This window comes from Stenella coeruleoalba, assembly GCF_951394435.1.
Source record: "Stenella coeruleoalba genome assembly, chromosome: 5".
Taxonomy (NCBI): Eukaryota; Metazoa; Chordata; class Mammalia; order Artiodactyla; family Delphinidae; genus Stenella; species Stenella coeruleoalba.
The window spans coordinates 89,912,279-90,029,013 of record NC_137150.1 but is presented as its reverse complement, the minus strand read 5'-3'; the positions used below and the strand labels follow the sequence as shown (position 1 = coordinate 90,029,013).

Genomic DNA, 116,735 nt, shown 5'->3' with positions numbered 1-116,735 from the left:
GGGAAATCGACAGTAACACATTCATAGTAGGGGACTTTAACACCCCACTTTCACCCATGGACAGATCATCCAAAATGAAAATAATTAAGGAAACACAAGCTTGAAATGATACATTCAACAAGATGGACTTAATTGATATTTATAGGACATTCCATCCAAAAACAACAGAATACACATTTTTCTCAAGTGCTCATGGAACATTCTCCAGGATAGATCATATCTTGGGTCACAAATCAAGCCTTGGTAAATTTAAGAAAACTGAAATCATATTAAGTATCTTTTCCAACCATAATGCTATGAGACTAGATATCAATTACAGGAAAAGATCTGTAAAAAATACAAACACATGGAGGCTAAACAATACACTACTTAATAACGAAGTGATCACTGAATAAATCAAAGAGGAAATCAAAAAATACCTAGAAACAAATGACAGTGGAGACACGATGACCCAAAACCTAGGGGTTGCAGCAAAAGCAGTTCTAAGAGGGAAGTTTATAGCATTAAAATCCTACCTTAAGAAACAGGAAACATCTCAAATAAACAACCCAACCTTACACCTAAAGCAATGAGAGAAAGAAGAACAAAAAAAAACCCCAAAGTTAGCAGAAGGAAAGAAATAATAAAAATCAGATCAGAAATAAATGAAAAAGAAATGAAGGAAACGATAGCAAAGATCAATAAAATTAAAAGCTGGTTCTTTGAGAAGATAAACAAAATTGATAAACCATTAGGCAGACGCATCAAGAAAAAAAAGGGAGAAGACTCAAACCAATAGAATTAGAAATGAAAAAGGAGAAGTAACAACTGACACTGCAGAAATACAAAAGATCATGAGAGATTACTACAAGCAACTATATGCCAATAAAATGGACAACCTGGAAGAAATGGACAAATTCTTAGAAATGCACAACCTGCCAAGACTGAATCAGGAAGAAATAGAAAAATGAACAGACCAATCACAAGCACTGAAATTGAAACTGTGATTAAAAATCTTCCAACAAACAAAAGCCCAAGACCAGATGGCTTCACAGGCGAATTCTATCAAACATTTAGAGAAGAGCTAACACCTATCCTTCTCAAACTCTTCCAAAATATAGCAGAGGGAGGAACATTCCCAAACTCATTCTACGAGGCCACCATCACCCTGATTTCAAAACCACACAAAGATGTCACAAAGAAAGAAAACTACAGGCCAATGTCACTGATAAACATAGATGCAAAAATCCTCAACAAAATACTAGCAAACAGAATCCAACAGCACATTAAAAGGATCATACACCATGATCAAGTGGGGTTTATTCCAGGAATACAAGGATTCTTCAATATACGCAAATCAATCAACGTGATACACCATATTAAAATATTGAAGGAGAAAAACCATATGATCATCTCAATAGATGCAGAGAATGTTTTCAACAAAATTCAACACCCATTTATGATAAAAACCCTGCAGAAAGTAGGTATAGAGGGAACTTTCCTCAACATAACAAAGGCCATATATGACAAACCCACAGTCAACATCATCCTCAATGGTGAAAAACTGAAAGCATTTCCTCTAATCAGGAACAAGACAAGATTGCCCACTCTCACCACTCTTATTCAACAGAGTTTTGGAAGTTTTAGCCACAGCTATCAGAGAAGAAAAGGAAATAAAAGGAATCCAAATTGGAAAAGAAGAAGTAAAGCTGTCACTGTTTGCAGATGACATGATACTATACATAGAGAATCCTAAAGATGCTACCAGAAAACTACTAGAGCTAATCAATGAATTTGGTAAAGTAGCAGGATACAAAATTAATGCACAGAAATCTCCGGCATTCTTATACAGTAATGATGAAAAATCTGAAAGTGAAATTAAGAAAACACTCCCATTTACCACTGCAACAAAAAGAATAAAATATCTAGGAATGAACCTACCTAAGGAGACAAAAGACCTGTATGCAGAAAATTATAAGATACTGATGAAAGAAATTAATGATGACACAAACAGATGGAGAGATATACCATGTTCTTGGATTGGAAGAATCAACATTGTGAAAATGACTCTACTACCCAAAGCAATCTACAGATTCAATGCAATCCCTATCAAACTACCACTGGCATTTTTCACAGAACTAGAACAAAAAATTTCACAATTTGTATGGAAACACAAAAGACCCCAAATAGCCAAAGCAACATTGAGAACGAAAAAGGGAGCTGGAGGAATCAGGCTCCCTGACTTCAGACTATACTACAAAGCTACAGTAATCAAGACAGTATGGTACTGGCACAAAGACAGAAATATAGATCAATGGAACAGGATAGAAAGCCCAGAGATAAACCCACACATATATGGTCACCTTATGTTTGATAAAGGAGGCAAGAATATACAGTGAAGAAAAGACAGCCTCTTCAATAAGTGGTGCTGGGAGAAGTGGACAGGTACATGTAAAAGTATGAAATAAGAACACTCCCTAACACCACACACAAAAATAAACTCAAAATGGATTAAAGACCTAAATGGAAGGCCAGACACTATCAAACTCTTAGAGGAAAACATAGGAAGAACACTCTATGACATAAATCAGAGCAAGATCCTTTTTGACCCACCTCCTAGAGAAATGGAAATAAAAACAAAAATTAGCAAAGGGAACTAATGAAACTTAAAAGCTTTTGCACAGCAAAGGAAACCATAAACCAGACGAAAAGACAACCCTCAGAATGGAGGAAAATATTTGCAAATGAAGCAACTGACAAAGGATTAATCTCCAAAATTTACAAGCAGCTCATGCAGCTCGATAACAAAAAAACAATCAACCCAATCCAAAAATGGGCAGAAGCCCTAAATAGACATTTCTCCAAAGAAGATATACAGATTGCCAACAATCACATGAAAGAATGCTCAACATCATTAATCATTAGAGAAACGCAAATCAAAACTACAATGAGATATCATCTCACACTGGTCAGAATGGCCATCATCAAAAAAATCTAGAAACAATAAATTCTGGAGAGGGTGTGGAGAAAAGGGAACACTCTTGCACTGCTGGTGGGAATGTAGATTGATACAGCCACTGTGGAGAACAGTATGGAGGTTCCTTAAAAAACTACAAATAGAACTACCATATGACCCAGCAATCCCACTACTGGGCATATACCCTGAGAAAACCAAAATTCAAAAAGGGTCATGTACCAAAATGTTCATTGCAGCTCTATCTACAATAGCCCGGAGATGGAAACAACCTAAGTGCCCATCATTGGATGAATGGATAAAGAAGATGTGGCACATATATACAATGAAATATTCCTCAGCCATAAAAAGAAACGAAATTGAGCTATTTGTAATGAGGTGGATAGACCTAGAGTCTGTCATACAGATGAAGTAAGTCAGAAAGAGAAAAGCAAATACCGTATGCTAAGACATATATATGGAATCTAAAAAAAAAAAAAAAGGTCATGAAGAACCTAGGGGTAAGACGGGAATAAAGACACAGACCTAGTAGAGAATGGACTTGAGGATATTGGAAGGGTGAAGGGTAAGCTGTGACAAAGTGAGAGAGTGGCATGGACATATATACACTACCAAACGTAAAATAGATAGCTAATGGGAAGCAGCCGCATAGCCCAGGGAGATCAGCTCGGTGCTTTGAGACCACCTAGAGGGGTGGGATAGGGAGGGTGGGAGGGAGGGAGACACAAGAGGGAAGAGATATGGGAACATATGTAGATGTGTAACTGATTCACTTTGTTAAAAAGCAGAAACTAACATACCATTGTAAAGCAATTATACTCCAATAAAGATGTTTAAAAAAACCCCAAAACCTTTTTATTCCAATTTTTAAAAAAAAGGGTGGAAACCTTTTGATCTCAGGGTTTTAGCCTTTTGAAGGTCCCTGCTTTTGCTATGGATCTCCACTATCCTTGTGGTCCTAAAATTTCACCCCTAGTAACGGCCACCCTGGCCATACCTGGGGCCATCCCAGCTGAGGGTAGGCTGCCAAGCATCTTCCAAGGTCTGAGTGGGAGGGGCCGGGTCTCCAGCAACCTCTGTAGGGCATGCTGACCTTTCATTGCCTAAGAAATCACCGCTTCATTGAAGACTCACACAGTCTGTGATTCATTGGTATAATTCTTAATCCCAAATGAGTGCCCAGGGGTGCCCTGCATTCACTTACAATGGTCCCAGTCTGACTTATTTTTCTTCTACTGGGTGGCCTTGGGCCAGCCTTGTGGGGTGCTGAGGAAGAGGAGGCACAGGCCAGGGAGACCCTCTGACCTAGGACCCCAACTGGGTACAGCTCAGCCCACGGACCCTACAGAGATTTCAGTGGAAGGTGCTCTCTGTCAGATGTTATTCTCATCTCTCACTCTGGCTCTCGCTCTCTCTGGGACCCAGACAGAAGTCAGTGGAGCCCTGGTCTGGGGAAGAATCTTGGCATCAGCGGTACCCGCTGATTCTGGAACTTCCCCTCCCCTTCTATTACTGGGGACTGTTAGTCATTGGTCTGATGACTCTTACTTTCTTTTCCCTTGGGGAAAGTTCTCTTCTGGGAAGCGCCTCAGTCCCTCAAATAAAAAGACTCCTGGCCCCTCACCCCGCTCGGTGCCTCCCTGCGATGCAGGTCTGGGCTTAGATTGACTGCCGCTTGGGCATGCCTAGCTCAGTCCCCAGACACGCCCCAGGGATTGCCTGCGGCTGAGAAAGGCTGTCAGCCCATCTGTCCACTGAGGCTGTATCTTCATCACTCCAGGAAAATGAAGAAATTAGATGGAGAAGACCTAATAATGCCAGCTCCATTCTTCCAGCTGCTCATGACCAAAACCTTGACGTTGCCTCTGCCTCCTCGTCCCTTATTCCACCAGCTTGCAAATCCTGAAGGTTCCACCTTCAAAACACATCCAGAGTCTGACCATCTCTTGCCATCCCTACTGCTTCCACCCTGCTCCAAGACACCATCGTCTCTTTCAAAGCTCCTGACACCTCCCTTCTTCCAGCTTTGCTGCTCTGTGGTCTAATCAGCACAGCAAAGTGATGCTGCCAAAGTTAAATCAGGTTGTGTCACTCCTTTGCTTAGAACTTTCCCTCCAACAGCTTTCCACTGTTACCAAGCAAAGGGCTCGCTCTCTGCTGGATGTGACGTGCGTAGAAGCCAATGCTATGGCGCCGGCTTTTGAGAAAAGAAAAAGCTTCAGTGCAAGGTCGATGAGCAAGGAGACAGGAGGCAGGACTCAAATCAGTCTCCCTGCTCAGGGGTTCAGTCACATCTTTATGAGTTAGGGGAGGAGGGCTGGGGTGCTGAAGCGCCAGTGGGGCAGGTATAGGCTGGAGGGCTTTGGAACCTGGCCATTGGAGGTGAGGATGGTAAAGGGGCATCAGCACCGGATCTTCCTGGACAACAGACCCTTCACTTTTGAAAGGGTTCCCGTGTTCAGGTTCCAGTCATGTCCCAGTCCTTTGGTTCCGTGGAGCGGAGAGACTTTGGTTCTGGGTGTGGAGGTCAAAATTTTCTCCTCTGCGCGTGTTTCACATGCATGACTTGTGGTTTTGATCAGTTGTCCCTGAAAAACAACTCAGTGTCTTGTTAGAAACAGGATAAGGCCAGTTTGGGGCTGGTTCTGTGGCTACACAACCTTCTCTGGAGGAAAGCCAGTCTTTACAGTGGCTGCAAGGCCCTATGAGATCCGGTGCGTGACCTGGGATTTCTCTGAACAACTCGTCTGCTCCTCTCCTGTGACTCATTCCACTCCAGACACAAGGCCTTTGTGCTTGCTACTTCCTTTGCCTGGAACACTCTTCTCCCAGATACAGGCCTGGCTCACTGCCTTTGGGCTTTACTCAAATAGTTAATTGTTCAATTGCTTTGTGTTGCATTGAATTCTAAATCCAGGTAATTGACTTCAGGCCTTTGTTTCTCATTAATCAGTTAAATCTATATGTAAAAGGGGGAAATTGGACCAAATCTGCACAGGCAACTCCCCCCCCACTGCCCCATCTTTTTTTTAAGAAAAAGAAGCTATCTGTTCATTGAGATATGACACGGTAATACACACACACACACACACACACACACACACACACTTTTGTATTTGGCCGTATGTGGGCTATATATTATGGCCTCTGGAAGAAATCTGTCCACTCACTAATAAGTCTATCCCAAGGGACTATCTAGATGAACCCTGGGCAAATTCTGACAGCCATTTATGACCACTGAGACCCAACCAAAGTGTGAATTTACTTTGAAAAATGACTGTTAGTAATGAAAATGTCAAGCGAACTCTGACTTTCTGTAACCAGAATAGATGGATTCACCTTTTCACAAAGCTTCAGCATGTAAAACAAGGTTCTGATCTTTCACCAGGATAAAAACTTATTCAAGGCTATGTCTGGAAGCCCCTGGTAGCAGTAGCTCAGAGAGGAATTTAATGGTTTTTAAATTATGGTTTTGGATGCTTCTAAATTAGTCTCAGAACCTGGGTAGGGCTAGCCTGACTGCTCAAATATATCCACTTCAAGTGGGAATGTTTTGCAGGTTGGCTGCTATATGGAGATAAAAAAATTCATACACATATGTAAAGTATGCATTTCTGTGTCATCTCAATTTGCGGCTGTCTATATACTACACGGTACATCTATGACTAAACAAGAAGAAATTCAGAAAACACTGACTCAGTGCCAGCTTGAATTATAGACTCCAAGTTAAGTCAGAGTTTAAAACTCAAAACAAAGTGTCTTGGACCAAACCCGCTTTTTACTTAGTAGTTGAGGGTTTGTATATGTTTCTTTAACTACTTATATCCCCTCAAAATCTGTACTCTGACAAGTCTTCAGAATTTGGTGCCAAAATTTGAATTTATGATGGTTTACTTTTATGTATCAGGTGAAATGAAAAAACTCAACCGTTCTATATTAGTATAGCCTAAAGCAGTGAATAAACACTTGATTTAGCTTTTCTTCACATAGTGGTACCCTGTAGTTATTCAGGTATTTAATCAGTCTTACAAAGCTGCACGTTAAAAAGAAAGAAAATTTAAAAGGCTTCTGCATTTGTTTTATACCCTTCCTACTATATATCCGAGGTCCTTTGATATAGCTGCCAACAGAGATTTCTTTGAGAAGGAACACATACTGTCCTCTGGAGGATAAACTATGTTAATTGAAAGGACCACCTGCTGCCTATGGCTGAGCTGAAGAGAGAGGATGTTTACATAGTAGTTATTTTTCTAACCTCATCTAACTCTATCTCAACTTTTTGTTGCTGTTGTTCTATATTTTTGGCTTTTCCCTATCTCTTCCAAAGAGGGGTGAAAATGGGGGAGGCTCGAAGTAAGCTGGGAAGTCAAAGGTACTGAAAATCTATGAAAGAAAAGGATATCCAGCATGTAAATATTACCTTTCAGGTTATTTCTAAATCATCTCTATGTCCTTCTGCTTAGTTTTCTTTCAAATTCAATTATCATCATCATTTCTGTCACCTACCATGTCCCAGGTCTATATTAATCACTGTAGATGTTTGAAAAAATGAGACAGGACCCCTCCCCCAGGGGACTCATCATTATGTGAGAGTGTACAGGTAAGCAGTCATTACAACATAGTAAGTCACTGAAGACGCGCAACATTAAAACTCAGCTGGGCTTCCCTGGTGGCGCCGTGGTTGGGAGCCCGCCTGCCGATGCGGGGGACGCGGGTTTGTGCCTCTGTTCGGGAGGATCACGCATGCCGCGCAGCGGCTGGGCCCGTGAGCCGTGGCCGCTGAGTCTGCGCGTCCGGAGCCTGTGCTCTGCAGCGGGAGCGGCCACAGCGGTGAGAGGCCCGCGTACCGCAAACAAACAAACAAACAAACAAAAAAACCTCAGCTGTATTCCCATAGCTTTGAAAATATTCTATAGTCAGAGGTAAAATGAGTATTTCAACCCACTACTAAGAATTAAAAATTCTCAGTGATTCCACACTTTTTCCTGTGTATATGTAAATAAAGCTATGTATTCATGAGTTGGGGGAACACCAAGACCACACCCAACTTCTATGATTTGTTAGGAGAACTCACAGGACTCAGCAGACAGTCGTACTCATGGCTAAGATTTATTACAGTGAAAAGGTATAGAGCAAGATCAACAAAGGCAGAAGGTTCATGGTACAAAGTTGGAGAGAAACCAGGCACAAGCTTCCTGGGGCCCTCCCCTGGTGCAGTCACAAAGGCCCTGTTTAATTCCCCAGAAATGAGATGTGAAATGTTGTCCACCAGGGGAGCTCTTTAGAGATGCGTCGTCCAGGCTTTTTAACGGGGGCTGGTCACACAGGCAGGCTTTAACTAGTACATCCTAAAATTTCAGACTCCCAGAAGGAAAGCAAGTGCTTAGAGCACAAACCACTTTGTTTGAGCAAAGAGTTAAGGCATAGTGACCCCTCTTATCTGTTGGGAATAGCGCGAACTCTCCTGAAGTCTAAGTTCCTCTGTGCCCACCGACAGCCAACTTTGTAAGCAGGACTTTCAAAGGATTACAGTTGGGCCTGCTAAGATAACTTTCTTACACAATTCACATATACATTTTGTACAAAATGCTCTGTTTCTATACATTCTGCTGCTGTCTGTATGCAACTTTTCTTTTAAAGATAATACTATCGTGAACATCTTTCTATGCCGATTCATGTAGGTCTACTTACTTCTTTGTCATAGTTACATGGTCTTCCATTTATAGACAAACAATTTCTTTAAACATTCCTGTATAGATTGATACTTGGTTTGTTTTCAGTTTTTGGTATTACAAATTATGACGCAGTGAACATCATTGTACATATATTCTTCATGTATCCATGCCTATTGTTTTTGTTACATAGGCTTCCAGTTTCTGCGATGTAAGCATCTAGAAATGGGATTCCTGATGTCATTCAATTTGGAAAGGAAGATCATTGTGTTGGAATTCTACTGGAAGTATTAGAATGTAGAGAGTTTTCTTGGAAAAGAGGACAGTTAGAAGACTATTAAAATAGCCAGGTGATAGTTGATTAGGGTCCCAACTAAACTGTGTCAGGGAGCTTGGAGAGGAGTAGAAATGGTGCAGATTTAGTGAGAAGGCAACACAACAGCCCCTGATTGTGGATGGCTAGTGGAGAGTGAGAAAGGGAGAGTTAAAAGTGACTCCCAGTTACATCATCTGGTGGATGGCAACGAGGTGGAATGCAAGAAGATAGAGCGATTAGGAAGCAATTATAACAATTCAGGGAAGAAGTGATGGGGGTTCAGGTTTTCAAATGTTCATTCATTCACACTTACTGAGAATCTTGCTATGTACCAGCCACTCATTAGCTGTTAGCATTGGTGCAATTTTTTTTTTTTTTTTTTTTTTGCCAAAAACGTTGAGATAGACATCTGATGCAATATAGATTTCAATTAATTTGGTCATTAATTAACTTCATTGCTATTCTTTTGTGAATGGTACAATGCTTAAAGCTATAGAGAGTGATGGTGAATCAGGTCCTAGATGCTTGAAAAATCTGCACACTCTTTAGAGTAAAAATATGAGGAGGGAGGGGAAAAGGAATTATGAAAGCAAATAAGATCTCTCTTGTGTCTAGGTTTGAAGACAGACTGCCTCCCACACACTCGTTTCAAATACCCTTAGCAAGTGTGAGCAGGAAATCTTCCTCCCTCTGCCTGCAGAGAACTTTCTCTCCTGCACAGTTCTGAGTATCACTTGTGTGGGCCTCAAGTGTGGTGTGAAAGAGAGAAGCCAGGAAGCAGTTCTTTTTATTCTTTTCACTGAGTTGCTGTTCCCTTCAAATTTGCCCCTCCTCCCTATCCCATGAACCTAAAATGCAGCTTCCCATCTCCTGAAGCCCAGACACATATAAATCGTAATTTGCATGACAAGGGGAGTTTTACTTTTTTATGCATCCTTCAATAGAAATTGACATGCTTTAATGCATTTTATTTCAAAACTTGTTTGAATTTATACTGGAATCTGCTTTCTGATTAATTTTATTTGGCTAGGCAGAAAAGTCTCATTCTGCATTCATTTGCACCCAATACACGTAAGGAATGTGATCTGACACATTTTTTTTGAATTTTATTTTATTTATTTTTTTATACAGTAGGTTCTTATTAGTTATCCCTTTTATACATATTAGTGTATAAATGTCAATCCCAATCTCCCAATTCATCATACCACCACCACTTTCCCCCCTTGGTGTCCATATGTTTGTTCTCTACATCTGTGTCTCTATTTCTGCCCTGCAAAACAGTTCATCTGTACCATTTTTCTAGATTCCACTTATATGCGTTAATATATGATACTTGTTTTTATCTTTCTGACTTACTTCACTCTGTATGACAGTCTCTAGATCCATCCACGTCTCTACAAATGACCCAATTTTGTTCCTTTTTATGGCTGAGTAATATTCCATTGTATATATGTACCACATCTTCTTTATCCATCCATCTGTCGATGGGCATTTAGGTTGCTTCCATGACCCGGCTATTGTAAATAGTGCTGCAATGAACATTGGGGTGCATGTGTCTTTTTGAACTATGGTTTTCTCTGGGTATATGCCCAGTAGTGGGATTGCTGGGTCATATGGTAATTCTATTTTTAGTTTTTTAAGGGACCTCCAAACTGTTCTCCATAGTGGCTGTATCAATTTACATTCCCACGAAAAAAAATTTTTTTTCATAGTCTCTGAAGCTCATATGAGGAGGGGTAGGGGTCATATCTTTTTTCTTCCTACAGACTTAAGTCTCTTTATCCTTTTTAAAATTCCTGTAAAAAGTCAAGTTCCATTCTCCAAAGAAGATACACAAATGTCTAATAAGCACATGAACAGATGTTCATCACTAATCATTAGGGAAATGCAAATAAAAATGAGATGCCACTTCACACCCAATAGGATGGCTATTATTGGAAAAAAAAGTAAATAACAGGTATTAAAGAGGATGTAGAGAAACTGGAAACTTTGTGCATTGCTGGTGGGAATGTAAAATGATATAGGCACTGTGGAAAACAATATGGTGGTTCTTCAAAAAATTAAATCTAGAATCACTATGTCATCCGACAATTCTACTTCTAGGTAGAATTTTTCTACCCAAAAGAGTTGAAAGCAGGGGTTGAACAGATATTTGTACACCAATGTTCATAGCAGCATTATTTGCAATAGCCACAAGGTAGCAGCAACCCAAGTGTCCATTGACAGAGAAATAAACAAAATGTGGTACGTATTTACATACAATGGAATATTAGTCAGCCTTAAAAAGGGACAGCATTCTGACACACGTGCTACAACGTGGATGAACCTTGAAGACACTATGATAAGTGGCATAAGCCAGACACAAAAGAACAAATATTGTGTGATTCCACTTACCTAAGGTCCCTAGAGGAGACAAATTCATAGACACAGAAGGTAAAATGACGGTAGCTAGGGGCTGGGGTAGGGGGAATGGAGAGTTATTGTGAAACGATATGGAGTTTCAGTTTAGAAAGATGTAGACGTTCTGGAGGTGGATGGTGGTGGTGGCTGCATAACAATGTGAACGTGCCTGGTGCCACTCAACTGTGCCCTCGAAAATAATTAAAATGGTCAATTCCGTGTTGTGTGTATTTTACCACAACTCTAAAAATGAAAAAAAAATAAAGCTATAAGTTGCTGCCTGGGCAAACCTGTATTTTTCTCCACTGATACTTTTTGCTCACTTTGAGGGATTCTCTCTCATTTCCGCATCTTTCATCCCAGCTTCCTCTCTCTGCCCTACTGCATTTTGCACTCTTCCGCATTTACAAAACTTTCTCTAAAGACAGACTCTGATATAATCAATGATACCCTGTAGGTGTTTGAGCCAATATTATAGCTTTCCCGGGTATATTTTCATTTTAAGGATTATCTCTAATGGAAAACACAAGGTTGTATTTCGTGGTGAAGATGGCCTTCTGGGCCCCCGAAAATCTCTGTACCTCGGCCCCTGTGCCTCTGTAGAGGACTGATGTACTGGTTAGGGAATCAGTCAGGAAAAGGAAAGTGACTGTAGGTATTTTAAACAGAGAGAGATTTAATACAGGGTGTGACGTTTCCAAGTTGTCGGCAGGGAAGGAGCAAAACCGGGTGTGGGAAAGTGGTGCTAGCCAGAGATCCCGCACTGCAGTCAGTCCCTGTGGCCCTGTAGGAACCTGCTTGCCTCTGAGCCCGAGGGACTCACAGTCCTGCGGCCCTTCTCAAGCCAGCAGGAACCAGCCGCTGCCCTGCAGGAGGTATTAGACCGACAGCTGCCTCCCAGGCTGGAGCCAGAAAAAGAATCTCTCTCTCTACCTCCTGCTCTCATGCAAAAGCCTCCCAAGGGCAGCATCTAAATTGGAACTCTGCTGGCAGGGGGGTCTAAGAAATATAGTTTACAGGCTTCTAGCCCTTGTGGTTTGGGGAGCACAGAGAGGTAGGTGCTGAGCATAGCAGGCAGCATGTCACACAGACCGGTATTGTGGGGGGAGTTGAAACGAGCACCTCCGCACAGACAGGCTGATCTCTGCAGGATGAGACATCCTCGGGCTTGCATGTCAGACAGGCCTGTCTTGCAGCTCTGGGATCATGAGCGATAATAGCAAGAACCATTTACCGGGCCGTTCAGGGAGCAGAGGGTTCTGTGAAGGGCTTTAAACCTCACACCAACAAGCCTGTAGGTAGGTGTCATAAGTTCTGTTTTACAGATAAATAAATTAGACTCAGGGGGACAGGTCACATGGTCACTGAATGGGGGAGCTGGGTTTCAAACCCAGGTCTGAGTGACTTTTCTCTCAGGCTGAACTCTGAGCTTCCATTTCCAACTCACAGTCCTGCTGGGGATTTGATGAGATCCTGGAAATACACCTCTGGTTTTATGTTTCATCCCTCATCCCCAGAAGGGTGGCATTCACCTCTGGCCACTGGCCCCTGCTCTCAGCCAGCACCCCTGTGGTAAGCGTGGCTGTGTGGTCACCCTCCCTCTGAAACTCTGCATGGTGGTCTGCACAGAGTGGGTGTTGGTCAATTCCACGGCTGTTTTTTTTTTTTTTAATTTTTTTTAACGTCTTTATTGGAGTATAATTGCTTTCCAGTGGTGTGTTAGTTTCTGCTTTATAGCAAAGTGGATCAGCTATAAGTATACATATATCCTCATATCTCTTCCCTCTTGCATCTCCCTCCCACCCTCCCTATCCCACCCCTCTAGGCGGTCACAAAGCACCGAGCTGATCTCCCTGCGCCATGCGGCTGCTTCCCACTAGCTATCTATTTTACGTTTGGTAGTGTATATATGTCCATGCCACTCTCTCACTTTGTCCCAGCTTCCCCTTCCCCCTCCCCGTGTCCTCAAGTCCATTCTCTAGTAGGTCTGCGTCTATTCCCGTCCTGCCCCTAGCTTCTTCATGACCACTTTTTTTTTTTTTAGATTCCATATATATGTGTTAGCATATGGTTCCACGGCTGTTTTGTTCTGGCAAATGGACCCACTCTTGGACTTTCCCTGAAGAGGGAAGTCAGCAGACTAGGAGGTATTTCTGCTGCTGGGTAATTTTTCCCATTACAGCCTGCATTAGTTTCCAATGGTTGCTGTAATAAATTACCGCAAACTTGGTGACTTGAAACAATGGAAGTGTGTTCTCTCACAGGTCTGGAGGCCAGCAGTCCGAAATCGAGGCGTCAGCAGGGCTGAGCTCCCTCCAGAGGCCCTGCAGGTATTGGTGACTCCAGACCTTCCTTCTCATAAGGCCACGTGACTCTAACCTCTACCTCTATCTTCACACTGACCTCTCTTTTTTGCATCCATTTACTGTCCCTCTTCCTCATTCTCTTAAGGAGACTTGTGATGGCATTTAGGGCCCACCAGGATAATCCGGGATGATCTCCTCATCTCAAGGCCCTTAACTTAACCTCCACAAGGACCATTTCCTGCATAAGGTGATACTGACGGGTTCCATGGCTTAGGATGTGGTCATATCTTTGGGGGCACCATTCAGCCCACCTCACCTCCCTCCCAGGGGAGGAGGGACATTGCAAAGAGGAACTTTCTGCTTCCACCTCACAGGAGCACATCCTGGGATCCGGGCCTTGTCTCCTTCATTCTGCAGTAACTTCCTCTAGTACTTTTCTGGCAGTGCTATAGAAAAAAGTCAGAAACCTTGAGGCACATATCAAACAGGTGGATACTCACAAATACAGCTTTGTGGTCACCTTTAGTTGAGCACTGTTAATAGACAGGCCGGGTAACACTCCCAGGAGCTCCCTGGTCTCCTCCTTTACGGTCCTCACCTCAAAGAAACTGCCCAAATTAGCCTTTCTCATTTCTGGCTTTCTGCTCTCAACAAAAAAAGAGCAAGAGAAGGTTTTCCAACTAACTTATTGCCCTCTGGTTTCTTCTTTCTGGATCTTATTTCACAAAAATGCCTCTTCAGTACCCCCGCCTCGATTTCTCAGTCGAGTCATGTGAATCCTTTGCATGAGAATGGCATCCAAACTTCCTGTTTCCTTCCTCCCAAATCTCCACCCATCCTCCCCCCACGCCCCCAATTCACCACGTTTTCACTTCTCACTGTCTTCCCGGGCTGCCATGAATGATGACAGCTCAATGACATGCTCCTGGCCCAGGAAGAAAGGGGGGAATTACCCTTGATTCCCACGCAGATTTGGGAGAAGGGGTTTCCACTGTCTGAAACCTCCGTGGGAAGGTGAGTGACTATCTGCACCTGGGGAAGATGCCCGGGTCAGCAGACTCACCTCCACCGCTGGTGTTGATTCGGGGCAGAGCAGGACTTGCAGATTGTCACCCAAGTCGACTCCGCATCTGAGGCGGGTGTCCCTCACAGCCCTGTTCACCATTGGTGGATGTTCTCATTCCCTTTATCCTGGGGGCCTGGTCTTCCAAGCCTCATCCATCCTCTAAAGACCATCTGAAGAGCTTCCATTCGTACAAAACGTCCAGTTATGTAGAACTGCCCGCAGAGTCTTATTTGATCCTGAAAACAAACCAGTGACACAGCTGGCTGCCTGGCCCTGACCTCATTGCACAGATGAAGAGTCTGTGGTGATAGGACTTGACCCAAGTCACCAGGCTGCATGTGGCAAAGCTGGGAGCCCAGCGCAGGAACTTGGCTGTGAAGGTGGTGTGCTTTCTGCTTCTGGCCTTTTCCTCTTATTCTTTTTTCCCTATCTTTTTTCTTCATTCTCTTTTCATCTTCTCTATGTCCCTGACTCAGTTCCTTACTCTTTATCTTCCTCTCTATTCTAATTATTTCTGTCACTGTCCCAGACCTGAATTTCTATACTAGCTTCACTACTACAAACTGTGTGACTCTGGGCACATTTCTTACTCAGAGGTTCAGTCTCCTCAGCTGAGCACAGCGATAATACTGACTTCCTTCCACACAGGGCTACGGTGGAGATTTAGTAAGATTATGTATACATAGAGAGAGAGAGGGAGAGAAAGAGATGAGAGAGAGAGAAATAGAGAGAGGAAGGAAGGAAGGAAGGAAGGAAGAAGGGAAGAAGGGAAGAAAGAAAGAAAGTCTTTGGCACTTGGTTGGCATTAAGCAGACATTTCCTTCCTCCACTTTTTAAATTTTTTTGGACACATGGCTAAGACTGTACACTTCTGTCCCCCATTCACCTGTGTCATCCATATCATAGAACTGTTGGATTTGATTTATCAGGAGACCCTGGCTGTGCCTCTGTGACTATGAACCGTGGCCAAATGGGAAGAGCCTGATGGATGTGGCCAGCTTGATTAATAACAGCCTGTCTCCAGAGCTCTGAGAATGGCAAGTGACGCGTTGCCCTGATTCCACTTCTAATTCTCTGTTGTCACACACGGTGGTTTGGCCAAGCAGAGGCCCTGTGTCCACAGCACAGTGTCTGGCTGCAAACCTTGGATCTCCTGGGTCACCGAAACTGATTCTCTGAGTGGAAAAGAAAAGCTTCCGGGGCAGTGGTACAGATCAAGAGCAGGGGGCGTGTGCATGGCTGCACTTCTCTCTCTGACGGGACGTTGTGAGCCAGACAGGTGCAGCAAAGACCCACCTGTGCAGGTATCACCCCCCTTCCTGCAATGCTGTTATCTGGTGCTTTCCCAGGGAGAAATTCATCAGCAGGACAATACACCTAGGAATGGAAGTGCCCAGAAGAAAGATGTGTCTCACTTTCAGACGTTCTGCTGACCTTCATCCATCCTCTGCGAATATGAAGTCATTGTTTTGGAAGCCACGCACTTACCTCCTATTCCGCAGCTCTCCAACTGCCCTAGCATGAGGAGCTTTAAACAGAAAGAAGCTTGCGTTGTATCACTGTTACCTACTAAAGTGAGGATTTTCTCTCCCCACCTTCATGTCTTGAACATTGCTGTCGGGGGTTGGAAATTAATCTTGAGGCAAAGCATTCACTGATTCCATTCAAGGCGAAAGCAACAGTGAATACGGCTTATTCTTGCCAAGCCAGTGATCTATTTCTTAAGCAATTCTTCTGGGACTGACATCTGTCAGGAATGGGGAAGCTGGGGTCCCGGGCTGTTCCTGATGTCAGCCTAGCCCTGGAGTTGGAGAAAACCCCGCAGTTCCTATTCGAAATGATACACTTGGACGGTGTTTCTCTTGGCTTCAACTATAAAGGCTGGTGCCCAGAGTTAATCTTTGGCAAAACAGAGAAGTTTGAAGTTTTTTTTTCCCCCTCGAACATTCCCAGTATTCCTCTCAAACACTTTTCTCTTTAGTCCTCTTTGAGTTCCCCAAGATTTCTTTCTTCCTGTACAGCATCCACATGTGAGGTCTGGAAGGATCTGAGACGTATTTTCCATGTGTGTAAGTGGTCGTTAGTGTCTAGAACGGTGCTTCACAGCTTTCAAGTGTTATGCATCTCCGGCAGTGCTAAGATGCAGGTTCTGGTTCGGCAGCCTCAGAGTAAGGGCTGAGACTCTGCAGTCCTAATAAGCTCCCAGGTGATGCTGGTGTGGCTGGTCTGTGGACCGCATTTTGCACTGTGGGTTGAAAATGCCTCCAGCCCTCCTCCTGTGTTTCTCCTTCACCCTCACACCACTACTACCACACTCACAACACTTCTGACACCAGATGTGTGGGTTTTCCCCACACCGAGCCATTCTGCCACGCCAGTTGGGTGTCCTACAATTTAACTCAACTCTGACACTGTCTACCTGGAGATAGCATCAGATCCCCCTGGCTAAGAGCCCGCTTCCATAAGACTACCCTCCAGCCCCAACGTCAGAGTCAGATCACAAGTAGTAGGTCTCCAGGTTACCCACAACTTCTGTCCAACTTGGCTACAAATTGAAGGTTCCCATGACCTCCTCCCCCTTGGATTCAATATTTTCACAAATAGCTCACAGAACTCAGGGAAACACTTACTATGCTTATCCGTTTACTGAAAGAGATGGACGAACAGTCAGATGAAGAGATACATAGGACAAGATATGTGGGAGAGTGCAGAGCATAGGACCTTCTGTCCCCATGGAGTTGGGTGCATCACCCTCCTGGTGTGTGGATGTGTTCACCAGCCTAGAAGCTCCCTGAACCCCATATTTTGGGGCTTTTTATGGAGGCTTCATCATGTTGGCATAATCAGTTATTAACTCCATTTCCAGCTCCTCTCCCCTCTCTGGAGATTACGGGGTGGGGCTGAAGATTCCAAGCTTCTGAACACGGCTGCGTCTTTCTGGTGACCAGTGTCATCTGGGAGCCCACCCAGTCTCCTCACTGGAACAAAAGGTGCTCCTAGTGCTCTTATACTTCAGCATTTATAAGAGTTTCAGGAGCTCTGTGTCAGGAGCTGGGGTGGGGGACAGGGGACACCAATATATATATATTTCTTATTATTTCACAAGTTGCAAAGCCTTAAAGCAATCCTAAAGTGAGCAAATGGGAATAAGAAAGGTCCCTCCTTTTTTCTCTTGTTTAGGGAAGCGTGTGTGTGTGTGTGTGTGTGTGTGTGTGTGTGTATGTGGTTTCTCCCCACATTTCCTAGTGACTAGCTTTATCCTTGTGCTGTCTTCAGATCCTGCATAATTATTCGTTTGCTTGATCAAAATTTTAAATGTTCTCATTGATGCATAACCATGAATACAACTTTCAAATTTTTACCTGTAGAAATTCGTCTTCTCTCAAAATACCCTGATCTCTCATTTCGGTAAAAATCAATCAGTTTAAATTGAGTTACGTAATTACAACTTTTTGTCTACTGTGTGTTTAAAGGCAAGGGTGACTAGAGAGGAGTCCAGACATGGGGCCAGAGGAGATGGCCCTGCTTATGTCTAAGCCTTAGCCACCGCTGGGAGTCTACACACCCAGGGGACTGCCGGAAGAAATGATTTGAGTGAGAAATTGAAGAGCCTGCAGATGGGAAATCATCATTGAGGGCAGAACCCAGCCAATTCACCAGACCCAGGGCCAAAGCTTTAGGTCTCAGTAACACAGATGGGTCTGCATCCCAGCCTTCTACTGACTCAATATTCAGGACCTGGAGAAAGAAGTCTGTGAGCAAACATGAGAAGGCTATTTTCATGAATGATTCTCTAAGAAATGAGCTTGCATTGGTACCCTTTTAGCAGAAGGGATGCATAAAGGAGGCCGGTCAACCTCAGGGTCTCCCCACGTCCACTGCACTAGCTGAGTGGTGCCTGTGGAGGGTGGCCGTAGTGCCCAGCAAAGGCAGCAGCAGTGGCTGTGGGATTTAGGAGCATACTGCCTGGAGCCCAGGAGGGCAGCAAGGGCAGGGAGAGAGGGGAACAGAGTGGAGACAGCACAGCAGACCCATGTGGGGAGCTGAATGATTTCATTCATGAGCAACTCAGAGAAACTCTCTGGAACCTTCCAAGAATATTCAGGGAAGAGTTGCCTGTGAAGGAGGAGTTTGCTGGGGGCTGAGGCTCTGTGTCACAGATAAGAATAAAAGCCTGGGGCTACAAACCTAATTTATTCAAAATGCCGTGTGTTTAGACGTCCATTCTGTGATCTATAAAACCATGGCACAAGACATGATGAGTGATTGGGGTCTATACACCTGTTTCAGTCTGAGCAGCTCTGTTCCTTCTGTTCTTTCTCATGGGGCATCCATGTATGATTTCACTTGAGGAAAGGATTCCTGGGCTAAAATCCCTGAGCACAGTGCTCTCCAAGGGCCCAGCCAGCACTAGGACCCACAGCTCTTCCTCTATGAATGGGGAAGCAATGGTGGACACTGTGGTGAGGTTTAAGAACACGGCTTCTTGGCGTTTCAAGGGAGTGGTCCAGGAAGGGTTTCCTAGAGGCTGAGCGCTTCATACTTAAATAGCTCTGACTGCTGACGAAGTCCAATTCCGTGTAGATACCAAAGCCATCAGGACAGCTGTGGCAGTGTTTCGGGCAGGGAGAGGATCCTTGGGACAAGGGATGAAATCCCTGGAGAAAATGGAGGTGGGCACAGACCTTGCAGGCTATTTTGAGCCAGGAATTAAGAAGCTCTTGCCTACATTCCCAGTGAGCAGTGTTCACAGTCAGGTCCCATCACCAGCTGGCCTTAGCAGCTCTCAGTGTCCCCAGGGAAGGAGGCCATTGCTAAACTAACCAGGACCCAAATAAGAGACCTCATTCTACCGTGATTGAAATGTTCCGAGTAATGGGATTTTGAATAAATTAGTTATTCATCATGGAAGAGGTATTAGAGATAAATACCATACCTCATTGCTATTCTGAGCTGTCTACCAGTCATCTACTTTAAGGAGAAAAATAGAAGAATTAATGTGGCTCTGAACAGGGATCTGCTTAATGATTTCAAGGTTTTTATCTGGAGAGGATTTCAATAAACTACTTTAAGAGAAGTGGAATGCAAAAAAAAAAAAAAAAAAAAAAGAAATGCCAAGGGCCTGTATGACTGCTGAAAGGTGAGTTCTCTAAGGCTAGAAATCAATGAAAAGGGTGAATGTTACGGAAAGATTTTTAAGTACTTATTCAGGGGAAACTAAATAGAAAATCAATCAGGGAAATAAAAAATTCATAAATCCAGTTGCTTCTAATTGGCTCAGAACATAGTACAGAATTCAAAGTGTTTGCCTATGAGCAGCTCTGTCTCTTGAAATTATGACTCTTATCATAGGAAAGAGCATTTGGGTTACTTTTTTTTTTTTTCTATCAAAGAAAATTCATCGGGCCAAAGCAATCCTGCAAATGGCTCATGCTGAAGAACTCTTCATTATGGACAATCATGGAGAAATTCCTGCTAAAGATTTACTCAAGCTAGAAGGAACATATTTTCCTTTCAAGTGTTTAAACATGTATTAAGCCCCTACTATGTACACAGCATTTAACTGGACCCTGTGGGAGATGTACAGATTAATGAGCTGTGATGCCTGAGTATTCCCAACTTAGAAGGGGAAACAGGCGAATGCCTAATTAACTTTAGGATAAGTACAAATGCAATAAGGGCTTAACAGTAGAGAGATCACTACACGGTATGGGAAAAACAAGGGGCATAGATGATTTCTGACTAAGGAGATCTGCAAAGGTTTCCTGGAGAAGGTGAAATCTATATCAAGGGGTTAGAAGATATTCCACCCAGAGAGAAGACTTGGAGCTAATGTCCAGTGGAAGTGTGAGCTAGGCTTGGGGAGTGCAGAATATTTTATAATAACTTAGAAGAGTTGGCACAAGGTAAAATCCTGAAGAACATGACAGTTATATTTAGCACCATAACATCTGCCTCTGTGTCTCAAACTTTGGTGGGAGCCCATAATTTATGTGCTGCCCTCATTTCTCTTGTTAGGATGAAAGTGTCCTGATAAACATATACACTCTTAAGTGTTACTGACTTAATAGTTTACCTCTCCCAAGGAGTATTTGCTTTTTAAAAAATTTTTATTATATATTTGTTTAAGGTATAAAAGAACTCAAGATATGGAATTATTCATGATTTAAATAGTAAGGACAAAACTTTAAGAAGTGTCTGGTCCCCTTTTCTTTATCATGAGCATTTTTCAACATTCCAAAGGTTGTTCAGTGTTTGTTTGTGGAAGAGGGCTACGAGGAAAGAACCACACCTTGTTCTAAAGTATTAACCTCTTCCTGGTAGAAGAATTTCAGGTATCAGTGTGAAGACTGTATTTTTTGGGGGGTGGAAGGGGGGGAAGATTGACCAAAAAGGCCTCTGGGAGTTACCTTACTGTTGTGGGATGGGTACATATTTTAGAGACACCAAGTCCTGGTCTTAACTCCAGCTCGGCCTCTTGGAGCATTGAGTCTGGGACAAGCTTCTCCACTTCTTGGAGACAAGACCTCCACTTGTGCAAGCTGGAGGTGATCACTGATCCTTTCCAAGCCAGAGAGGAGCATATCATCCCCTCACATCATACCAGGAGGTGGCCTCTGATTTCACCTGAAAGCAAAATCTTTCCCAGTACAGACACATAAGGGTGAGGGGCTGTGAATGTTCCCGGAGCAGCTACAGTTTAGGCCGTGGGGGACCTCGTGCTCCCTAGCTCAGCAGGGCCTCATGGCCCTCTCCCACTACCCTACTGAACCCCATATCCCTCTCTTCCTAGTTGTTTCTCCTGGTTGGTCATCTTTCAGATCTCAGAGGACAATTATTTCTTCCAGGAGGCTTTCTCTTGGCTTCCAGACCAGGTTGGATCCAATATATTCTCACTGTCACAGCCATTTCTAGTTTACTAACATTCAATGTCTACATTCCTTGCTAGACTGTAAGACTCACGAGGGTAAGTATCAGATCAATGTGGTTTACAGCCTGGCCCTTGGTCGATGGGCTTACATATTCTAGAATGAATTAATGAAGGAAAGGGGAAAGGAAGGAAGGGAGGTGAAAAGGGAGGAGGGAAGGAAGGAAGGAAGGGAGGGAGGGAGGGAGGACCCTGTTAAAATTCACTCCATTATCACCATATAGACCATCTAGAGGACTGAAGGATGGTATGTTCAGACTGATGGGGCAACAGCTGAGGAAGAATTAGGAGTAGCTCTGATTAATATGTTATGATCTTTCTGGAAGAACAAAAAGGCATCACTGGGGCCCACTCATTCTCACAGATGTCAACTTTGCTCTCAGTGCTATTCTTGCGAACGTTTGAATGCCAACATCACGACCCTGGGGCCTCATGAACTGCACATAATAAATTCCCATGAACTGACACTCTTCTGCTCAACAGAGAAATTCATAACATCTTTCACTTGCTTTGCAAACTGGACTTCTTTTACTAAGTATAGTGGATGAATATTTTTAGAGCCTTTCAGGAAAATAGAATATTCCATCAGAAAACATTCTGCTTCTGTTGGCAATTCAAAATATTTTATGGGATCTAAGAATGGAGAAGCTGGATTATTCCTTTCATTCTTATCTTGACTTCAGATAGTTCTTACAAGGGAGGGAATGAGATTACAGAGAGGTGAGGACACAGTGATAGGAGCCTATTGGGACAGCATTCGATTCAATGCAAGGAACAGCTATGAAGTACTTATTGAGTTGAGTGGTTCAGAGGAATACCAGGTGTTAGACACTGTATTAATAACTGAAATGTTTTCTGCAAGTATGGTGCTGGGTGATGAATTACCTGATTTAATACTATTGAATCTAAAGTTAATATGGTACCACTATTATCCTAACTTTACAGATGAGGAACCAGGCACAGAGATGAATTTTTAAAAAAGAAAAGAGAGACTTCCCTGCTGGTCCAGTGGTTAAGATTCCACGCTCCCAATGCAGGGGGTATGGGTTCAATCCCTGGTTGGGAAACTATTCCACATGTCACATGGAACAGCCTAAAAAAATAAAGAAAATAAAGAAAAAAAGAAAAGAAAAACAAAACAAAACAAAACCATGCCCAGGGACACATAAACATTGAGTGGTGAGGCCAGGTGCCCAACACTGGGATCTAATTCTTCAGTCTTTGTGCTTAGCCGCCGCTGGGAATGGAAGGGCAGAGATAGAACCAGGAGATACAGTCTCTATCACTGAGAAGCTCGGGGTCCATAGAGACGGCTCAGAGCAAGAACCCAGATTCCATCATATTTCGTATACTTCTTTGTGGTTCTGGAGGCTTCCTTTTGGAATTGGAGAGAAGTTTATTTTGTCTTGTACCTGCCATCCCTATAACCCTTTCTGTCCCTGAACCTGCCGTTGTGCCCACAGCTGATTGAACCACAAATGCCAAAGGAAAGCGCTTTCTAGGCAGAGAAAACAGCCTCTGAGAAGTCCCTGAGGTAACTTTTTCCAGGAACTGAGAAAAGGGTGGTATGGAGAGAAAGAGAGAGAGTGTCAGCTGACAGAAAGAGAAAAAAGGGGTGTGCACAGCTGGGCTGAATCACATCCAGTCTTGCAGTCCAATAACTTGGCACCCTTTAAAGCTTTTTTCTTTAAATATTTACTCGACATTTGCTTACATGAGGGGCTGAGCGCTGCCTGGGAAAAGGGCAGAAGAGGAAGCTGTGCTCATTTATTTCACCATCCTAATTTAGCTCTGACCTCAGCCATCACAGACAACCCAGCCTAGCAGAGGTTCTATGGTAGCTAGGATCTTCCTACTTCGTATTGTGCCTCTCAACTGACCTCAGATCTCACTCTAGCCATCAGCTCTTTTTCCTCCAGTGTACCCTTTGGGGATCTCATCCTCTCCCCATCAACCATTCTTGAGGGTCATGATTCCCCTGTCCCTAATCCCAAAGGTCTGAAGCTTCCCCCAAACATGCAGTAATCCCTAAGTAGAGATACTTCTCTGGTGATACTTTGGTGCCTGGTTATATTCTGGTGTCTCTCACAGAGGTTGCTCCAATGGAACTGCTCCAAGCTTGTCCTTAACTTGTCTCTGAGACAAAGACAGGTGAATTGGAGAGTGTCAAGTTCATGATGGCAGGTGGCATTGACCTAAGGATGTTGGGAGCCACTGGAGGGTTTTAAATGGAGTGGTGTGGCTTATGCTCTAAGCAGACTACCCTGGAGGCAGTGGACGGGATCCTAAGCGAGCCATGATTGGTGGGTCTGGAGAACTGAGAGGGGGTAGAGGCGACGATACTAGTACCCCTCAATTTCAAGTCTGCCGAAGTCCCCAGCTCTGTTTCTTTTTCTTTTTTTTTTTTAAATAGTAATCATTGTTGTCATTGTAATCACCTTCATTATCATGATTTGCAGGGCCCAGTACAAAATAAAAGGGTGAAGTCCCTCTTTTTTTTTTTTTTAAGTTATCAAGAAGTTTAAGATGATGATAGCCCGTGAGGGGTTTTCTGAGCATGGGGCTGAGAGACTGCACAGGTCACAACCACCCCCCACCCCAAGCCTGCCCAGCCAGAAGCCACACCCTCTCTATCCTAATACGTTCTACCAGGCAACTCAGCTACTCCCTGTTTCAATGTCTCCTTTGACTTTTTACTGACTCTACTCTGCTTTTTCGGATTTATAGTTTCTGCTTACTGTATGGCATTTGGCCTCTGCCTTGCTGCTGACTGATGATTTTCTCTGAATATCTCATTTTCAGACCGTACACAAGACAGAGTCTGATAGGTCGAAATGGATACTACACAGATCTCTAGCAGAGATCATTTTTTGTTGGGAAGAGCCCCATCAATAATTCATCTCAAGGTCATAGGCTGACCTTGACTCAGGTGTCCACTCCTGGCCAGGCTGGCAGGTGCACATGGACAGAAGGGGGTCCTTCTGTTGTGGCCTCTGTGCACCCATGCCTAATTGCATCTCAGAGACAGAGTTTGGGGTGAAGTAGAAAAGAACAGTCTTACTGCTTTGCCAGGCAAAGGGGGACATAGCAGGCTCATGCCCTCAAAACTGTGTGTCCCCAACCCAGGGGGATTTGGTGAGGAGTTTTACAGCAACGGTTCAAATGCAGGGTTGCCGATGAGGATCAGGGTGTGTGCAAGACCTGCATTCCTTTAATCTGGCCTCAGGCAGTCTCCTGATGAGCTTCTGTGGTTTCCGAGGTTATCAAACTGTGACCTTCTCTCTGGAATGAAGAATGCTTCATCAAGCAGTTAACATCATCCATTTGTTGGGGGTTTTAGTTCTGCAGAAGAGCTCAAAGATATTTTTATGTGTATCCCTTGAGGCAGAACCAGGATCCTGTCCCAAGGCTGCATTATTGTTTCTTCACTGCTCCTCCCTTGTCTCTGCGTCCCCTCCCTTCCCTGATTAACAATTGTTTGAACCTGACCTTTAGAACTCAGGGGAGGTCATGGAGGCTGAAGTCTGTTCCCTATGAACCTTAAATGGGGGTGGGGGCACAGAAAGGCGTTTGTGTCCAGGAGCCCCACAGGGTCCTGCTCCGTTTCACTTCATAGGGAAGGCACAAGTGTATTATAGATTTCTCTCCAGTCAAAAATGTAGGGTTGAGTCCTTGTCCAGGCTCTAGAACTATAACAAATTATAAAAAACTTGATAGAGTCTTTCTTCTTGTACTCACAGGGCTTATAAATTTACTGGGGAGAAACGAGACAAAAACCTAAGTCATGCTAAGAGGCACCTTTTGGGGCTGTGATAAGAAATGCACTGCACAGGTTATCTGCGCCCCTGCCCCTGTCCTCCCAGGGGTCACTGGGAAGTGGGATTGCCCATGTGGCAGTCCTGGTCCCACCACTCAATTGTCATATGTCTTTGGACATATTCTTTTATTTCTCTGTGCCTCAATGTTCTCAGTTGTAAAATTAGGACAATAAGAGTACAGTCCTGATCTCAGAGGGTTTTGTGAGATTATACGAGATCATTTATTCCCTCCTCAGTAAATGATTTGGCCTAATAGTTTCTATTATATATCTTTCTCTTCCTTTTTTCGTAAATTTCTCCTCCTTCCTTTCTTGGACAGGCAAATCATATCCCTCTCTATCTAGAAGGTCTATGCTCCTTCCTGCTCCTGTGATTTTGCTTAGAGTGTTTCCACCACGTAAGTGTGTCTTCCCTTCTCTCCCCCCTCCACCCTCCTTTTTAAGCCTGATCTATCTTCACAACCCAGATTCAGTCCAAGACCTTCATGCAACTTTTCTTGATTATTTAAACCCACATAGGGAAAGGGCTTAGACCTCAGAGTGCAGCTCCTCTTTACAGCTCAGGAAATTGAGGCTGACAGAGCCTGGCCTCTTTTTCTGTCCTAATCTCCTATTTACATCACTCATCTGTACCATGCATCATAGCGCTTAACCATCCACTGCCTCTGTCCCTCCTGCTTCTTGTCTTAACAGGTACTCATTTTAGCCTTTAGATCTTAGTTCAAAGGATTCTTCCTCAGCCTTCCTCTCTCCAGAATAGATAAATCCTACAGGCTGTCCCTTCTGATAGCAATCTGTTCTTTCCCTTGGAAGACGTCATCAAAAAGCAATTCAGGATTTACTGCTGTAGTTAGCTGTTTAACACCCACCTCTCTCACTTACTGGAATGAAAGTGTTTTTAAAAATCAATTACTTATTGGGTGCCTGTTGTCAAACTCAAGTTCCAGTGCCCAACACACAGAAGCCAAACAAACCAGAACATAGGAGTTTGGAGAGAGAAAGGTTTATTGTGAAGGCCAAGCAAGGAGAATGGGTGGCTTGTGTCCCAAGGACCCATATTCCCTCATAATCTTCAAGGAGGAGTTTTGTTTTTTGTTTTTTTTGCAGTACATGGTCCTCTCACTGCTGTGGCCTCTCCCATCGTGGAATACAGGCTCCGGATGCCCAGGCTCAGCGACCATGGCTCATGGGCCCAGCCGCTCTGCGGCATGCGGGATCCTCCTAGACTGGGGCATGAACCTGTGTCCCCTGCATCGGAAAGTGGACTCTCAACCACTGCGCCACCAGGGAAGCCCCCAAGGAAGAGTTTTTAAAGGCAAAATTTGGGGGGAGGGCCGTAGAGTGTGTGACTTTCTTCTGATTTGTTAGTGATGAGTTAACAGGGTGGAATTCCAGGAATCTCAACCATCAGCCTTCTGGTTCCAACCAGTCTGGGGTCTATGTGATTGTGCTCAGCCTGAAGTTACCATCCTCCACCTGGGCAGGGGGCCTTAGTTCCTGTAGAACTCAGAGATATGTATCTGATTGCTATGCTTATCCCTTGAGGAGGAACTAGGAGTTTTTCTTGCTGTCCTATTGTTTCTTGACTGCTTTTCCTTTGTTTCAACATTCCCTCACTTCCCTAATTAGTAACTGTTTAATTCAGGGGAGGTCTGGGAGACTTAAGCCTTTTCCCTACAAACAAGAAATGGGAGACACAGAAAGACTTTTGCACCCGGGAGGGCCCCACAGGGTCCTGCTCAGTTTCCTGCCTACTATGTGCATGGTAGTGTGCTGGTTACTGGGGATTCAGTGGTGATCAGGCAGATTTGATCACTGCCTTCGTGGGTTTTACATAAAGTTACCAAATTGAGATGTCAGAACGAGTTCTTAGAACTTCTGGGAGCTCTCATGGATGGGAAATAGCTTAAAAAAATCAGCAATACTGGAAATTTTAGCCCCACTAAACTGAAGCAAAATTCTGAAGTTATTTTTACAATCAAACATACGATAAGAGAAATATCTCAAGTACTCCAGGTAGCACAACGAAGAAAACTATTTTGAAAATGAGATACCACCTTCTTTGGGCTAGATTCTTCTCTTAAAGGCCAAGAGTCAACATTGACTCTGGTCTTAGATGTCCAAACACTCTAATGCTTTGTGTTTTTCTGACTGTTTTTTTCACAAGAACAGTCTAGTTCCTTTTTATCCAAGAGGCAGAACCCTGAGCACCTGAGCAGTTGTCTTCCTTTGTAAACTAATCTGAGTGCAAACAAAGCACTTCATTTGAAGGTCAAGAGTTTCTTTTGCCCTTTATTTAAAGAAACCACATTCTTGTGAAATGGCACTAAATTATAAGCACCCAATCCATTTAGGAGACTAGTAATTTTCTAGGCTTCAAATTGTCCATTTATGGAAAACACCTTCTGTTAGTCTGTTTGAAAATACTCTCCTTAGAGATTACAACGTTCACACCACCCTTTGACTGCTAGTAGATTTCAATTGCCTAATGTGCATTTCTGCTTAGCTATCTTGTAGGCAACTCAATATCAACAAGTCCCAAATTGAATTATGATCTGGTAACTCCTTTTCCATTCTTAACATCTGTGAGTGACACCTCTGTACTAGAAATCTGAGATGCAGTCTCTTATTCAAATACAAACTCCTGCATTTCTTACCTAAATGTCTCCTGAATTTGCCTCCCAATCCCCTCCCCAACTCTTTCTCCTCCTGCCATCCCTCCCTCCCCTGCTGGCTCAGGTCTTCATCTTTTTCACACCTTCACGGTACTTGAACTGTGGCCTCCTAATTTTTCTCAGGACTTTACTTCTCTCTTTCTGAATCTTACACTCCCATTACACCACAGCCATCCGTCTGCAATTCCGAATTTTGTCACTTCCTTGTCTAAACCCCTTCAGTGGTATCCTACTATCACCAGCAGTTTTGCTCAAGATGGTGGGGCTCTTTTGCAAGTTTGGGAGGGACAAGAAGGTCCTCATTGTGCTGGACTATCCATTCACACCACAAGACATTAAGCATCCCTGTATGCAGGCTACTAAATGCTAATAGAAAATCTCGTTGTGATGAGGAGTATTATCAAACTCAGGTTCAGTTGCTTGAGTCTTGAAAGCCAGTACTTGAGAGACAAATGCTGGTAGGAATGGAAAGGCGCTTTATTCAGAAGGCCAGCTACCTGGGGGGATGGCGGACTTGCGTCCCAAAAGCAACTCTGAAGATTCTACTCCTCCACGAGTTTTTAAAGGGAGGATCATTTGGGGAGGTGGTAAGAGTCTTCATTATCTTCCACTGTGTGCAGACTTCCTTCTGATTTGTTGGTGATGAGGTAACAGGGTGGTGTTCCAGGAATCTTGTGCTCAGCCTGGAGTTACCATCCTCCACCTGGGTGGGGGGGGTCTTAGTTCCTGCAGAAGAACTCAGAGACATTCTGTTATCTATATATCCCTTGAGGAGGAACCAGGACCCTATCCCAGGGCTGCACTATTGTTTCTTGACTGTTCCTCCTTAGTGTCTGCATTCTCTCCATTCTCTAATAAGCAAATGTTTGCATCTGCCCTTTGGGACTCAGGGAAGGTCAAGGAGGCTGAATGAAGCCTATTTCTTACATCCAAGAGATGGGGGACACAGAGAGGATCTGTACCCGGGAGGGGCCCACAGAGTCCTGCTCCATTTCAGGGGGAGCAGAATACACCACCACAAAATATGCCATTTTGGCGTATTGATTAATTGAATTAAATTTACTTAGGAAACAGCCAGTGTAGGAAAGACACTCTGACCCTCTTTTGTCCGTCTGGAAGCAGGAAATAAATCTCCCATGTGAAAGATACTCTCCCTGCACCAGGAGGAAGAAAGTTATCTTTATCACCAGAGATAGGAAATATAGGGCAGAGACGGCTATATAAACAAAACTTGTTAATTCTTTACTAATTTACTACCCCAAACTCAAACCCCTTTGTCTGATCAATTCTTCACAAATTTATTGTTTCTTTATATAAAAGATATAAAAGCTGCCTGCTTTGGTCCCTTCGTTGAGTCTCATATTTTTATGAGCTCCTGTATATACACATGCAATTAAATTTGTTTTTCCTCCTGTTAATCTGTCTTACATCAATTTAATTATCTGGCCAGCCAGAGAACCTAGAAGGGAAGAGTTTTCCTCCTCTACAGTGACAACCAAGAAATGTACACACACATTCTCAGACATGCACTGGTACAGTCCCAGCTGCCAATCACCTCTAAGAGAAAAGTCCATACTTCTTACTATGGTCTGCAAAGCCCTCAGAGACCTGACCCCTACCTAGACCTCCAACCTCCTTACTGCACACTTGGTTCTCTGTTAACAGTAACTGCTGTGCTCTGCCACCTGCGTGACAGCTCTTCTAGTTCCTCACTCAGCTAACTCCTCATTCTTCAAGGCTCACTTCAGGGTCTCCTCCTTCCAGAAGGCTTCCTTGAATACCTTCCTTTACCTTGTTTCTGTTTGCCTCTTGCCTCCATCCCCATTCCAGCACTGACCGGACAAGAGCTTCTCCTCTGGGTGCACCCTGCCCCCTGGGAATACTCTCCCAACATCCGTCCTATCAAGTTACCTGGACCTGTTAATGCTTGACTGCTCCAACATTTTTGTGGACAGTGCAGAAGAGACAGATGTGCTTCCCAGGTCCTTCTTCAAGGAAGAACTTGCTGTCTGTATTAGCTCCCTAAAGCTACTGAAACAAATTCTCAGGAACTGTTTGGCTTAAAGCAATAGAAATGTATTCTCTCACAGTTCTGCAGGCCAGAAGTCCGAAATCAAGGTTCTCCCTCTGAGGGCTCTAGGGGCCATCTGTCCATGCCTCTTCCAGCTGCTGGTGCTCCAGGCTTTTGTCTACATAACTCAAATCTGTGCTTCTGACTTCACATGGCCTTCTCATCTCTGGCTTGTCTGCTCTTCTGTGCCTTATGTGGACACTTGTTATTGGATTTAGGGCCTACCTGCATAATCTAGAATGATTTCATATCATGATCCTTAACTTAATTACATCTGCAAAGGCCCTTTTTTTCCGAAAAAGGTCATAACCATGGGTTTAGGAGGTGGACATCCTTTCTTTGGGGGGCCATTATTCAACCCATTGTACTGTCCAGCTGTGAGGAGTGTGCTCAGCAAATAGTCTCCAGCCGTCAGCTCCTCCAGGGGCTGGAGGGTCAGCTTGTAACCTTGTTAGACCAGGTTACCTGATGGATGAAAGTTAGGATGGGTCACTGGAGTTAGGCCACCTTGTCACATGGCAATGATTGGAAAATACCCACAGCGAAATTCTTTCCCCTGTCCTTTCATCTCCTTATACCCCCCATGACCCACTTTCCCTGGGTTTCTGTCAACACGAGTATTTATTGAGAACCTTTTAAACCCGTCAGGGAGTGAGATGTTGAGGCTGCGACAGAAGAAACCTAATAGATTCCCTTGTCTTCCTGGAGCCAGCCTGCCTGGTCGGGAAGATGGGAAGCAGTGAGAACACAGGCGGGCTGATGACTAAGCACCATGGTGAACTGTATGGAAAAGTGATGGCTTCAGAAAGGGATCCGGGTCAGGCTCTGTCCGCCTCAATTTCCTGAGCTGCAAAGTGGGGCTGTACTCTGAAGTCCAAGTCCTTTCAACACTCCGTCTGCTTCGGTGAGTCTCCTTATGTGGGGTGAAATAATTAAGGGATGTTTTATGAAAGCCTTGGGACTTAAGTTGGGCTGCGAAGAATAGACAGGGTCAAACGGGAGAAAGAGAAGGGGAGACAGTCCAGCCTGAACAGGAGGCAGGAGGGCCCTGGGCATGTAGAGGGAGAGGGGTAGGATTTGCCTGTTCTTTGGGGGAGGAGAAATGGCTTAGGAATAATGAAGAGGGTCACGGATGAGGCATGAAGCAGCAGGAGATAAGGGTGGATAAAACAGGGCAGAGGTGTGAGGTCTCCGAGACCTGTCTGCTGACAGTGTGGAGTCATAGAGCCTTTAGAGGAGTTTCAGAAAAGGGAAGAGTTGAGATTATAAAAGTGGTATTGGGACTTCCCTGGCGGTCCAGTGGTTAAGACTCCAAGCTTCCACTGCAGGGGTCGCAGGTTCGATCCCTGGTCGGGGAACTAAGATCCCGTGTGCCGTGTTGGCGCGTCCAAAAAAAAAGTGGCATTTGTTTTGAAGAAAAGTGTTTGAGACACAGTATGGGTATGAAAAGGTGAGAGACCAGAAACTGCAAGGCAGCTCAAGATGCCTTTGCAGTTGCCCAAGGTGGGGGACACGATGGGACTTGGAACTCAGAGAGCAGTATTATGAGAAACCCACGTAAGTTGTTGCTTTATCAATTGGTGTGAACTTTAACGAGAGAGAAATCTTAACTCCAAAGTTAAGATTCTGGGAAACACCCAGAAATAAGAACACTTGGAAGTCGTGGAGATTAAAAAGACTGCGAGCTTGCTCTGGGACCGTTGAGTTGTGGTAATGTCAGGACATTCAAATAGAAATGTCTGCCTGTTTGTTAGAGACGCCTCATTGCTGCCCTGTCACTGCGGCAGAATTGTCCTGTCACATTCCATCCTAATGGGCTGTCTCTCCACTGCTCCTGGGAAGACAGCCTCCTGTTAGCTCGACAAAGGCATTCTCTGCCTTAGCTGGAATGTGACTTTTCCCTTAATTTATAATATCTTCTCTTGAATCTTTTGGTGTGTTAACATCCGTTTCCCACTCTCTCGTGGTTCAAAAAGAGGCGTGAGGGGTCATCAGGACAGCATCCATTTATTTATTTTACAATAAATATTTACTGAGTACCTACTTTGTGCCAGGACCTGTGCTAGGCACTGGGCGTCTAAGAGTGAGTAAAACACCCCTGGTTCCCTTCGTGGTGGGAAAGATGCAGAACAAGGGTGAAGAGTACAAGAAAGGAAAGGGCAGGATTCTTAGAACAAAGAACAGGGAGGTCTGAAGATCCCTGAGGGGTTACAGAAGGCTTTAAAAGAAGCAGCATTTAAGTGAAGCCTTAAAGGATGCTGGGGAGCGACTCAGGGCAGCGCTGCAGGGCTGCCCAGCTCCAAGGGCACCTTGCACGATGTGCTCCGTGTGAATGGAGATGCGCAAGGACGTGGCCCAGAGTGAGGGTCAGGGTATATGGTCGGGGTGGGGGTGGGGATGGAGCAGGGGGCGGTGAGGGACCCCGATCTGGTCAGCGTTTAGATACTGACACATCCTAAAGAAACTCATGAGGCATTAATAAATATAAACCAGCAGAGCTGTTTGCTAATTTTCATGAGAAATTAGAGTATACATTTGTCACGCAGACCAGGGATTGACAGCTTTGAGGTGCTGACTCACGCTAACTAAATTCCCAAGGCATTAATATATGCAAGCCCGCACGCCGGTTTGTTCATTTTCTATGAGAAGCAGAGTGAATCTGTCAAGATTGACAGTTCGTCTTCTCCCTGCGTGGAGGCCCCCTGGGAAGCCCAATTACCCCAGGGTTTCATGGCAAGCCTGGAATCAGAGGAGAGAGCAGTTAGTTACACGACCTGAGGGCTTCAGGACCTTGGGCTCTGTGTCTGTTGTGTCCATCTCTTGTCGGGGACAGGCTCAGTGGCTTTGTCAGGGGAAAGAGGAGAGGTGAGTGCTTGGTCCATCCTGACCTCCTTGGCCTCTCTGCTCCAAAGCTTGTTAACCTTCCCAAGTCTCAGTCTTCCTTTAAATGTGTGAACGCTAACTGTAGCTTGGGCTTAACCCACTTACTGCAGCCCTTTATGCAATCAGCCGTGCTGTTGATGTTAGTCATTCACTCCAGGAGCACTCCCAGGGCTCATGTCCTCAGTGTCACTTTTCTGCTGTCCTTAGCCCATGTGTACAAGCTAATTTGGTCCCTTGGGTCATCGTAGTAATAGCTACATGAATGGTGTTAGGGCAACTGAATCAAATCAACCTTTAACCAGGTAACAAGCAAGATCAGCCTTGGGAGATAATTTAAGCCAAGATTAGAACTCACACCTCCTGACTTCTTCTCTACCCTCTCCCTGGTGCCTGGTGCAGGCCTAGCTAAACACTGCCCTGCCCCTGGGGCAGCCTGGACCTGGCCTCCACCGGCTTTTTCTCAGTCTTCATCCTTCGTGTGAAAGGCAGAATAAGGGCCCCCCAAGGATGCCCACATCCTAATCTCTGGAACCTGTGAACCAAGGGACTGACATGGTTAAGAATCTCGAGATGGGGAGATGGTTGTGGATCATCTGAACCCAATGTAGCCACAAGGGTTCTTACAAGAAAAACAGGGAAGCAGGAAAGTGAGAGAAAGAGCTGCAATGACAGAAGCAAGAGGTCAGAGAAAGAGAGAGATTGGAAGAGGCTACTCTGTTGGCTTAGAAGGAATGAAGTAGACACAAGCCAAGGCATGTGGCAGCCTCTAGAAGCCGGAGAAGGCCAGGCAGTGGCTTGCGCCCTAGTGCATGTAGAAGAAACACAGCCCGGCTGACATCTTGATTTTAGGATTTCTGAAATATAGAACTCTTAGATAATAAGTCTGTGTGCTATCACACCACTAGGTTCGTGGTAATTTGTCATAGCCGCGATAAGAAACTGAAACACTCAGCTTCTCCAGGACCTTCCTGATCACATCCGCCCTCCTGTCTAGAGCCCCATCACTCCGGAGAGCCTGCTGGTGGGAGACAAGTCACCCAGTGCTGGTGCAGGGCAAGGGTTACGCTTCTCAAAGATAGTGCTGCGTTCAAAGCTCCAGCTCTTTGCTGCCCACGCGTAAGTGTTGCTTCCGTGCCCTGGGCCCAAAATACAGTTGCACTGTCACTGTGTGCTGTGACACAGCCCTCCTAGGGCTCTGATGAAGGTGCCGCCTTCCTTTGAAGCTAGTTGTTTAGATCAGCTCTACGGGAGCCCCAAGCAAGATGAGAAACAGGTCCAAGGTTCTCATCATGATGCAAGTTTCGTATCAAAAATTCAGTCAACCGACTGGAACAGGAAATAATTAATCAGGACATTACAGAGCAGTTAAGTACAATTAATTCATACAAAAGAATGTGAGTGTGAAGTTTTAGCTGCCAGAGTGATTTTATTTCCCTGCAAATTTAGTTCAAGATAAACAAACATCAGAGTAATCTTTTCAGGTTTTTCATGACTCATGGGTTATTTCCTCCTTTCAGTTACCAAAAATATTATTAAACCCATACACCAACACCTCTAAGTTGATCATATTCTGAAAAAAACAGCTCCATGCTCCTGGTAAATGGGAAATTAACGCTGACACAGAAATCACTTTCCACACGTGTGCGCGCGCGTGTGCGCGCGCTCACGTTTGCGTGTTAGGAGGTGGTGCTGAATAAAATCTAGAGGGAAGTTTGATTTCTGCCCAAATATCTTAAAATCTAAGCAGAAATGCATAAAACATTTATGTTGTGAAAATACTGTCTAAGAAAGTGACTTCATCTCAAGGGTAAAGTTACTGATACTGTGTGGGTTTTCCTTTCCTCTTATCCTTTTCATCCCCTTAGCACTGGGAGCTCTTATAAGGAAAGAGGTGAAACATGTAAGGCAATATGTGTTGGTTGGAGTAACAAACAGCACTTCTGGTCTTCAGGCCAGTCCTTTTATCATAGCTAGGACATTCAAAAAGACAGGCCTGTAAGCAGGGCTTTATGTAGAGGTGGAAGAATTCATCATGCAGAAAGGTTGGAGGGAATATTTTCTCCCTTTTTGGCTTCAGAGAGCACAGTGAGCCCTGTTGAGCTAGAAAAATAGAGGTGGGTTCACGTGATGGATGATGACTGTTCGGAAGTGCAGATCCGTCACAGCCACAATTAGAGAGGCAGGGCTTCCAGCTGGCTCTCAGGGCGGCTGGACTTTGCTCTTCCTGATAGATTTACTCCCCAGATTAACCTGATCACAAATTACAGCCAAAGGGCTGTCTGGTCGCCTAAGGTGGAACTAGTAATGTCCTATTATGTGAAAATATAAACAGGCTCCAATTTCTGACCTCATTCACAGTGTAATGATACTCCTATCTCTGAAGAGTCTTAATTCATGCATTTGGAATCTGTCCACCTTCCAAGAACTTTACTCTGATGTCTTTGATTTCCACCTTTACTGTAGAGGATTTTTTTTTTTAATTATTTAATTATTTATTTATTTATTTTTGGCTGCGTTGAGTCTTCATTGCTATGTGTGGACCTTCTCTAGTTGTGGTGAGTGGGGCTGCTTTTTGTTTTGGTGTGCAGGCTTCTCATTGCGGTGGCTTCTCTTGTTGCAAAGCACAGGCTCTAGGTGCGTGGGCTTCAGTAGTTGTGGCATGTGGGCTCAGTAGTTGTGGCTCATGGGCTTAGATGCTCCGTGGCATGTGGGATCTTCCCAGACCAGGGCTTGAACCTGTGTCCCTTGCATTGGCAGGCGGATTCTTAACTACTACACCACCAGTGAAGTCCCAGAGATGGTTTTTTGTTTTTTTTTTTTCGGTATGCGGGCCTCTCACTGTTGTGGCCTCTCCCGTTGTGGAGCACAGGCTCCGGACGCGCAGACTCAGCGGCCATGGCTCATGGGCCCAGCCGCTCCGCGGCATGTGGGATCTTCCCGGACCGGGGCACGAACCCGTGTCCCCTGCATCGGCAGGCGGACTCTCAACCACTGCGCCATCAGGGAAGCCCCATCGTTGTTTTTTAAAAGGATAGTCTTGGTCGTTTACAAATATATACAGACACATTTACTGATGAAATGCCCTGGCATCTGAGATTTGCTTCAAAATGATCTGGGGCGGGGAGGGAGTGGAGGAGGAAACAAGATCGACCTGAGTTGAAAATACTGACACTGGGTGATGAGAGTTCACTACAATACACTCCATACTTTGGTATATGTCTGAAATTTTTTCAAAAAAAAAAAATCAGTGCCTATTTTATTGAGGTATTTGTCTTTTTAACAAACATATTGAAATCATACTGCTCACTACGTTTTGGGGATATAGAAACAAATTAATGTTGTCCGGGCTAGACTTCTTATCATCACTTCACATTTCCTGTTTCTAAGGTGACATTGATTTTAAGACACACAGTTGTTTTCATTGCACCTTTGATGTCTCCTGACTTAAGGTCAAAGCCTACTTGGGGTAGGGGAGGAGAAATGACAACCATATTAAATTGCACATTGATTTTCAGATGCCCTGATTTCAGACTATCCAAATGACATATCTTAGAATCAAGGAAGGATGGGGCTTCTTATTTTCTTTTGGTTCTATAGTCAATATTTGGTTGTACAACCTGAAGGTTTCCCAGGAGAAAATATTATTGTGTTCGGTGTAAATGTGGTTTTGGTCCTTTATATACTTTTTTTATCCCCAGTGTGTCAGAATCCAGCCAGCAAGTTGAAATAGGTTAATCTGGTCTTATCAGACGTGTCTCAGTCATCTGGAAGAAGATATTGACACAAGAAGTAACTATGGGTATACTCTTTAGAAACGTGTGTTTGCATCTGGTTTAAAACACTTCCAAGGATTCAAGGTGAATTCAGCAGTCTGAGACCTAAAATGTTTCTGCAGCACCGCCTTCCCGGGCACAGCTGCAGAAAACAGAACTGGGGCTTTGAGCCAGAAGGAACTGGGTTGAATCCTGGTTGTATCAGTTACCAACTGAGTGACGTTGGATGTGTTTCTTACCCTCTCTGAGCCTCACATGCCTCAGGAATAAAATATGTCTGAAGAAACTACTGCTGAGTGTTCTGAGATTTCCGCAGAATAACAACATACAGAAAAGCACCTACTGCAGTATTAGAACAGAGAAACTCAAGCTCTTAGCATTGTCCTGGAGCCCAGGTCAGGCGCCTACATACTCTGGATGGAAGATTTTAGCCCAGCCTTCTGACTAGTATCCACAGTTAACTGGTCATCCTGCAAAGCAATCATTTGGTGGATTCACTGCCAAAGAATTGAATTTGGGGGATATTTTAGTCAGCTCGGGCTGTCATAACAAAACACCACACACTGGGTGGCTTACATAACAAACATCTATTTCTCACAGTTCTGGATACCCTGGGAAGTCCAAGGTCAGGGTGCCACCAGATTCCCCAGATTTGATGTCTAGTCACAGCCCGCTTCCTGGCTTGCTGAGGCCCTCACCTTCCTCTTTTTATGAGGGCATTAATCCCATCATGAGGGTCCCACCCTCATTATCTCATCTAACCCTAGTCACCTCCCAAAGGCCCACCTCCAAATGCCATTACAGTGGGATCAAGGTTTCAACATACAAATTTTGGGGAGACGCGTTCAGGACAGAGGCGGTGAATCGGCTCCTTCCACCCTGACTTGGCACTTCAGACACAGAAGCTTCAGAACTTTCTCCAGATCTGATCCGTGGTCAGCAGGCAAGCTCCTCTGTGGCTCGTGTGGCCTTACCCAGGGTTGCTGGAGAAACTGTGTATTGTCTGGGTACCTAGCACAGAGTAGGCGCTCACCCGACGGGGATTGAGCGGGTGATTGTAACTGAAGAGAGGCCACCCGGGAATCCACAGCTGGGGCTGTAATTTTGCCCTGTCAACGCCAATGCTGCCGGGTTGCTCTTTTGCTAGGGTGTTTATATACCCTCCATGCGTCATGACAGTACTGATCTTGCTTCTGGTCTCAGTTCCATTTCAGAGCTGGGAAGAGCGTTTACCCACTTCCCAATGCTCTCCTGGCTGGGATCCAGGCAGCACTGAGCAGCACTGAGCAGCCCTATGTGGCCCGTCCTTGTCCATGCCTGCAGAAGGCTCCAGCACCTGGCTCTTCGCCATCAGTATCAGGCGGCGGTGGCTGGCAGGGACCATCCCACGGGCAGCAGGTCCACAGCGTGCAGACACCAGCTGGCTCCTCTCCCGGCACCGCCCCATCTGCTAGATGAGGGTGGCACCAGGAGAGGCTGGGAGAAGCTGGCCGGCTCACAACCTTACAATATGTGTGCGCCCATGTTGAATTTGAGCTGGGAGAACAAGGAAGGGTTGTGCTGGAAGGGCACCTCGCCGTCCCCAGGGAAAGAGCAAGGAAAGGTTCCCTTCCCAGCCCCCTTTCTAGACCAGCTGACACTGGGATTCTGTCCTTGGGGTATGTAACTTACCTACCTGAGCCTGAATTTCCTCATCTGGGTCAGACAGAGAAAATCATAACAGAAAGCCACGTTGTCAATACCAAGCAAACGAAATAAAAGTTAATTTCCCAAATTCCTACCTGCCCAAAGCCTGATGGATGAGATCTGTTGTTTGCTGCAGATGAGGAATCAAGGGCTAAAGATAATGAGACTCCTGCCAAGGTTAGGTGCCAAGCCCACCCCACCTTGACCTTGCGTACCTCTGGAGGAGGAAGGGCTGCACCAAAGTTGCAGACTATCTGCAGATTCCTATCCCCCAAGTTTTCCAGGGAGAGGACAGGAGGTCAAATGGCTTTGAGAGTCAGGCAGGTATCGTAAATGGATGGAGCATGCTGGGGGTTTGCATAGTAAACATTAACCACAACCCTCACGTCCACAATGATGCTTTCTCTACTTGCTGGTAAAACAAGTGGTCCTCCGGATATGTGTTTTGTTTTCTCATTTTTCGTGGATTCATGATCACAGAAAAATTATTTCACAACTCCAAGCACCATACTAAACTACAGGCTCAAGTTGCACCTGCGGAAGGAGCTGTGGAAACTCGGGAAACTGTGCAACAACAGCCCCTCACTGGGGGGTGGGCGTGGGGACCAGTATGGCCAGATCTTCTGCTGTGTTTATTAACAAATGCTGGAAATCCAGATTTTTAAAAAATGTAGAACCTCCTGGTTTTGCTGTTTTGTTTTTTCTCCTTTTCTTTTAATAGTGCAAATGTGGTTTAAAACTTTGTGTACACCAAATAAAACCTACCTGCCTGTGGCCCATTTGTATCCCACCTTCTGCCTAGTACTTGAATCTTGAAGTGTTCTTGCTAAATTATTCCAAATTTAACATTCCACGTGTCCTTCCAAGAAGCTGGGACGTTGGGAGGCTCTGGAATCCTCAGTGACCAGGGGAGCTATGTCTTTGACCTTGACTGGGGCCTTGTGTCCTTAGGGGATGCCAGGAGGCTGGTGCAGGCTGGATAGTGGTACAATCTCCTTTACTCAGCAGAATTTCTTTCCTGGGGTCTTTCTATCACCCCGAGGTGCTGGCCTCTTCTGTGGGCCACCTCCTGACCTCTCCTGGGGTGATATTAAAGAAGAAACACTGTCCAGCTGTCCTCACTGACTTTCTTGGAGAGATGACAGACCAGTAGCGCTAGGGTGAGCCCTTCGGGCATCGAGGTCAAGCCCCTCACTTTACACATAAAGAAGCAGAGATGCAGAAATCTCCCGCCACCTCCCTGGGGTCCACATCTCATGCATGACAGACAGCCAAGGGATGAGATCCTAGGCCTCCTGTCTCAATGCCCAGCACTGTTTACTGTCGCGCACTGCCCCTGCCCGCACTGGGTACACTCACCCCTCCAGACCTTCTTTGGAGGTTATTGGGCATTGGCGCTGCATAAATGGTGAACTTCAGAGCTGAGGCTGGGAAAAGTGGGGAAGGCCAGAGGGAAACTGAGGAGGGGGAAAATTTGGAGGAGGGGGAAAATTTCTCTCCTGAAAGTGAGCAGAATTCACCTGAGATCCATCCAAAAAAGGATTCTTGCTTATTTTGTCGCCAGGGTCTGTGGGCACCCATGCCCGTGGAGCCTGTTAGGTCCTGAAAGGCAAATTCGACCTGCAGGCAGCCCTGGCAGAGGTGTTTCACCCACTGGTCTCACTAGCTCACAGAGCTGCTCCCCCAGGCCCACAAGGGAGGCGAGCTCGGGCTCTGTGAAGACTCGGGCTCCACACCTCCCAAGGCCTCTCGCTCCATCCCCCCCGCTCAGAGGGCTCCACTTGCTTGCGATTCAAATCCACACACTTCTCACTCAGCCGAAGGATTTGCTTCCCCCGATGGAATGTATCCTGGGAGGGAAAGAGTGACTTGAAGATTACTGGTCCTGTGATTTCTAACCTGTGATCTGCTATTTCATCCTAAATGATGCATTCTTTTAAAAAAATCAAGAGCTTCAACTTTCTTTCCAACAACAACCTATTAAAAAATTTGTTACGAAATGGGGAAATGTGTGAATTTAGTTTTTTTTTTTCTTTTCCTGCTTATGATGGGGGTGGGGGAAGTAACATTATTAAACTCCTAGTTATATGACACTAGACACTTACATACCTCGTCTCATGTAGTTCTCAAAATATTTCTTGAAGGTGTGATATCTATTTTAAAAACTTTTTTTCCTATGTTACAAATGAGGGGATCAAGGGTCAGAGAAAGTGAGAAACTTTCTAAATATATACCCCACCCTGGAGGGACTGTCTGTGTAATCCCGGCGACTTTCTTAGGCTTTTGCACAGTGCCTGGCTTGATAAATAGTTGCCGATAATGTTATTTCCCAGGGTGGAAGCCAGTGAGTGATGGCATTCATGAAAGATGAAAAAAGACCTTGTGAGATGAAGAAGAAAAGGAAGAGATTTGCATAATAAATAGTGAAATAAGAAATGACTTTGATTTATACCACAGCATCTTTCTTACAAGGGTTTTGAGGTATTTGACAGTTATCTCACTTGCCTTTTCACCAGTCCTGGCGATATTCCTGTCAAATGAGGGGACATGAAGCACCGAATGATTTAGAAAGGGTCACACACGCAGCCCGAGGGCCAGACTCGGTTACGTCCTCCTCCGCGCGCACGCCGACAGGCCCCACTGGAATCCTCAGGGCACTCCCTCTTCAGGCACCTCTGGGGAAAGGACCTTCTGCCCCTACCCCAACCCCATCACCTAGGAGCAGACAGTCACTAAACTCAGCAAAGAGGAGTAACTTAAATTCACTTTGGGTTCTTAGCAGGTGGAGAGAAAAAACTTAGAAGAATATGGAGAAGTGTTTAGACAACGCAGATGGGGACAACCTCCCAAATCTGTCTTCTTCCCCAAATCTGATCTTTAATGCTTACTGTGATACCTAGAACATTCCAGGAAATTGAGTTGAATTGAAGCAGAACCTCAAGTAAATACTTTGCTGACCATTTCTGTGTTGCTTTTATTACTAGAAAAAAGAACATACCAATAATTTTAACTATAGTACAGGCTTTGCTTATATTAGTTTGATATAGTATCATTTCATCAGAATCACAAAACGAAGGTTATAGAGGAAGTAGCTTTACAGTCACAATACTTAGGAGATTTCTGTACCCAAACTGGAAATCTAGAGACCTGTAAACTGGAAGCTGAGGGGAGTTCACATGAGACTCCTAAGTACACGCTTGTTACTACCTGTCTCAAAAGCTTGTCTGAGACACAGAAGTCTTAATTAAATGCAGATGAAAAGGTATCCTGAGTTGATTTTCTCATTTAACATTAGACTTTCTTGATTTAAGCAGCTCAGTAAGAAATGAGACATAATTGAGTCTTGCTTTTAATTAAACATATAGATATATTTATTTATTTACTAGTTCCACTAAGATATTGCTTAATTTTCATTAATGCTGTTGATTTTTTCTTTCTTTCCATAGAGCAATACTCTTGATAATCTTGCTTGGATGCAGTTAATTGTTCTGTGTTTATCTTCCTGGTTTCACCATTAATTCCAGTGTAGAACCAATTATTTTTATATTTTTCACTGCTCAGAACATCCTTCCGACTGAACACTCATCAATAATGTCATGACTCACAGTATACTGTAATTCTGGGTGGAAGGAATTGAGGAATTGGTTTGGAAAAAGAAATGAGAGGGAGGTGTCTATAAAAGATTCTTCATTGGGAAGCACGGAATGGAAATGTTCCTAATGAAGGACACAAGTGCCCCCTTTCTGATATAATTATGGTTCTGTGATTGGCTTTCTGCATTCCTTTTTGTTCCCTCAGAGACAGATGACAGACTAAGAAAAGACTCCTGCATAGTTATTGCATCTCTAAACCCCCAACAAACATAAACAGCAACATACCTTAATGGACTGTGACATATTGATTCACTACACACCTCTGGCCAAGAGTCAGGAGTTGAAACATGACATATGAGGATAGTTCAGATTCCCTCTCTGTGGAAAGTATATAATAGTCTAAGCGTCCAAGGCTTAATAGAAAACTAATCCTTCAAATGAATCGGGGGCCTTTAATCAAGCACTCTCTGAAGCAGGTTCTGCACTCCACTCAAAGGACTTCAGCCAAGCAGCCCCACTTGGCTTCTGATTCCCCCTTGAACTGGGCATCACCCGTGGCCGTATGAGTAGGTGGAGAAGGAATAAATAGAAGCCACTTCCAATTCACAGCACGTCTCCAGCTGCCTGTTTTGCTTTCTATAGACACCCAGGAGCACTGGTGGAGCAGAGGCTCTAATCATTTTAGAGAAGAGAGTGAGCTGATTACATATAACCTAAGCCTGATCAAAACTTCCCACTGAAATACTTGCATTGGTGAAAGAATATTTACCAGGACTCAGTATTTTCAACATCAACTTTCACTCCTGTGTACTTGGATTTAGTCTCTGCTAGTTATTAGCCTAAAGGCTCTACATTCTCCATCAAATTCTATCTACAGTGATTAGAGGGCCCGCTCTTAACACGTTTTTAGAGCCTCGAGCATCAGCCCCTGACATGAATGAGTAAATGGGTGACTTGAGTATTGCTGGCAGGAGAAGCGGGTTCCAAAGACTCCATGTGCTATGAGGACAAGCTCCTGTCTTCCATTCCAGGAAAGGGCAAATCCACTCATCCGTTGCCTTTCTCTAATGTCACCTCCTGCCCTCTTGTTTCACTGAGGGAACCAGAAGGTGTCCTAACAGAACGCTGTGCTTGGAGGAATCAGGTCTGCAGTGTAGCAGCAATTGTATTAGTTTATATACCAATTCAGTTTATGTTTGATTTGCTTTTTTGGTAATAACCCAACATAGGTAAATCCAAATTCCAGCATATGTTATGTTCATCTCTAGACTATCATGCTAAGTTTTTTTTCCTTCTGGGCAAAAGTTTAATAAGAAGAGGAAAAAGAGAAATAGTTGACCGTTCCTGAGTGCTTATCTTGGGCCAGGTACTGTGCTAAATACTTCACACGCATTATCTTTCATCAGCTTCATTTGTAAAACAAAGACACAGAGGCCCAGAGAAGTTAAGTTACTTGCACAGGGTCACACAGCTGGGGAAGCGCAGGGCGTGGGCCCTCTGACTCTGTGCGTGTTGCCGCTCCTCTAAGTTCCTGCTTGGGGAGCCAGCTGCAAGGTTTACCAGGTCCTCAGAAGAGATGAAATCTAGAAGCATAGGCAGCATTTCTACTCCATAGAAAAAGGAACTATTGTCAGAAAACACTGAAACCTCTGTGGCCTTCTCTCCAGGGTAAGAATAAATTTGCTGAACTATCCTTTAAGGCACTAATGACTAGGCCGCTGAACACCACCAGCTATTATTATTTTCCAGGCTGACACTTGGCCGGTTCTTTCTCTTCTTTACTTTCAGGCTAATAATTAGATCTAAATCCCTGACAGGACTCTAACCGTCACCCCAGGGGGTTCTAGATTTCTTTACTATTGCTTGCAAAGATATCATTAAAAAAAAAAAGCCCTTTGAAACTATAAGTTACACTCAGCCACAGCTTTAAAAAAAAAAATCTATTATCTATTTGAGTCTTTTGAAGAACACATGCTGCTGTCTCTCTCCTCATCTTGAGAGATAAAACCTTATTTTTATCACCAATTTGAAGACTAAAGATCCCCAGGAGGACCAGAGAAGGTAGCCTCGTAAAATGTTGTTCCCATCGGCACCTGTGTCATTGCCAGGTTCACTTGGACAGCATCCAGGCTCTTAGAATGTTATTGACTTGGGTATTTTTGTTTTTGTTTTTAATATAAATTTGTTTTCTACATATAGTGAAAATTATGGTGGTGGCTTTGCTTCTCAGGGGAAAAATATAAAACTGGGCTTTATATGAATAAATTTATCTCTTGGCCTCCGCGTGAAGTCGCTTTGAGCAAGCGGTTTAGAGGCAAGGTGTTGCTGTCTATACCCACTGGTTGCCCTGCTCTCCTCCACTCCCACGCCTATCTGTGACAGGCGCTCAAGTGGTTGTGATCCTGGAAAGCAGCTTTTCTCTGTGTAAGCATACCTGACCCAAATGGGGCACTTCAAATCCTTTGAGGGGCTAGAGGAGTCACATAAATAAGTAACTGGCTCAGGTGGGGATCGCTGGTCTCATTAACGTCTGTTAAAGAAATTGAGTGGCCTCTCAGGGGACCCAGTCGCTCAGGAAAAATCTGTTCCGAGACCTTCCTATCACTTTATATTATGACTCTTTGGAGAATCCCAGTTCCTTTGAGGAGGGAGGCAAAGAGTTGACTGGTCTCTACTAAGTCTAGTCTATTCACACAGTAAAGAAAATGATTCTAGCCAGAAGGCCCCAAAATGATATTTGGTAACTATTCCAGCCAAACATTTTAGCCAAATATTTTCCGGGAGACTGTATCGAATACTTTTTCAGAGATATAAAATTAATACGAGAGCATTTAATTTTACTAAACTTGAGCTTCTGAAAAAGTTGTTTTGTATAATTTCGAGCACAATTATTTTAAGGCAATTACTAAATGCCCCACAATCCGTCCATCAGCTTAAAGCTTAAAGAAAGATTCTATAATTTTCTAACAACTTTCTTTGAATGGGAGTGAGAACTGATACTTGTTGATGCTTTCAAATATATTCCTGCATAGGACCCAGGGAAATATTTTCTGTTCCACTTAGTAATAGTTGTCACCAGAATCACTCCCCGTTTATAGCTAGGCATATAGCTAAAGATATGAGGAGACATGGGTTCTATTGAATTCAGGCTAAAGTTTTAAAAATCCAACATATATGCCTACCAATTCAACTCTGAGAATTGAACAACTGGTAACATTGCAATAAAGAAAGGTTCCTTGGGGTAACCAAATATATGCATCCTCTGACTTACAAGGAGACTTACAAACATTACATTAAAAAAATATCTGGTTGAGCTGGGGGTGTAAACTCCCCAGAAGGCGAGCAGCATCCCTAGAATAAGCTACCTGGGAGGTGCAGTTGGAGGTGTTCCAGCCCAGGGCTCGCGCCTGAGGCAGTGCGGCAGCTATTCCTACAACTGCTGGGAAAGAGGCGTAGCAGTGGGGAAAGCAAAGGTTCCGGTACTTTCCACTTGCCCTCAACATGAGAGCACGAGAGAAAAATTTCCCCACAGAATCTACACAATGATTGGTATGTACACAAAAGTTCACTTCACCCATAATGCAGCCTAACCACAGTACCCCGCCCCCCCCAACAAACAATGCTTTTAATAAAAATGACTCAGAAAGTCTTTATGGACTGACCTGAAGAATTAATTACCATTTATTTTTAAAATGAATAAGTAGAGCGCTTCCATGGAAGATAAAATCCATGTTTTAAACAAATGTGCTTAAACTTTGCAAACAATCCATTTGTTTAGAATGGAAGTCCACCAGATATTATGTTGTCAGTTTAACCTTGAGGAATTTTTCAGGCAATGCAAAGAAAATCAGGAAGCATATGATAGTTGTCTTTTTTGGAAGGCAGGTCTATGATTAAATAAGAGTATTTTTTTTTAAATAAATTTATTTATTTTTGGCTGTGTTGGGTCTTTGTTGCTGCGTGCGGGCTTTCTTTAGTTGCGGTGAGGGGGGCTACGCTTTGTTGCAGTGCGTGGGCTTCTCATTCCGGTGGTTTCTCTTGTTGCGGAGCACGGGCTCTAGGGGGTGTGGGTTTCAGTAGTGGTGGCGCACAGGCTCCGTAGTTGTGGCTCGCGGGCTGTAGAGTGCAGGCTCAGGAGTTGTGGCGCACGGGCTTAGTTGCTCCGCGGCATGTGGGATCTTCCTGGACCAGGGCTCGAACACTTGTCCCCTGCACTGGCAGGAAGATTCTTTTTTCTTTTTTTTTTTTCTTTTTTTTTTTGCGGTACGCGGGCCTCTCACTCTTGTGGCCTCTCCCGTTGCGGAGCACAGGCTCCGGACGCGGAGGCTCAGCGGCCATGGCTCACGGGCCCAGCCACTCCACGGCATGTAGGATCCTCCCGGACTGGGGCACGAACCCGTGTCCCCTGCATCGGCAGGCGGACTCTCAACCACTGCGCCACCAGGGAAGCCCAGGAAGATTCTTGACCACTGCATCACCAGGGAAGTCCCAATAAGAGTATTTTAAGAGGAGGCTCCCAGCACCTGGTACTATGCCACGGTGTTACAACATCGGTAAGAGAACAGCAGCTGCAGGTTTGTAAATCTGCCAAACTCACCTGCTATCTGACCTCCAGATTGACATCAGATGGCGGTTTTCAGAACTATAAATCATTTTCTTTTCAAATTGGACTCTACCAAGCATTCCTCATCATCCAAATTGGGAAAAGATACCTGGTCTTCCACAAGTGACTATTAACAGAGCTGAAAAGCTGCCGTCTTACAGCCAAATGACTAAATCAATAAATGACTGCTGAATAAGTGGAGTTCTAGTGATTAAATCCATGATCACTTCTATGCAGTCTGCAGTGCTATCTTCGGCATTAAATAATCAATCCAATTATCCATAACTTAGGGTTAAATACACTTCATTTCCCTCTGATCTGATGGATGGGTACTTGAGCATGAAGCTTAAATACTCAAACTAAACACTGGGGGTATAGTTCTGGCAGTCTCACTTCTAACCCCAAACACTGTAAATTGTGCTGAAATCTCTGAGCTACTGGTGAAATCGTGTCCTACGTGGATGGTGTTACCATAATCAATTATTTTCTAAAGCTGTCAAACTTGAGCCCTTAAGCTGGAAAGGTTGCTGCGTAAAAATGAAATCCATTTGCATCTGGAAGCCTACACCTCCGTGGGAGCTCGAATCAGGTTGAGTGCAGTTCTGTGCTACACAGAACAGCTTTCCGTGCAGGAGGCAGGATAGTAAATGCTTTCTGAACTTCATTAGTTACTCCTGCTGAGAGTGAAAAAAAGTCCGCATAAATGCATAAAAATTGAATTGCCTACGAGGTAAGGAATGAGGCGGTCCTTTGCCGCCAAATATTATTTTCCGTTCAAATGGTTTACGATCACACATACAATGCAGAATCCGAGTACATACCTGCAAGGAAGGTGCCTAAAACCTAACGCCGTCTCGATCCGGCTACAATCCCGAGTTTGCTTCAGTTAACTCCCACTCTGTCCCCCAACCCTGCCCCAGATGGAACCCACAACTCCATTCCAGGCCAGACAGACATGTGGCTCAGGCTGGCCCAGTCGGGGTGTCAGAGATGCTCAGCCTCAGTGGCTGAGCGAGAGGTGCATGGCCCAGGCAGAGAACCGAGCTGCAATCTGGGGTGGATGGGACTATTCAGAAAGGGGAGGCACTCTTTTTTTCTCCCCTCTACCCTCCCTGAACTCAGGAGAAGGTGGGTCTGGGATTGAGGTCAGTCATTCTGCCATCACACGCAATCTCTGAAGGAAGGCAACAGGGAGGAGAGAGAATAAAGCTGAAAGCTGGAGAGATGCTGATCCTGAGGACGCTGCTTGGAGACCCACTAGCCAGCTGTACGTCTACATTTTCAGTTATATTAGCCAATAAATCCCACTTTTCTTCGATTTAGGTTTACTTTCATTTGTAATCAAAATAGTCCTAACTGGTAACCAATTAAAGTGGAGAACCATTTCAATGTACATTTCAGTCTTGAAGAGGCTTATCTCATTCTACAGATAAGGAGGCACACTGAGAGGCAGGTAAGTGCCTTGCTGAGGTCCTCTGCTAGTCAGTAGTACAGCCGGGACTAGAAAAGTGATGTTTTCACTCTACCAGGGGGAAAATTAATGCATTGGACTTGCTTAGAAGTTTTAATTAAAACTTTGCTCTGATCAAAAGTTTACTTATTGGATATTGTTATACTTCCAAAAAGAATTTATAAATTAATATTTTAAGTCATCCTTTGCATTGTTACCTAGGATATGGACTCGAAAATACATTGATAAACTAAATTTCTCAGTAATGCGCCTGTGGTCTGCTGAAGCAGCGATAGAAAGAAGCCCAACGAAAATAGCTTAAAATGTTTTATTAAGTATATATAATATTACAGGGTAATATTTACAAAGTTATGTTTTTTAAATAAAAAAGTATCTTGGCAAAGATTGCAGATATTCAAAGCTTCAAACAGTGATAAATTGATTTAATACATATAAAAAAAACCTTTAACGGTAACACAGCTGTAAAACAACTTTGGTCTTTAAATCACTGCAAAAAATGGCTGACAAATAGCACACCTTTCATTGCTATGGGAGAAAGCCCCCAAGAGAGGATCTTGCACATAGCAACGCTGGAGTTTTCTTTAGAATGGTTAATGGATATTTCTATGGTGTGGGATCTAATTCTCAGCAATGGCTTTTTGTAAATAATGCTCCGTTTAATAGAAACAAAAATGCTTCCCTCTCTCACCAACGCTGACAACAACACTTTTAAGATTCCACTGATGTTGCCTTACAGAGAAGTTTATTACGAATGCTCTCTTTTTTTTCAAAAGGCTAAATTTATGGAAAAGCTGGTCTTAAATGTTAAGAGCTGTCGAAAGCCAAAGACAGGAAAACTTCCTGTTCGCTGCGCATCTCTTAAAAGTTACCTGGATTCTCCTTATTAGCCACAGAAAATGACTTAACAAAGGACCCCAGTGGGTGATGGCAGTCAGTGATTTTGAAAATATGACACATGTAAAACTAATGTTTTTAAACAAACGCTCCATCAAACGACACACAATAAAAAGATAAAGGGTTGCCCAACAATCATTTCTCTAGTTTCCACCAACGGGTAAATAAAGGGGTATGCCATTCCACGCATACACCACAGATGTCGTTTTTGAATACCCATGTTAGGACAAGAGAAATCTAGGTGATATAGAGCTTAATTCGTATTAATGAGAAGGAGGAATAAACTCACCACTTTTTAAGCTTTATTATAACTCAAACCACAATTTGGTTGGTCACTTACTAAACTGACTACAGCATCTTGAAAAGAGCAATACTCCCAACTATGGGATAGCCCCATTATTTTCATTCTGACATTCTCAGAAATTTTAACAGATTGGACCTGGGGTTTCCAGGTGAAAAAAAGCATCACCTTTGAAGGTTTTCAGAGCATATGAAATTTGTCTAAAAAGAAAACTCGCTAGCTCACCCTCTTACAAACACGGGGAAGTCTAAATACAGCCTGCTCTCAGTCATCAAACTTATGGAATGAGCGTCTAATATATGTAAAACACTGCAGGAAAAGAAAGGAAGGAAAAAAAAAAAGCCTCTTGCTATGTACGGAGGAATTTTTTAATTGAACAAGAGGCAAGACAAAACCCCAACAAAGTTAGGCAGAGACACGTGAAGTACTAGGAAAGGTAAGTAAGAGATGAAAGAGGCAGCTGGACAGATAGGCACAGATCGCAAAGGAGAGCCAGTCAGGGAGGAAGGGAGGGAGGATGTTTTGAAGGAGAAAGAAATTTGATTTGGCCGAAAAGGTTGGAAAGGTTTGTTGCCAAAATGACAAATGGTGTCACGCTGAGAACATACAGTAAATGAAACTGGATGGAAGAGTCGATGGAAAAATTGGGATCACTAAGTGAAAAAGCAGATTATGGGGGGAACAGATGTATGATGTTCAAAACATTGTTAGCAACTTTAATGTGGTGTGACAGAAAACTTCCTGCCATTATAAGTCTAATTTAAAGAGAATGAACTGGCCCAACGATGCCCAAGTAAGAGGGTTCCTGCTGCTGTGGGTCCCTTTTCCAGAGAAGCTGACAAGGAACACCAAGGGTGGACTTCATCTGGCGTTTCTCCTGCTACCTCTGTGTGTTGTCTAGGGCAGTGAATGCCTCAAAAGACAGGCAGTGTTAAAGAGAACACGAAGGATGGATAAGTTCCAAGACTGAACCCCAAATCAATGAGAGCTGACTACATATTAAAGGTTCAACTTTGGTTCATAAAAAAGTTTACTATAAAGATTTCAGACCTGACTTTTTCTTAATAGAGAATAGGAATTTGGATCTTTTTCAAGTCCAACTGCTTTTGCCCTCCTTTCATCAAAATTGATTTCTAAAGGAACAAACAATATTAGTGAAATATAAATATTTTCAGAAGGAGAAAGAGCAGAGGGAGCCACCAAATTTGTATAAAGGAATACAGCTCCCTCTACGTATGAGAATATTTTGGACAGGAACACAATTAGGGAAGAACTTTTTTTTTTTCTTTAAGAAGAGCTGTCTTCATAGTGTGTTCACTTTTCTGAGGCATCAGCAGGTTATAAATTTTGGTTTGCCACGGGCAAACCACTTGGTCCCAACGTAAAATATGACAAGGAATTTGGCATAAAAGAGGCACGTGGGAACATTCAGTGGACTAAGAAATAACTATTGATAATGCAACTACAAATATGAATGTCTTATTACACAAACAGGAAGAATAACTAGTATTTTTAGAGGGCATTGGTGAGCAGTCAAAAAGCTTGGCAAATTACCTAGAATTTTTAAAAGTTTTAAGTGATCAAATATTCACATCAAATATAAGTCCACCCAATAAAGATCTTTGTTTTTAAATGTTTTCACTAAAAGCATGAAATTAACATTTGCTCTCCTGTAGGTACCCCACTGTTGTCCATACAGAAGATACATGTGCCTATCTTATACATGAGCGCATACACACACACACCCACAAGGGAAGAAAATCTAATAATCTAAAAGTACTCCAGGCGATCACAACTGTCAGAATGTTAATTTTCTTCTAATGGGGGTAGGAAACGTGGGTTTTGTTTTACTTTTCAATCTTAGAGTAAGGTGAATATGAGGCAGGACTACAGGAGGAAGATGAGGGGTGTTTATCATGCAACACAGATACAACAGTAATAAAATCACCCGTTCAGGGTTGGCCTGTTGGCCTGACGGTGACACACATTATGTTGCCATGCAGAAGACTCATAGTTCAAATCTCAATCTTGGTTTTTCATGCCCCAGATCAGAAAAGAAGCGAAGAAACACTGTAGATTGTGCCTTCAAATCCGAGGAAGGGAATACGTATGTTACAACCATCGCTATTTCTGCTGAAAAGTGTGAACATAGTTCTCTGAGAATAAGTCTGGCTCCTTTCTGCAGTGATGCTACCGTGTCACTGGACCATGTTCAAAGAGGAGAAAAAGTGCTACATCTCATACAGCAGCAGAAGCAAATAACAGAAGGACAAGACAGGATGTAAAGGGTTGTGTGAAGAAAAGAAGAAAACATCCATCAGTAAAATTACCCTCAGTCTGGAAAGGGTCTGGTACACTGTATGTTGAAGGAACAATGTGTGAGTGGCAACCCCCAAGAATGAAGACCATGATCCCCATCAGTATCACATCCCACGGATGTTCCCAACTGAATTCCTGTCTGTGCTTAATGTTATTCCCTTGACCTGGAAGTGGCAGACACATTATTCAGCTAACACCATAATTGCCACAGTGGCTGTGAACCTGAGTTTTCTAAGGCTTGACGGAAGCCACAGTTTTCATAGATAGCTCTGGGTAACCAGGTTAGTGTCAGGAAATTTTCACCTTGAACCAATTTAAACTGGTGACCTACAGTCAAGAGGCCCCAGGATCTGAAAGGCATCATTCTTGTAAGTTGCCCACTCTACTTTGCCCCTAATTGAATAAAAATAACAACAGAAAACTGGATATCAATTGGGCACACAACACAGATCATAATTCTTTTATTAACTAAATTAAAAATGCTTTGAATAAAAACTTAACTGTAACAATCATTGAAAGGTCAATTATTTACTTTTTCCCATAGATGGAAACCAGTTACTTTTCTTGTTTTCTTCTCCAAAACAATGAATCAAGGCCACGGTGCTTAAACACAAGTGTACTTCTTTCACGTCGTACTACTCTCCAAATCAGAGTCCATCACTTTACTTCAATTACTCTGGAAAATTGAAAAATGAACATATAATTGCTATGATGTCTATTTTCTATGCCTTAACAAGTTGCTGTATTTTAAAATTTGAAAATCGTTTCAGATATATGGTATCTAAAAATCTTAGCTTTGCAAAGGTCACAGACATAAACCAGGCAAATCATTAGCCTTTTTAGTTGCAGTAAGTAAAAGGCCAATGTCAAATGGAAATAAAAACCAACAAAATCTGATAATCTCCGTTTGCTGGGTTGGTGGAGAAGCCAAGAGACATTGATTCTTCCAAAGCAAAAGATATTTATCCTAGAACAATATTCTATCACTTTCACTTTAGATCGACACCATTCACTTAAGGTAAGAGAATTAAAAATGTGATTAGGTATAAGTGAGAGAGGAAATGGAACTGTGGTCCCAAGAGGGTACCTGGAACCTCACTCACCAACAAGGCAGTTACACTATGGGCATTGTGCACTGTCAGTAGGAAGAGCCCACCACAGACATTTGGAAAAAACCCACAAATTCTGAACAGCTAAAAATTAACAAAATTAAGGGAATTTCAAAGGTCATTATAGATTTCATGCGCTATGAACACACAAAAACTGCAGTCTAACTTCTGATACAATGGTGCAAAAAAAGTCACATCTTAAAGGAAATTAACAAAGGAAGAGGCACTCAAGGTTCTCCTACTGGTTTTCTGAAAATGAAGACGTGTTTAGTTTTTTCATACAACCACAGAGGAATAACACCACAGTAGAAAAGGAAAAAAAAACAACGAAATTAAAAAATAAAACACCAGAATGCAAACACGGACAAACCATGCCACACTTTCAGGTACCAGTTCTTTCTTAAATGCCATTTAATGTATTCCTGCTAATCATGTTTTTTTTAGGAGGGCAGTGGTTAGCAGAGCATGCATTTTTTGTAATAAAGGCTGTGACACAAAGTTACAAAAGTGGGATCATTCTGTGACTGCTTACTGAACACAGTCTAAGCATTGTTTTAAACTTAGTCCACTAGACACAGTCAGCGTGTTTTTAATCTTACGCAAAAATTAATTACACTCAGGGGAATATAGCCTCTTGAGATAAATGCTGCATTTTGCTGTAGAGGTGAGCAGGCAGGTCACAGACTTTAAACAGTGAAATACGAAGCAGCCTATTCACATGATCAAGGAATGACTGTAAATAGTAAAGGTATGAAGAAAGTTTTGATAAAATGAAAACATAGTTTTTAAAATGTTAACAGAACTAAAGTATCAGAACATGTTAAGGTAAAATCAAAATGAATGCTTACAGCACTCAATATCTCAGACTTACTTATCTTTAAGAACTAATAAATATAGGTCTTTGAAAGTCAATAAAAATTAGAAGTTATTAGCCCAGAGTCCCCCCTCCCAAGAGCTGAAGTGACTAAACACTTCTCTCTCTCTTTTTAAATCCTTTCCCAGAAGGTTAGAACCCAGTTCCTGTTTGGAAAAGCAGAGATATTAAGTCTCCATGGGTTAAATGCGACAAAATCACACAAGCACAAAAGAAACCCTGTCAAGATGATAAAGATTTGTGCCAAATTATCTAGGTGTCGTATAAAAAGCATTTTAAAGTTACAGTCACCAGACATTGCATCTGAAAAATACCTTTTTAAAAAAAGAAGTAATTCCTCTTTGTTGTGAGCAATGAGACTGGTGAGTCTGATTAGTGACACCCTACAGCTTTTATATTACTAGTTTTGCAACTTTTAACAGAGTAGATTGAAGTTTTAGAAACCAAGAAATGTAGGCCTTTATGATTTGACAGTGTCCCTTTTATTTAAAAAAAGCCATACTTTCAAGAATCAATTTTATTTCTTTTCAATGTCCATATTTTAACCCACCTATAATTGTGGGTGCATTTTATACTTACCATCATTCATCATTCCTTTTGATTCTTTAAATGCTAAGAATTAGTAACAAGCCAAGCAGTTAGTAAGATTCCTCAATTAGAAATCATTTCTAGACAAACAAAGATGCAGTAATATCATGCCAACTATTCCACAGCTATAAAGCCAAATTAATTTTAAGGTTATTATTTGATTACAAAAGACTTTCTGTGGATCATACCCACAGGCTCCACAAAGGGACACAAAGTTGGGAATACAGATCTAGATTTAGGGAGAAAGAAAGTGAGATGTTTTGGTCTCACTCCAAGATGACAACCTGTGTCTTCCTGAAATTTATAATTAGAAATTGAAATTAACTGAGATTCTTCTCTACCGGGGGTGTTACATTTCATCTTGGCCAATTAAAAAGGCAACAGTCCCCTCACCCAGATATCACCTGGCTAGCACAAGCAACTACTGGAGAGACACAGAACAGTGCATTTTTCTCAGAGGTGAAAATGTTACAAAAGCAATACTCTTAATTCTTGATGAATAATCAAGAAAAGAGAGGTTAAGGCAATTAAAAAACCTAGATTCTTCCCAAGGCATAGACAGCATTCTAACTACTTTGGGGACCAATTCAAATTATTATGAACTGGTAATGGATCAAGAAGAATTTATAAATTTGTAATAACCACATACCATTAAGGGGTTCCTCTACAGCTTTCTGGAAAATATTTAAAATATATTTACATAAAATAGAATTTATTTCATGTCCTTTTCTACTAAAATTTATATATGCTAACATTTAAACTATAAACAGTGAATATATATAGTCAAAAACCAAAGTAAAGCAATAAAAGTTAGTTAGAAAAGCAAAGCTTGCCAAGTCTAGCTATTAGTTTTATAATAACTGAATTATTCTCTTAATATTCTTTTTTTATGCAGAATTTCCCACCCCACCCTGCCTCTCTCAGTTCAAGAAGTCCTAACGGAGAAGCACAGATACAGATAGCAACATAATAAATAATACAATTAAGCCAGAGATGAGAACAAAACAATCATTTTCAAGTCGCGCAAATTGAACTCAGTAACAGGGAAAGCAAAAGTGTTATGATTTAAGGGTCTAATGGCTGGATTACGTCTAACAGAGGCACTTTTAAAACTTCGGGCTGTTTGTGACCAGTGTAGCTACGGCACCAATGTTTTTAGAGTGAACACCTGGGGTAAGGTGCAACCCCACTTCCCTCGCCTCTCGAGCACGTCTGTTGAGGCTTATCAGCTTTAGGGGTATATGTAATCTCCACTTCCTGCCACAGACAGGAGTCTTGCTTTTGGCGTTCCAGACAGAGCTATTATTAATCCTTTACAGGAAGAGGAGTACAATACAGTCCTTTCAAGATCTTATTTCCATAAAGTAGCTCTTGTGCTTGTCACCAGGATGAGTCTCTATCTACAAAGGTTTTTTTCACCCCCCCCCTCATTAATCCCTCTCAGTGTATCTCCTAAATTTGCTCCTTTCCTTGGAATTTTCTCAGGTAGCTTATTAAGGTAGCCAAGATAGAGTAAAAACTACAGTACAGTTTACAGGAAGAAAAATGCTTATAAAATGGGGGAAGGAGTGAAATGAATCAATTCAGAACAGCTATTTTTCGGCCATATTTCCATTTACTTTATAGATTATCATTTTTAATGAAATCAACTTAATATAAACTTCTCTCCCTCATTTTTAAGCCTGAAATATCATTCTGTATATGCACATCAAATGGATCCAACAGGTGAGGCAATATATTGGAATCGGCTTCCTTCCGCAGATAACGACCATTATTCTTACACATAAACTTTTCAGTTCTGGGTGTGAGAAGACAGCACAATCTTAAGGAATCATTTATTCTATCCCATTGCCAGTAAATGACCAAACAGAAGTTTTAAAATAGATTGGATCTATCCATGCAAAGGTCATGAAATGACTTCAGTGTTCTCTTAATTTTATGTCACACCAAACAGAGAGCAATGGGGTTCAACATCTCAATCACCATTCCTCAGACTAAACCATCAAGTGACCATACCCAATTCATTGAAGAAATTTTAACTTACCCTAGGAGGTTGTATAGTCTTGTGATTGGAAGCTGATGAAATTAAAAAATAAGAAAATGAATTTAATAAATGAAAGAAATTGAGGCTACATTATGTTTAATTTTAAGATAAAATGTTTACGGCTAAAACTAAAGGTGCCAGAAACTCCACTGAAAGATTTCTGGCTTTGACAGACTATGCAAAAATACAGAACACTCTTAACTATATACGACAGAATAAAATGATGCAAATAGTCCACCCCGATCAAATAATAAACACACACACTCTCTCATTTTGCATGCCATATCTCCCCCCAAATCAGCCACTTGTTACACTTTGTGGTGGAAAAACTTTGGCATTGACTCAGCCCCTCTGTAGGCTCTACACCCCTGCCTACTTGACCCAGCTGGAATGTGGAAAGAATAGGGCAATGACCACTCCATCGCCCACCCTTAGCTCACTGCTCTCGTTCCCTGTAGCCCAGTCTTCTTTTTTTCTTCTTCCATCTTTCCAGTTTTCAAAGCTCCACCTAGCTAACAAACTAAAGAAAATATCAGATCCCTCTGAGTGTAGAGAATTATTCTAGGCAGCCAGTTTTAGCTACAATCAAGCCCTTCTCTGTATCCCTTCTTAGATTTTCAAGTTACCCTTCGCTGCTGCTCAATGGATTGGTTAATGAAGATGAAGGAATACAGGGCATGAAGAAAGTGACAAAAGGGAAAAGAACCGCTCTAGTTGCATAGGGAAGAAAAGAGAACTTCCTTACAAAAACCAAGTGAGAAGGTCCCGGAGCAGCTAAAACCAGTCCTAAATACAGAATCAGAGTCCTACAGATATAAGCATCAAGGGGCAACATCCTGCGAGTGACTCTGTAGGAAGGTGATGCTACTGGATAGTCAGTTCCACCGGTCTATGGATTGGACGATGGCACTGGATTTACTTATGAGCAGACTGAGGCAGGCCCCCAGAACTGCTCTGGCTTTCTGTGCGAATTATGTCCTACCACTCCTCCATGTCCGCTCTACCAAGCTTCTAAAACTGATGGGAAATGCGGGTGACACCTGACCCAAGCCAATTTATAGAGGAGTCAGAAGCAGGTAAGGCTCCCTCCAACGGGGGGAATGGCAACGGACTGGCCTGAAAAGTTTCTCTCTCCCATTGGAACCTGGAGAGGAGACACAGAAAGAAGACTAGAAAGGTGGTGAAGGGAAAGAAAGGTGAAAAGGAGACAGAAAGTAAGCAAAGAGAAGCACAAAGCTTAGAGACAAAGGTAAGAAAATATACCAGTGAGAAGACATGAATAGGATCAAAAAAATAAAAACATTAAGGAGAGGATGAGCTAGCTGGCTAGCAGGTAAAGAACCAAAGAGAGAGGAACTAAGTAACTACACTGGCAGGAGGGCATCCGCTAACTCTTGTTACTGAGAGGGCAAATGATGACTCAGTCTTTAGAGATGGACTGGATTCTTCCAATTCCTAAACTACTTACTGTACTCTGTGAGGCCCAGTTATAGATCTGCTCTCATGAGATTCCCATCTCTGTTAGTGTCATGTGTGGCTTGAAAGTAAATCTCCTTTACTGGAGGCACCTAGGGAGTGGTTTGGTGCTTGCAACCAAACAAGAAGGAAACCTCTTTTCAAAGTACTATGGAGTGAAATGCGTTGGGAATATGGGTAAATCACATTTAGCAACCTCCCAAATAAACCAAGCAGAATTACACAACTTTATTAGGGACAATCATGATAGTTACATGTATATACAACTTACTTTAACTAAACCATGTCCTGTGTCTATGTTCTATCAAAGAAAAGAGCTCTGAACAGCTATGTAAATTTCTGATTGGCAATGTGAAGGGTCAGAGGTAAGATTTTAGAGCTATATTTTCGAGCTCATAAATTATTTATCAGAATTAGTATTAAGAACCGCCAAGCAGCTCCTTTAATAACCCTAATAATGTGTAAAGAAGAGTTTCTGAGTTCTGATTCTCAGGTCCAAGGAACATCACATTTGGCTAGCCCATTCTGAAACAAAGATATCTATAAAGAACAGGGATTCAAAGGGCACCAGTCAGCTGTGATCCCTCAAATATTATAAAACCAAACAGTGTAGAAGTGAATTTTGCTTGAGTTAATCCTCTCCAATAGGCATATGACCTATGTGACTAAAGAATGATTGTGATTTATCTGCTGCTACCATGGGCCTAAGGCATTGACAGCCATGTATATATATATATTTAAATCACAAGCCTTAAGCATTCCATATGAGCTCACTTGCAATGCTTCGTCTGGATTTGTTCTTCTCTCCCAGAAACACTTGACCCATGCTATAAATATATTTCCAGGTTTTGAATTTTCAGGGACAACTTTTTCTATTGATTCCAGATTCACCTCTCCTCTACAATGGGGAAGAAATTATCACTGAGTTTTATATACCTATTTCATGTCATTCTAAAATATCTGAGATGTGGTAAATATAGTTTCTGACTGCTAGTATGTTGATTCATATCAAAACATGACTATATTCCCTTATACTTAACTAGATAGCAATGGCTTAGGAAAATTAAAAAGTATTGACCCTTACGAAGAATGGACATAGGCATCCTACATAGGTAACACACCCAACTTCAATGAGTTTAGTTAGTTCTTTGTAATCTTCTATATTTTCTCACATTCTTATTGTTCTCAGCCCTTGATTTGAGTTTATGAAATTTAAATGTTTCAGTAAACAAACAAACAAAAAACCCTAACACAGTTTAAAAAGAACAACAGAGAAAATTAAACTTAAAATCCTACTGTTTAAAGTAATAATTAAGGCTACAAATTTAAACTGGGAAATAATGAAAATGATAAAAGTTAAATCTCTCATAGGGACAGAAACTTACTCCAAGATAGCTTGGATTTTTTTTAAAAACACTATCTGAGGATTTTATTACATTTAAATCAAGACACACTCTTTAGACTTTTCCAAAATAGAGCCTTTGCAACAAGTAAAAGTTACATTGGAAGCATTTACAATTTTTACTTCCTGATACAAATGCTCAAATTTGCAACCTTAATGTTATATATACTCAGATTTACACGTTCAGATTATATATGAAAAACACATCAACTTTTCTAGTCTACCACGGTATCTAAAGAGCTACTTTCCTGTACCTTTTCTCTTCTTGCCCTTTAACTGACCGAAGGTATTCCTCTGAACTCTGGTATCAGACAAGTTGATTGGAATAGTTAATTTAGAATAGTCTCAAAATGTAAATAAAACTGGACTAAATTCTTAACTTACATATGGTATATTTATATGTCAAACCATCATAAAGAAAAAATAATCTGGGGAACTTTCCAGGATTTCAGTTTCACTTTGAATTTGATGTGAGAATAATACGGTTGTAATTATATTATACTGGTTTCACAGGCTTCTTAGGGATGTAGCAGTGGAGAAGGGGGGAGAGCAAGGTCAAGGGGGTAACAGCTAGACAATGCCTATTTCCACTGAGTCAGCATATCCAGACCTGCTGGTCTTCGTGAGACATGGAAGGCATGTGGGAGCATGGGAATAAAAGGGAGCGTGATCCAGATAAGGAGGGAAGAAAAAGAACAAAGAGCTGACCATCAGTCAAAGACACCTCATACTACATCACGCTATATGGACACTGCAGGTCACATACTGTTCTCAAGTATTCATAGGGAGCAACATCAGCAGCAGTGTCATCTTCAAGAACCAGACAAATGGTGATTAGAAGACTCAACGAAAATAGAATCTGTATCAGCATTCATAATGTGATACTCACAATGCCTACAAATGAATGCCATTCTGCTTTAGAAGTCTTAATTGTGCTTTATGGCTTGAACTAAGAAAATTTCATTGAGGAGACAACTCTGATTTATGAACACATAAACTAAAGGTAAGTAAATTTTAGTTAAGTAGTTTACTTGTTTATCTAATAAGCATTAATTAAAGGGGTACAAAAATATACAAAATAATTGAACTCAGTGATTAGTCAGCAAAAGCTGAGGTTCATAAATAAAGGTAAAATTTCTTTGAAAGTACTATACAAGTCATGTGGGGAATTCTTTGACTGTAACAATCCAAAGTTTATGTTAATTTTTAGAAACATATAAGGTTTACCTAAAGCAAAGCAGAAAGACTGACTTTTTACCTCCATTAATTTGTAACTTTTGATTATTTTGACAAATGTTTAAGAGTTTGCTTTACTTCATAAATAAAAACCAGAAATCTTTTATTTAAGGGAGATTAATATAACCAGATTGTAGGAAATATCTTTAGCTTAAGTAAGACATAACACTAGTTTTAGGTACTTAATATTAAAGGCATCTATCTCCATAAACATATTAAAAATAAGAATTTACACAGAGATCTGTTATTTGAAAATTGGAAGACTAAATACAAAGTTTAGAAACAATAAGCTAAGTCCACACTTACAACTGATTTTAAGAGTAGTAAAAGCCTAAAATTTAAAACTCAATGTTCTGATTATACTGGTTTTAACTAAAAATATTTTAAAGTCAAATGTCAGAGGACACTGCTCTTTAATTAACAAAAGTGACAGATTTTGAATTTCAATTCTGTCTACTAGGGGAGTCAAGGTCTGTAAATAGTCTGCAAGAAGAGCAACAAGACAAATAGGTCTCTGTGAAAGGACTCTACATAGAAACAACGGGCGAATTAAAAATCTTTTCTATTAATTAAAATGAACCCTCGGGGCTTCCCTGGTGGCGCAGTGGTTAAGAATCTGCCTGCCAATGCAGGGGACACGGGCTCAAGCCCTGGCCCGGGAAGATCCCACATGTAGCAACTAAGCCCATGCGCTACAACTACAGAGCCTGCACTCTAGACCCCCGCAAGCCACAACTACTGAGCCTGCGTGCCACAACTACTGAAGCCCGTGCACCTAAAGCCAGTGTTCGGCAACCAGAGAAGCCACGACAATGAGAAGCCCGAGCACTGCAATGGAGAGTAGGCTCTGGGGCTTCCCTGGTGACACAGTGGTTGAGAGTCCACCTGCCGATGCAGGGGACACGGGTTTGTGCCCCGGTCTGGGAAGATCCCACATGCCGTGGAGCGGCTGGGCCCGTGAGCCGTGGCTGCTGAGCCTGCGTGTCCAGAGCCTGTGCTCTGCAACGGGAGAGGCCACAACAGTGAGAGGCCCACGTACCGCAAAAAAAAAAAAAAAAAAAAAAAAAAATCGTAGGCCCTGCTCACCGCAACTAGAGAAAGCCCACACACAGCAACGAAGACCCAACATAGCCAAAATAAAAACCAAAACAAAACTAACAAATAAATAAATTAATTAAAAAAAAAGAATCCTCAACAATCTCTCCTTTTATTTAGTATAAAAAAGTTTATACATTCTAAAACATACAGCTGTTTTCTTTTTAACTAGTTAATAATCTAAACTTTTCATTAGTTCATATGATTTCTACCCTCTTTTATCGCCCCCCAAATAATTCCAAATTTATTTTAAAAATACAGCAGCATTCACTGTATTTTCTCATTTTTGGAGTTACCAATGCATTTCTTTGGTCCTAAACAGTAAGAATTAACCAAAAGCATTTTCCTGGCATAGGCTAATAACAATAAGGTTGACTTACCAACACATTTCATATAAACTAATCCAAGTAATTCTGCTAGAGCTAAAATACCCAAACCTGAAATCAGAAGAGGACCATGTACTGGGGTACACTCTGAAAAAACAAATGAAATTCTATATTAGAAATTCACATGAAATAATTGAACTTTTAAAAAAAAACTAGCAATAACAGTAATAATATTCAGTTTTAAGGAGATTCTTTTTCTAATTATCAAGAAACAAAAATTATCTACATATGTTCATCACTATTAAGTCAGTCAGTGAAATGACTCCCAAATACTAAAAGAAAAAAGCCTTTGTCTGTATAATATGTACCTTATCACACCAAGACTAATGGAAAATAGTGTGTAAAGCTAAGGCTCCAACCAACTGGATGGAGCCTGGTTATTTTAAAAGCTCTCCCACAAATACAGGCATAGCAGTTTGACTGCTGGAACAATCAGCCCACAAGCCATATACAGCCAATATTCTTATGGCAATGTGGAAAGCACTGTTCTCAGTGGGGTGAAAACGAGAGTTCTAAAAGAAAGCTCACAGCACCAAATGGCTGGCAAGGATGTGGAGCGACAGGAATTTTCATCCACTGCTGGTGGTAATGCAAAATGGTACAGCCACCTTGGAAGACACTTTGGCAATTTGTTAAAAAACTAAATATATTCTTAACGTACAACCCAGCAAATGCGCTCCTTGGTATTGACCCAAATGGAGTTGACACTTTTGTCCACACAAAAAAATGCACATGGATGTCTAGAGCAACTTATTCTTAATTGCCCCGAACCAGAAGCAACCAAGCTGTCCCTCAATAGGTGAATGGATAAACAAACTGTGGTACATACATACAATGGAATGTTATTCAGTGCTAAAAAGAAAAGAACTATCAAGACACAAAAAGACACGGTTACTAAGTAAAAGAAGCCAATCTGAAAAGGCAAAATATCGTATGATTCCAACTATAAGACATTCTGGAAAACGCAAAACTATGAAGACAGTAAAAAGAACAGTGGTTGCTAGGGGTTTAGGGGGAGGGAGGATGAATAGGCAGAGCACAGAGGATTTTTAGGGCAGTGAAACTTTATTGTATGATATTATATCTATGACTGTGATCCACGCCATTATACATTTATCAAAATCGTAGCATGTACAACACTAAGAATGAACCCTAATGTAAACTATGGATTCTGGGTGGTAATATGTCAATGCTGGTTCAACAACTGTAACACATTTACCACTCTGCTGGGGGATAGCGGAGGAGGCCGTTATGTGGGGTATATGGGAACTCTCTGTACTTTCTACTCAATTTTGCTGTGAGCCTAAAACTGCTCTAAAAAATAAAGTCTATATATTAAAAAAAAAAAAAAGAAAGAAAAAGAAACAGAAAGAAGAACTCTAAGAGAAATCCCTGGCAAGACAAAGTGAGACTAGAGAAGGATGAGACTTTTACCTGAGACACAGAGGCTGAATCCAACCACAGAGAGCACGTGGCCCAGTACTTGAAGGATCAATATGGCAATGGTGAAGAAGGACATCCCCACAGCTGGAGAGAGGAAAAGTGGGTTGAGAGTGTTTAAAAAGCAATCACTCCTACTTGTATTCTGTGCAATCGAGAATAATATCCCATGACCAAAGACTGCCTCTGGAGTTCCTCGTCAGATGGTAGATTCTTTTCCAGTGATCTAAACCTTGCCTTTCTATACAAGCGGTCAGCTCCAGATACACACATTCAGCAATCTTTCATTTTCACAGTGAGCTGAGGTGGACTGGCAGTTTTTACCCCGAATCTTAAAACAGTGCTGCTTTTACCACCCTTGTGCATTTTACCACGTGAATGGCTATTATGCCTGCCTTTGCCACATGCACACAGAATTGCGCTGGTGGAGAGAACCGTTACACAAACACGCCACTGTAAGCATCCGAACCTCTATCCGTGTGCCTAGATCTGTGATTTTATAGCAAATCAATACCCCTCCAGTGTACAGCAAGCCAGAGATAGGCTCTAAGGCTGAGAGTTAAACATGTAAACAGAAAAAAATAGACTCTAATGATATAAAAAATACATTAATGATTTACTCCCAAAATGCAGTGAAAATGACATCAATTATAGTTGGATATCTACATCATTTTTTAAAACTACAATGTAAAGATTTGCCAGTAACAAAAAAAAAAATAAATCTATTATTTGTTATTTATAATCCTGTTTTGTAGAATTTTAAACAGAGAGGCTTAGCAAAAGAAGAGAAAGGGCATGTTTAATATCTACTTATAGCTTCAAAAAACTGAAATAAATATATGAAGATAATCATTAAGAAATTATGTAGCATAATTTTAAAAACCACTGATATCAAGTGTATATGAAAATCATTTTTTACAAGATAACTGAATGCCTTGAAAACCGAAGTTAACCTTAAAATTAATCCATATGGGGAAAATATCGCTAAGAATAGCCTGGGAAATCTTTTAATAAACCAACTTTTATTGAGTTGTTAAAAAAAATCATACAAGAATATTTTAACCAAAACTGCTGCTTTATAAAATGAAAAAGGTGGGCAAAATCATGCTATAACAAATACTCACCTATCATAAACACACAGTACTGAAGTAATATTAATATTGCTGTAGGAATTACAATTAAACCAAGTCCACAAGCATTCTTTGTTGAATATTCACCTGTTAAAAATTAAAAATACTAATTAATATTTTCCTACGTACTTCCTATTCTTATGGGATGTTAAAGTATTTAATTTATTAAATGTATTAATTTCAATACTACTCTTATAAACTACAAAAGGTTTAAAAATATATATTTCCCCAAAAACGTCACATAAAATAAATGACCTTTTTTTGATTATTCAAGACCAAACTTAAGACATTTAAATGTCAGCATATAAGTCTCAACACGTCAAACCTTGAATTGGCTCTACCCGCTTCTTACCTACCTTACATAATTCCAGTGAGAAACTCTGGAATCTCTTACCATTCCCTTCATTTGCTATATTCAACCTGTCCCAAAGTCAAAGCAGTTGTTCTTTCAAGTTGTCTTTTGATTCACATCCTTCCTCCCCATGTCTTTACTAACTCCAGTTGCAAACAGAGGTGCCAAATTTATGTTCCTAAACATTACACCTATACTGTATTCTGCTCAAAAAACAACAAAGGCTTTCTACAGTTTACACTTGTGAGTCCCAGCCTGTCTCTGCTGTTCTTTCCATGTGCTGCAGACCCTTATTTCCCACTCACACTGCCATCCTTCACAGGCAGCTGCAATTTCAGATAGATCTGCTTCCCACATTTGTTCCCACTTCCAGGTATTGGCCAATGAAGTGTGCCTCTGGAGTGCGTTGAATGGTGGCCCTAAAGATATGTCCACCTCCAAATCCCCCGAATCTGTGACTATTAACTTATATAGTAAAAGATATGATTAAGCTAAGGATCTGAAAGAAGGAGCTTACCCCGGATTATCCAGGTGGGTCCTGAATCCAATGACAGGTATTTTTGTAACAGAGAGACAGAGGGAAATTAAGTGGAGACATGGAGCGGAGGAGGAGACAATGTGACCACGGAGGAAATCAGAGTTATGCTGCTACAAGCCAAGGAGCTGCACAGATTGCCAGATACACCAGAAGGTAGAAGAGGCAAGGAATGGATTCTCCCCTAGAGTGTCCGAGGGTGTATGGCCCCAATAACATCTTTATTTTCAGATTTATGGCCTCCAGAACTGTGAGAGAATTTCTATTGTTTTAGAATACCCAGTTTGTGATAATTTGTTACAGCAGCCCTAGGAAACTAATATGCACCTCCCCAGAAATGCCCTCAACCTTATCAATCTTGCTTTCCCTCATAATAACTTTACATCTTACCTGGGATGAAAAGAATGGCTCCAACAATGACAACGATAGTGAGCACTAGTCCAGTAACTAATAGAAAAATGGTTTTCTCCTTCGTATAACTGGATTTATATTTAAGCGCTTAAAAAAAAAACACAAAGAATTACATGAACTCAATCACAAGAAGTAAAGCCATTTCTGTAACTTACAAGGTGCAAAGATTAAACTGATAACTTACTACAATCGAATAACCTTTGAGGAACAAGTCCTTCACATCATGTCAAGCCATGTCAAATCTTTTTCACAATATGTCAGTGGCTAAATGGTGTCATGGCAGTATAAATATGGATGCTGAATTTATAGGTGACACTTTATTGCCCTAGAATGAAGTTATATATATCAGGCTTTTTTTTTTTTTTTTTTTTTTTGCGGCACGTGGGCCTCTCAGTGCTGTGGCCTCTCCCATTGCGGAGCACAGGCTCCGGACCCACAGGCTTAGCGGCCATGGCTCACGGGCCCAGCCGCTCCGCGGCATGTGGGATCTTCCCGGACCGGGGCACGAACCCGTGTCCCCTGCATCGGCAGGCGGTCTCTCAACCACTGCGCCACCAGGGAAGCCCTATCAGCCTTTCTTAATCGTGGCATTATTAATATTTTGGGTCAGATAAGTTGTTGTTGTTAGGGACTGCTCTGTGCATTACAGAATGTTTAGTACCATCCCTGGCCTCTGCACACTACATGCCAGTAACAGCCTCCAAGCTGCGTCAATCAAAAATATCTCCCAACATTGTCAAATGTCCCCTGAGAAGCAGACTGCCTCAGGTTTACAACTAATATACACATTGCTGATGAGAAATAACTGGCTAATTAGTAATAGCAGCAAAAACAGAACTTTCTTCCACCTTACATAAAATTAGTAAAGCATCTGGAAATCTAGACATTTTGTTTTGAAAAAGTAGAGTAAACATTGGACAGATCACACCTTCTTGAAATCCTGAGGTGGGGGGAAATGCTTTAATTGTTCAAGTAAAACAATTTCATAAAAATAAACTACAAATAGGCCTTAACATATGTGTTACGCTTTTGTCAAGTATCCAGCTTCCCTAAAAGAATAATGTAATGCATAAGCCTAAAAGTGTTACATTTTTATCCTATATTCACCTTTTGGGTTTTGTTTTGGTTAATATTAACACTAATTTTTCACCAAGAAAGTTGTTAAAAGCAACCTAAAAGCAGACTGAGTAGCAGAGAGAAATAGAGTGCATGATGAAATTCTGCTGTTTCCTCTACACACGGTACTCTCCATGCCATTCATCAATGGGCGATGGTCCTGAGGGGGAAATTTTAAATAATTTTATGTTTAGCATTTAATTTGCATCCACTAAAATGACAAACAGATCAATTATAGTAAAAACAACAAATAAACTCCTAAATGACCATGACAAAATCTATGTTTAAGGTATTATAACCTAGGGTTAGATTATAACCTGTGGTTAAGGTATTTAAAGTATAATACAGGCATTTGAATTTAAAATCTCTACTCATACTTTAGATTGTAACCTCAACTTCTTCCTCTTTAGAGGGAGATGGAGGGCCAATCAGTAATCAGTCCTGAAGGTAAGTGAAATCCACATTAATCAGAAAAGAGTGAGAAACAATACAGCAAGCTCCCCAAACTTTCATTTGATCCATCCAGCCTCGAAATTTATGTGACTATGACTCAGTCATGTCCCTGCCTTCATACAGGGCAAAGATTTGGGGCTTCCCTACTTTCTAGGGTCAAACACTGGCTAGGATGAAATTCAGTGTAGAGGTCACAAAAGGCACAGACACAGAAAAAGAAACTTTCTCTAGACATGTGTCCATTCTAATCCCGTGTTTCCATTTTAATCCCATGTATACTATTATTTAAAGAGAGTCTGAAAGTTCTGCAAAAGGGTTATAAAATAGAAACTGTTTCGAATGTACTTCACAATCAAACATTCATAAGAGACTCTTCTAGGTTTAATTCAGTACATAAAAGAGCTACAAAGATCAAGCAACAACAATTCACCTTAGAGTCCAGTATAAATTCACACAAAAAGTGACTTACACCATGCTTAAGAAAAATAAGAGTTTGAACCTCATATAAAATTCAATCTCTTCAGGCTTACAAGAGCCATAGGAGAAAAATAATATCAACAATACAAACAAAAATAAAATGCCACAAAATGCTATTATTGACAGGGTTGCTATCATAGAATGGTCTTTTCAAAACCTTTTGGAGGTAGCTTTCATTCCTGTTGATTGGTTCAACTACTAATTTTCAAGGCTACCTAACCTCTTCCTCAAAATTAAGCAGCAATTTCTAACAAACATACTAGTGGGGTCTACTTAAGTAACCACAGGCAATGAAAGGTTATCTTCATGTTTTCTTTTGCAAACCTTTAAAAAGGGTTTCTTTTCACTCATTTTCTTTGCTTACAATGGCCACATTTTAGCAGGTCCCATAGCAAGTTTGGAGAAAGTATCTTGTTGCTAGGTTCAGATGTCATGTTTCCAGCTAGCTAAATGGTCAGGAATCTGATATAGATGCCACAGAACCCACTAATCTTAAGGATTTTTTTTGTGTGTGTGATCTGTTCTTGTCCTTTAATAAGTGGATTTGTTCTTATTTATCAAACCTATCAAAACTTTAAATGTAACAATGAAAATAAATTCAAGTAATTCCCCGAACATTTAGCATTAAGATAACTTAATGTGTTCTTAACTGCAGGCTCTTATCAAACTTCCTGGTATGATTTTCTGGCAAAAATCCCCATGCTTTCAACGATAGACCTTAGCTAAAAGTACTGAAATAAATGCACAAAATAAAATAGGGGAAATACAGTATTTACATTTTTTAAAGACTTTTTTTTAAGCGCAGTTTCAGGTTTACAACAAAATTGAGAGGGAGGTACAGAGAATTACCATATACTCCCTTCCCCCACATATGCATAGCCTTCCTAATTATCAACTTCACTCACAAGAATGATACTTTTTTTTTTATTTTTTTTTACTAAGGATGAACCTGCATTGACCCATCATAATCACCCAAAGTCCATAGTTTACATTAGGGTTCACTCTTGGTGCTGTACATTCTATGGGTTTGGACAAATTTATAATGCCATATATCCAATATTGTATATTATACAGAGTATCTTCACTGCCTAAAAATCCTTTGTGCTCTGCCTGTGCATCTCTCCTCCCCACCACCCACTCCTAGCAACCACTGACCTTTTTTTTTTTTTTAACATCTTTATTGGAGTATAATTGCTTTACAATGGTGTGTTAGTTTCTGCTTTATAACAAAGTGAATCAGTTATACATATACATATGTTCCCATATCTCTTCCCTCTCGCGTCTCCCTCCCACCCTCCCTATCCCACCCCTCTAGGTGGTCACAAAGCACCGAGCTGATCTCCCTGGGCTATGCGGCTGCTTCCCACTAGCTATCTATTTTACATTTGGTAGTGTATATATGTCCATGCCACTCTCTCACTTTGTCACAGCTTACCCTTCCCGCTCCCCGTATCCTCAAGTCCATTCTCTAGTAGGTCTGTGTCTTTAATTGTCTGCATAGTTTTGCCTTTTCCATAATGCTTTATAGATGGAATCATATAGTATGTAGCCTTTTCAGATTGGCTTCTTTTACTTAGGAATATGTATTTAAGGTTCCTCCATGTCTTTTCATGATTGACAGCTCATTTGTTTTCAGTGATGAATAATATTCCATTGTCGGGATGTACCACCCAGTGTATCCATTATCCTCTTGAAGAATATCTTGGTTGCTTCCAAGTTCTGGCAATGATGAAGAAAGCAGCTATAAACATCCATGTGTAGGTTTCTGTGTGGACTTAAGTTTTCAACTCCATTTGGGTAAATACCCAAAGGAGCACGATTACTGGATCATATGGAAAGAGTACATTTAGTTTTACATGAAACCACCAAACTGTCTTACAAAGAGGCTGTACCGTTTTGCACTCCCGCCAGCAATGTATGAGAGTTCCTGTTGCTCCACATTCTGACCAACGTTGGGTATGGTTGGTACTTACATTTTTAACAGATACTTATAAACTTAGTGCTGCCTGACACGGGAATACCAAATATATGGGGAGACAATGTCAAGTTTTTTCAACAGATTAGGAATTCTAAAAGTTTCCCTTTTATACCGTCTATAAAGTAATTAAATCTAGCCAGGTTCTTCTCAGAGATGAGATAGGTTGTTCATTTGCTTGCTCTATAAAAACTTACTGTGTGCCCACCATGTACTGGGCCCTTTTATTAGCCCAAGTCATATCAACCAAATTGAGGTAGGAGTAGAGGTTACTTTACTCAGTAACAGTTGATCGAGCACCTACTATGTGACAATCACTATTCTAAGTGCTGACAGTGAACAAAGACAAGTACTTCTGCCTCAGTGCTCCTGACATTCTAATATGGGAATGAGTGTGTGTGTTGGTGGGGAATGTGTCATGGGAAGTGTTACTCCCAGATCTTCTCCTCCAGTTAAATAAAAGGTGTGGGTCTACCCTAGCCTAAGAAAGCCCTATTATGTATTTAATCTTTCAGATTCATGCGAACAGAGAAATGACATGTCCCTCTAGCCACCTGAAGAAACGTTGCTAATACTATGAATAGATACTCCATTAAGGTTTTCTTGTCTCCTTGTCACTGACATAAAGCACATACGAGACAGAATGCAGGCTGTGGCAGAAGAAGTCTAGTGAAATTACCAGGCTCAACTTGGAGATCAAATAAAACTATCATCTTAGTTTTAATGACACCCCAAAGATGGTATTCAATAAGCCCACATAGACCCACACAGGCTGAAGTCCACCTAACAAAACCCTAAAATCCATGAACTCAATGCCTGTTACAATGCATGACATTTAAATGATCCCTTACTAAGTGATTAGTGAGTTAGTGGCAAACAGGAAGGTTAAACAGTGAGGTAAAATGTACATCAAATAAGGAAAAAATCGGGGCTTCCCTGGTGGCGCAGTGGTTGAGAGTCCGCCTGCCGATGCAGGGGACACGGGTTCGTGCCCCGGTCCGGGAGGATCCCACATGCCGTAGAGCGGCTGGGCCGGTGAGCCATGGCCGCTGACCCTGCACGTCTGGAGCCTGTGCTCCGCAACGGAAGAGGCCACAACCGTGAGAGGCCCGCCTACCACAAAAAAAAAAAAAAAAAAAAAAAAAAAAAGGAAAAAATCATAAAGGGAGACACGTTTGATTTTATTATTACAGTGCTATCTTCTGATAACTCTCGGAAAGTAATTTTAGAATGTTCCTGGTTTCTGTTGAGCTGCACATCAATATTGTCTCCAATGCAGGATAAAGCACATCTCATAAGTTTTAAAATAAAATTACAATTTCAAATTTTTTATTAAATTAAATTAAAATTACAATTTTAAAAATATTTAACGCACATTAAAAAAACAGTGAAGGCTTTGTGAAACTGGTGCTGGATAAAAATGAATATTAATGCCAATAATAAACTGATTACTTGCCAGAAGGAGAGTAAAATAATTTTATAATGGACTCCATACACTATCCAACTTGTTTCGATGAAATAATTTTGTCAAAATGAAGACTGACTAGAAATCACATTCCCAGTCTACAGGACCCGGCAATAAAAGAGCCCAATCTTTATGAAGCCTGGGCTTTGAAGTAATTTGAATATAAAAGATAAAAGAAGATGATGTCTAACACACTAACTTCCTTTCCTTGGTTCCAAACATTCCTGGTCTTGTGGATGGTGCCACACCTTCAGAATATATGCAGGAAATTGGGAAGTTTGAATTGGGAAAGGGTCAAAGGAATAGCAACTGTATTTCTACAAAAGAGTATACTGCTAAGCTATAGTTTTGTTCAGTTCCTTCCACAATAAAATCAGTGTATAAAAACACGATTTAATAACAGAATTTGATAATTATGTGGACAGGACCAAGGGAAAGCAATGGGAGTCCAAGATTATTTAATAGAATTCTTTGTAATAATATCTATCATGATGATACTTTACCTTTATGGACAGAAATTTCCTGGTGCAGTTAGTATACGTCTTTACTTCGGTCGGAATGATTTTTCTAATCTACAAAGAAATTCTGTTCCATTACTTCTTTTAAATGTGTTTTCATGGCCTAATCACGTTCAATATTAAGCTACTCCTCAAGATTGCACTCAAGGACTTAGTAGGATCTCAAGGCTGTTGTGATGGAGAATTTTTTTCCTTGAATTTTCCAACAATGATTTCTATAGAGACCCCTAACCAATTTCTGTAGAGACCCTTGAGCAGTAACCAAAATCCTTGTGGAAGGAATAATCTTGAGCAGGGACTAGAAAGTTAGAAAACGAAATGAAAGATGCCTAGAATGCACAAATTTGAAATAAATTACAGCTGTCCTCTCTTTGCCCGGTTCTGACATGCATGAATTTCAGTTACCATCATTTAGTTAAATAACACAAGTCCCCCCAAAACAGAGTTCACAATATATTAACTGAGTAATTGCATAAAGTGTAAACTTCTCTGATATCTCTTCAATTCACAAATCACTGCATAAATAACAGATACGCATCATGATCAGTGACCACTCATGTTACGCTTTTCAAAGACTGCTGGTGACTGGTCACTGCACATCTGTTATTCAATTCACGCACAGACAGCAAAGCATATGTTGTGTTACCTCCTGTCTCCCAGTCATAAGCCACTGCAACATTTTACAATGGATAATCAAAAGAGGAAACAGGGCAATAAAGGTGAGGGAGCAAAGAAACGAGATGTGATAATGCTGGAAGCGAAATTCGAATAGAAGGTAACTGCGGTTACAGAATAGCTGACTGTGGAATGTCAACACTACTGCCGTTCAAGAGAGTCTAGATACGCAGCCAGAAGAACTTAGTAAAAGTGAACTTATTGGCATACATGAGGACAATGAGGCGGCTGTGACAAAGAATGAAGATGTCCCAGAGGACGTGACTCTGGCAGAAAAACTTCACATGAAAGGAATTCTTTGCGATGGATAGTTCATGACATTGAAAGTGATGGAAGCTGATTCGATCTTAGAAAGAAGTATGACAATTCACCAAGGCATAGACAAGATGCTTGCTCTGTATTCAGTTATATGAGAAGAGGAGGCAAGCATTTTTCAAACTACCCTTGATAAAATTCTTCAATTCTCAATGTTTTTTATGTTTTAATTTATCATGTACTAAATATTAGTTTTACTATTTTCTTCATTTCCTAATACATTTATCACTGACAGTAAGAGAGGTTTTAACGTTTTGACAAAAAGTTTAAAGGTCACGGAACTATAGTAAACTTTGGCATTTATTATTAGATTGTTCTGCAGAGTTTCAGCTTATATGGTCATATTTATAGTCCCGCAGTTCTGTGTAAAGCAGGGATTCACTGAATAATACAACAGTTCTAAAGAAGAAAAAATAAGAATAGATACTCCTATCTCAAAGAATTTCAACATGTTATCCAGTTATTTTTTTTAACATCTTTATTGGAGTATAATTGCTTTACAATGTTGTGTTAGTTTCTGCTTTATAATGAAGTGAATCAGCTATATGTATACATGTATCCCCATATCCCCTCCCTCTTGCGTCTCCCTCCCACCCTCCCTATCCCACCCCTCTAGGTGGTCTCAAAGCACCGAGCTGATCTCCCTGTGCTATACAGCTGCTTCCCACTAGCTATCTGTCTTATATTTGGTAGTGTATATATGTCCATGCCACTCTCTCACTTCGTCCCAGCTTCCCCTTCCCCTTCCCCGATGTTATCCAGTTCTTGATATGAAGTTGAACCTTAATCCTATAAAAACTACAGGTCTCGATGGGCAGCAATTGAAATCATTCATCAAACATCTAAATGGTAGAAAATACCTGTTATATTGTCAAAGAGTAAGGAAGGACAACCCTGAAAATCAGCCAGAAACATAATTGTCAGTGCAGTGGAAAACTGAGTTGGTACAGTTTTCAGAACAAAAACAAAATACCTGAAATGCAATACTATTAAGAAAATTGTTACTTTGGTTAAGGCTCAGTGTTTGATTCGAGGATTCTCTGAGCTGTGTGCTAAGCGTAAGATTCTGCTTAAAAGCTTGTAAGTTAAAGCTAAAGGCAAAGGTATTTAGGAACATTTTCCCGTGAGAGACCTTTGTCTTCAAAATGTGGTCTAAGGCTCACCACGTTTGGGACCCCTTGGCTTGGCTTCCAGAGTTTAGAAGTCTTCTCAAGGCTTCTTTCTCAGTAGGATCGATGGCATCCTGAGATACAGTTCAAGATACAGTTCTGGTATAAAGAAACTCTTTCTCCTCAAAGTGAAAGCATAATCTGCTGTCATAACTGGATGTTTAGCTGACACAGGGTTTAGGTTTTATCTTGGATCACCAAAAAGAATGACACTCTGAGCTAGAAAAACCAGAGAGAAACCCCCTGAGGTCAAGTACAGAAAAAGTTAAAAGGAACTAGAAACTTAGAAAGTCATGGGTCTGAGTTACTATTAATACTTTAGAGCATGTAAAGACTTGATTCAAATCTTTTTTTTTTCTTTTTGCGGTACGCGGGCCTCTCACTGTTGTGGCCTCTCCCGTTGCGGAGCACAGGCTCTGGACGCGCAGGCTCAGCGGCCATGGCTCACGGGCCCAGCTGCTCCGCGGCATGTGGGATCCGACCGGGTCACGAACCCGTGTCCCCTGCATCGGCAGGCGGACTCTCAACCACTGCGCCACCAGGGAAGCCCCAAGTCTTTTTCTTGATATAAAAAATGCAAAACCAAGCAGCAAGTGGGGAAAAAGGGGGCTTTCCTGTTGGTGGAATCCCCAGGCCATAAACAGGAGGCCTCCTACAAAGCGTACCAAGGGAGAAGTAGATTTAGATTCATATCTATCCTGAAGATGTGACAGAAGGCACAGAGCAGTGCTACAAAGCCAGGGGCAATTTACATTTCACTTCTACATCTCTAGCATACCGCCCAGTGCCTAGTAATCAGTAGGTACCCTGTCAAAAGACATTTATTGAATAAATAAAGTGGGTCCACATTCTACTCTATAAATAACAGTTTCTTTTACTCAGTGTGTATATCCAGATATAGGTTCACCCTTCTTGGGAAAAGAAAACAAAAACACATTCCAAATAATTTCAAGACAGGGAGGCACTATAATGTAGTGGTAAATAGCACTGTTTCAAATCCCAGTACTACCAAGAAACAGTTGGGTGATGGTGGGCAAATTGCCTAACCAATCTGTGCCTCTGTCTCTTGTCTATAAAATGGGAATGATAACAACAGTATCTATCCCCATAGAGTTCCTGAAAGAAGTAAATGTGATTTCAGATGTAGAGTACTTTGCACAGTGCTTATCACACAAAGCAAGAGCTCTACAAATATTTAGGTACTATTATCAAAAACACCTTTAAATGTGAGCGCAGGCTGGGTGAATCAAGTATATAGGTACCTCCCACACACACACACACACACACACACACACACACACACACACACTACATTTACTTGTTCTAAGATGAGCCTAATTAAAAAATTGCCACTATGTGGACATATATACACTACCAAATGTAAAATAGATAGCTAGTGGGAAGCAGCGGCACAGCACAGGGAGATTAGCTCGGTGCTTTGTGACCACCTAGAGGGGTGGGATAGGGAGGGTGGGAGGGAGACGCAAGAGGGAGGGGATAAAGGGATATATGTTTAGGTATAGCTGATTCAGTTTGTTATACAGCAGAAACTATCACACCATTGTAAAGCAATTATACTCCAATAAAGATGTTAAAAAATTATTTACAAAAAAAAATTGCCACTAAAATATTTTTTTAGGTTTATGATCACATTCCTTAAAATATGATCAATAGAAGGGAGTTCCCTGCTGGTCCAGTGTTTAGGACTCCGTGCTTCCACTGCAGGGGGCACGGGTTTGATCCCAGGTCAGGGAACCAGGATCCCACAAGGCATGGCCCCCCAAAAAATATGACCAATAGAATACATATAAAAAAGAACATTTACCCTAACACAAAAATGAAAATTAAGATGATGTTTTTTAACCATCGAATTACCAAAGATTTTAGAATTATAATGATGTCAAGCTTGTGAGGTAAAAGACAGGTATTCTCACCTGCAGTAGTAATTGATACAATGGTGCTGGAAAACATGTTGGCAACATGTATCATGAGGCTTAAAATACCATCTCTGCCATTTCTAGTGTTACATACCTTTAGTATGTACTAAAGGTATGTAACACTAGATACTTTCATAGTATCAAGAAAATTTGGAAATACCCTTAATATCCATCAAGATGAGAGTTAAGTAAATTATAGTACATCCATAAAAGTAGAGCACAGGCAACTACAAAAAGATTTCTGAAAACACGGGAGGCAAATCAGCATTTACAAGTATGTAAGCTATATGAGTCCATTTATGGTTTTTCCTTTTTCAAGAAAGAAGACAGAAAGGGAAGGAGAAATTCACTAGAATACCTCAATAGTTTATTTCCAGGCTGTGAGACTCTAGATGATTTTTGTTTTTTCTCTAGACTTCCTATGTTGTATAAGGTATCCTAAAGTGATATGTATTACTTTTTTTTAAGTCAGAAAAACAATGGTAAAGCTTATTTTGTAAGAATACGGCTGATAGTGAATACACTCCCGGTTCAGTCCACTAAAAATAATATGTTACTAATGGTAATGTCACGATCAGCACAGTTCAATCAATCCAAATGCAACAAATCACACTTCAGCGAAATGATTTCATGATCTTAGAAAAAGGCTATTGCCTGTTTAAATCATATGACATAGGCCTTAAGGCCTGAGTCTGCCAATAGGGATAAAGGCTTTCCCTAACATCAGTGGACAAGGTCTTCGTGCTATACCAGTCTTTTTCTTGATATAAAAGACTTACTGAAATTCTAAGAAAATTTCCACAAGAATTTTAGACACTGTTTTGAAAGTAAGAGTTGTGAAATATCTTGACAGTTTTCTCCCTTAGCCCTTTCTCCCTCTTTTTTGCCCTTTTATACAAAAGTTGAGGACAGATTTGAAATCACAAAGCATTTCCAGAGTGCCATACATTGAAAAGAATCCTTAGAATACATAATCAGTCATTTCCCTTCCATTTTTATGTATCACTTTAGATACACATGACTTAAACTTCTGAGTAAAATTCATGAAATATATAATAGGTCAATCCACTACAAAATTTTACTAGCTTTCATTTTATAAGGGTTGCACTAGTGAATAAAATAAATAAATGAAATCAGCCATTAATTACTCCTTGCCTTATATAAATGTTTACCAGCCTTCAATGACTATTTCAGTGTGCTATAGGGAGATGAGAAATAAATTTTACATTTTAAAAGTTTTGGGACTTCCCTGGTACCATGGTTAAGAATCTGCCTGCCAATGCATGGGACACGGGTTTAAGCCCTGGTCTGGGAAGATCCCACATGCCGTGGAGCAACTAACCCATGCGCCACAACTACTGAGCCTGCGCTTTAGAGCCCGTGAGCCACAACTACTGAGCCCATGTGCCACAACTACTGAAGCCTGTGCACCTAGAGCCCATGCTCCACAACAAGAGAAGCCACCGCAATGAGAAGCCTGCGCACCACAACGAAGAGTAGCCCCCACTCACTGCAACTAGAGAAAGCCCGCACGCAGCAACGAAGACCCAACACAGCCAATAAACAAACAAATAAATAAATAAATGAAGTTTAAAAGTTTAGACTACTAAAAGTAGTCCAGTTTCATGCTTTTCCACATACCTGTCCAGTTTTACCAACACCATTTATTGAAGAGAGACTGTCTTTCCCCCACTGTATAGTCTTGGCTCCTTTATTGTAAATTAGTTGACCATAAGTGTGTGGGTTTCTTTCTGGGCTCTCTATTCTGTTCCATTGATCTTTGTGTCTGTTTTTGTGCCAGTAACATACAGTTTTGATTACTAAAGCTTTGTGGTATAGTTTGAAATCAAAGAGAGTGATAACCTGCAGCTTTGTTTGTCTTTCTTTCTTTTTTTTTTTTTTGTGTTCTTCTTTCTTAAGATTGTTTATACAGGGTCTTTTGTGTTTCCATGAAAATTTTAAGATTATGTGTTCCAGTTCTTTAAAAAATGCCATTGGTATTTTGATAGGGATTCATTAAATCTGTGGATTGCTTTGGGTAGTATGGACAATTTAATGATATTAATTCTTTCAATCTATGAGCACAGAATATATTTCCATTTGTCTGTGTTGTCTTCAATTTCTTTCATCAGTGTCTTATAGTTTTCAGATTATAGGTCTTTCACCTCCTTGGTTAAATTTATTTTTTTTGATGCAACTGTAAATGGGATTGCTTTCTTAATTTCTCTTTCTGATAGTTCATTCTTAATATATAGATATACAACAGATTTCTGTATATTGATTTTGTATGCTACCACTTACTGAATTCATTTACCAGTTCTAACATTTTTTCCATGGAGTCTTTAGGCTTTTCTATATGTAGCATCATGTTATACATAAATATGACAGTTTTACTTTTGCCTTTCCAATTTGGATGCCTTTTACCTCTTTTCTTGTCTGATTGCTGTGGCTAGGACTTCCTATACAATGTTGAATAAAAGTGGTGAGAGTGGGCATCCTGTCTTGTTTCTAACCTTAGAGGAAAAGCTTTCAGTTTTTCTCCATTGAATATGATGTTAGCTGTGGGTTTGTTATACGTGGTTTTATTATCTTGGGTACACCTACTTTGTTGAGTGTTTATCATAAATGGATGTTGGATTTTGTCAACTGCTCTTTCTGCATCAATTGAGGTAATCAAATGATATTTTTCTTTTGTCTTGCTAATGTGACGTATCATGTTAAATTAATTTGTGGATATTGAAACATCCTTGCGTTCCTGGGATAAATCCCACGTGATTGTGGCCTATGATCCTTTTAATGTACTGCTGAATTCATTTTGCTAGTATTTTGTCAAGGATTTTTGCATCTATGTTCATCAGGGATATTGTCCTGTATTTTTTTTTTTTTTCTAGTGTCTTTGACGGGTTTTAGTATCAGGGTAAATCTGGCCTCACAGAACAAATTTGAGGGTATTCCTTCTTCTATTTTTTTGGAATAGCTTGAGAAGGATAGGTAATAACTCTTCTTTAAATGTTTAGTAGATTCACCTGTGAAACTATCTGCTCCCAGACTTTTGTCTGTTCAGAGTTTTTTGATTACTAATTCAATTTCACTTCCAGTAATTGGACTGCTCAGATTTTCTATCTCTTCCTGATTCAGTCTTGGAAGATTGTGTGTTTTTAAGAATTTATGTATCTCTTCTAGGTTGTCTAATTTGCTGGTGTATAACTGTTAGTAATAATCTCTTATGATCCTTTGTATTTTTGAGGTGTCAATTGTAACTTCTCTTTCATTTCTTATTCCATTTACTTGGGCCCTTTCTCTTTCTTTCTTGATGAGTATGGCTTAAAGGTTCATAAAATTTTATCTTTTCAAAAAGCCAGCTCTTAGTTTCACTGATCTTTTTTTACTGTTTTTTTTTAAAGTCTTTTTTTTCATTTATTTTTGCTCTGATCCTTACTATTTCCTTCTTTCTACTACTTTCGGGCTTTGTTGGTTCCTCTTTTCTAGTTCCTTTAGGTATAAGGTTCTATTGTTTATTTGAGATTTTTCTTATTTCTTGATGTAGGCCTGTATCACCATAAACTCCCCTCTTAGAACTGCTTTTGCTGCAATGCAAAGATTTTGGATCATTGTGTTTCCATTTTCATTTGTCCCAGGTATTTTTTAATTTCCTCTTTGATTTCTTCAGTGACCCAATGGTTGTTTAGTAGCATGTTGTTTAGCCTCCACTTGTTTGTGTTTTTTCCATTTTTCTTCTTGTAACTGATTTCTAGTTTCATACTGTTGTGATAGGAAAAGATGCTTGATATGATTTCAATCTTTTTAAATTTACTGAGACTGGTTTTGTGGCTTAGCATGTGATCTATCTTGGAGAGTATTTCACGTGCACTTGAAAAGAGTGTGTATTCTGTTGGTTTTGAGTGGAATGTTCTATAAATGTCTATTAATTCTATCAAGTCTGATGTGTCATTTAAGGCCAATATTTTCTTATTAATTTTCTGTGTAGATGATCTATCCACTGACGTAAGTGGAGTATCAAAGTCCCCAGCTATTGTATTATTGTCAATTTTCCTATACTACTTGCTTTATATATTTAGGTGCTCCTTTGTTGAATGCATAAATACTTATGAATGTTATATCCTCTTCTTGGATTGATCCCTTTATCCTTATGTAACACCTTTTTTTTTTTTTTTTTGTCTTCTCTTAAAGTCTTTGTTTTAAAGTCTATTTTCCTTGATATGAGAACTGCTACCTCCGCTTTCTTTTTGTTTCCATTTGTAAGGAACATATTTTTCCATCCTTTCACTTTCAGTGCATGTATGTCTTTAGGTTTGAAGTGAATCTTTTGTAGGCAGCATATATAGAAGGGTCTTGTTCTTGTGTCCATTCAGCCATCCCGTGTATTTTGATTGGAACATTTAGTCCATTTACATTGAAAGTGGTTATTGATAGGTATGCACTTTTATTGTCATTTTGTTAATTGTTTTCTGGTTGCTTTTGTAGTTCTTGTCTGTTCCTTTCGTCTTTTAGTCTCTTCCCTCATGGTTTGATGATTTTCTTTAGCTTTGTGTTTCAGTTCCTTCCCCTTTACTTTTTGTGTAGCTATTATAGGTTTTTGGTTTGTGGTTACCATGAGGTTTATATACATGAACCTATATACACAGCAGATTGCTTTAACCTGATAGTCACTTAAGTTCAAACACATTCTGAAAACTATGTTTTTACTCCCCCCAACCCTGTTTTATGTTTTTGATGTCATACTTACATCTTTCTATTTTGTATACACAAATAACACTTACTGTAGTTATACTTGATTTTACAACTTTTGTCATTTAACATTCACTTTTTAAGTGACAATCCACTGCCTTTACTATATATTTGCCTTAGCAGTGAGAGTTTTCCTTTCATATACTTTCTTATCTCCAGATATGACCTTGTCTTCTCCACTTAAAGAAGACCCTTTAACATTTATTGTAAGGCTGGTTTATGAACCAGCTTGTAAGGTGGTGATGAACTCTTAGTTTTTGCTTGTCTGGGAAATTCTTTCTCTCTCCTTCATTTATGAATGACAATGTTGCCAGGTAGAATATTTTTGGTGGTAAGATTTTTCCTTTCAGCATTTTAAATACAGCATGTCATTCCCTTCTGGCCTGTAAAATTCCTGCTGAAAAATTGGCTGATAACGTTATGGGAATTCCCACGATTGTGACTAGTGTTGCTTTTCTTTTGCTGCCTTTAAAACTCTCTTATCTTTAAGTTATGTCATTTTGATCGTGATATGTCTTGGTGTGGATCTCTTTGAGTTCATCTTTCTTGGGACTCTCTATGCTTCCTGGAACTGAATATCTCTTTCATCCCCCAGATTAGGGAAGTTTTAGCCATTATTTCTTCAAATATATTTTCTGCCCCTTTCTCTCTCTCTCCTCCTTCTGGGACCCCTATAATGTGAATGTTAGTATACCTGATGTTGTCTCAAAAGTCCCTCAAACTATCCTCATTTTAAAAATTCTTTTTTTCTTTTTTTCTGTTCAGTTTGAGTGATTTATAGTACTCTGTATTCTAGATCACTGATCTGTCCTTCTGTATCGTCTAATCTACTGTTGATCCCCTCTAATGTATTTTTCACTTCAGTTATTGTATTCTTCAGTTCTGATGGATTCTTTTTTCTATTTTCTAACTCTTTGTTGAAGTTCTCACTGTGTTCATCCACTCTTCTCCAGAGTTCAGTAAGCATCTTTATGATCATTACCTTAAACTCTTTATCAGGTAGATTGCTTATCTCTGTTTCATTTAGCTCTTTTTCTGAGAGTTTTTCTTGTTCTTTCATTTGAAACATATTCCTCTGTCTCTCATACTGCCTAATTCTCTGTTTATTTCTATGTATTAGGTAGGTCCATTACATCTCCCAATCTTAGAAAAGTGGCCTTATGTAGATGTCCTATGGGGCCCAGCAGCAAGCTTCCCTATGGCTACCAGAGCCAGATGCTCCAGGGGTGTCCCCTATGTGGACTCTTTGTGCCCTTTTATTGTGTGTGAGGCCAACTCCTGTGGGCACACTGGTGGGCATGATAGGCTCCCCAGCACTGTTGGCTGTGCAACCTGTCAGCATGCAAATGCTACAAGTTGCATGATTGCTGGTAGGCTGTGCTGGTCCCCAGAGCTAATATGCTAGAGGGAAGATTCCAATATGGTGCCCTCCAGTGAAGGTGTTGGAGTGGTAGAATGAGATCACAAAAATGGCTGCCGCCAGCATCTCACTTCCGGGGGGAATTCCAGCTGCCTCCTGTCTCTCAGTGAGGCTCTCCAAGATAAGCAAGTGGGCCTGACTCAGACACCTGTCAAACTGCTGTCTCTGTGCTGGGACTTGGAGCAAGTAAGTTTCTGTGCACACCTTTAAGAGCAAAGTCTTGGTATCCTACAGCTCTCTGGCTCTCCCAAACATAAGTTCCACAGGTATTCAGTCAGACATTTTGGGCACTTGTATTCATGGTTTAGGACCCCCAGGATGGGGAGGTGGATGTGGGGCTTGACCCCTCAGTCCTCGGGGAGGATTTCCATTGTTGTGATTTTCCTCCTACTTAAGGACCCTTAAGTGTGGGTCCTGACAAGACCACACCTCTGCCCCTCCTACTCATCTTGTTGTGGTTTCTTCTTTATATCTTTAATTGTAGAGTACCTTCTCTGTTAGTCTTTAGGTCGTTCTCAGAGACAGTTACTCTGTAAATAGTTGTAACTTTGGTGTGCCGTGGGAGCAGGTAAGCTCAGGGGCTTCCTACTCCGCCATCTTGATCGCTCCTTCTACGTCATCCTATCTTGTCAACACCAATGTAGGCTGTAACCATCTCTTTACCAAAGAAAATAATGTATGTGTAAATGCTCTATAAATATTAAAACCAGTTGAGTCAAAGGTATTGTTATTATCAGGATTCCCGATGTTCATTCTTAAGAAGCTAAGGAAAAAAAAACCTTCTTAGGAATTAAAAGTGAACTGAAGCAAAGTATGAGGAACAATATAGACTTCAAGGAGAATATTAATATTGACTGTATATTCTTATTTACCATGTTATCATGCTTGCTAATACAATTTGGTTAAATAAAATATTTCACCAGCATTGTCTGCCAGAAATAACAATTTAACCAGTATAACATAAATGAAAAATAGAAGTAAGTACTTACTCACAACACCAAACTGTCCCCAGAATAGAAGTATAGCCAAAATTGGGAAAATAACAGTGAGGATATTTTCATTTGGAGAAAACCATGAAACTGGGAAAAGAGAAAACAAAAATCACAATTAACATTTACTATAATCACTGTAGCTCCTGCCCATGAATAGTAAACAATATATTTTATTGTGGAGATGGAAAATAAAAACAATTAATTGAAACTTTGGTCTTAGGGCTTCCCTGGTGGCGCAGTGGTTCAGAGTCTGCCTGCCGATGCAGGAGACAGGGGTTCGTGCCCCGGTCCGGGAGGATCCCACATGCCGCGGAGCGGCTGGGCCCGTGAGCCATGGCCGCTGAGCCTGCATGTCCGGAGCCTGTGCTCCGCAACGGGAGAGGCCACAACAGTGAGAGGCCCGCGTAACACAAAAAAAAAAACCAAAAAAAAAAAACCAAAAAAGAAAAACCAAAAAAAAACCTTTGGTCTTAAAATAATTAAGTAACAAATTATATATATAATTTAACTTATACAGCAAATTTTACTTATGAAACAAGAAACTAGTTCTTTAAGTGCTTTTCACCACATTTTCCCTAACCTATGACTTCTGGAAGGAGGTAATATGGTACAGGAGCTTAGAACAAGGTTCTGTAGCTATAGCGCCTGGCTTTGAAACCCAACCCTAACTTACAATCTATGTGATCTTGGACAAAGTCTTAACACCTCTCTGTTCTTCAGTGTCCTCATTGTTACACTGGGATAACTGGACTGTTGTGATTGTTAACGAAGTTAATACATGAAAAGGGCCTAAAACAAATCTTGGCACTTACCAAGTACTCAGTAAACATTAACTTCAATTATTATTATGTGCTCCTACAGTGAACACCTGTATGTGTAACACGCCAAGAATTTACCTTAAACCAACAATGAAGTCTTTCTGTAAAGACTTACTCAGGGTATCAAAGTGTGGAAGTTGTACAACTGGGTACCTTCACCTTACTCTGACTAAAACCAAGACGGATGTGAGCCCTGGCTTTTCTCAAACTTACTCTGGAATAGAAGATGTATTTATGAATAATTAGGCTTCAAATGATTGTTTAGATATAAAGTAACATGAGGGGCTTTAGGTATTAAGTGGTTTACAAGTTACCTAGAGAATGATAATATGAAATGATTTGTTCTATATAAAGGAAATTGTGATTTTAAGTCTTCAGAAAGATTTGTTGAGAACTTTTGAAAAATTAAGTTTAATTGCATCTTATCAACTCTTAAGACGATAATTTTACCTGTGAAATTTCTTTTCTAACAATAAAGCCAAGTAAATGCACTGAAAGCATTTCAAAGTTTGCCTGTGAAGAGGGAATGCGCTGTGCACATTTTCAAATCTTCCACTGCTCTGCCTCTGTATCAGCATGCAAGAAGACTTGTGGGATTTCATACAGTAATACTAGCCATGCGTTTCTTGTGTTAGCTTATAATGTTAAGCTCTGGTAAATGTTCACAACAATCCACAGAATATAATATTATGAATTCTATCTCACAGATATTGACTTTCCATAATCTAGCATTTTGCACTACACATAGTAGAGACTCAATTGGTTTGTTGCTGAAGGTTCCGATAGTCAAAAAATAGTGAGTGAATGAAAGAGAGTTTTTTGGGGTTGGGGGGTGGATGCTCTCATGGTTGCAGATCTCTACCAAGAGACAGATGTCTTCAGATACTCTGAATTCATATCTTAATTTCCAACTGAATTACTGAGCATCTTCCTATACCAAAGAAAACCCATTTCAATTCAGTCTAAAATCCTACCAGGAAAAACCTTCATGAATCATCTTTAGTTTTTCCGTATCTAATGCCCAGAGGATTTGGTAAAAGCTCAATGATCTAACGACTATTCTTAACCTATTTTTCTCTACGTGCTTTATTATTTTTTTTGAGTTGTATACATTAACTCCTCAAATCCTCACAACTATTACATGCCTCCTATCATTGAGGAAACTGAGGCCTAGAGAATTAAGGGTCTTAAGTATCTTAAATCTTCATGTCCCAAATTGACTCCTGAAACTCCTCCCCCTACTCCTTCAGCAAACCTACCCTCTCAGTTTTCCCCATTTCAGTAGTGGTGACCCCATTTCTCCAGTTGCTCAAGCTAAAAACCTTGGGGTCATCCTTGACTCCTTGACTTCTCTCACATCTCACTTCTGGCCTGACACTAAATCCTGTGGTTGCTACCTTCAAGATACAGCCAGAATCTGATCTCATGTTCAACATGGGCTGACAATGAAATGTTCTTTCTTCACTGGCCTCCCTCCTTACACAACACAACAATCTTCAACAGTCTTAGCATATATTAATAGAAATCTACCAGTGAAAATAAGAACTGTGTTTGACCTGGTCTGACCACTCATTTTTCACTTACTACACAAACATTTATTAAAAGCCCACCGTGGGTAGCGTACTCTTCTAGGTACCTGAGATCTAGCAGTGAATAAGCCAGGTGGGGCTACCGGCTTGAGGAGGGGGAGGGGCTGAAGAACAGACTCTTGTGGGTAGTAAGGCCTCATGGGGAGAAGAACTGGCTCTGAGCCTTGGACTGGAAAGAGCCTGCCATGTGAGGACTGGGGAGAAGATATGCCAAGGAACAGCAAGTTGGAGCAACTGAATGATGGCCAGTGTAACTAGAATTTAATGATACAAGATAAGATGGAACGAGATTGCTGGGATTAAGAACTCTCTAATTACCTGTTACCTCTCTCTAATTTGTTAAGGTGGGGAAAGTCTTCTCAGCTTGTTAAGAAAGTTTGGATTTTATTCTATAAGCAATGAAAAGTGATCGGAAACCTTCAAGTAGGGAAGAAATGTGACCTGATTTATTTAAAATCTTCTTTGGCAGCCTTGAAGGGAATGGATTATAGAGAAGCAGGACCTACCAGAAAGTTAATGCAGCCATCAGGTAGTAGCAGGAAGGTAGGACACGGCCCACAAATGCAGTCCTGAGCTCAGTTTTACTCATCAAATTTAAAGACATAATAGGGAATCGTCCCAAAGGAAAATGACTAGAATAGGGATGCTGAAACCATGAGCAATGGCTGAAGGAACTGGGGATTTTTACCTTAGAGAAGAATAAACTTGGAAGAGAAATACCATACCTCCTAGTGAGTGAGAAATTGCAGGGTTGCAAGTTTTAGCTTGACTTCAGGAAGAACTGGAACTGCCTGATAACAGACTAAAATCCTCTGGGCAGTAAAAGTCTCTTCCTGTCATGCGCTTAGGTAAATATTTGACTGCGAGGGGGCGGGTCCGCGCGGGCCTCCAAGCCGCCCGCCCCTCAGCAGAGAGGCCGCAGCAGAGAGGTCACAGCGAGAGGTCGCAGCGAGAGGCCGCCCCCCAATGCTTCAATCGCCAGAGGTCGGAGCGCCGGGCTGCACCGTGGCCTACTGCTGGCAGGAAGGGAAGGATCAAATCATATTTGTGACCAAAGAAGACCATGAAACTCCAAGCAACGTGGAGCTGGCGTTCGACGACCCCAATGATCCATACGAGGAGCACGGACTGATCCTGCCCCACGGAGACCTCAGCTGGAACTGCCCGTGCCTTGGGGGCATGGCCAGCGGGGCTTGTGGGGAACAGTTCAAGGCGGCCTTTTCCTGCTTCCACTGCAGCACAGAGGATGTCAAGGGGTCGGACTGTGTAGTCCAGTTCCGGGCCATGCAGGAGTGCATGCAGAAGTACCCGGACCTCTATCCCCAGGAGGAGGAGAAGGAGAAGCCAGCGGATCGATTAGAGTAAATGGCTGCCTCTGAGGCCATCACAACCAAAAAAGAGGAGGGGTCCAGCTGATGAAGGCCCCGGGGCGCGCTGGGCTCCAGACTCCTTCAGAGAGGACGAACCTCTCCAAGAAAGTGTCTCTCCCTCTGTTGTTCTGTGCACTGTACTCTACAAAATAACGTACTGTGCTATCAGGGGTCTTGGCCCCTTGACATATACACTGAAAAATGGGTTGTGAGTATGTGTGTCTCACATAACCTATCAGCGAATGTAGCTGCCACTTGTGAATTCTCTTCTCATATTGTCCTGAATTTTGCCTCTTTGAAATAACGTGCTGAATAATCTCAGCAACCCAAACTCATTATCTGGGAGTGTCTCTTGTGAGTGAGCACATTTATTGTGATTCCTCGTATCCCTTTTAGTAGATTTTATACCTAGTTGGAAAGCGAAAGAGAAACATCTTCCTTTAAAGATGCTGGAGCGGGGCCATTCCTTGTAGAAGAGGCAGGATGATCAGCCCTTGAGTGTTTGACCAAGCGCTATGCTTCATTTCTGATATATTTTGGTTTCCAGTTTGCATTGAGCTCCAGGTTTTCTACATTTGGAAAACAGAGCTTTGTACCCTCTGAGTGACTCCCTTTGTAAGTGAAGAGAAAGGCTGTTTATTTCTGTTCTTGTTATTCCCAAAGCCCTGGTTTGGGGTCTGTGTTCACATTGGCTCTGTCTCGGCCTGTTCAGATACAATGTTCTTGAGAGGTGGGAACCTAATCATTGCCAAAGTAGCACCCGAGAGACGAAACGGTGTCAATTAAAAGGAAAGCATGATTTTTACCTGAAAGAAAAATTTTTTTGAATGCCCGACTACCTGGGGTGTGATAGAAGTAATTCAGGAATTACATGGGCAGATAGACTAGATGACTAATAGCTGACTCTATACCTCTATGCAGAAATAATAATAAGAGCTATTTCAAAGACAGAGGGTGGGATTATAGAACAAAAAATATTATTGTCTAAGCGATTCTTAACTGGAGCTTATCAGAATTACCTGGAGTTTATCCAAATGCCACATACTCTCCCCTTTCAGCTTCTACCCCAATAACTGTGTGTGTGGGGGGGGCGGGCAGGCGTGGGGTGACCCACGAGTCTCTCAATTTAAAATCACTGCTGCATCTCCCTGCTGTAATTTGTCTTCTCTCACTGACATGAACATGTTACCTCTCTCTAATTTGTTAGGGTGGGAAAAGTTTGAGGATCACTGAATTGGATCTTTGAGTAGCAAATGAGATGCTAGGGAAAAACCCATTGTTTTATATAAAACTATGTATATGCCCATTAAGCTACTGATTTGTTAGAGTAATTAGTACTGTCAGACGACTAACTCTTTGTCTCCCGAGGGGAGAGGGAGACAAGATACTTCTCTAAGGTCCCTTTCAGTTCTGAGTTTCTATGGCACTAAGAAAATAAATTAAGCTTAAAATGGACTAAGAACAATATTAGATATTTTTCCAGTCCAGGATTAAGAAAGACGATCCAAAGTCAGCCAAACTCTTACTCCACCCAAGCTACGTCTGACAACTATGCCCATTATTCTCCAATTCCTGGTCAGGTAGAGTGGCTCGCAGGAAAATAAACTTACTAGTGGAAAGGCAATGAAATGATACTAAGAGGATGTGGTCTGTGGATAAGTGCTTACATTTTGCTTCCAAGTTTAAACATTATAAAAACCTAGGACCTCATTTCTCTTATCATTGTATACAAAATGGAATGACCTGAAAGAGCCAAGGAATCACTCTCATCCATTAAGCGTGCCTCTCCTTCAAATATATACAAGCTATACCTCCATGCACAGAGAACACGTTTCCACAGAGAATGATCACGATAAAATTTCTGACACTAAAATTCAAGCCAAATTTTTACTTGATGCTTCAGGACTGTGATGGGGTTTTTTTTTTTTTTTTTTTTTGATGTATTGACTTGGCTAGGGTATAGTCCCCAGTTATTTAATCAAAGCCAGAATTCTAAGGTAGCCCCCAAACACCCTGCCCCCTGAAAGCAGCCTTTTTAAATTCCCTCCCCTGGAGGGAGGGATGGGACTGTGAATATGATGGATTTCATTCCCGTGATTATATTGTTTCATATGGCAAAGAGATTTTGCTAAATGTAATTAAGGCCCCCAATCAGTTGACTTTGAAAGAGTGATTATTCTTGAGGGAGAGGGGGCAGACCAAATAAGAACTTAAAAGGGTTTGGGATTGTTCTAGCAAAAGAAATTCAACATGTTCGAGAGGGATTCAACAAGAGGAGGATTCTCCTTAGCTGGCTTTAAATATGGAAGAGGCTGTGTGGCAAGGAATGGGAGCAACCTCTAGGAGCTAAGAGAAGCCCCCATCAGACATCCAGCAGAGAAACAGGGACCTCAGTCCTACAATCACATGGAATTGAATTCTGCCAAAACCATGTGTGCTTGGAACAAGACCCAGAGCTCCTGATGAGAACACAGCCTGCTAATATCTTGATTTTAGCCTCGTAAGATTGGAGAACCCAGTCATACCATGACCAGAACTGTGATCTACAAAGTGGTGAGCTAATAAATGGGTGCTGTTTAAAGCTGCTACATTTGTGGTTGTTTGTACATGCACTTGAAAACTAACACGAGGATCTCAAAATGCCTTCATGTCAACATTATGAACATAACGTATCTCATGATGATGGTAATGGAAATGGCAACTTTGCTAAACTTGAACAGACCTTTTAAAACAAAACCCTAATAGCTTACTCAGAAAAAAGTAAAATTTTAAGCCTCCAAGTTTTTGTATCATTAATACTATAAGTATAAATATTAATAACACATTTTATAACTATTATTATTTACATTTAGTAATCTTGTTGTTTACAAGGTGTTTCCACAGAAACTATATACAGGGGTGGTAAACATACTGGTTTTAAAGACAGACAGATCTAGGTTAAAATCCTGGCTATGACTCTGGTCTTGAACAACTACCCTAAATCTCTCATGCTTCCTCATCTGTTAAATGGTAAGACCTATACCTACCTCCTAGAGTTCTTGAGTTCAGGACACAATATACATAAACTGTCTGGCACATATACATGAACTATCTGTACCCTAATAAATGTAAGATTATTTTACTGTTCTTTTGTACTATCACTTCCTTGAAAGTAGGGATTATGTCTTCATCATCAATGAATCCATAGTGCCTAACATAGCACCTGACACATAGTAGGTGCTCAATAAATCTTTGTTAAGTAAGCAAGATATTTTGAACAAGCCTGTGATGGAAATGGTATTCCCATCTTACAGATAAAAAACAGAGGACCAGACAGGTTGAGTTTTTTTATCCAGATTTTCTTAAACTAGAAAGTGGTAATGTATTGAAAAGCTTTCTAAATTCCAGTCCTGTGCTCTGTCCACGGTACTATACTATATGTAGGCACCAGAGGTATATAAAATCTCATCGAGAGGTATACTTATCTCATAGGTAGTATTTCTAAAATACTGTGCTCCAAAAAAAGGGCACAAAGAATGGCCACTCTTAATTCACATTCTACTAAGTGGAATTCTCTATTACACAATTTCTATTCCTCACTTATGCCTACATTTGTGAAAAAGTACCACATTGTAAAAATGGTTTCTATTGCCTAAATCCCCAAAGTCCCCATGATGGGTAAGTCTCATTATCATAATACATTTGTATTCCACTACAAGAGCCCTGCTCCAATTAACTTTTTGTGCAGAGAGAAGGTTTTTTTTTTTTTTTTCCCAGTAAAAAATGGGTACAAAATAATGACATGACAACAGGAGATGCTGGCAAGGATGTGAAGAAACTAGATCACTCATATGTTGCTGATGGGAATGTAAAATGGTACAACCACTCTGCAAAACAGTTTGGCAGTTTCCTTCACTTTGTTATACAGCAGACACTAACACACCATTGTAAAGCAATTATACTCCAATGGAGATGTTAAAACAAACAAACAAACAACTAAGCATACACTTGCATACAGCTGAGTAATTGTACTTCTGGGCATTTGTTCAGCGGAATGAAGATTATGTGCACCTAAAAACCACTATATGGTAGTTCACAGCAACTCCATTTGTAACAGCCAAAAACTGGAAACACCCAAAATGTCCTACGATAGGTGAACAGTTAAACAAGCTGTGATATACCCATACCATGGGATACTACTCAGCCAAAAAAGAGAGAGAAAGAGAACAAACTATTGATACAGGCACAACTTGGATAGATCTCAAGGGTACTGTGCTGAGTGTAAAAAGCCAATCTCAAAAGATTACATACTATATGATTCCATTTACATTACACTGTTGAAATGACCAAAGTATAGACATGGAGAACAAACTAGTGCTTGTCAGGTTAGCATGAGGGAGAGCTTTGTGCAAATGAAATAGCTTTATATGATTATGGTGGTAGTTACATAAATATACATATCATAAAATGACAAAGAATATACGTACATTGTACCATTGTCAACTTCCAAGTTTTGATTTTCTTTTTTTTTTTTTTTTTTGTGCAATACGCGGGCCTCTCACTGTTGTGGCCTCTCCCGTTGCGGAGCACAGGCTCTGGACGCACAGGCTCAGCAGCCATGGCTCATGGGCCTAGCCACTCCGCGGTATGTGGAATCTTCCCGGACCAGGGCACGAACCCGTGTCCCCTCCATCGTCAGGCGGAGTCTTAACCACTGTGCCACCAGGGAAGCCCCAGGTTTTGATATTTTAGTATCATTATATAAGAGGTAACCAACCACTGGGGTAACTGAGTGAAGAGTACCCAGCACCCCTAAGCACCACTCTGTTCTATCTTTGCAACTTCCTGTGAATCTATAAGTATTTCAAAAATAAAAATGAATGCAAAGCCAAATGTCTGAGACCTCTGGTAGAATTTTCTACGTTCTCTACAGTGAAACAGTACTTCCTCATTTGAATGGTCCCAGAGTAAACACAGTTCATATTTTTATAGGGTACTTTGAAAACAAAGAAAGATGAAACAATCACACACAAAATTATAAACTTTCTCTTCATCTCAGATGTTGGTATTACTTTCTCATCCATCTTCATTCCATCTTCTGGCCTTTCAAGTCTCATATCTTGAGTTTACCGCTCAGTGACCTACACTACACTAAAAAATTACTGGTCCCTATGCCTTGTTTTTTCATTCCAATGAAGCTGTACATTCCTTCAGAAATTTCAACTAGATATTAGGTTATCCAACTCCAGATTAGACTCCTGATGAAAGGTATACTCTAAAATAAAGAAAAAAAGCTCTTCAGCCCAAATTAATATCAAATTAATAAAAGTTACAGTGTAAGAGAGATTTCTGAGCAGAAAAGCTTTCCAGATTCTGCTAGCCTACTCTAAGCCATCTCCTGCCCTCCCTCTCACAACACCCCAGGCCAGCTTCAGCAACCTGATACCTTCCTTCATAAAACAAACACCCCCAAAACACAATTTACATCTGCAAAGCACTTTGGTTCACAAAGCACTTGTACACAAGGGATCTCATCTGGTGCTCATTAGACTGTAGAATACATAAAAGCAAGTATCTATTTTCATCCCCATTTTAGAGATGAGGTAACTTGACTTGGCAAAGTAACTTCTCCATACCATAAAGGTGAACAGTTAAGTTGCAGAATAGGGGATATAACTCAGATCTGTTGATTCCTAATCCTAAGCAATGTCAAAATATTCTATCAACCTAAACTCCCCATTCCCAACGTGGTAACAGATATTTAGTAACAGTAAATGCGAGAAGAACAGAGGCAAACAGTGGATCCAACTGAACTGATCTGATCCCATTGAAAGCAGAGGTTCTTAAAGTATGATCTAATCCTGAGATCGGTAATATGTCTAGTGATTCTAAATACAGCTTTCAAAATAGGAGGTTGAAATGTACTTCTATGTGGTTGAAGAACTCAGCTGGCACAGCAAAGAATAGAAACAAAGGAGACTTTAAATTTACTCCAGGTAACTACTGCTTTATGCAACTCACCAACTCAAGTTTGTGAAGAAAGGGCAGAATAACGGTGCTATAATTTAAATAATTATAAATAAATAAATTAAATTGGATCCCTAGCTCTCCCACATCTTGGCCAAGGGAAAAAATAACAAAGCAAGGCTAAGCACAGGAAACCTCAAGGAATCATCTATGATAACCTGATTTTTAATATTCTGATTCTCCTCCTAATCTGTTCTTTCCAGAGGAAGCATGGCTGGGACTTGTCAACCATTGATCAAAGTGTAAGGTTAAAAAAAAGGCAAAATAATTGGAAAAAGCCTTGAAAATTAATCACATGAAAGAAAGTACTTTTGATGGCAGCAAACAGAAATGCAGAGGAGATGACCCCCCGGACTGCTCACCGCAATATAACAGTCCTCAGACAAAAAGTTTGAGAACCACACAATGTACAAATTAACCAACAACAAAGGAGATTTACTGTGAAAAGCAGAAGAGCATATAAGATAAAACTCGTGATCTTAAAGCTGCTAAACATTCCATCAACATTTATTATTAATAGTCTGCTTTTTGATTCAAACGAGTTGGTGGCCCCATGTTACCCCCCCCTTTCTAACAGGATCATGTTGCTTCAGGAGAAATAAAGGGGAAACTTTATAGAAGTCTTACCAACACGATATTTTAGTTCTACGATTGTTTCGCCTTCTCTGCTTAATTCTGTTACTTCACAAGTGTAGTTTCCTAAGACGGCTTCACGTTTATCCATCGTCAAAGAGGCAATGCCTTTTAGTAATTCTGATGGTGAGATTTTTGCACTAGTAAAGATATCGCTGGAATTGGACTTTTGCTGAACTCCATCAAAGATGAAAATGTCTTTTCCTTTAAATTTCCAACTGACATACAATTCAGCGATGCTCTTCGCCTCTATGTTATTAACAAAACATGGGATGACAACAGTTTGATTGCAAACGGTGTATTCTACAGATTTGGTTGTATTGAATATTAGCTGAGCTGAACCTGGAAAAGAGAAATAAAATGGTTTCATTTCATTACAGAATTCTATACTATGAGATTTTACGTATGTTACAAATCCTTAAGATAAAGAGAAATACTTCTATTGTTCACTTAAGCAAGCAAGCAGCTATAGAGAAGAGAAGATGGGCAAGGTTAAAAAAAGAAACAAATTATTTTAATATTAACATGCACAGCTGATAGACAATACTGTACACTTCTTGCTTATTCATTCCCAGTAAAACAAAATATACATTCTCACACATCTTGGGAATAAATTCAGCAACTGTGTTAGAACATGCAGGTGTAGTATCTGGCTTTGGAAGCTTTGAAGTAATCATTACTGTCTTCTGATATATGTAGAAAAATACTATCCTTACTATGAGAAAATTTTAAACAGAAAATAAAACCAAATATTATATTCAGTCTTAACTTCTATACATTCCTCCAAATAGAACTTGCTAAACTGATATGAAGTTTATCTCTATCCCTATGTTGCATTTCCGAAAATGGTGTCAGGCTCTACTGTACTTAAATATAAAAAGTAAATCACATGAGTCACATCACATCTTTCCACTAGGATGGAAAGTCTTAGAATGCTAAGGAGAAAAAAAACATTCTCTATGGCTATTTTCCCATTGCAAAATACAGACAGCAACAGACATTTTGTATGCAAGTATTATAAAAGATTATACACAATTGAATGGTATTTTCCCACTCCCACATTTCACTGAAACTAAGGAACAACTTCCAAATGTATATTACAGGTATCCCTTCCTTCTAGAAACCAAAAACCACCCAAAATAAAGCTAAGATGCAAGTTGAAACCAAGAGGAGATACTGCTAATAAGTAGCATATATTCCATCAACTCTTTTCAATAGGATAAACTACTGGTTGTTGCCTTATAAAAGAGGGATTGAGAAATGCATCACCTTTCATCTAGAATGTGTAAAAATGTGGAGAAATTGTAGTTGTCTTCCATATTCTTCAGCCATTTATCAACTCTTTCATCTAAGTAGTTCCTTGGTGTTTCTCTCAAAAAAAGCACTAACAAATATAAATAAAACCTCAAGTTTAATCATTCATCCATAAGATTTTTTCCTTCATCGGGGCATAGGATGGTATTACTCTAGGAACATAATTACTATTCAATAAATGCCCACTGAATTGAATGCTAGGATGCAGAGTGGAATATGAACTGAACAATGTTCAAGAAGCCTGAGAACAAATCCCATCTCTGTCAATTTTCAGTATGCGACCTTAAGCAATTCACTTAACTTCTCTATGCCTTGGTTTACTCTCTGTAAGTAAGAGGATCAAAAAGGGCTTCCCTGGTGGCACAGTAGTTGAGAGTCCGCCTGCCGATGCAGGGGACGCGGGTTCGTGCCCTGGTCCGGGAGGATTCCACATGCCGCGGAGCGGAGCGGCTGGGCCCGTGGGCCATGGCCGCTGAGCCTGCGCGTCCGGAGCCTGTGCTCCACAACAGTGAGAGGCCCGCGTACCGCAAAAACAAACAAACAAACAAACAAAAACGAACACTGGGCTGCTTCACAGAATTGTGGTCAGCAACACAGGAGAAAATATATTGGCAAGTGCTCTCTAAACAATACTGTGCTATAAATATGTAGGATGATACTATAAAAACTAAGCACTATACAGCATTTTAATGTAATGTTCCAGACCTTCTCTGACTGGCAGGTCTAAATTGTTACATTTCTGGGAATCTGCAGTCTGCATCAATCCCGTGGGCCTCCATAGCTCACCTCTCCCTAGTTCTTTATATTTCTAGCCACCCAAATATCAGGAAGCCCCAGGCAAAACCTGGACTTCCAACTGCATTCTTCAAAACCTTGGAGTTGTAAATTATTTCCCCTGAGAAATAAGCATTAGTGGGAGACTACAGTGTACAAGGAGAGAAGAAAAGTGGCTATGATGTTGGAATTAGAAAGGAAAGAAAGTGTCAGAAAATATGGTCAACGATTTTGAAATGGACAAAAAGATTACCGGGAGTCCTTTCAGCGGAGTGCTGGGCACTGTCTGAGAGATGCTTTTGGAATATCTGATTCTATAGGGGCCTGTGCATTTTGCTAAGACTGGGCTGCTTTTACAACTTTGTAAGTTGTAGAAAACTGATGGTAATGCGAATGATTCAGATCCATAGAGATACAAATAAACTTTGTTCTGCCATTGATTTCCACCTGGTGGAAGAGAGGAATTTAAACAATTACATTTTAGGGGCTTCCCTGGAGGTCTAGTGCTTAAGACTCAGTGCTTCCACTTCAGGGGGCACGGGTTTGATCCCTGGTTGGAGAACTAAGATGCTGCATGCCTTGCAGCGTGGCCAAAAATTTAAAAAAAAATTTTTTTTTAAATTACATTTTACTGTGCTGAGGACACTGACCAATTTTGCATTTGCTCACAAATTCATTTCACCATTCCTGATTTCCCATATGTACATGTGTCTATTCTTCGAATTCTCTTTTAAAACCAAGATGGTTGTACCGTCTTGCTGGTTTGCTTATTAATGTGAAATAAAAACTTTGACACATGTTCATTTTATATTTGTTTGAGTCAAGATTTTACCTTCTAAAAATTATCCTTTAATTAAAGAGATACAAGTGAAGAGCTAAGTTATCCCAGCGATCTTTTTTAGAAGTGGTAAGACCGCTTCTAAGTAAGTAAGAAGCAGTCAGCAAGCACTCCACGATTTCATAACTTATGTTTAGAAAACGAATTTTCGAAAGAATACAGAAAGCACTGATTACACTGTTATTTGTTGTCATATTAATGCAAACATTTTTATAGCTGAAGCAATTTAAGTAGAATAAATGCTGTCAATAAACTTCAAAGTGAAATTGACCTGGATAAACTATAATTTGAATAATCCTTGCACTAATAATTAATAAATATAGTCCAAAAATGTTGCTCCATCAGCTGTTAACTACAACTTCATCCTCTATAAACATTTGTTAAAAAGCTATTAAGCAGTAAAATTATCTGATTTGGTTTTTCTCTATTTTGCCTACTGCCTTTTGATGAAACAGCAGAGTGAAGAAATGATCTAAAATAGAGCAAATAAAGGATCATATAGATAATTATCATGAATAAGTAAGTTCTGAATAATCAAGAAATGCCTACAGCAGTCTAAATCAGATAGAAATTGATAAGTATAACCATCAGCCATGCTAGAGTTACAGATAAATTAACAAATGAAATGAGAAAATTAACTTATATCAAATGCCAAAAATATTGGACCTTACAACCTCTGTGAATACAGACCACCAACTCAAACCATCTCATAACACAGTCCTCAAAACAGCTGCTATACACTTTCAGAAAAGGCTTAATACATGATACTCACAGTACACAGGTCTAGGTCAGAAATGCTAACATGCAGCAAATGTTTATTGAGAATCACCTGATCTGAAACACTGTGACAGGATGTGGGGATACATTAATGGAAAAAAATGTATGAATTATCTTTAAGAAGCTTAGAATTCTCACTTGGGGGACTGACACATACTTTTTATAACCCAAGGTCATAAGGGCTGCCCTTCCTGAATGAAGTGCTATGGATGGGCAGGAAAGTAATCAGTCTTACGGATTTCAAGGAAAATATTTGTTGGGTCTTCCCTGGTGGCACAGTGGTTAACAATCTGCCTGCCAATGCAGGGGACATGGGTTTGAGCCCTGGTCGGGGAGGATCCCACATGCCGCGGAGCAACTAAGCCCATGTGCCACAACTACAGAATCTGTGCTCTAGGGCCCTTGAGCCACAACTACTGAGCCCGTGTGCCACAGCTACTGAAGCCCATGTGCCTAGAGCCCGTGCTCCACAACAAGAGAAGCCACCACAATGAGAAGCCCGCTCATTGCAACAAAAAGTAGCCCCCGCTCACCACAACTAGAGAAAGCCCACGCACAGCAGCGAAGACCCAACACAGCCAAAAATAAAATAAAATAAATAAATTTATTAAAAAAATAAAAGAAAATGTTTGCTGCTACTAGGGGAACAACAGAAGATTGCCATAGACCCTGACCATTTAGGCCTTCAATCTTTTATCGTTTCACATGTTCCACATAAAAGTTCTCTCCCGTGTAACAACCCTGAAATCACTCTCCTTTTGGAATAGGTTATCTTATACTCTCTGAAGGAGCCCTCTCTTCCTATTTCAAGTTGAGTCCTCCAGATAAGAAACCAGAAGCTTCCAATACTTCCACCTATAAATTTTCCTGCTACCCCAACTATCCACACCTCTCTTCCCCTCATTTCCTCCTCTTCAGAAATGAACCCTGTCACCTGAGAGCTAGTTTACATTTCTGCCCCACGCTCATCAATCTCCTCGAGAACTTTCCCTCGTTGACTATCATCCTCCGACATCCCTCAAGTTCATTTACAGTAGGTTTAAAAAAACTTTTGTAAATGCTTGAATATTAGCCAACTGAAAAACAAAATCCCTTGTACTTGTCTCTGTTTCCTAGCATCCTAGAAAGATAACCTACATGCATTTCTTCACCTCTTATTCACTTCTTAAATCTCTGCCACCTGGCCTCCACCCTGGCCTTTTTCACTACAAAAGCTCTTGCCAAAGTCACCAATCATCCCCTGTGAAAACGGAATGCACATGGTTCACTCTCTATCTTGACTTCTCTACAGTTCTTGAGCCAGTGGGCAGCTCCTTTCTTGCTCTTGTCTCTTGGCTTCTACGTCTCTGGATTTCCTCCTAGAGCCTTCACCACCTCGTGGCAGCATTTTTTCTTTATTGAAATCTATTCCTTGACTCACAATAAATATTAGGTTCCTAAGGACTTCCTGTCCAACGCTGCCCCCCACCCCTCCCCGCCCCAGTATTCCCCCTCACTCCAGGTTTTAACTACCCACTCATTTTATTTAACTAGGCCTCACCTTTCTCCTTAACTGTAGACCTTGGAAAGCCAACTGGCTGCTATGTGTTTCCACTTGGATGCACTACAGTTACTTCAGAGTCAACATGTCCAAAAATCTATTTACCCTCTGCCTATCTTCATTCCAAATCCTCACTTCCCTAAAGTGTTTTCTATTATCCACCAGTCAACCAGACCTGGACCTACGAATCACGCTGGATTCTGGCCTCTCCTTAGCCATGGAGAGTTCTTGTTAGGCTCAGCCTATTTAACAGTTCCTAAATCCAATGTCTGTTGTATGAATTAATTAGACATTCATCATTTCTGCCTTGAACTATTGCCATACCCTCCTAACTAGCTCCCTGCCTTCAGCCTCAATGTTTCCCCATCCCAGCCATGTATTTTCCACAGTTCCCGAAATAACTGTTCCAAATGCAAATATACACTCTTTTGCCTAATATACTTTAAAGCACCCGCCGCCCCCCGACTTTCAGGCTAAATTCTAAGGGTATTAGCATGGAATACAAACTAGGTCCTTCAAGATCCTGTCCAGCTCCACTTCCTGTACTCCCTCATTTCCAAACTAAGCTCCAATCATAATGACCTTGCAATTCCATGGATATGCAAATGCACTCTCTTCTCCATGCCTTTCCCCCCACACACAAGCTGTTCCCCAGCCTAAGGAGGCCTGTACCTTTCACTGGGTGTTCAGGTAAGAGCACAGACTTTGGAGTCAGACCTTGGATGGTGACTTAGCACTTTCTAAGTGTATAACCTTAGGCAAGTTACTTAATTTCTGTATCTCAGTTTCCTCATCTATAAAACGTGAATATTGATAGTGTATACCTCATAGAGATTTTGTTAAGATTTAATCAGATAAAGAACATGGAGTTCTCATTTCAGTGCCTTTCACGTACACAGCAAATGTTCAATAAATGGCAGCTACAGTTCACTAACTTTGGCTCTTCCTGAAAGCACGGTTGAGATGTTCAATCCTGTCCCCTTCGTTGCTACTACTCAACTGTATTCATCCCTTCTTATTGCTCCCACTGCCCCCTCTTCAAGTGCTGTCACTGCATTTACTATCAAATCTTGTAACTACTGTTTTATTTTACTGATCCCTCCTTTAGGATCAAAAGATAGTAATGCAAGAACCATGTCTTCATTTGGTATCCTATGGAGCTGGACCCAGGGTCCAGCAAGTAGGACTTAATACATTTCTTCTGAATGTAAAAATTTAAAGTATGAATCCCAAGAAAGGAAAATCTAAACATCATATCAGGGAAGATTCACTCTTGTTCCATATTTCAGAAGAATCCTCCACTGTTTCTTACTTCTATAGACCTGATTACAGTATCGTGAAGCTACATATTTTAATGAAAAATCTAAATCAAGTCAGTTGCAGATTGGATGGAACAGTTCCTTTAAAATTACTTGTAGTGTCTAAGAATGCTCTTCCTACCAGGTGGTGTTTAAACTGGGTCTGGAAGGAGAAGTAGGAATGTTATAGAAAAGTAAGAGCTTTCTAGGCAGAGTACACAATGAGTACAGAGGAATGAAGAAAGAGAATAACCACAGGCTGGTGATTATTCAGGTGAGCTCTAGGAAAGGGGGCTGGAAAAGATGGTTAGGAAGTATTGTAAAGGCTTCCTTGAATGTCATGCTGAGGAGTGTGGAGTTGAAAACACAAGCAGTAGCAAACCACTCAGACTTATTTACATTAAAAAACAATAATACAGCAGTATGAAGGGTGAATTGCGGCAGGAAAGGAGATGGGAAAGAAGATACATTAAGAGATCACTGCAGGAATCCAGGCAAATGACAACTGAAAAGAAGGCAAAAAATTACAGTAAAAAAACAAAAAAGGAAAATCGACATAAGTCAGATGTGGGAGGTAAAGGAGAAGAAGAAAGAAGAATTGTAAAGTTGTTAACTAAAAAACAAACAACCGAATACAAAAATGGGCAGAAGACCTAAATAGACATTTCTCCAAAGAAGATATACAGACTGCCAACAAACACATGAAAGGATGCTCAACATCACTAATCATTACAGAAATGCAAACCAATACTACAACGAGGTATCACCTCACACCAGTCAGAATGGCCATCATCAAAAAATCTACAAACAATAAATGCTGGAGAGGGTGTGGAGAAAAGGGAACCCTCTTGCACTGTTGGTGGGAACGTAAATTGATACAGCCACTATGGAGAACTGTATGGAGGTTCCTTAAAAAACTAAAAAAAATACCATATGACCCAGCAATCCCACTACTGGGCATATATCCTGAGAAAACCATAATTCAAAAAGAGTCATGTACCACAATGTTCATTGCAGCTCTATTTACAATAGCCAGGACATGGAAGCAACCTAAGTGTCCACTGACAGATGAATGGATACAGAAGATGTGGCACATATATACAATGGAATATTACTCAGCCATAAAAAGAAACGAAACTGAGTTATTTGTAGTGAGATGGATGGACCTACAGTCTGTCATACAGAGTGAAGTAAGTCAGAGAGGAAAAAACAAATACTGTAGGCTAACACATATATATGGAATCTAAAAAAAAAAAAATGGTTCTGAAGAACCTAGGGGCAGGACAGGAATAAAGACGCAGACGTAGAGAATGGACTTGAGGACACAGGAAGGGGGACGGGTAAGCTGGGACGAAGTGAGAGAGTGGCATGCACATATATACACTACCAAACGTAAAATAGATAGTGGGTGGGAAGCAGCCACATAGCACAGGGAGATCAGCTCCGTGCTTTGTGACCACCTAGAGGGGTGTGATAGGGAGGGTGGGAGGGAGACACAAGAGGGAGGGGATATGGGGATTATGTATATGTACAGCTGATTCACTTTGTTATACAGCAGAAACTAACACACCATTGTAAAGCAATTATACTCCAATATAGTTGTTAAAAAAATTAAAAAGTAAAATAAAATAAAAATAAAGTTGCTAGCTAAAATATCAATAGTATGCATAACTAGTTAGATTGTGGATTAACTATAGAGAAAAGAGATTTAGGGGTGAATGTTCTTTCAATATTTAATAGGCTGAGTATTAAAGGTACCTGTGGTGCAATGAAATGGAGATGTCCAGTAGATCCCAGGATATATCAATTTGGATTTAAGAAGAAAAGTCTGAGCTACAAAGACTTGGGAAATACCAAGAATATAGGTGGTAATTGAAACTGTGAGCATAAACAGGATCACCCAGAGAGTCCTTGCAAAGCAAACAGAGCAGGTACCAGAGAATAAAGTGTTGGCGAATACCAATATTTATGGAGCAAATAGTTAAAGAGGAGCAAACCAACGATGTGGGAAAAAGAAGTGATAGAAGTAGGTGAGGCAGCAAAGAATGCCACTGCAGACACCAAGGGTCTTAATATGGACAAAACAGATGTCAAGCAGGATGAGTAAAAACAGCCTCTAGAGAGTTAAAAATTCACCATTAGCTTCTTTACCTGCAGCAATGTCAGCAGACTAGGGACTCGGCAGTATAAGAAAGCAGAGAAAGAAGGCAGTAATGGAAAGAGCGTGGAGCCTGGGACAAGGCCAAGGTTTTTTTGGTTGTTCTTCTTGTTTGTTTTTAATATGGGGTGAAACTTGAGCATGTCTGCTAGCTAAGACGAAGGAATCAATGAAGAAGGAAAGATCTAAGGTTCAAAGCTTAAGGATCAAGGTGATTAGGCAGGTCTCCGAGATGGTGGAAGTGAAAGAGCTGTAGACAGGGGATCCTTTCCTTGGAAAGTGAATAGGAACACTTCTGACACTGGGTGAAGGAGGAGAATGAGACGAACGTTGCCTAAGATATTATGGACAAGTTTAGTAATGGTGGGCGGGAAGTTGAGAGAGTCCACACCACACATCACTATTTTTTGCAGTAGAGTAGGAAGTTAATTATTTGCTTGGAATGGATGTTCAGGATTGGGGTAAGAAGCCCCAGCAGTCACTAAGGTGAATGAAGCAAAGCTTGTTGAGTAAAGACGCCTGCAAGAAATGAATCCTACTAATATTTGCCATCAGGCTTGGTCTCTGGTAGGAAGAACTGGAGTCTCAAACTGAACTGGGTTAGAATTAGAGTCAAAAGGAGGATTTAGTCAGATCTCTCCTCAACAGAAACTAAATAAAGTCTGGGGTAAAATGGAGGTGTCCACACCTGTTTAGTTCTAACTCAAACTAATCTCCCACTTGATTTCAAAGTGGCCTCATAGCAACAGAAATGGTCAACCTAGAATTATAAGGCCCGGGGCAGTTTAAAGTCAGTAACATCCAGAATTACAGCCTTATCAAGCACTTAAAATATATTAAGTATTACTGCGGTATAAAAACAAAAAATCCCTTCTCTTCATAAACTACACTTTAAGTTATTAAGAGGCATACAGTCCGAAATTTGTCTGTATGTCCAAGAGGGCCTTGCAAAATGCTTAGAGCATAACGTGGGCTCACACTTGCTTGAAACAGGAAAAGCAATTTTGATAGACCCTGCCCTTGCCAAATCCCTTGCCTTGCTTTTTAACCTATAAGTGTGACATGTATTCAAATATGCACTTATTCTCCTAATCTAAATCTTAAACCCTGGGATTGACCAGATTCTGAGTCTTATACAACTGCTCCATGGAGATGGAATAAAATATTCAGAGCAGGGTGTAACTTCTAATTCCTGTTGCAACTCCATGTAACCACAAAGAGGGAAAATTCAGGTTCTACTGTCTTAGTCTAGGTATATCAGAATCAAATTTCCTGGGTGCTCTATATTTTTTTTACTTTATTACTACAATGAGTTTAGCAAAATTGATCCTACACTATCATTCTTGTTCTTTTATCATAGAAGAAATATCGGCACTAGTACATAAAGTGAAAGTTGCTTTATCACAACCCAAGAGTGCACTATATTATGCTGAGGCACAAGATATAAAAATATAGAAATTTTTCTCTTGTATAAAAAGAGAAAAAAATTTTCTCTTGTATAAAAAGGTATGACAGCAAAAACCTAAAAGATGGGTAAAATGGTTATATGAAAATTACATCACGAAAAGAACATAAATGTATAGTAGCTAGAGTTGAATTAACATCAAGGAATGCAAACTTAGTTTTAATAATGCATTTTGGATTTAGAATGTTTATCAATTTTGGGAAAACCACCTATTTTTCCTCTTTAGAACCTGGCCTTTCAAATTTCCATTAACAATTCAGTGGCAAAGATAAAACATCTGCCAAAATACAGATGACAGCATGAGCAAATGTCCTAATGGTAGGCATTTAGTGTAATGCTTTAGCATACTGCCTCTAGACTGCTGGGCGGACCCGGAAATAAGTACTTTTAAATAGGCATTTACTTCCTCAAAATGGCAAATTGTGGTTAGAAGTAATATATTCTTGAGGAGAGAAGAAAACATTTTTGTTTAAGCAAGCCAAATGACTACTAGACTTATGCAATAAAAATGTTTTTTTAATCATGTGTACTTTTGATTTTAAAAACTCACTTTGAACAAAGAAAAATCATTCAACCACTGATAAGACAGTTCACATCACTGTCCTTATGTGAGTAGCGTTTTATTTACCAGTTAGTGAATACCACTGAAACTGCTGATGTGCTTTTAAACAATGTATAATTGGACATATGGGGGAGGGGGGAGGAAAGGAGAATAGTAACTCATTCTACATCTTGTAAACCAATAAAGGAGGTTGTATTTTTCCTGTAATTAGAAGGAATGGGCATTTTAGACAATTTCCTTTACTACAAAGATCAATGGAAACTGTAGTGGTTACCAGGAAGTAGCATTTGATTAACAATCATTTATAAATGAAAATGAAAGTAAATCAAACCTGAGTACAAATAAACATACAAATCCATGACTTCCTTACTCATTTTAGAATCTAATTTCAGTCTCCCAAATACTTTGGTTTATAACTACTTGTGTTCTGAGACTGTTAACATCTCTTCATACATGTTCTTTTAAAACTACATATTAAACACACATGCATAAAAATCCATTGTATCCTATGACAAACACTATCCCTTCCTGTTTTATATTCATCAAATGCATAATGCCTCTGTTTTGTTTTTTTTTCAGGTTATTATTAACTAAGTACAATGAAATACCATAAATTCTGAATTCTAAGACTCTGTAGGGACTTGAGCACACTACTATTGTATGTAAATGAGTGCTAATTATATGTGATCATACCTATTACTAAAAGAGGCCTAACCATTTCTATCCCCAAAAGTACCAATCTAGCGCTTCTATTTCTACTTGAAAATAGGACCCCGTTCTTAAAACAGTACATGATTTACACTTTTTACGCTTCAAACTAGCTTTGAGACCAACGGTCTGAATTAGTAATATTTTATTACAAATTCATAATCGGGTTCAATATAAGGCTTTCTGATCATACAACAGGTTTCTGATAGCAGTATTATTTGAGCTATAATGATAGTAATGGGCAGTAAGCCGTTAAGAATGATAACAGAAAACACTACCTTACCTAATATCAACCCTTCAGGTAACAGAGATTGATTATTAGCAGCTCCAACATTCCAGGCGGCCTCAGAGTGAGGAAAGAGAGCTAAGCCGGGACTTAAGGGCATTTTGGAAATAGCTTGAAGTCACAAGCCTTTATGAATGGCACAGTGAGGCGAATAACCCGTTTAAAATGTAATTAACTTAGCATTCTAGAATAAAATGTAACAACTGCTTGTTACTGTTACTCCAACTCAATTCTGAATTTTACAAAAAGTTCACAAGAGGCTCTATAATGTGAAGTGTGACAGGCACTGTACAGCCACGAAAATTCCCATTCCTTCCTCAGTTGTTATAGACGAAGCACACGTTTTAAAAAAGAGAAATGGATTCCAAAAGCTTGGGGGGCCAAAACGCCTTTGGCGTCGAAAGACACTAAATCTCACTCTGCCGCAAATATGCTTTGACTAGAGGTTACTGTCTTCATACTTCAAGCGAAATCTGGATTACTTTTAAAATGGTTCCCCTAAAAAAAGTAGGAAAACTTGAACGTGCAATTCGGACTGTATTAAAGTGGTTGATGGGGCGTGGGAGTAGCGAGAAAGAGTTTCCATCCAGGAAGCTTATATCTAGGGTATTAAAAAAAAAAAAAGGCAGCCAGAAGAATCTTCTGATTAAAAGCTGGGCTGGAAATGAAACTTAACTGTGTCCTTTACGTCCCCTTAACTCCTATGTTCAGGTGGGAGGACAAACAGGAGAAATCCCTTCTTTCAGACTTCGCCAAAATGCGCACTTGCATCGCATGAGGCTCGGGCCCTCCCACTCTCCCTCCTTCAACCCCAAATGCGTTTAAAGCACTGAGGAGGGTGCGAAAGAGGGGGGACCCTAACAGCTGCCAACCCCTCTCCTCTGATCGCGCCCTTTCTCTCTACAGCTAATTTTTGCGCGAGGTGCACGGTTTGGAGTCTTCCTCAGTGTGTGCATCTGGAGGTGGAGAACAGGGGAAGATAAGCCCCGCTCTCACCCAGGGGAAGAGGAAGAGGAGGCAAAGGAAGCAAAGAAGGGGGAGCAGATTACCCGCGGGGCCCTCCCACGTCCGCACCCCGGGCGTGCAGGGCCCGCGTGCCCCGCGCCCTGGCCACCCTCTCCAGGGAGCCGCCGGGCCAGAGGGGGCGCAGCCCACACACCCGCGGGGGCGGCGAGACACTAGCCGCAGAGCCAAGAGCGAGTGACCACTCACCGCAGCGCGCCGAGCCCAGCAGCAGCAACACCACCAGGGGCCACATCTCCGCCCCCGCCGCGGGGTCGCCGCCGCCGCAGGTGTCTGGAGCAGGCGCCGCCGCCGTTACAGAGAGGACCAACCGCCGCCTCCCGTCACAGTCAGGACCGGGCGCCCAGGCGGCTTGGCCGCGCGCAGGCGCGCTCCCGCCGCCCCACACCCGCTCCCCCTCCCGCGCGGGCCGCGCACGCGCGCTCGGCCTCGCCCCCGCCCCGCCGCGACTGCTGTTAACGCGTCGCCCTCACGACTCGCGGCCTCCAGTTCCCACTCCCGCCAGCTCCCCAGCGGTGGCGCGCGGCGGGCTTCCCGGTCACGCCCTGCCGCCCCAGTCCCCCGCCCTCCTGTCAGTGTCCCCGAGACTGAGCGCGTATTCCCACGGTCACCGGGGCCTCATTACCCCTGTCCCTGTCTGCTGTTCCCTTTTTGCCTCCCGCACCGCCGTGGGCCCCACTGTCCTCCCTCCACTCGTCCTCTCCTGCTTTCACTCCCATCCTCACGCTTCAGGAACTACCGCCCCAGGCGCTGCTCAGCCGGACCGCGGAGTCCCGGCCCCTCTCGAGCCCAGGATCACTCGCCTCTCCCGGGGTCCGACGTTCTCCTGCGCGCTTGGACCTTGACGCCTCCACGCCTCTCACTTCTGCCCGTTTCCCCCGAAGCTCCGCCGCCTGCCGCAGGAGCTCACACCGCGTGGGGGCGTCCCTACGCTTCCCCCAGCGGGCAGCGAGCCGGGGGGCACCGCTCCGAGGGCAGACAGGTGGCGGGCGCCTGTCTGCAGGGAACTTCCCCTCGCCCGTCGTGGGCGCTCCTCGGTTCACCTGCCCCCAACTGCTTTTGTTTTCCTAGCGGCTCTCGGGTTCTCAGCTCTTTTTCTCGCCTTGTTCTATAGTGTGTTCAACCTTTGAACGGGATTACTCAAACAAGTTCCGCTCGCGGTGGTAAACACTTTGAGATGTGGTTAATTCTGGAACCCTAGGGGCGATCAGGCATGGTCACAAACGTTAGCAGAAGTATCCAAGATGTCCCTTCCTGCACAGTCACTGGGCCTGGTTAGTGATCTCGCCCTGTGCACTCCTCTGCTCAGTTTGGGTTTAGCTTGCTTGAAAAATGGGTTCAAAGTGTGGCTCCAAGCCACAGTATGGACAAGCCCTTTGAATAGCTCACCGAATCACACAGGCCACATCATTCATGCTAAAGCAAAAGCCCTTTTAGAACTACCTTTAACATTTACCCTAAACGATGAAAACTCTTGTCAAAAAGTCATGCTCTGGTGACTACTCTGATGGCGTGCATATCCTGTCCGCTCCCTTGGTTGTTTTTCTCTTACGCCGTGCAAAGCAAAGCAATTCCCCACCGCAATATTCCACTCCTCCAAATCCTCTACCCATGGCACTTCCTCCATTGCATCCCCATAGTAATAACATCCAGGAAATAAAATTACCACTCTGACCCTCTGTAGCAGTGTACTGTATAATATACTGTGTAACTCTTCCCTATGATTATTTTTTGTGTAGACCTTTTCCCCGCAGCGTTATCAATTCTTTAAAATCAGAGAGAGTATTTTAAGTATTCCCTTCTCCATGACTTTCTGTTGAACTGGGAAGACAGAAGGGGTTTTAAACAACTTGTTGATGTGACTTGAGGCAAGTGTTGCTCCAGTGAAATTTGATAGTTTTTTAATGATTAAAGAAAAAAAAGGAAGAGAGAGAGAGAGAGAGAAAGAAGAAAGAAAGAAAGAAAGAAAGAAAGAAAGAAAGAAAGAAAGAAAGAAAGAAAAAAAAAAAGAATTGCCTGGCAGATATCTTATTAAAACAATGGTTAATAATTATGGTAGTAATGATTTAAATGGCAGCCTTGACACCCTGAGGCTACCAAAGAGACTGATGGATTCTCCTCCCATTGCTGCTTATGTGGATACAAAAGAATCATCCATCAGACTTTGAGCATTTGGGACATTGTGTATCACAGAGCAGCTGGTTGGCTAAATAAGGTTGTCTGCTGTCCCTGAGATCAACCAACCCCCCTAAAGCTGAAGAGTGACTGGGAAGGACTGTCCCCAGCTTTCAGAGGTACAGATCAGTGATTCTCTATTTTATCCTGGGAGCTGCTGAGGCTATGTGCTTAATGTAGCTTTGTGCAGAAAATGGAATAGGCTTAAGTCAGATAAAGGAGAGGCCACCTGGGTGACCACCTCTGCTCTTAGGAATCTAGCTGGTATAGGTTTTTTTTTTTTTTTTTTTTTGCGGTACGCGGGCCTCTTACTCTTGTGGCCTCTCCCGTTGCGGAGCACAGCCTCCGGACATGCAGGCTCAGCGGCCATGGCTCACGGGCCCAGCTGCTCCGTGGCACGTGGGATCATCCCGGACCAGGGCACGAACCCGTGTCCCCTGCATCAGCAGGCGGACTCTCAACCACTGCGCCACCAGGGAAGCCCTGGGATAGGTTTTGATGGTGGGGCAGGAGGAGGCCTGTTCCAGGAGAGACAATCCAAAGCAACCTACGTGGGTTTGATGATCTTCTCTCTGGGATAACCTTGGGCTCCTTTCTCTAGTATCTAACCACCTCACATTTGTGTTTCCCTTGTAACATTTGCAAGCATTTTTATTTGGATTTTGATCTCATCTTATCTTTATGTGACAGGTTTTCTTGGATGGAAGACAAGGGAGTAGTGCATAGAATGTTTGGAACAGAGGTAATACACATTAGGTATATTACCTAAATTAATCTTCATACCAGCCTTAGAATGGGTATTATGATCTTCACTTTAGTGATGACAAAGGGAAAGAGGGACGATGAGCACATTGCCTATTCTGTGTGACACTTATCTCTCATTTGCATCTAACTCCCTTGCCCTCTTCTTCCTACATTTTCTTTTCACTCTGTAATGTCAAAGATGTTATAGTTTCCCCTTTGTAGATGAATAAACTTACAACCCCCAAATAATTGCTACCCTTTACCATTATCAACACCCTTATAGGTGAGGAAAGTGAAGCTTGCTCACAAGCTCAGGGAGGGGATGGTGGTTGGTCTGACTCCAAGGCCAATGAAAATGTTCACAAGCTTCCCTTCTGAATTCATGGTCATCTTCCGTTTCTTTCACTTTCTATCTTAACAGTACATCTACTTTTATCTTCCTCCCCAAACCTACATGCTACCACATAGCTCATATTGATATGATATTGTCTAAAAATTTATATTGATACAGTTGTATCCTTACTGTAATTTTTCATTCAACTAGACCTTTTTTTGGGCCCCATGTTGGAGTGCCATGCAGTGCCATGCATTGTCCCCGATACTCCTGAGAGCTAGCTCAGGGCTGTACCTGCCTAGCTGTGCAAGGCCTGTGCCTTGTGCAGAGCCAGATGAACCTTTCTACATAAGTGGACCCATGTCAAAGGATCCCACAGTAGACCAAAGCCCAGGATAAGCCCAGTGTAAGTTAAGTCCCCCTTTTCTGTATTTTTAGTCATGTTTGGTGCATATGAGTTACCTTATCATACTGAAAGTACCTGTTTGCGTTGCTGTCTTCAAGTTCAATAGCGACTCCTTCCTAGACTGTAAACCCAATGAGGGGAGAGACCACGTGAGTCCTATTCATTGCTAGTCCCATTGCCTGGCATATCATAGGTAATCAACAAGTGGTTGTTAAAAGGGTGAATGAAAGAATTATAAATAACCTCTCAAGGCCAGGAACTCCATCTTCTATGATTGTCTGGCAAATTATCCATCGTAAGGGGATGTTCCATTCTGAAATTCTGTGAACCGAACTACTGAGCTAACCCTGGTGCTTATCTGGTGTACCAGAGGTTTTTATCACCACTAAGTTCCAATTTTTTGGTTTATCAATCATCAAGCTTGTTGCAGTACATGATGAGTATTATCTCTCTTCTTAGCATCTCTGAATATGATTTTTTCTTTTTGGGTTCATTTTTTGTAATGAAGATTCTTGTATTTTTAACACTTCGGGCCAGTGTGATACTAGCTAACTTCTGTGCCCTGGTCAGGCACTTTACACTCGTAACATTGGACTTTTCCATGCCGAGACCTTTCTACTTTCAGGCTTCTGTGCTTCAGTCATGCTGTTCCCTCTGCTTCACATGTCCTTCCCCACATTTTCTTCTTCTCTCTCCAACCCAAAGAATTCAAGCTCATCCTTCAAGGCCAAGATCAAATTTTACCTCCTGCAAGAAGCCTTTCTCAACCCTTCTTTTCCTTTTTCGCATAACTCTCCACCATTTTTCAGGTCTAATGACCTCTTCCATTATATTATACTTTGTTCATGCTGCTAATAAAATGTGTCAATATATATTTCTTTCTACATACCTGTCTCCTCTTCTATCATGTTAGCTAGAAAAAAAGTGAAATGTTTCTGAGTATATTTGTATCTCCAGGGTCTGGCACAGTGCCTGGTTGAGATCTAAGGCTGTGTGTGTGTTAAATCAATCAAGAGAAATCAGTGTGCTATGTAGTATACAGAAACACTTTAGCCTAGGTTTGAGTTACAGCCACGTACTACCAGTTAACCTTGGACAAGTTATGTAACCTTTGTGAGCCCTAGTTTCCTTTCCTCATTTTAAAAGCTAGATGATAGAATGATAAAAATAATAGAAATTAACCCTTCAAATTGCCTTGAGAATTTAGTGTTAATACTTTTACAGTTACACAGAGCTGTGCCTGGTGCACAGTAATCGCACAGTCAATATCAGCTCTTTTTATTACAATCTTCTTACAGTGAGATGGGTCTCCTAGATGGGCAGTGAAGAGTATTTCAGAAAGATCACCAATTACTGATCTGGAGCCCTGCAAAATTACTGTGGGTTGGTGAACTATCTATAATTTTGATTTAAGCTAGAGGCACATGTCTGTGCCCAGTGGGTAGGCCTTAATCCTCTTGCTCTTCTGCACCCCGTGTTCGTGATTGAATGCTGAGGGACCCACATCTCTGTTGCCTGGCTCAGGGCCCAGTGTCCTAGGATGTTATTTCAACTTGACCCAGTTATTAAAGCATAGGAGTCCCAGTCATTAAATAAAGCCGTGTAGCAATGAGGGTCTGTATTCTCCGGGCAAGGACTGGGGTTGGTTGGTTAGGCAGCTGGAAGATATCGACGTATGACTGGGGAGATGGACTTGGCTTAGGGAAATGGAAGGAAGGCTCCAGCAGCAGGAAATGACCTTCTTCCTCGCCCATGTTTCAATCAGGGGCAAATACTCGAAATAGAAACTGCTTCTCAGTAGGAGGATGGTAAGTAGGACTGAAGGTTTCTGGTAAGAGATATCCTACCAGAGAGATGACAACCTGATCTGGTGTGAATTTCCTTGTGGATGTCAGATGTGCACAGGCTTGTTTTGCCCGGGTCCGGGAGAAGCACAGCGTGTCCTGCTCCTGCTGCGGCTGCTGCTAGCCGCTACCCCTGTGGGGGGCCCGTACTCAGGACAGCGGGAAAGCACTAGAGAAAGGCAGCTTCTACTTTAGGTTGTAAAATGGCCAAAGGCTTATTTCTTTAAGAGCACATAACATTTGGGGTCCTGGAAAGGCCCCTTGTATCTTGCCTAACTCTCCTCTCTGAGGGCAGGTAACATACATATAGCAGGTCACACTATGTACCGAGACCTCACCATGCTAGTGTGTCATTTTCTGTGGCCGCCAGAACTAATTATCACAAATTTAGGGACTTAAAATAACACCCATTTATTATCTCACAGTTCTGTAAGTCAGAAGTCCAGTGGGCTCAGCTGGCTTCTCTGCTTCTGGTCTCACAAGGCCAAAATCAAGGTGTTGACTGGGCTCCTTTCCCTTCTGGAGGTTCTAGGGGAGAATTCATCTCCAGGATCATTCAGGTGATTGGCAGAATTCAGTAGCTATAGGACTGAGGTCCACATTTCTCTGCTGGCTGCCATCTAGGGGTGCCCCTTAGCACCTAGAGGCCTCTTTTGGGTCATTGTGTATAGTTGCATGTCATCTCAAAACATGTCAGAGCTAGCAGTGGTACACAAAACCCTTTTTTTGTTGTCATATTTCTTCTGTCTCCCCTTATTCTGCCACATTTCTATGACTGACTCCTCTGCCTTCCTCTTCTACTTTTAAGTGCTCAAGTGATTAGATTGGGTCCCTCAGGTAATCCAGGATAATCTCCCTATTTTAAGGTCTGTAACCTTAATCACATCCACAAAGTCTCTTTTGCCATGTAAAGTAACATTCCCAGACTCCCAGCTATTAGGGCCTTGGAAATCTTTGGGAGGCATTATTCTGCCTACCACAGTTGGGTTCTTTTATATTTATGTCCCTCAATCCTCATCACAGCCCAATAAGGGAAGCCTCATTATACCCATTGTGCATGTGTAGAAACTGAGGTTCAGAGAGGCTTATATCACAGGTAAGAGATAGTGGAGCTGCAGTTTGAATCTTGCTTCAGAGCTCACACTCCTTCCTCCGCTAGAGGGAAGGAATAGTGCAAGCAAAGCAATTGCATGATCTGTTGCTCTCGCTGCGGTTCCCACTATTGTTTCACTAGTGTTGTTTCTCAACTTAGTGCGGTAGTCACCACTGTGTCCACCAAACTTCCAGTTCTCTTCCTAGGTCCCAGGTAAGTGTATCCACTAGGCATCAGCAGAAAACAGGTGGTGCGCTCAAATGAAGTGATTTAGAAGAGATAGATTAAGGTGGTGGTCCCCACCCCACTGGCCGTGGACTGGTATTGGTCCGGCTGGTTAGGAACGGGGCCGCACAACAGGAGGTGAGTGGTGGGCGAGCGAGCGAAGCTTCATCTGCTGCTCCCCATTGCCCCCCATCTCTCGCATTACAGCCTGAACCATCCCCCGCAACCCCATCTGTGGAAAAATTGTCTTCCACAAAACTGATCCCTGGTGCCAAAAAGGTTGGGGACCCCTGGATTAAGGGACTGTTTGCAAGGATGTGGGTGGGGTTAAAGGAAACAGACAAGGGCTGTTAGCTAACAATAGCTATTGCTCCCAGGTCCCTAGGTCTGGAGGTGCAAGAGGAGGAAGTGGTCACCAGAAAGGGAAAGGAGAAACTGAAGGAGGGCTTCCAGGCAAGAGCTGTGGCCTTCAATAGAGGAACACAGCCACCACCAGCCTGCTGGAGAGGAAGGTGTCAAAGTCAGCCTTCACTCCCTCCCACCCTCTGAATTCCTGCTGTGGGCAATTCTCAGCTAGAAGCCAGGGGGGAAAATCTCTGCTTAGGCAGTTCTTGAAGTTCAGCTTTCCAGGCTCAGGAGAGTATGGAAGGGTGGAGAGTTGACCTGAGGGAGAATATCCAGCACACCAGGACTATCCCTCCCTATCCCCTTGAAACTGGGTAAGACTGACTTTGCCCAGTGTATTAGTTTTCTAGGGCTGCCCTGACAAATTACCATAAACGAGGGGGCTTAAAACAAGAAACGTTTATTCTAGAAGTCTTAAGTCAAGGTGTCAGCAGAGCCCTGCTCCCTCTGATGGCTCTAGAGAAGAATCGTTTCTTGCCTCTTCCTAGCTTCTGGTAGATGCAGACAGTCCTTGGAATTCCTTGGTGTGAGCCGCAACACTTCACTCTCTGCCTCCATCCCCACATGGCCTTCTGCTCTTTCCATATGTCCTCTCTTCTTACAAGGACACCAATCATTAGGTTAGGTGTCCAACCTAAATTTAGTATGATATCATCTCCAGATCCTTAACGATCAATAAATACATCAGCAAAGGCCTTATTTCCAAATAACGTCACATTCTGAGGTACCAGGAGCGGACGTGAATTTGGAGGGGAGACTATTCAACTCACTGTAGCCAGTAAAGTGTGTTAGCTCTGGGCATGGGATTTGCTGCTCTCTCTTCCCTTCCCCAATAACAATTAGCAGTGCTCCAGACAGCGGTTGCTCCCTCAGCCTGGGTCCTGGAGTGAAGATGGAGCAAAGCGGAGCCCCAGCTGATCTACAAGGGAAACGCAACAAGAATAGAAATAAGTGTGTCATCTCTCCTGAAGGGATAGCATCTGAAGTATTTAATGACCACAGTCCAGCCCTTCAGAGATATTTCCAGCAGCTAATGCAGCTCCCCATTTCCTTCCTTACATACAAAAACACCCTTGAATACTGGTGTTAACCAAAACCACTCTGTAGGCTCACTGTTCCTCTTAGCTCCAACTCCACTGGCAACATTTTACTGCTTATCATTCCTCTTTGGGGCCAAGGTGTAGGAAGAAATGGATTTTAAAGACAGCCTTTTATATCCTTAGATGGGCAAGTTTTCTAGAAAAAAAAGAATGAAGGCTAGAGCACATGGGTGTTCTTTGAAATTAGCTGCAGAGAAACTGTGTACATTTCAGGCTGAGAGTCTCGTCTCCAGTTTCAGAAGAATTCCCCACCTGCAGCAGCTGGGAATGTCTGCTAAGGAACCTTTGTTCTCCGCCAAAACCAGGGCTCCCTATGTCTGCTCCTCCCCCCGTCCCCTACTATGGCCACAGCACAAAATTACTCAAGACACTGTGCCTCATGAGGTTTGCTTATTGATGCTACATGAGTTCCCTGGGTACATCTGTCAACTTACTTTTCTCTAATACTGGTCTAATTGCTATGGGTGTGGGCCAGAGACTCAAACTATCATCAGATGGGCTTTAAAAGTGAAGTGGATAAACTAGGATCAAACTGCCAGACAAGACAGATGTACATATTTGGAATCATGAGAAGGGTTTCCTGATTCCATGTGCCTTTCACCTCACTTATCTGTCTGTCTTGAATGGCAGCCTGGACTTGAAGTCTCCCACACACCAACTGCCACTGCTGCTGCAGCTGCAACTTCTACTCACTTTCTCCCAATCATAGGTCCCATGAACCCCAATAGTAGGAGGAAAAGAAAAAGTTATTGCAACACTGTGCTTAGAGGGATGGTTCTCTAAACATGGTATCTGGTTCAACAGCATCCGTAGCACCTGGGAACTTGAACCTTACCCCAGAAACTCTGGAGTGGGACCTAGCAATCTGTGTTTTAGGGAGTCTTCCAGGTGATTCTGGTGTATACCAAAGCTTGAGAGCCACCAGCTTAGGGTTTGATCTCAGAAGTCAGGTGGCCTGCCTAGGAGGTCATCCATCTTGGTAAAAATATCATCAGCTCCTCTGTCCCCTTTGATTTGCTGGGAAAGACCCACATGTAGTACAGTGGAGAATCCTTGGAACCCCGGTTATCTCCTGGCCCTCTGGGCATTTTGTATTTGCCGTAGGTCACAAGTTCTACCCAGGCTGTGGTGGTGACCTGGAGACAGAATCATGACGGCCACAAGAGAAGCATCTCACATGGGAGCAGGGCTTCTCTGACGTCTCATGGTGAAGGAGTACATATCCCACCTCGTTCTGAGAGAAACAGATGTGTGCTTTAAAGAGGCTTGAGGATCTCTTCAGTTCTATATTTAGTGAGTTTAGCAATAGTTTAAGAGACTGGTTTTATTGTAGTTTACAAACGGCTTTCTTGTGTGTCCATCAAAGTACTTAGGACCTGAAATCTGTGCTAATCTCTTGAGTTTCCACTACGAGATGCCATTTTGATAAAATGTAGAAATCTTCCATATGGTTATGTAATTGTGCTTCTTTGTCTAGAGAATGAAGTAAGTGAAACCGGGGGATCCCCTGGAGAAAGGACAGATCAGTACCCATTTCACCAGATGACAAATTCAGAGGCACCCACAAGGCAGCATGTAAAGTAGGGGAGAAACGAGTCGTACTCTATCATAGTTTAAAAGAAAATGATGTGTTCATTTTAAACAGTCACAGGGGCTAGACCACCTGGAGTTGGCTCTGGTAAACTAAGGTAAAGGGCTCGTCTTAACCTGCTCTATCGCTGGGAGGTACGTGGCATACTTGTCAGGGGGAACGCATGAGCGCTCCTTCCTCTGGAGATGAGAGAAGGGCTCCAGATCGACGAATCAGTCAGATTTGCTAATGGACATATTCCTCTCCTTCAGTTGTTCAGATGATTCTCTTAATTTTGTCAGCAGTACTGGATTGCCTAAGAAAGTCCACTGGTTTGCTCGCACGGCACAAAATCTGGTGAACTAGGAATTTTATATTTTGCCCTTTTTTGGCGAAAAGGTTGCATTTCTCAAGCTCTTCCTCTTTTCCACTCTCAGAACCCTCACTGTGTTTTGGAGCATGGTAAATATGGTCCCAGAACCCTCACTGTGTTTTGGAACACGGTAAATACGGTCCCAGAGGCCAACTGAACATGCTTGTGACTTGTGCTCCAATAGTCACCTCCCCTTTCCCTGTCTCCTCTCTTTGGGGGGCTACGTCTATGCCTATCCAGC

General features: G+C 41.7%; 2 protein-coding genes across 4 annotated transcripts; one reads left to right on the top strand and one right to left on the bottom strand.

Annotated features, from left to right (window-relative positions):
* Nucleotides 1–52,159: 52,159 nt before the first annotated feature.
* Nucleotides 52,160–106,610, bottom strand: CD47 (CD47 molecule). 3 transcript variants are annotated; one of them, XM_079922611.1, is made up of 10 exons: nucleotides 106,415–106,609; nucleotides 93,477–93,824; nucleotides 83,064–83,153; nucleotides 65,785–65,892; nucleotides 64,502–64,594; nucleotides 63,372–63,464; nucleotides 61,932–62,024; nucleotides 56,343–56,374; nucleotides 54,948–54,972; nucleotides 52,160–52,403 (listed from the first exon to the last, which is right to left on the bottom strand). In XM_079922611.1, exons 1-10 carry the CDS (start codon nucleotides 106,458–106,460, stop codon nucleotides 52,399–52,401), a joined length of 933 nt encoding a protein of 310 aa, XP_079778737.1. In that variant the 5' UTR covers nucleotides 106,461–106,609; the 3' UTR covers nucleotides 52,160–52,398. The 3 variants fall into 3 exon arrangements, with proteins under 3 accessions (XP_079778737.1, XP_079778738.1, XP_079778736.1); XM_079922610.1 differs by lacking the exon at nucleotides 52,160–52,403 and adding an exon at nucleotides 52,418–54,322 and having other exon boundaries at nucleotides 106,415–106,610; XM_079922612.1 differs by lacking the exon at nucleotides 54,948–54,972 and having other exon boundaries at nucleotides 106,415–106,607.
* On the top strand, nucleotides 86,309–87,549 carry LOC307186926 (mitochondrial intermembrane space import and assembly protein 40-like). The gene has a single exon (XM_079922613.1). The coding sequence runs from the start codon at nucleotides 86,440–86,442 to the stop codon at nucleotides 86,836–86,838; it is 399 nt and encodes a 132-aa protein (XP_079778739.1). The 5' UTR covers nucleotides 86,309–86,439; the 3' UTR covers nucleotides 86,839–87,549.
* Nucleotides 106,611–116,735: the final 10,125 nt, after the last annotated feature.

Excerpts from the sequence above, each read along its gene's own strand:
- CD47 (XM_079922610.1), bottom strand. The coding sequence starts at position 106,460 with ATGTGGCCCCTGGTGGTGTTGCTGCTGCTGGGCTCGGCGCGCTGCG. Across the intron at positions 93,825-106,414 it reads GCTGGGCTCGGCGCGCTGCG|GTTCAGCTCAGCTAATATTC; the intron begins GTGAGTGGTCAC and ends TCTCTTTTCCAG. Across the intron at positions 62,025-63,371 it reads ATTCAGCCTCTGTGTCTCAG|AGTGTACCCCAGTACATGGT; the intron begins GTAAAAGTCTCA and ends TTGTTTTTTCAG.
- LOC307186926 (XM_079922613.1), top strand. The coding sequence starts at position 86,440 with ATGCTTCAATCGCCAGAGGTCGGAGCGCCGGGCTGCACCGTGGCCTAC.